Source organism: Dipodomys merriami, unplaced genomic scaffold, assembly GCF_024711535.1.
Source record: "Dipodomys merriami isolate MVZ:Mamm:240054 unplaced genomic scaffold, mDipMer1.0.p SCAF_37, whole genome shotgun sequence".
In the NCBI taxonomy this organism is placed as follows: Eukaryota; Metazoa; Chordata; class Mammalia; order Rodentia; family Heteromyidae; genus Dipodomys; species Dipodomys merriami.
Window position 1 is genome coordinate 404,883 of NW_027205270.1, and position 142,047 is coordinate 546,929.

Sequence of the window (142,047 nt, forward strand, 5' to 3'; positions counted from 1 at the left end):
ATGTGAGGAATGGGGGAGGCAGAAAAAAAAGTATTTTCCTAGAAGGAAGTATGGTGTTTAATCCAAAAGTCCAGGAAGGAGACATGCCATACAAGTGACACTCGACCTCTGCTGAAATGGCCTTTTAAAGGGCCAGTGCTCCAATGTTACATGGAGAAAAGACTCCTACAGAAGAGTTCAGGGTCCTTACCACCACCACCCACTCTGGTACTGCTGGTATCTTTGGCTCCCCTCACAAACTAGGATCCAATCTTAGACATTCATGGTCACCTTACTGCAGAAATAGAGGGAAGAACCCAAGTAGGCAAAGACCCTTCTAGAGTACTCATGTGCTGTTCTACACATTCCATCCAGGTTTGCAAGTTCAGGTGGCCTTTGAAAGTGTGGAAGGCTCAAAGATTCTACCTTACAAGATGGATGAATACAAACAGATGAATGCAATCAGATGGAGAATCCAGAGGTGCAGCCATACAAATATGGACAAGGGCAATTCATGGAGAAAAGATCATCTTTTCAAAAAACACTGCCAAAATACTAGGACATCTACATGCAAAAGAAAAACAAAACCATTTATCTATCCCTCATGTGACTATACAAAAATTTCTAAATGTGAACTCAAAAAACTATGAAAGAAAGCAAAAAAGGAACATCTTTGAGACTTTGACTTGAGCAACGTTTTCTCACATACAAGACCAAAAGCATGGGCTGGGAAGTTGGCTCAGTGGTAGAGTGCTTGCCTTGCATGCCTGAGGCCCTGGGTTCGATTCCTCAGCACCACATAAGCAAAAAGAAAAAACCCGGAAGTGGTGCTGTAACTCAAGTGGTAGAGCTCTAGCCTTGAGCTGAAGAGCTGTGGGACAGTGCCCAGGCCCAGAGTTCAGGCCCCATGACCGGACCCCAAAAAAAAAAGACCAAAAGCATGATCCATTCCAGAAAAAAAAAAAAAAGAAAGAAAAGAAAAAAAGGGGCTAAGGGTGTATAGCTCAGTGGGAGAGCACATGCTTAGTATGGACAAGGCCCTGGGCTCAGTCCTCAACACTGAGAAAAAAAAGACAAATATAATTTATCAAAATTAAAACCTTGGAAGAGACTGAGAAATGAAGTCACAAACCGAGAAAATGTGTGCAAACCACATGACTGGTAAAGGATTTTAAAGGAGTGAATATATATGGTCCCTTTTATATGAAGTGTTAGGAAAAGCAAATTTTACTTTAGTTATTACATAGAAGTGAGTGGTAACCTAGGATTGAAAAGTGTGGGAGAGGGAGGAACCACAACGAACGACAAGGGCCACAAGTAAACTCTGGCAGAGAACTATGACTCTGTCCCTTACCTTCACATGGTTGATGGTTTCATGAGCACATACACACATCAAAATTCATCAGACCATATGCTTTAAAGATGGGTGTTATAGATTATATATGTATATATACATACATATATACAATGTATCTATTATATTTTTAAAGCTATTTTTCTTTTTCTTTTCTTTTTTTTGTCAGTCATGAGGCCTGAACTCAGGGCCTGGTCGCTGTCCCTGAGCTTTTTTGCTCAAGGTTAGCATTCTACCACTTTGAGCTACAATGTCACTTACATTTTTTTGGTAGTTAATTGAAGATAAGGGTCTCACAGACTTTCTTGTCCAGGCTGGCTTCAAACCTCAATCCTCACATTTCAACCTCCTGAATAGCTAGGATTACGGGCGTCAGTCACTGGTACCCAGCCTATTTTCATTTTTGTTCTAAAAAAGACTGCTTTTTTAATGAGGAGAATGGAACCCATTCAAAGATCTGGGGGTATTGAAAGAGAAGCTAGTCCCAGGATTTATACTCCTCAATGCCCCAGGTCCCTCCCAGCCCCCAGCCCCTCTTGGCTGCTCACCTTTGGGTTCCACAGGTAACTGTCCAATTTTGTTGTCTTCCAGAAACAAAGAGCTTGAAGCTCTTTGGAGACAAGATCACTCTTCAGTTCAGGGTTTTGTGGCTGCAGAGCTGAAATACCCCATTCCTGGGTTACTGCTATCCTCAGCCCTGATCTGGGAAAACAGGATGCCCTATACCAGCTAGGGTATTAGAAAGAGGAAGATGGAGTTTCCTTCACAAGCCTCAATTATTGGGAGGCTTCCTTTGCACAGTGGCCTCTCTCTGCTCCCAGGGCCAACAGAGCAGCCTTGGAATGACCCTTTGGGGAACAGCAGGAGTCAGAGAATGTGCAGCTGGTACCCTTTGGGCCCTTGTACAGGAATAAGGAGAGAGAATCAGTAGAGTTCTGGACACTTTATAACTCACCCACTACGAAGAGAGCCACCAAACAGGAGATCACAATCCCAGCCATGCACACCAAGGCAATCTGAACAATTCTTGACATCCTGGGGGCTATCAATGCCGCTGATGTGGAGTTCAGTCCTGTAGAGTAGAAGCCAGAGTCCAAGATGAGAGAAGGACTGGGATAGTTGGCCTGTCTGACCCAGGCTCCTGGTCTGTCCAGTGGGGACAAGGACACCTGCCACACTTCTCATCCAGATGGCAGCAAGGTGAAAGCACTCTTTGGTGTTCACAAAAGCCAACTGTGAGTCACAGTAGCAGCCCAAAGGTCAAGAATACTGCCAAGACCCCAAGACTCAAAGTCTCAAGAAGGGAGTGGGGGTACTCGGAGAACAAAACCTGGTTGTAGAAATCCACAGAATTGTCATTTGAATGAAAGAAGAAAAGGAAGGAAAGAGAGTTGAGGGAGGGAGGGAGGGTAGAAGAAGGAGACAAGACAAAGACACCAAACAGGAGCCCAGACCCAAGGCTCAGAGCCAATCCTGCTCATGGACTCTAGCTAAGGTAAGAGTCACCCTCTTGGGGGCTAAGTGCTGATCCCCATACAGTGACAGTCCCGAAACCTTCACTTTGGGCCCTGCAACCATTAATGCTCTGAAAAAAGCCATTCCTGAACCTTCTTGAGATTTATTAGCAAGAGAGGATGCACTAACGGTAGCTCCTGGAGCTCCAGAGCCTCCATGGGCTCAGCTGGTATACAGAGCTGGAGTTCAAACCCAGATCTATCTAAATTCAAAGTCCTTTCTATTGCCAGATTACTTACTATGCCCAGAAAAAAAGGAGTCTAGGAAGATTTTATGCAGACACTGGGCCTGCCCAGAGCTCTAGTCCTTTGCCTGACTCACATTCTGTTTACTGTGCAGTCCAAGGACTGCCAAAGAGGGGTACTGGGCAGGGAGACAGGCAAGGAAGGCCCTCTGTTTTCTCACCTCGAGGATGCAAGGAAACACAATGGTTATCTGTGCAGAAATGGGCTGTTTCACCATTCACCTCTAAGTCCTTCATCTTGCAAAGCTACCATCAGTCACGGGCCTGCAAAAAGACTGTCCTGCATGCAGAGATCCCTCCGATTTATAAGCTCCTGATGAGGTCATGACCACTTCACAGCTTTGCCTCCCTTTCTATTGACTCTGCAGAAATCCAAACCAGTGCAACCCTTACCCTCAGGATCCTAGGAGGCTGGCTGTCAGCCCAGGGCCCTAGTCTCTTCCTCTTCCCAATAGCACCTCCTCAAAGTCCCACACACAAGCCTCTGCTTCCAAGTCACAAAGTTACTTGATCTCTGGGGGTCAACTTGGGAAGGGACATCACTCAGTTTTATAGAAAAAATATTCTGTGATTGCATTAGACCCTTACTCTTAGTCCCAGTTCCTCCAAACTAAAAGGCTAACAGGTTAACTAATCAGTGTGCAGAGGAGGGTCTAGCTGGAAGCAAGATGAGTAGGTGACTCTGCTCATTGAGAATCTCATAACTCATTTACAGGAAAGGACCTCAGGTAGCTTTAAAATGTGTTTGTCTTTGTCCTGCATCCTGGCCTAGAGCTCTACCAACCCTATTTCCTAAATGACAGGAGTGTCTTTGGGCTACATCTGAATTTATGTTAATGAAGTGGCTCAGGTGCCCTAGACAGTTTAGGATAGTAGGATGGCAGCTAGTCCCAGAAAGTCCAGAGTGTTTTGGGCAATGGAACTTACAGCTACCCACCCTCACTCCCTATTCTCAGATGTTTGGGGAGGGAGAGGAGAGGAAATGGATTTATAAAAACTTAACAGGGGCTGGGAAGCTGGCTCAGTGGTAGAGTGCTTGCCTTGCATGCCTGAGGCCCTCAGCACCACATAAGCAAAAAGAAAAAACCCGGAAGTGGCACTGTGGCTCAAGTGGTAGAGCGCTAGCCTTGAGCTGAAGAGCTGTGGGACAGCACCCAGGCCCAGGGTTTAGGCCCCATGACCGGACCCCCCAAAAAACAAACAAACAATGAAAGGCCAGGCATGGTGGTACAGACCTGGAGTCCTACCTGTTCAGGAAGCAAAGATATGGGGAACAAGGTCTGAGGCTGGACCACAGGCAAAATTACAAGCCCTTACCTGAAAAACAACTAAAGCTAAAAAGGACTGGAGGAATGACTTAAGTGGTAGAGTGCCTATCTAGCAAAAATGAGGCCCTGAGTTTAAACAGTGGGGGGGGGGGGGGGTGCGCGAAGGGGGATGGAGAGCACAGAGCTATCGGAAATAAGTAGACCTGCAGAGCTCCAGGATGGTGAATACATATGTGTACAGGGAGTGGCCTCACTCTAATTCCACAAAGACAAAGTCTTGTGCTCAGGACCCATCTGGACTTTGTCCTGTATCCTTCTTGTTGATAGTATTCTTTAGAATAAACTCTAATGTCAGTCTAGTGTTTTCCTGAATTTTGTGAGTTGTTCTAGTGAATCATCAAAAGTGAAGTGGCAGCCGGGCACCAGTGGTTCATGCCTGCAATCCTAGCTACTCAGGAGGCTGAGATCTGAGGATCACAGTTCAAAGCCAACCCGGGCAGAAAAGGCCACGAGACTCTTATCTCCAATTAACCATCAGAAAACCAGAAGTGGCACTGTGGTTCAAGTGGTAGAACGCTCGCCTTGAGCTGAAGAGCTGAGGGACAGTGAGTGCTCAGGCCCAGAATTCAAGCCCCATGATAAACAATAACAAAAAAGGGAAGTGGCATCATGGGATCCTCCAGCTTTGTTGTCAGCCAGGCAAGAAGTGTGGATTCCTGGCAATTCTTCTTGTCACAGCTTCTGAAGTAGAAGCAGCCTTATAATACAGACCCCTTAAGAGTTGAGAACTGTTATAACTCAAGGATTCAGTGTCTGAGGTCAGTAGAATTGCTGGATGCCCAGCTGATGTCAGGAAGTACATTTGATTTCAGAAGTACTGTCAGAAAATATAAGCAGGGACCACTTTGATCTAAGATCTCAGCTCTAAAAGATTGGATCTATGACTCTGGGATATGAAAATAATAACTGGTAGCTAAGACCGGTCCCAATGCATTTATTTTCAATGAGATCTATAGCTTACTCTCAGGATAAATAAATACTGCTTCAGGGGTTCCTGCTGCTTGGTAGGTCTAAAATTAGGAGAAAGAGAAGCGAGGAATCCCAGTGGATGGTGCTGTGGAGCTGTGCAAGCCCATTCCCACTAAGGGAATAAACAGGGGAACAGTATCCCCACTAGCTGGCCAAGGCTCCCCTCCCAAAATCAGTTCTGGAAAGGCTGGCAGGTTCTTATCTCTTGGCTCCCACTTTCCCCCATTACTTCATATTTTTACAGTCTACATGACATAGTTCAAATTTTCTCCAGGTCATAAAAGTATAGTTACACTAATAGGGTCTCTCTTAGAAGCTTGCAAATGGTTGCTTCGTCCTCATTGTGTGGGTAGGTGTGAGTTTTCTTCATCCCCAGTTCTTACATCTCAGTTCAGTGTCTTTTTCACAAATCTTGAGATTAGCCTTCAGTAGCCCTTGGGAACTGACTAAAAAGACTACAGACTACTGATGGAGAAGCCACACTGAAAGAAGCCAGGACCTCAGTGTGGTAAGACAAATGTATGTTATAGCAGCTGCTGCTGTCAGCTCAGATGACAATGGACTGCTGAACTTGATCTATGGTGTGAGAAAGGTGTAGCTGTTTCACCAGATCCTGCTGTTATGTGCATGCACATGTGGATTGAGTTGTGCAGGTAGGAGGATGGCATGTAGAGTATAGAGCCTCGATCTGTTGGCCTTTTATTTTTTACTTCCTGTCTGTTGATAGCTGGTCTGAGAGGGAGGAAAGACACCTTATTTCTGAGCCAGTAACTAGCCTTGCCTGAAACCCCAAGAATGTCTGCTACACCCCTTCTTTCTCCATGTTGGTTGGGAGCTGCTGGAGACTTCTCCCCACAGATGCCAGTAAGAAGGAAGGGCTAGTCTTGGTTTCCATTTCCCCACAAAGAAAGGATTGGGCTGGGTCCCCTAAGAAACTATTTTCTCTAGGGCTTGAGACACTAAGATGACCTCCAAAGCAGAACTTGGGGATCCCTTGCTCAGCAGAAGGAAAGTGTCTGGACAGAAGAAGGGCATAGTCTCCTACACTATGATTACCCCCACTTTCTCTCTTCCCCTAATTTTACTCCCCCCTCCCACCTATTTCCTACGAGAACACCATTTGCAGCAATTCCCAGGATACTGCTATTTTGCGCATAGTACCAGAACCACAACTGAGATCACTCACACGTTTGTTTTTCTTGCCCCTACCAATGGTCCCAGGATTATGCTCTTGGAAATCCAAGTAGACCCACAGCTGCAGACAGCCTGGGAATTGCTTCAGTTGACCATATCATCCCCTAACACCACAAAGCTTGTTGTAAGGTATCTCAGATATAAATCCAGTTGTGGGAAAACAGAGAAGCCACCTTTTGAGAGGTTGAATTGGGAATCTTTACTAGAAAGCTGGTGTGTGCATGACAGACTATTGTCTCAAAGACCAGCAGCCCCACACAGAGTTTGCACCAAGCTTTTAAAGGCAAAAACTATATGCTTGGGTGGAGACAAAGCCCAAACATAAACAAAAGCATAAGAAGCAGCTTTCCTGCAGCTAATCAACATAATACCTACTTATCCTCTAAAGGAGAGACCTCTCCTTGCTCTACCTACTGAGCTAGGCATCTGCAATTCAAAGGATGGCCTGTCTCACTTCTAGGCCTCTGAATCTGAGTAAATAGCTCTCATCATCTGGTTAGGCACCAGAATAGCTGCAAGAACAAGTCTTTCCCTAACTTCAAGCTAGGGACTTGTTCCACATAAAGTTTAAAGTCCAATAGTTTATGAAAAAGAAAGACTAATTAAGGGTTAAAACCAGAAGCCCCGGCAGCAAAAGGCTGACACATCTCCCTGTTTCAGGTATCATGCCCCGAGTTTGCCCTGAGAACCACCCTTCCCTTATTCTCAGTCCATTTGCTATGAATGAAGCTAGACTTAAACCTAATCCCCAGCTCCAGGGTTGAGCTTTGGCTTGATCCATAATGCCCTTTTCCCTGACTTTCCTCATTCCGTCAGCAAAAAAGCAGTGCTAGAGTCATGCTCCAGTAGTAGAGTGCCAGCAGAACAAGCAAGCCAAGAAAAGTATGAGTCCCTGTGTGAATCTTGAGTGTGCCCCAGAATATCATGTCCAACAAAGCAGACTGCCTTTGCCACTAGGAAAGAAACGTGTGTACAGAGCATTTACTTCAGATTCAGAGAGAATAGTTCCCTACACAGTGCACCAGAGGAAACTGACAGAAGGTGGGGCAAGAGAAGTCAGGGATGGGCAGATGATGACAGTGGCTGGTAGAGCTAGGCATCCGAGTATGAAGAATGAGCGAGTAAATGTGTGAGTGAGTGAGTGAGTAGGTGAGGTACTTACCCAGCTCAAAAGGAGGCACAAACCATGTCTATCCTAACCTGAACCAAGTTAAGCTCATCCAGGGAAAGAAGGGGTTCTGGCTTCAGAGGATGTGGATAAAGAGGGCAATGGAACATGGCATGGACAGGGTCACAAAGAAGAGAGCTATTTCCATGGAAAACATAGCCAACTGCCAGCCAGCAGCATGTAGGAAGTCTGAAGGACCAACCAGGAACAGTCCTGAAGAACAGTATCAGAATTGCTTGGTTGGTCTTACACAATGTGATTTAAATCTGTTGTTCTTCCTTTTTTAACTAAAATTTATTTTTAACTGATACATAAAACCATGAATATTGTACATATTTATAGGGTACTATGTAGACCTTGGATACATGTACACATTGTATAATGTTGAAATTGGGCTCAGAAGGAAGTGACGGCCCAAGGTGATGACCTAAGATTTTGGAGTTCTGATACACTTTCTTAGCCAATGTGAACTTCTAAATCCTCTCCAGCTTCCTCTTCCATTGAATCCAAGTCTTTGCCAGTCCAACTGCCCCTATGGAGTCAGAGAACTCTCAGCCAATGTAGATAAGAATTCAGGATGCCTTCAGGACAATTTTGAAGCAATAAAATAAAATAAAATAGAAGAGGTTGTGAAATTATCCTGGAGTGAAGACTAGTTCTTCCTGGAGTATTTCTTCAAGTTAGATAAGCATTAGGGCTCAAGGGTTGATGTGGGCAGTCATGTCAGAGCTCTGATAGGGCAGTTTACAGATGAAAAGGAGCTTACTGTCACAGGAATCATCGTTCCAGGACTTGAGTGAGGACACTTTTATATTGCCACAGTGTTCGTTGTTTCCCAGATTGTTGGGCTCACCTGGAATCCAGAACCTACCCGAGTGAAAATACAAAAATATACTCACAAACTTGGAAAATCAAGAGCTTATCTCCAATAGAGAAATGAGTTCTTAACAGGTGCTGGCAGAACATGCCTGTATTCCTAACTACTTAGGAGGCTGAGATCTGAGGACTACAGTTCAGTTATTTGGACTCTTACATCTACATAACTAGCAAAACGCCATAAGTGGAAGTATGGCTCAAGTAGAAGAGTGCCAGACTTGAACATAAAAGCCAAGGGAGAGCATGAGACCCTGAGTTCAAGCCCCAGGAGTGGTGTGCACATGTACGCATGCACACACATGCACACACACATACACACAGAGTTGCATTTCTTTCCATCTCAGCTTTGGTCTTGGTTATGATCTTTATACTCAAGCTTAAGAGGAAGGGGATTGGTAAAGTTCATCTCTAGTCTAAATTAGGGCCAAACAGTCTACCATGTTCAAGTCCCTACACAAACCCATACTGCAAAGACATAGGCTTGGGATAGGATCTCTGCCTGAGCTAAGTAGAGGGTCTTACTGTCAAATCCCATAAGACATGGAGGGCCATGGACTCATCCCAGGTCCCACAGCCAATGAGAGGCCGCAGTGAGCTGTTAGCTCCAGGATTCCTGCTATGTTAAAACAAGGGAAACAACTCCACTCCTTCATGCCTTGGCTCTCACTCAGACTGGGAAGAAAGGTCCTAAAGGCTCACCTCTTACTCTGGACACTGTTGAATGGAGTGCCATCCACCCAGGACCAATTCCCTTCACTCCCTGTTTTAGTCAGGCCAATCCAATGCGGACGTCCATCTGCTGTCTTGTACAGAAACTCCTGTGGGGAATACAGAATGAACAGAATTGTCACCACATCCTGAAGTGTAAATATCTGTCTCTAGGCATTCTCTACTTGTGCTCAGATAGCTGTACACACAGCTTCTCTCATTCCTCTTCCTGCCCTTACTCAGAGTCTATCTTCCAAATTCTGATATGTCTTTGATCTGCAACTAACAAACTCAGGACTCAGGTTTTTTTGCCCCTCAGGAAAGATACTGGAGTACAAAAAAATATTCAGCTAAATTTCAGATCAGGATCCTGATGGTGTGAATGATAATAACTAAATTCAAGGAATCCTTAAATGTGTAGGTCCTTCATACGTGTTTTCTCCTTTATTCTTGGAGGCAGGCACCATTATGATACGTGTTTCCTCAGTGAATAGGCTAAGGCCTGAGAAGGTAAGTAGTCTATCTAGGGTTCTAGGACTAGAAGATGGTAGGTTGGGACTCTTGGCTCCAGAGCACATACTCTTAGCTGTACTGATTGCCCTGATGGAAGAGACCCAACTCATAGAGTACCTTGCCAGAGAGGAGACTTCTTGAGTCACGCAGTGCAATTCATGGTATTTGCAAATATTTCTGTTTCTGGAAACATGCAAAGAGCCCCCCTTCCTTGTCTCTTTGAAGCGAGGAGTACTGTACAATTTACTTCCACTAGGGACATCTGAGCAGAAGGGACATGTGTTCTCTCTGGGCAGAAGCTTTAAGAGCCATGCACAGTTTGTTCCCTTTCTATGCTTCAGTAAATATAACTTCATGTGAAGATGAAGTCTTTCTGGCTTAGGTCCTTGAGTATGACAATGAGCAGAACCCACCCATCAGCCCTTGCTAGGTGGGTAGCATCAGTGAGAAATAAACTTTTCATAGGTAGATTGCTGGCATTTGAAAACTTCCACTATCACTATATCATCTTGCCCAGCCTCTGGGAAACATCGGCCCCCACACCCTTAGAGTGCCCATGGAAACAATACTCACCTGCTCAGCCTCTGAGGTCACTGAAGCCAGGTTTGAATTCCTGGACACACAAAACTGCTGAGCACTGTACCAGGTCTTTGGAGTATGAGAAAAGTAGTAGAAGTTCTCTCTGAAGTACTTCCAACCTTGGGAAACCATCTGCAGAACATCATCTGGAAAACAGGGGCTGGTGGTTAATAGGATGTACCTGGTTCCGCAGGGTACTGTCTGGGGGTGGAGTAGGATCCCAGAGATATCAGTGAATGGAGCAGGGCTCTGAGGTCCTTAGGTCCTGGTATCAGGGCTTGAGGACATTCTCTTGGATCTTCAAAGTCTGACTGAGACTGATGGATAGTCTCTGGGGTTAGAGAAGAAGCAAAGAAATAACCAGAAATCTGTTTTTCCCACATGGGAGAAGCAATTCTTCATAGGCCATGACAAATGGCTGAGCTTCTAAGCTCAAAGGAAGAAAGCTAATGGGAAATGGCAGGTTTGTACCAGAACAGAGACCCTCTAATACTTTCACACTCTGCATCTCAGTGATGCCACTCAAACTGGGTCCTGATATCTTCTCTCCTTATAGCCCATAAGTCCTCCTCAACCCCTCTCTCCTTATAACCCATAAGTCCTCCTGAACCCTAATGCTAAGCCCTTTCTTTTTAACTAGTCCATGCCTGCCCATCTCCTTTGCTACCCTGAGCCCTGCTCACTCACCAGCCCAATGCCCTCACATCTAACTCAGGTGAAGTCTTATAGGTCACTGAGCAGCTTACAATGCTCTTTTTAAAGTCACTTACTTTGTTCTTTGAGCAATTTGCTGATATTCTCCAAGCTGCTCTGTAGTCCCTGGACCTTTGCATGTAAAGTATTGGCTTTATCAAAATCTCTTTTCAACTCTGGAATTTGGCTATTTAAGGAATCAACTTCCTTCCAACTTCTTGTTAAGTTCTGGATCTGTGCATTGGCTTTGTCCACACTGTTCCTCAATGTCGAGATGTGAGAATTCACCTGATCAAGGCTAACATGCAGCATCTGGATCTGACTGCCTGCTGCCTCCATGCCTTTGCTGTTCTTCAGAACTTTAGAACCCAGGGTGCTGATGTTATCCACACGACTTTTCAACACCTGAGCATCAGTCTTTACATCTGATAGTGTGCTCTTCAGCCAGGGATCTGGATTTAAGAAAGTCAAGAGGTCAATTGAGGAGATACCTAGAGATTCTAAAACTGTCATTCTCATCCTACTGGCAGGAAGTTAGTTCCTAAGGAACTAAGATAGTCCAAGGATTGTAGCCACCTCCCTACAATCATTCACTAAGGTAGAGCAAGCATGCAATGGGCATCCATCATGTGCTAAGAATGAAGGTGATGCATACAGTAAGAAGACAGATAAAACATGGACTACCTCTGAGAGATTTCATGAGCAAGCAGAAGCAGGGAAAAATCCAGTCCTCAATTTCCTTTGAGGATTCAGAGTACACTGAAGTGAAAGGATGCCTTCAATCGTCTCCTTGTCACTCTCTGCGTCACTTAGTCCCGGTTGGGCATGACAGTTGATCCCCTGCCCTCTACTTTCAGAGACCCCTCCAGTCTCCCACATCTCCCCATGGGCTGAGCCCCTTCATGACAATGGGAGCTCCAGCTTATAGTCTCCCAGTTCAGAACATGGAAAGAGAGATTTAAGCCATCTCTCTCTTTCCTTTTCCCCATCTCTTTTCACATTCATCTCAACTCACAGTTTTGGAGTATCATGTAGAAGACTAAAAATAAACCGAGAAGGGTCAAAAGAAAGTCCTAGGTTTAAGATTAGGGGTCTGGAATGGAGTAAATGATGGATTTGGGGTAAAGAGTAGAGTCTACAGCCTCAGATTGAGTATATTACGAGGCCTTAAAGAACGAAAAATTATATTCCCTTGCTCTGCTCTCTGATGATCCTGCAGAAAGAAATGGGCTCTACCAGCTTCAGAGACCAGGAAGCTTCCAGAAGAGGAAAAACAGATGAAGAGGAAGTCTCCACTGGCATGATCTTCATCCAGACAAGACAATGAAGAAAACATGAAAGAGTCCCAGTGCATGAACTAAATCTTGGAAATGTGACTGCTCATTGGCTAGCTTCTTCACCTCCTCAGTCAGGCCTAGGACCACTTGGAACTCAGTCCCTCATTGAGTCAAGAAACATTGCACTTACTGTCAGAGACTGTCCACAAGGATCTGAATCCAAAGGACCCAGAGCTAAGAAGGACAAAGGGGGGAAAGTTGCATGAAATTAAAAACAAACAAAAAACTAGGTAACTTCCTCAAGATAGAAGACTGCATCCTTGAAGACAAATGTGTGAGTACTGATGTCATTCAGAAAAACCTTCCAGAAACTGGAAAAGGAAGTGAAGTGGCTCATCTCACTGGGACAGACCACACTATAGGTGCAGAGGAGAAATGAGGCAAATGAAACACCACAGGTAGGAGAGACAGAGGAGAACCAGAAAGAGAAGGATCTATATCTCCAGGAAGCCAACTGGCCAGAGATCAGCAGACAAGAAATCCTGAGGACTTACACAGAATGACCTGAAGGACAACAGAAGTGGCCAGGGTCAGTGACAGACAGATTAAAACCACACGAACGGTAAGAGGTTGTCTCAGGACCAGATTCGGACCCTGCTTAGGAAGAGTCTCTGGAAAAAAGAAAAATAAAAAGTCATGTTAAGCACCAATTAAAGGTAGATTTAGTCACAGCATCTAGCAGGTGCCAAGCAGCAACTCATACTTGCCTGGGGTCCAGAGGGAGATGTTCTGTTTGTCCACTGTGAAGTGGGCACTGGAGGCCTCCTCTGTAGCATTCATCTTGTCCTTGTAGCACAGGTGTTCTAGTTGCCTGTCTCTCCAAAGATCTTTTATTTAAAGAAAACAGGAAATGAATCCTACAGCAGGTCATTATGTCATCCCAAAGTTCCCCATTCGTGGCTTACATATCCTGCCTGGCCAAGACCACAGCTTGGTCCTCTCCTCAAAGGTCTGGGCTTTTAGGGAGAAGCCATTTGTCTTCTCTGCTCTATCTTGTCCAAAGTTATCCCATTTCTCTTGTAAAAACTGTCACTCAAGCAGTTCACAATCTGATAGGAAAGACAGATTTAAGCAAATCAGTTATAGTCCAAGGTGCTGAACTTAGCAATAGATGAATATGCCTGGTTCAAAGAAAGTACAGAAAACAGAGTAATGGGGGATATTCCAGGCTGAGGGGTGATCAAAGTCAAGATATGGGATAAGACAGTGTAGAATGCATGAGAATGTGTAAACTATTCTAGTCATGTGTAAGTGTAAAGTTTATGACAGGAGAGGAAGAACATGGGGCTAAGGAGACACCTGAGATCATATCATGAAGATCCTTTTGGATTGTCCTCTGGCTTATGGAGCCAACAAAGGGCTTCAAGAAGAAGACAAGACCAAGGACATTATAGAAAGATTACTTTGATGACAAGGAGCTTAGAATGGCGTGTAGGAGATCTGAAAGTAGGCAGACCAGTTAAGAACCCACTGGAATAAGATATTTGACCTTATTTTGTGAAGATGTTTTAGGAGTTACAGCATCCCTTTCTAAAATGAGGACGCTTAGAGTTTTAAAATGTAAATGTGAGATTCGGGTTCTCCTCTCCCTGCTTCTTGACTTTGGGTATCTCAAAAAAGCAGAGAGGATTGACAACATCAGACTAACCACCTTTCTTTTTCCCTTTTCCACCCTCCTTTTTTTACTTACCTTCTTTCTCTCCCTGCAATCCTAAATGTATAGTCTTTTTTTTTTTTTTGTCGGTCGTGGGGCTTGAACTCTGGGCTTGGGTGCTGTCCCTCAGCTCTTCAGCTCAAGGCGAGCACTCTACCACTTGAGCTACAGCGCCACTTCCGGTTTTCTAATGGTTTATTGGAGATAGGAGTCTCATGGTCTTTCCTGCCTGGACTGGCTTTGAACCATGATCCTCAGATCTCAGCCTCCTGAGTAGCTAGGATTACAGGCATGAGTCACCAGCGCCCAGCTAATGTACAGTCTTATGTTTAATAAATGCTTTAGGCACAGAGAAGTCATTTGGGGCTCCATAAAGGAGTAAATTTTCACCTAGTATGGTTTTTATGTTTTAGAGAAATCTGCTAAACTTGAGAAACTTCATACATAGCACATTTGAGACAAATATTTCTCACAAGGTAGGAAAGAGGAAGTAGAAAAAGGAGGCAGAGGGCTGGGAAGGTGGCTCAGTGGTAGAGTGCTTGCCTTGCATGCTTGAGGCCCTGGGTTCGATTCCTCAGCACCACATAAGCAAAAAAGAAAAAAGCGGGAAAAGGCGCTGTGACTCAAGTGGTAGAGTGCTAGCCTTGAGCTGAAGAGCTGAGGGACAGCGCCCAGGCCCAGAGTTCAGGCTCCACGACTGGACCCCAAAAAAACAAAACAAAAAAAGAAAAAGAAAAAGGAGGCAGAGCATAGGAAGTTTGGTACAATTAATCAAATACAATTAATTGGATGGATAGATATATTGGTAGGTAGGTGAATGGAAGGAAGGAAAGAGGGGCAAATAGATGTATGGGTGGGTGTATGTAAGTATGGATGGATGGATGGATGGATGAAAAATTAATAATTTAATAGGTGGAAAAAAGACTGGTGGATAAGTGAATAAATGAAAAATGAATAGCCTAGCAAATGGACAGGACTGATGGATGAGTAGATGAACAGAGGACCAATAGATGAATACAGTGATGGATTTATGGATGGGTGGATTGATGGTGGGTGGAAGGTAAATGAAAGATTTGATAACTGGCCGTGACACTGCACAGTCTGTAGAGTGGGATCTGCCTTCCAAAAGCTACCATATCTTTCCACCACCTCCAGACGTTCACATTTCCAAGAAAGAGGCGTAAGGTGTGACTTATTCCTTACCTTAAAATGAATAAGTGCTCCAGCCATGGAACGAGAAAACAGGACTGTCCTCACTGAATCTAAGCACTGGCACTGAATGATGTGATCCCTAACATCACATGTTACAGGCTTAATGAAAAGGACCAAAGAAATAGCTACCTACACTTTGCCTGGGACTTGCTTTTGATGTTTGGGGGTCTCCTTCCTTCCTGCTAAGCATAGTCACATCTGGCAACCCAGTGTACTTATACCCCCTTGCTACTCTCTGGGCTTTCTGACTGGGTTCCTTCTAGAGCTGAGTCTATGACTGGATGAAGGAACACGGAGAGGACTTCAAACTTTCTCCCTCATCCTCAGGAATGAAGTCAGAAAACAAAGATAGTGCTCCATTTACCCGGTCTCATGTTCTCCCTAGCCACATTCTGTCTGTAGCTTCCATGCTTGCTGTCTGCATCTCACAGGCCTGCCGTCTGCTCTAATCCTTGGCATCAGCAACTTCCTAAACTAAGGGCCAGACTCTAACTCACTGCCCACTGGACTTTAGTGAACAGAACTGCCCTCTCCAGGCTGCTAAGAGCCTTGGTTCTACCAGAGCTTAAAAAAGCATTAAAATGTTCTGCTTCTGGACCCAGTCTAAGCCCAGAGTTATCTCAGCCCTTCTGCCCCTGACTCCTAGCTCTGCATCTACAAACCATTACAATCCAGGGCTAAGAGGCAGAAAGGGATCTAAGTTACTCAAGATCCTGATGGAAGACACCCTTTAGGGATGCTAATTTCTTGTGGGGGCATTGAAGAAGCTACCATACAACATGTTTCGGCGGTGTCTGCTCCCTTCCTGCTCTGTCAAGAAGTTGACTTTTTCAACATCATGGTTAGTTTGTAGGATGAGTTAATGATAGAGCCCCAGGTGGAACCCCTCCCTCAGTGGTTCTAGGAAGGATCAGGAAGTCTCACCAGGCTAGGGCTTGCTGAGTAAGAGAAGATTGGGGAGTATTTGTTCCAAATGACAGAATTAAGACCTCAAGAAGATATTCTATAGATCTCTAGGCCAATGGGTGACCCAACTATTGAAAGCCCACAGTACTTGGCTGTTGGCTTCCTGGGGTTTCAGAGGAGATAGGTGTAAAAGTCCCAACCCAGAAGAAGTTTCATTTCCTACTTTACATGGAAGAAGTAAGTCATAAGCTATTGTTTATGCTCATGTTTGGCCATAGATATTCACTAAGCACAAATTCTGTGAGATCCTCTGGATGCTTTATTTGGGCCCCTGAGGCATGAGGAAAACAGGCAAATAAAAGGCAGGTGTCCCTGCCACACCTTCCTTCCAGTAAAGTAGACAGTTCTCCAGTACACTCAGGATAGGCCTGCTCTTCCTAATAAAAGAGGAACTTTGGCCTAATCTGGAGTGACCAAAAATCACTGCTGTGACAAGAGAAAGGGAAGTCTGTGCTCACTTTCATGTTTCCCTCTCCCCATGCTTCTGGGGTTCTAAGACTTTCTCTGAATGAAAACAGCTCCACCACTTTTTCTCCTTGAAGGTAGGCTGACAATATCAAGAAGCATGGAAAAGAAACTCAAGTTGTTTGAAACCTCCCAGAAGTACTGAGAATCACCTATCTTAAAGGAGTAATCTGAGATTGGGAGCCCATGATCATGCCTGTAGCCCTAGCTACTCAGGAGGCTAAGATCTGAGAATTGCAATTCAAAGGCAGCCCAAGCAGGAAAGTCCATAAGACTCTTATCTCCAGTTAATCTCCAAAAAGCCAAAAGTGAAGGTATGGCTGAAGTGGCAGAACACCAACCTTGAGCAAAAATGTCCAGGCTTTGAGTTCAAGCCCAAGTACTGGCACATGTACAGACATGTGCCAGGCACACACACACACACACACACACACACACACACACACACACACACACAGAGGCTGGTAATCTTAGTACCTCCACTCAAGGCATGAAGATATCACCATGAGTAGTGGACAACAAGCTGCAGAGTGGGAACAAGAAAAAGAAAGGAAGGAAGGGTCAGGATGTTTCCTACAAATAAATCCATTTCTTATAATAATGCAGACTCTCCACTGGTCAGCCTAGCATGAACTACATGTTCATAATTCCTCTCCCTTTCTCCAGGAGAAGTGAGGGTAGGGGAGTAATGTGGTGTGAGCTATAGGTCTAAGAATGTAAAAATGTATAATGGCAGCACCCCCGCCCCCTGCAAAAGAGGATGACTTGAACAGTGCTGACTAAAGCTCAGACATCAGCACTTTCAATAACTCTCCAGGTAAATCCTACATGCAGAAAAATGGAAAACCACTGCTCCTTTGAAGAATGTGTCCTATACCAGAATCCTGCTATCATAAACTAATTGAGTGGATGACTTGGGGGAGCCTCGGTCAGCTCAACAATTGAAGTCAAGTGAGGAAACCTCATGTGGAAGCACCCAGTTCAGTGTCACCTAACAAGAGCTGCTCCATCAAGATGATTGCTGAGAGAAAAATCTTTGCCAGTGCTTGCTAAGAGTAAAGGGTTTTAAATCATTAAGAAGAAAGAAAAGAGCCTTTGGTGACCAAAAAAATTAGACCTCCAGCCTCCATCCATCCATTAACTGCTCCAAGGCTTCACATATATATAAAGTTCTTGAAAAGAGTAATCCACCATTCATCCAGCATAGATCATTGAATCACATTCCTAGGGAATCAAGAGCACACCCAGAGCTGATCACCAGAGAACCATGGAATACAAGTGTATTGCATGCCTTCTGCATGCCAAACCTGCATAGATACTGAGAAAGAGTAAAGGTAATACTAATTGTTACATTCCAAGCTGTGTTATGTGACACCAAGAGAAAGAGGGTGCCGCAGAGCAGGTAAAAGAGAAGTTGGCTTTGTTGGCAGGGATTAAAGAAGGCTTCTCCGGGAAGTATCACTGGAATAGGGAACTAAGGAGAATGTAGGAATAAGCCTTTGGAACCAAGGAGAAGGATTCCTGCAAAAGTTGAGGTCCTAAAGAAATGTAACACTCTGGATGAAAGAAGAAAGATTAGAGACTGGGAAGAAGGGATAGTATAGCATGGTATAAAGAACTAGGGCAAAGCTGGGCACCAGGGGCTCATGCCTATAATCCCAGCTACTCAAGAAGCTGAGATCTGAAGATCATAGCTCAAAGCCAGCCCAGGCAGGAAAGTCTAGGAGACTGTAATCTCCAATTAACCTCTGAAAGAGCCAGAAGTGACACTGTGGTTCAAGTGGTAGAGTGCCAGCCTGTAGCAAAAAGGAGTCCAGAGACAGCACCCAAGTCCTGAGCTCAAGCCCCAGGCCAGCCAAAAAAAAAGAAAGAAAGAAAGAAAGAACAAGAACAATGGGCATTGGAAGTGTGCCTCAACTGATAAAGTTCCAGCCAATCAGCAAAAGTGTCAGGTACTAAATTCGAGTCCCAATACTAACCCTAAGAAAAGAATAAGAGCAATGGAACGAGCCCACTTGACTTCAAATCCAGGTCATTCTTTGCCAAGAGAGGAGTTTGGGTTGGTGCTCTAGCTCAGAGGTGGAGTGCTTGCCTAGTATGAGACCCTCGGTTGACTCCCTAGCACTGAAAAACATCAAAAACATGTTTATTTAATGTTAAAATGTCTGTGGTGTCACTACCTTATCTGTAAGTGGGTATAATGATGCCTACCTCACAGTTTTTGATAGGGATTTCTTGAGTTAATATAAGCACAAGTATCTGGATAGTACTCCAAGAATATTGTATAATAATTATAGTAAGAATACTAGGGGTAACCTAGTAAATTAAATCCTTTTTGTCAGGGGTGGAATACTAAATTGCATGTTAATATAATATATCAAGTTAATTCTTACACAAGAAATACCTCCTAAAATAGGATGCTGTGAGTAACCAGAGGACCAGAGGACCTGTCTGCGGATGAGAGTCTGCCTTTTGTTAGCCTCCTCCATGAGTACATTGTGGTACTCATGGAGTACCACAGAGTACTCATGGAGTCACAGCAGCTATGTATGGACTCAACAGTTTAAACCTCTCCCCTCCAAGGCTTCTACTGCTGAGTGCCTAGCCTTCTAGACCTTCTTAGCTAACTCTGAGTCCTAAAACTTTGCTCACCAAAGCGGCCCCTGATGGCAGGCTGACACATTGGATCCCTGACATCATGGAAAGCAGGGTCTTGTCCACATTGATTAAAAACAACAACAACAAAATAATAAATCCTACTTTTGGATTTGTTCTCACTGCTTGCCATGATTCTGCCAGCAACATCATCCATAATGTCACTAAATGTCATGGCATCCCATACAACACACAGCTACCTCAAAGCAACTCACTTCAGAGCAAAAGAACAATGGACTCATTTCCAAGGGATCCACAGGATTTGTCCCCATCACCCAGAAACTGCCAACGCTATAAAACATCAAACTAGAGAGGAGTTTGTAGAAGAGTCCATTGCCAGCTGGGAGACAATGCACTGAAATACTGGAGAGGTATTCCACACCAGAAGTGTATGCTTCAAAATGGGGCTGTTGGACTGGGGGTTCTATAGAGTGCTTACCTGTATGCAAGAGACCCTACATTCAATCTCTAATGATGCCAAGAAAACAAAAGAAAAACAATGTTGCTGATTCACCAAAACATCCATTGTTAGCCCAGAAGCCTCCTCTCTCTGGCTTAGCATGCTCTTTTGCTAGGCAACACTAGGCCCATGTCGTAAAGGCAGTAAATGATTAGCCCCAACCCCCTTTACTCCTGTAACCATATAAGGCAGGAAGAGCCCCTAAACCTCACAGGCAATATGGGTCATCTGAGAGGGCACTCCTTTGGGGCAGCTATAATCATATAAGGCAGAAAGATTCCCCAAATCTCAGATGTTATAAGTCACCTGAAGCAATAGCTGGCACTTCTCACTTCCTCTCACCTGGTGAGAAGGGGTCTTGCCAGTCCCTTTTTTTTTTTTAATTTAATTTTATTTTATTTGAGAACATACTGTACAGAGGGGTTACAATTACATTGGCAGGATAATGCATACATTTCTTACCAAGCATTGCAGCCTCCTCCTTTGTTTACCCTTCACCTCCCTTCCCAGCCTCCCTCCTCCCCCCCCACACCGACATTGTAAAGCTTGCTTTGACATGACATTTTATAATTCTCCTTGTTGCAACAGGTCCACCTGAATCCTTAAACGACTTGTTTGTCCCCATCTCCTCCACATGTTATACTGACATCAAATAAAGTGAAAGCGGGGGTTACACTGTGGGGGAGGGACATACAAAGCAACAAAGAAATAATCTTATAAATGCGTTAGAAACACATGCATGAAAGAAACGAAAACATTAAAATACATATTTAAGGGTTCGTTTTCCTAACATCACATTATCTGACCTTTTCCGCTTGACTCATACCTATACTAGATATTGCAAATAAGGGAAACCATGGGACCTATGTTTCTTTGGGCCTGGCTTACTTCACTTAATATAATTTTTTCCAAGCCTTTCCATTTCCTAACAAATGGGGCAATGTCATTCTTTCTGATGGAGGCATAGAATTCCATTGTGTATATATACCACATTTTCTTGATCCATTCATCTACTGAGGGGCTTCTGGGTTGGTTCCATATCTTAGCTATGGTAAATAATGCTGCAATAAACATAGTTGTGCTGGTAGCTTTAGTGTGGTCTTGTTTGTATACATTTGGGTAAATGCCCAAAAGTGCGATTGCTGGATCATAGGGGAGATCTATGTGAAGTCTTTTGAGGAACCTCCATACTGCTTTCCAAAGTGGTTGAACAAGTTTACATTCCCACCAACAATGAAGTAAGGTTCCTTTCTGTCCACATCCCCTCCAGCATCTGTTGTTGTTAGAGTTCTTGATTTTTGCTGTTCTAACTGGAGTGAGGTGATATCTCAATGTTGTTTTGATTTGCATTTCTTTTATGGCTAGGGATGTTGAACATTTCTTCATGTGTCTATTGGCCATCCTTCTTTCTTCTTCAGAGAAGCTTCTCTTTAAGTCTTTCGCCCACTTATTTATTGGGCAGTTGTTTCTTTGAGGATTTGTTGTTGGGTGGTTTAATTTTTTGAGTTCCAAGTATATTTTAGATATGAGACCCTTGTCCGTTGTATGGCTAGTAAATATCTTCTCCCAATCGGTGGGCTTTCTATTGATCTTGCTAGCTATGTCATTTGCCCTGCAGAAGCTCTGCAACCTTATGCAATCCCATTTGTCCAACCTTTCTTTGATTTGTTGTGTTTCCGGGTCTCTATTCAGAAAATTTCGGCCTGAGCCAAGGAGACCTAGGGTTTCTCCTATTCCATCCTGTAATGTTTTCAGAGTGTCTGCTTTGAGTTCAAGGTCTTTTATCCATTTGGAGTTGATTCTGGTGCAGGGTGATATATAAGGATCTAGCTTTAGTTTTCTACATGTAGTTAACCAATTTTTGCCAGTCCCTTTACTGGCAATAAACCTTTCCTTTCCGTGATTTTCTGGCAGAGTCTAATTTACTCTAACATCCCTTGTTCTGAGTAGCCAATAGCACAAACAGCTAACCTCTCCCCTACTGACATACAATAACCCATCCACAAAGATTTTACTTCCTGTTTCTAAAAGAGGCTATTTCAAGCATCTCATGCCACGAGGGAAATAGAATTTTTGGCTTTGTTTTTCAAAGATCATGAGTTTGGCTCTGTTTCCCACTGTGTTTTCCAAAAGCAGATACTAGAGAGGAGTTGGGTGTGCTGATTGCTTCTGAAGAATCAACATCTGTTAACAGGACTGGGAGAAGGCAACTGGGCAGACAGAGAAGCTGATCTAAGCCATAAGTGCCCATAGGTCACTCTGAAGCAAAGATGCCCCACCAGACATCTATCGTGGCCCAAATGGCCAGATTCATACATTCACTAGCTATAGGCTATTCAGGGAAGGGCATTCCCTAGTATTTGTAGTTGGATAAGGTACAACTATATGAGACCAGATGACAGTTGCTTGGAGAATGTCACTCTTAAGAAAAAAAAAATAGACTGGTCTGGGCTGTAGAGAACACTGTTCTCTTTCATTGTCCACAATACCTTTTGTTTTTTCAGTGCTAGGGATGAAACCTAGAACCCCATACCTGCTAGGCAAGCACTCTACCTCTAAGCTATCTCTTCAACCCTCAGAATATACTTCCTAATAAAGATTAATCTCAAAATCAATGATAGACAGGACTTTAACCCCTAGTTCTTTTCTGGACTGCCTGACAGATCTCAGGCCAGTTACATAGGCTCAGGCTAGCAGCTGCCACCATCTGTGTGGCTGACATAATAATACACTGTTTCGGAGACATCTGAGATTCTTCAAGGGACATTTTGAGAGTCTTCTCTGATTTTACCCTCCTTGATCCTGTCTCATTTCTCAAGCTTCCCATTGAGTGTCAGAGCAAATAGTCACCTTCCCAATAAACTATGCTTAAATCATGCAGCTATAAGTTTATTGTTTCCATTCAAAGACCCTGAGTAATATGCCACCAGAACATCAACTCTCCTTTTAACACTGGTTCAACCTTCCCATGTTGTGTATGGAACACTTGTCCAGACATATGTTCTCCTTAGAAAAGATTAAATATATTTATGAAATATCCCATACCTTATATCTTTCTTGGCGATTCAGGGTAATTGTGACTATAGTAAAGGTTCTAAGAAGGCCCATGTTAAAGAAATCCATTTAACATTTTTAAACTAGGATTTCCATTACCAACTTTTTTTTTAACAATAAACTTAATGCACGAACACTTCTCCTTCTGAGAAACACTGGCCTGAACTGATGAAAGGAAAGTTCCGAAAGGGATTGCAGTTCCTCTGATTTCCAAGTCCTAGATTATTCATGAGATCTTGTGACTCCCTGCCCCCCCCCCCACTCACACAGTGAATCATTACCTGCGTCTAAGGAGGCCACACCACCCACAGAAACCAGGACTTTCCTGGCAAGTAAGTTCTGCCTTCTCCCACTCACTTTACAGACTTCCTTAGGCAACGGTAAGGGTAAGGTATTTTATTCCAGATACTGTTTAAGATTTCTCCAGTCCATTTCATTGGTCTTCTAAATCTTTTAATAAACAGTTACTTTATTTTTAAATTAAGCAGTTCCCCCTTTCACTTTTGAATAAAGTTTTTCTTAGCTGTTTTAAACTTCCATATTTTTTTTTCAGATGTGAGGCTTGAACTCTAGGCCTGAGCAAGCTCTTCAGCTCAAGACTAGTGTTCTACCACTTTGAGCCACAGTGCAACTTCCAGCTCTTTTAAACTTATTCTTTAAAATTATCTTTTGGGGAAAAAAACACCAGAAAACTAGAAGTAGTGCTATAGCTTAAGTGGTAGAGCATGAGCCTTGAGCTGAATTGTTCAGGGACAGCTCCCAGGCCTAGAGTTCAAGCCCCACGCCTGACAAAAAAAAAGAGAGAGATCTTTAATGCAATTGTTTCTAACATATTTATAAGATTATGTCTTTGTTGCCTTGTATGTCCCTCCCCCATGGTATAACCCCTGCTTTCACTATATATGATGTTGGTATATGTGGAGGGGAAGGGAAAAAAATAAATTGTTAAAACAGGGATACAGGAGGACCCATTGCAACAATGAGATGTACAAGTCCTTATGTCAAAAAACAAACTTTACAACTTTGGTGGGAGGGACGGGGGGAGGGGAGGATGGGAAGGGATGGGAAGGGGAAACAAAGCAGGAGGCTACAATGCTTGATAAGAAATGTACTCATTATCTTACCCATGTAATTGTAACCCCTCTGTACAGTATTTTCACAATTATATATATATATATATATATATATATATATATATATATATATATATATAATTACCTTTTGGCAAGTCCTATAAAGATATTAAGTAGGCCGGGCAGTGGTGGCTTACACCTGTAATCCTTGCTATTCAGGAGGCTGAGATCTGAGGATTACCATTCAAAGCGAGCCCAGGCAGGAAAGTCCATAAGACTCTTATCTCCAGTTAACCACCAGAAAACTGAAGTGGCACTGTGGTTCAAGTGGGAGAGCGTTCACCTTGGGCCAAAGAGCTCAGAGCCTGGACCCAGTGTTCAAGCCCCACAACTGACAAAAAAAAAGATTAAAATAAAGCTATAAAATCATTTAGTAAGCAAAATGAACCCCAAAATAGGAACACAAGAGATTTTATCTTTGTTGCTGTTGTATTTAATGTACTTATAATGTACTATGTGATTTTTTTTTGTTTCTTTTGTATGTTCTTCCCCATGGTATAACCCCTGTTTTCACTGTATTTGATTCTGGTGCTCTGCATCTTGTATATACATTTTTCTAATTTGGGGAGGGGAAGGGAAATAACAAAATGCTGATATAAGGATACAGGTTGATCCATTGTAGCAATGAGATGTACAAGAAACTATGTTGAAAACAAACTTTACAAATTGGGGTGGTGGGAGGGAGGAGTTGGGTAGGTAGGGAGGGAAGGGATGGTAGGGGAAAAACAAAAGAGGGGTAAAAATGCTCGATAGGAAATGTACTCATTACCTTACTCATATAACTGTAACCCCTCTGTACAGTATCTTTACAATAAAAATATATACTAAAAATAATAATCTAGTAAAATTTGATAGTTTTAAAAGAGCCCTTATTTTCCAATGCACATGATATTTCTTTTCTTTTCTTTTTTTTGTTTTGGTCAGTTGTGGGGCCTGAACTCTGGGCCTGGCTCTGTCCCTCAGTTCTTCAGCTCAAGGCTAGCACTCTACCACTTGAGCCACAGTGCCACTTCTGGCTTTTTCTGCTTATATGGTGCTAAGGAATTGAACCAAGGGCCTCGTGCATGTGAGGCAAACACTCTACCACTAAGCCACCTTCCCAACCCCGCACATGATATTTCTTTTATGCCTGTCAGTCAAAATGGTATTTGGTTTCCATCTCATAAGTCCAAATAGTTTTTTAAAGGGAAGAAGTTAAAGCTATTGTGGATAACATGATGTTTTTAACACATGGACTGTATGGAAAACATTGGGAAGAATTATTAAATTAAGAGAGTTCATATGGTCCCAAAAAATCCATATGAATATTTTCCCTTTATACCAAAACAAGCTAATTGGAAAATATGGATGTGCAGAGAAACTGTGGAGATTCAGATATGTTTAGGAGCAGGTTTGCAGTAGAGGACACTGGATGGAAGCATGAATGAACTATTTCAGAGTTCTGTCTGGACTCCTGCCCCTGGACACTCTGCAAGGAAAGAACCACATTAGACTACACTATTTCATTTTGGTCCTACAGCACACATTTTGGCCTCTAGATGGCACTTGTTAAGGTCCTTCTCCTTCTGGTTTGAGCACTGCCTCTATGGCCTTCACTACCTTGTTCTTTTCCTTTTGTAAGTCTGTTCAATTGGCTAGTTGGCAACTATTCACTATCTTTCCCAGAAATCTGCCTGCATGATCCTCTGCTGTCATTTCCTCTCACTCTTTCCTGGTTTGGGTAGTAGTGGTAGAAAATGCTTTTGTTTTTATAAGATAACATAATCTTCTCCAGGCTGAACCACATTGTCATAAATGACAGAATTTTGTCAGGTACCTCATGCCTGAGGATCCTGTTCAAAACCAGGATGACAAGAAAGCCCATGAGAAAGCCCATTCTCATCAACAATACACTAACCCCCCCCCTTAAAAAAAAAAAAGCTGTATGGAACTCAGGTAGAGTGCAGCCTTGAGCAAAAGAAGCTCAGGGATAGCACCTAGCCACTTAGTTCAATCCCCAACACACACATTTTAAAAAGAGAAGAAGGAGGAGGAGGAGGTGGAGGAGGAGGACGAGGACGAGGACGAGGACGAGGACGAGGACGAGGAGGGGAATGGTTTTCTGCTGAACCTACATAAAGAAACCACAAATAAAAGTAAAGATTTAGTATTGTGGTAAAGGAAAGAGGAAAGAGCTCACCAAAAACAAGGAGACGACAGGCACCGGTGAGACCACACAGTGGAATGCTAAGTAGCCCCATAAATGTCAATGGCTCTAAGAGGCATTGACACAGGAATCCAGAATACACAGAAGTAGGCAAGGAAAGTATCAAAACTACTTTTCTGGGCTAATTTAAAACCTTGCAAGTTAAACCAGGTGCCCATGGCTCACATCTGTAATCCTAGTTACTCTGGAGGCTGGGATCTGAGGATCATGGTTCAAAGCCAGCCCAGGCAGAAAAGTCTTATCTCCAGTTAACCACCAGAAAACTGGAAGTGGTGCTGTAGCTTAAAGGGGTAGAGTGCTAATCTTGAGCACAAGAAAAGCTCAGGGACAGCCTGAGGCCTGAGGCCAAGGCTCTAAGTTCTAAGACTGACCAAAAGAGCAAAACCAAAAGAAAACCCAAAAACCTTGCAAGTTATATCTTCAGGAAAAATAGAACTTAAATGTAAATATTGTTATCAGAGCATCAAAACATTGAATAACCACCAGTCAGAATCAGGGACTCAAGGGTTAAAGGTTATACTTGATAGTATCTAATAGCAATCTCTAGAATCCAGTCTTCTTAAAAGACTGCTTTGTTATTTGAAAAGGAACAAGATTATACACTTCCAACAAGTCTGCCTTCTAGGCAGAAGAATAAAACTGATGTATTTTGTGAATATTTTCAATATACCTCTTTATTGGAACTCATTTGAAATACATCTGGTTTCTCTCCTTAAGTTTCTAAGATCTTTTTTTTTTATGAACACCATCCTCAGCATCAGTATCAAAGGTAGGTCCATCAGGCTAGAACAAAAGTTGTGAAAAACTAAAAGGATACAAAAGAATTTTAAACAAATGGAATATAGTGTGCTTTGTTTGTGGATGTTTAACAACTGCCCTTCTAGTTCCATAAAGGAAACCTAATGTGTAGTATTTGCCAATTACCATTCTGTAAATAACTCCACTATGGCCAATTTCAAGTTGGCACAATGTCATTGAATGCATGGTTGAGAAAGCAACAAACAATAGACTCCTGAGAGTGGAAAGACCCAGCCCAGCAACCACTGGGGGGCACAAATGTGTTCTATTTATGGACCCAACCTATTCTATTATGTAGCTTTTTTTTTAACCTTTGATCTCCTAAAAGGAAGAAAAAGAGCACTTACATTTATCAGGATAGATGTACTAGGAGTAGGATACTGTTAAATGCTATCACGGAAACCCAAACTAGGGGAAAGACCCATACACACATAAAATGGAAAATTAAATCCCTACACTTCTTGAGGATTCCCTGTTCTCAGAGTAGAGATTCCATCAATAGAATGTTGTTGTTTGAAGGTCTCTCTGTAAACTCTAGAATGAACTGTTCCTCTTCCCTGACCACAAAAGGCCTGGCCGCTTCCATCACCACAAAGCCCTGACGTGAGCCTGGCTCCTTTTCCTGAATGTGGCTTATGGTTACCGTCTCAGGAAACCCCTCAATTTCTGGGGGCTTTCCTTGGAGCAAGAAACACCAGAAAGAGCTATCACAAAGGTAGTGTTTGACCACCAGAGAGATATTGGGAGGAGTGGCTATGTATCTACAAGGAACACAAAACCTTTCTGTGGATGTGGCAACTCAAGAGACCTACAGATCTTCCCTGGGTGTAAGAGGAGAAATTAGATAAATGTTGGGATTTAAAAACCTAAATGTCAGGGGCAGGCATTGGTGCCTCATGCCTATAATCATAGCTGCTCAGGAGGCTGAGATCTGAGGATCATGGTTAAAAGCCAGCCGGAGCAGGAAAGGCCATGAGACTCTTATCTCCAATTAACCACCTAAAAGCCAGAAGTTGCTCAAAGTGATAGAATACTAGCCTTGAGTAGAAAAGCTTAGGGAAAGCACCCAGGCCTTGAGTTCAAGTCCTATAACTGACAAAAAAAATCTAAATGTCAGAAGCCAATGAAAACTCATATATTATCTTTGATTGCAATGGCACATTAGTTTCCTTTAAACTACAACTGCCTTACCACTACCACAAATCACACACATACACACACACACACACACACACACACACACACACACACACACACACACACACACACACACACACACCTTTTATCTGCCTTTCATAACATTGACATATTGGTAAATCCATGATAGTTGCTTGTAGAATGTCCCTAAGTCTAGACTTACCTGATTGCTTTCTCATGATTACAGAATATAATTTGCATTTTACAATAAACAGTGCATTAAGCTGTGGTCAAGCCGAGGCTACCACTACCCATCCTGGACTCCAGCTTCCCTTGGGTTCCACAGTCCTGATGTGCTCAGGTCCGGACCTCTTAGGATCCCACCCCAAGAAGGAATGTTAATATGGAATTTTCTAGATCAGAGAATGGTCCACAGCTCCTAGAGTCAAGTTTTTGTTGCCTTCTGATAGCAATGCCCAAACTGCTAGAACAAATGACTTGAGAGAAGACAAAGAAACTTGGAACCCACTCTTGTTTCTGAGACCACTCCCCCCATTTGAATCCAAGAAGATGCTCCCATAGGCAAAGATAATGTTTTCTATCATAATCATCCACTTGGTGTATATCTCTGAGGAGTCCATCACAGTCCCATAGAACAACACATGTCCCCTTTACCTGCATACCAACCACAGCCAGCTGGTATGGAGAAGAATAGTATGCTTGCTATGTGAGTCCTAGTAACAGGAGTTAGGTGCAAATCTCTTAGGCCACCCTACAACTGCTCCAGTGGCATCTTCTAAGCCATCTAGGAATTTGGCACGGCCTACATCAAAACTGACGTGGTTACAAGAACATTTCTGCATTTGGCCAAGAGGGACTAATAAATATCATGTTACACCCCCAGTTGAAGAAATTTAAAAAACTAGAAAACATATATAGGAATCAATGGATACCAGGGTACTAGGTGATGAAGAGCATATACCTTGAGATAAAGTCAAAAAGTTAGGTGATCCTGATTGCCCATCTCACTGTCCTGGGAGAGCCAGGCAGAGTCCCTGAGCTAAGGAGACAGAGTTCAGAGTCCAGGCAGGGCAGGGAAGCTAGGTACAGAGGACAGAGCATCAGAGGTGAAAGCTATACCATTCTAGAGCCCCAGGAATCTTTATCGGAGCCCCATAAGGTATCCAGTGGGTACTGTTTAGATGTGAGTAGAGAGCCTGAGGCAGGCACAGGCCCATTCAAAAGGATCAAAAGAAACCTTGGGTAGAGCTCACATAAGTCTAGGACAGTGCATATTTCCATCAGCCAGACAGGAAAGTTCACAGTTCACAGGGCCACTGGGTAAAGTGTTGTCTCCAGTATAGAGTATGCTTCACTCTAAACAAAGCAGTTCCTAAACCTGCTGCATAAATCATAACAGCTGAACCTGAAAAGGTCTATAAAAGAAAGTTTTCAGAGTCAAAATGGAGTCACTAGAGTCCATCCTAACACTAGAAAAGTAAATAAAGACTGGAGATTATGAAGAAAGTATTCTTAAACAAGATTGACAGATAGTCACTGTTATAATTTAGATCCAGAATGTCTCCCAGAGGCACATTTTTAGAGGCCTGGTCCCCACTTGCTGGAGCTAGTGAGAGGTGGTGTGAACTTTGGGAGGTTTAATCATGTAAATGCCTTCAAAGGCATATTTTCTCCTTGCCCACTTCTGATTGATCAATCAACCAATCTTTCTCCCTTCCTCTCAATCTCTCTCCCTGTCTCTCTCCTTCCCTCTTTCTCTCCTAACTCCTATCTGACTAAAACTTGACACTATGAGCCAAAATAAATCTTCTGTCCTTTAATTTGATTTTGATTTTGATTTTTTCAGGTGACTTGTCTCAAAGCTAAATGCAGAAACTATCCCCAAACACTTTCAGAACCTCAGGTTTTCCCAAGGGCCCCCACAATCTTAAGTATTTCTACAAGAAAATCTTCCTAGCAGCTGTCTGTTCAACCTCTAATACCACTCTTGTTAATGCTTATTTTAGCCAAGGATGATTCTTTTCAAAATATATGATATAATCTTCCTGATTTCTTTGGCTTTCAAAACTTCCCATCAATTCAGTCCCTTTAAGTATGTTCATAGTTTATTATGGTATGTGTGTTGCCAATGCTCTGCTGTGCTCATCTTGAGCTAAAGAGCTCAGGGCTGGTGTGCAGGCCCAGAGTTCAAACACCACAACTAACAATAACAAAAACAAACAAACAAATAAACAAAAACCCAAAGAGGCTTCTGCTCTTTAACAAGGCTTCTGCTCTTTATCCAGGTCCTCTGAGAATCTAATACTTCATAAAAATTTATAATATTGCATTCACTAGGGAGATATGTGTGTGAGGAAATCTGTGGAGATCTGGAGAGGCTAACAGCCATGAGATTGGACCATCGTACTGGCCTGCCAGAGTGAGGGAGAGATAAAAAGAAAAAACACCTGCCCATCCTAGATTGCTATTTGTGTACAGGGTATTCCTCGAGACAAACAGGGAGCCTTCCATCTGAAGTTATCTATCAAAGGAGTTTTTCACTCCTAAGTGTCTCCTGAGTGTCCTGCCTCAGTGTTCTCACTGGGTTCTGTTGTGGCTAAAGAGCATACCAGGCCCCCAAATTGCTCCAACCTTTTTTCATACATTTTTAGACTATTTTGTTGCTTAGGCTGACCTGGAACTTGTGATCCTCCTACTTCTTCTTGCAGAATGCTGGAATCATAGTCATGAGCTGCCATGCCTGGCTGAAGCAATTTATTCACTCACAGAAAGGGCAGAATCCAATTCCTGAAATAAAGACATCATGCCCCTAGATGGCGCCATTGCCTCAGCCTGGACACCGGATACCTGTGTATGAATTTTATTTAATATTTATTTATTTATCTATCTATCTATTGGCCAGGGCACTGTCCCTGAGTTTCAGTTTCTTTTGCTCAAGGCTATAACTCTACCACTTCAGCCACAGCACCACTTCAGAATTTTTCTGTGTGTGTGGTGCTAAGGAATCAAATCCAGGGCTTCATGCCTCTTAGGCAAGCACTCTACCACTAAGCCACATTCCCAGCCCCCTCCTTGCATATTTGCAGGAATTCAGATATTAATCTGCATAACTAGTAATACTAGTAGTCCCATCTATAACTGTCCTTCCATGGGCTAGAGCTTATGAGACTTTAGCAAATGTATAATCTTTCTGGAGTCTTTCGACAGAGACAAGTGGAGGCTTCATGGAAGGCCATCAGAGTCAATTGCTCTTGTCTTCAGAACCTCATAACAGGGACTATGAGACCACCAAGCTCTGCCATTTCTGCCTTGAGAATCTGGAATGCCCAGATATACCAGGTTCCTCTGTCAGGCAGCAGGAAGACTTCTGCCTGCTCCACCAAAGCTTTCTTCCCAAAGTCATGTGAAATGACCCTGTTTTCCAAATTCAGCAGGCACTTTCCGGTCTTTTATATATCTTTTCAGTATCCTTCCCTTCTCCTGTCCCCTGAAATCACCCTCTGCCCTTGGGTTGCTAAGGTACCTCCTGCCCCTGATGATCTGCCTCCCTGACTCCCCCTTTTCAGAAGCCTTCAAGAGTTCCTCTTCCTCCACTTGTAGTGGGTGGTTTTCCCTGCAGGTCCGTTCTTCACCCACCGGCCTGGCTTCTACACAGTTCTTCCTGGGTATGCTCTCTCCTGCCTCCTCTTTCAATTCTATTTAAATCTGAATCATTCTCCAACAGTGCTTTCAGTGTAGGTTATTCTCTAGTATATATTAAGAAAAATATTCATTAATCCTTGTATTTGAATGGTAATCTTCTTAGATACAAAAGTCTAATTTCAACTTTCTTTTCTCTCAATGTATTAGATACTTTACATGATTGTCTCACATCCAGTGTTATTAATGAGAAGTCTGATGTCAACACATGTTTCTTTGGAGGTAATCTCTTCTCTGGAAGACTTCAGGATTTTATCATTGTCTTTGTCTTAAATTTCATTTTAACAGCTGGGTACTGGTGGCTCAGGTTTGTAATCCTAGCTATTCAGCAGGCTGAGATTCAGAGGACTGCTCTATCTCCAATTAATCAATAAAAAAAGTAAGACTCAAGTAGAGTACCAGCCATAAGCAGGGCGGGAAAATCATTATAACATGTCTAAGTGTGAGTTTTTTCTTATCTTCCGTTCGATATGCCATAAATCACTTCAATTTTATAATTTCTTCAAAGATATACTAATCTGTTTTGATTATTTAGTTATTCTCTTTCTATAACTCCTGTCGTCTGGATTCTGTACTTCCCTCTGCCATAATCCTTGACTTTTTTTTTTTTGGTCAGTTGGGGGATTTGAACTCAGGGCCTGGGTGCTATCTCTAAGCCTCTTTGTGCTTAAGGCTAGCACTCTACCACTTGAGCCACAGGATCACTTCTGGTTTTGACTAGTTAATTGGCGATAAGAGTCTCAGAGATTTTTCTGCCTGGGCTGGCTTTGAACCACAATCCTCAGATCTTGGCCTCCTGAGTAGGGAGGATTACAGGCATGAGCCACTGGTGCGCAGCCACAATCCTTGACTTTTATCCAAAAATTTCCTGCTGATTTATCCTCTGGTGCTTCCTCCTGGGACACTTCTTAATTTTATCTTCCAACTAATAATCAGCTGTATCCATTCCTATTTATTTCATATGTGTGGTTTTTTAAAGTTTTTTTGGGGGGGGAATTTGTTTGAACTCTGGGCTTGAACTCTTGAGCTCTTCAGCTCAAGGCTATTGCTCTATCATTTGAACCACTTCTGGTATTCAGCTGGTTTATTGGAGATAAGTTTCACAGACTTTGCTGCTCAGGCTGACTTTGAACTATGGTCCTCAGATCTCAGCCTCCTGAGTTGCTAGGATTACAGGCGTGAGCCACCAGTGCCGGGCTTAAAAAGATTTTTATTAGCATACATTAACTTCATTTTGACATCTCTATATATGTACACAATGTAATGTGATTTTGTTATATTTGTGTGTATGTGTGATTGTGTGCAGAGAAGTCACAATGAAACTCTTATCTTGTGCAATTATGTATGTAATAAAAATCATTTACAAAATATAATATGGGAAAGGGAGCAATAGAGGGAAATTATTCAGGGGAAAAGAATATTTGCATTGTTGAAGCCCTTGGAAACTAAGACATAAATAAGAGTAATAATATAGGAGGAGCAGCCATCAGTGAAGGGGGAGGGTGGTAGGTGAATGGAGAGTGTGACTGTGGTATAAGTGCTCTATGTGTGAAAATAGCACAATGAAACAAATTGAAGTTGTTTTAAAAGGAGGTAGAAGGGGTAAGGAGGAGTGACAGAGGCGTGAGGCTATTTAATGTTCATTGGTCCTGTTAAATTCTTCCTTAATTTTTTAAAGAAATACCAGAGATTGAACTTCGGGCCTTGTTCTTCACTCATTTCTAGATGCTATCACTTGAGCTGCACTGCCAGTATAGCTTTTTTTTTTTTTTTTTTTTTTTTTTTTGCTCGTTACTTAGGGATAAGAGTCTCCAGAATTATTCTGTCTGGGCTGGCTCCAAAACACAATCCTCAGATCTCAGCCTCCTGAGTCACTAGGATTACAGGGGTGAGTCCCTAACCCCCAGCCTGTTATATTCTCCATTTTAATTATTGTATTGCTCACATTCAGCATTCCCGTTTTGTTCCTTTTTGGTGTCTTTGCTTCCTCTTCTCCTTCAATCTAGTTATCAAGTTTATTTTAAAGTATTAGCCCCCCCCCCAAAAAAAAGAAATGTAAAAAGAATAAAAAGAAACAAAAACAAATAAATAACAAAAAATAAAGTATTCGTTCAATGGCAACCTCTAGAACCATTTTAAGTCCATTTTGTCCATATAAATGTCCCTCAGTAGCCACTGTCCTGGACAGGTGTCCACCACATCCTGGGCCCATAAATTGGGGAACACCAGGGTCCTACATTCAGACAAACAAATGAAATATCCAAAGACCATTGTCCCCAATATTGCATATGTGAACAAAACAAGCCACAGAAACTACCAGTAGAAAGTGGCCAGATTAAGAATAATCTTGGTCCATACAGAGGTACCTTAGACTGAGTGGCTTATAAATAATAGACACGTATTTCTCACACTTTGGAGGCTGGGACGTCGAGAGAACCTGCATCTGTGGTGTCTGGTGAGATACATGCTCAGATGGTGGAATGGGGGAAGGAGCTCTTTGTGGGAGATCGCGGTTATGAGAACAGTAATCTCGTTCATGAGGGCAGAGCATGATGACCTAATTACTTCCCAAAGGCCCCATCTCTGAATACCACCAGTTCCACTCTTAGGTTTCAATATATGAATGTGGGAGGGAGCAGGACGCTGCACTCAGGTCATATCAGGATGAGGGGAAAGGAGGGGAGGGGAGGAGGAAGAATAAATAGGGTGGAGTAGGAAAGCGGTGATATCAGGTTATAAGAGTAGCCTGGAGTGGGAGCTGCCATTTTTCACCATCCTAGTACTCATAGTATTCAATAGATGTTTCTGGAAGGATCTCCCTAAGGGGACCTTGGTCCAGCCCATCTCCAACCCTCCGCCCCCGCTTATATGAACCAGAATTAGGGACAGTCAATCCTGCCCCACCCCGGCACGGCAGGTAGAGGTGGGAGTCTTGCGACGCCCCCCCCCCGCCCGGCGTCCTACACCCAACGCCCCCTACTTGAATTCCTGGAGGCAGAGAAGGGACCGAGTGGCGCGGTGCCCATCACCAAGAGCGCCTGCGTGGGAAGTCAGCTGAGCCAAACTCCCTGGCATTACGAGTTGGCAGTCAGGAGGGGGCAGCATAAGGCCGCTTCCCTGGCGCTGGCTGGAGCTGCAACGCTGGAGAGCAGGCACACGCTGCAAGGGGGCGACCATGGGAGCCATGGAAGGCAAATTACCTTAAGGTTTGAGGAGTGCCACTAGTGCTGGGTCTGGCACACTCCCTACTGTCCCTGGCACCCTGGGCAGAGTAATTACCTGCACCCTTCTCCACCAGGAAGGCATACCAAGGGGATGTATGGAGCAAAAGTCAAAGAAACAAGCTTCATCATGACTGTGTACCTTGCCCATCTATTAGATGGAGTGATGGAACTCATAAGCACGCAACAAGTAGGCGCTTAACAACTGTCTGTGCCCCTTTCCTTGCACACATTTCCCCAGGTACCTATGGGAAAATAACTTTGGGGATCTTTACCCAAGAGTGTAATTTCTGTCCTACGGTCTGAGAAGCCCACTGCCTATCTGTGTGCCCCCTCCCACACACACACAGGTAGGTCACTCCTGCCAGTCATTATGGCAGTGCCCAGCAACATCGATCATCGAAGTAATTGCACAGTGAGGTGCTGTGAAGGTTGTCCAGGTTCCACAACGGACCTCAGAACCACTGGCTCAGACCTCAAATCTAATAGGTCCCTGGACCCTACCTGGTTGCCCTCAGATTCCAGCCCCAGGGAAACCACTGAAGCCTTACTTCGTTGCTGTGTAAAAAGGAGTGACTATTCTCCTCACCCACATGTCAGCTCAGGGTCTCCATCCATGTCTGTCCCTGTGCTTGTGGTTGTCACTTTGGCTGTGGATTTCAGTAGTAGAAAGTGACACCATCTCTGATAAACTTCTACTCCCCCACTCCCCAAAGAACAAGTTGGAAGATCAAGACAGTTGAGGAGTCTACCTTTCTGCCCTCCACACAATTCCCTTCAGGGGAATAGGATGACATCTGCCCAGGGAAATGGGTCCCCTTCCCTGGGGAACCACTCAGAAGGGTAATTTCTTCCTCAAAAGAAGACAGCTGGTGACAGATCCTGAGTACCTTTCCCTAGGCCACTTCAGGTGGTTAGTTTGACATCAGGGAGCCATGAACACTGTCATCTCCCTTGTGGCTCAGAGTAGGAGGTAGGAGTACAGCTAACTCATGCAGCACCTCTGTAAGAATTTAACTTAGATTAATTTTTTTCAGTCCTCATCTGTGTTCAGTGTCAGGTGACATTGTGTAATACACCCCACAAATGGAATGGGGCAGCAACAAGAATTTGATTATACAATAGAGAACTGGTCAAATGAATATATCAAAGACAAAAGAAGCCAGGTTTCCCACCATCAAAAGAAAAATCGCACACACACACACACACACACACACACACACCTTGTGGTTGAGTTGGGACCATAATTACCTGTGTGAATATATGAGTCTCAATAAGCATAAATGCAAATGCATAAAAGGGCATACATTCTCTGGCTTTGTTCACTGAGATGATCTTGTACAGCAAGCCACAATACTATTGATATAACAATCTTGCCTTTTAAATTACATTATCCACTAAGAGAACTATGATTATTTGGAGAAAGAAATGGCTGTATCAAAAGCTTGAGCATGAAAACTATACACTAAAATTGATGTGTCTTGTGCTAAAAAGCAAGGAAATACCCAAAGAATGATAGAGACTTGACACAAGGACACAGGAATGTTTATTCAGTGCTAGGATTCAAAGCAAGGGCTTCAAACATGCTAGGCAAATACCCTTCCACTTCCTAGCCTTAGAGTCTCTGTTTGAGATATAGTAAAAATGTCCTGAAATTCATTGTAAAGCTGGTTTCATGACTCTGTGAATGTCCTAAAAACTACTGAGTAGTGCACTTTAAATAGGTAAATGGTATTGTATGAAAATTATACTTCAATAAACCTGTAACATTACAAAATGATTAGAAACTACCTTAAGAAACTCCTGCATTTGAGACAACTAAATAGATGGCCATCGTAACACATTTTTCACTAATTTGATAAAATGGGAACCTATTTGTTGGTATTGATTAAATAATGCATTAAAGTTCAATGAGAAGCAGGATATTTGTATAGTCTAAAGTTAGTTATTAATTACAAAAGGGAAACATAACAACTTTACAGGGAGAAACTTGGCAAACATCATCTTATTCAAATGGTCATAGTTAAGCATAAAGGGATAAATCAAAATCGTGTCTCATCTAAGAGGATGCAGTGAGCAAAATTCAGCATCACATCTGAGATGTTCCTACCAATGAACTGAATCTGAATTGTTGAACTAAATAATCTGAATTGAATCCTGAGGATACCTTAGGCAAATCCAAACTTGAAGACATGGTACAGAACATGTCAGGAAAATCAAGCAACAACTGGAAAAAAACTCACAAACTGGAAGTGACTAAATGTTTAGTTAGCTATGCATTTAATTTCATAGCAACTAAATGCAAAACATAATCTTGATGTGTTCTTTTATACCATATGGAACATTTTCAGGACATGGCAAGATTTCATGAGGTCTGAGAAGTCAATGGTGATGGTATTAATTTTCTAATTTTGATAACTGCATTGTGATTATGAGAGAGAATGTCTGTTAGAAATACAAAAAAGGCATTGTATTAGCGACTTATGCTCAAATAGGTCAGTAAAGGGGTTCTTTGTACAGCTCTTTTCTGTGTCAGATTATTTAAAATAAAACCAAAACTACAATGTATACAAAATAAGTAGGCTATATTCTCCAAAAACATTGGTTACAAAGACAAAGGAAGTCAGTGAGCTGTTTCCAGCTTTATTTAAAAAAAAAAAAAACAAAAACTAATGAGATCTTGGAAGCTAAATGTAATGAATAAATTTGGATTAAATCCTGAGCTAAAAAATAGTATCAATATAAAGGATATTATTGGAAATTAATTTAAAATTTTGAATAAGTTCTGAAGATTATATCGTAACATATTATCCATGTTAAATTTCCTATTTAAATCATTGCATTGTGGCCCTGTAAGTGAAGGCTGTCCATAAGAAATATAATCTGCAGTATTCACTGGTAAAAGAGCACGGTGTCTGTAACCTACTGTCAAGTGTGTCAGTAATGATTATTTTGTAAGTTCGCAGAGAAAAGAAATGCTAAATCAACTGCAGTTAACAGACAAGTATAGTGGGGTTCCTTCTACTATATTTGCAACTAACCCTAAAATTGAAACTGTTTAAAATGATTTTAATTATATTAAAAATGAAATGAAACCTAAGACCCAATATTATGTACATAAATTAAAACTATAAGCACCAAAACATTGCACATTTTATGAGACGATAAAAGTCGAAGACAACAGAGTAAGCATGTGCCCATTGGTTTCCGGGGAGCAGGCAGGGAAAAAGAAAAATAACAGGAGTGTTTAGACTAAAGAGAATAACTTCACAATACCCAATTTCTGCGTTCTGTGTGTCTTCTATACACACCCTTGCACATGCACTTGTGATGGGACCCAGAGCCTGACTTCAAAGCACTCTCATACTGAGCTGCACCCCCAGCCCCCTCACCTAAACCTCCTGAGGAAAGCAGTGGAGTAGGAGTAGAGACCAACATGAAGAGGAGCTCCATAGTTCAGCACTGCTTCCATTTTAGGATGTCAGATGCATTCACATATTATTTAACTTTTAAAGTAGAGAGGAAATGGTGACATCTCTGTATAATTCATTGTAGATAACTATTAAAAAGTGAAATGGAGCTCCGTCTGCAAAGATCATAGACGGCGGACAAGTGGGGGTGATAATTTGCAGAGCGGTGGAATAGGATAAATCATGGATGCAAAAATGCATAATATAAAGTTTGCATATGCACCATTGTAACTATAAGTCATGATTCTTCTGGAAGGAGAATTAAGATAATGGACTTGTGTCGACGGGTCAATAGATTTTAGTACTTAGATGTGTTCTATAGTACGTGAGTGTATTCTCGTTGTGGCAAAGCTCAAATAATATATACATTGCTTTTATCACTTTAAAATATATATTTCTGTGGCTTAGAGAAAGAATTTTTGCCTGCAGGATAGTTAGTATTTTTAGATAAGGAAGTATAACTCCCTTTCAACAAAACACAAAATACAATAATGTTATGATACCTCTATGTCTTTTAAAATGATTAAATACCTGATGATGAAGTTTGTATTTTTCTAATTCCCTAACTAGGAGGTCAAGTCTTAAGCTTCTCCCTGCAATTAAACTCGGGAAAAGTATGAGCCTCTATCAGGGTTTCCTCTCCAGATCCAACAAGCCCAGAGGCCTATGCACGCCAAGACGGTCCAACGGTGCCTACCCGACAGTCCTCTGCCTGGATCTGCTCTCCTGCACTGTCACCTACACTGTGACTTTCTCCAGGCCCAGAAAGGAACAATTCCTACTTCTCCCCTCTCCCTAGAAGGCCCCCCACTTTGCCTAGTAAAGCTTATGGTACAGAAAATGTTTTAAGGTAGGAAGTGACTTTATTTCTGAAGGCTAGAACCGAGCTCCGTCCACCATGATTCCAAAATAAAAACCCAGGCCACTTGCGTTGGAAAGCTGATTGGCAGAAAATAAGTAGCAATAAAAAAAAAAATGTTCCTGTCCTTTCAAACCAATAAGAATCCTAACAAAATAACACTCCCCAAGGAAGAAAACTATATACCTGAAGATTTTAGTTGATGCATTCTTTTAATACTGAATACACGGAAAGGTCTGGCAACCGAATTGTTAAGTAAAAGATAAAATATAAACGGATATTAACCAGAAGCTGAAAGTGTCTTTTTTGAGGATCAAAGCACACGGAAAATATTTAGCTATGACCTCGAGTCGAAAAGGCGGATTAAAAAGCTGCACGTTCGCCCAAACTAGAATTACGCGAAAGAAGAAGGCACTTATATAGAGCGACGCAAAGTGTGTGTGTGGGGGGGGGGGGGACAGTGGGCTGTTCCCTGCTTCCGATTCTATTAGGTTCTTGTTATTTGAAGGGTGTATAAAAGGTTGGAAACAGCCTGGAGAAGAGTCTCGTCGTGGTTCATACAGTTTGAGAGCCAAGAGAACGTATTTCAGACCCGGAGAATGCATTTCGAATAGAGGATCCTCCAGCACCTTGAGGGGCCAGTGGGAGGGGGCCAGGAAGAACACACCTGGAGCTGCGGGCAGGAAAGGGGCCCCGCGCCCACACCCGTCAACTCCACGCCGCCACCCAAATCTACTTGGGTGGAGCCAAGCGTCGGCTGGTGAAGGGACGATCTCCAGCGATCTGCTGATCTAGGGATCTATCGGGCCCCGGGGACAGGTTCCTCCTTGAAGCGACTCCTTTGGTCCCCACGGAGACCAACCCTTCCAGCCCACAAAATGGAAGAATTCCGCAGGGATTTCGGCGACAGCTGCGCGCGCCCACCGCGCAGCGGAGCGGACCCGGGCGGCGGCCCGGCTTTGTTTGTTTGGGTGGCCCCCGGAGCCCCTCCGTTTCCGGCTCCGCCCCTTCCCAGTCCGCGGCCCCCTTTCTTGGGACCTCCGTGCTCACTTTTCCCACCTTCAGGCGCTCAGTCTTCACGTCCTCCACTTCTCACCCGGCCTCTTTCTCCCAGTCCTTCCTCAGACAGACTCCACCCCCCCATCACTATCTCCACTCCCGTAAATCTAAACTTCGCCCCGGCAGAACAGACTCTGATTCTCCCAGGAAAAGAAAAAAAAAAATCAGCCCCATTCCAGATGGGTCGCCTTTTGGGGAGACCCAGCGTCTGGTTTGAGAATCCCGGCTCCATTTCCTCGGGGGGGGGGGGGGCGGGGGGAGGAGTGGAGACCTGGGAGTAGGGAGGGGGAGGGGGGCCTGGGGGGCAGGAGTGGGGGATGGAGCTCGGGGACTCCCCGGATGGCGAGTGGGGCGGGGCCACCCGAAAGTGCTCTTCTCTCCAGTCCACTGCCTTTTGAGTTTTCCTTAGCTTAGTTCACCAAGGCCGGAGTTTCCGACGTGGAGCATCCATTTGGGTTCCCAGATCCTAGATTTTTTTTTCCTCTTTGCATATCCAGGAGCCTACGATGAGAGAGGGACAAGAACGCAAGGGACAAGAATTCAAGGAACACGATGAATGTCCAAAACAAAACATTCGGGGGCTCCTCGTAGCCGCCCGCACGCTTCCCTCTTCCAGGAAGAGCGCTTCCCGTCTGCTGAGTCTGCTGTCCTCCTCGCCCCCCCCCCCACCTCTGCAAAAGAACAAAACGCACCGAGGGGGTGGAAAGAGGGCCGGGATTATTTTTACACAAATGGAATCACAATCCCCAGTTTGTTCGGCCAGGAAGCCACTGTTACCAGGAGGAAGAAAGGCTAGCCACCGAGCAGAGAATTCCTTTGCACACACCGGTGCGTGTCTGGGTGAAGTGGTTAGTTATTGCTGAGATGCTTTATCCTGCCAGAAAGAGGGGCGAGATGCTATTTTTTTAAGAGGAAAGAAGTAGATGAATTGTGCTGCGGATAGGAACGCGGTCACTTCAGAAGACTCTCGCGCCGGTTCCTCTCGCTGTCCAAGGCCGGGGTGGATTCGCAATGTCCTTGCCCGGAGGCCACCGAGGACACAGCCCGGCCTCCAGAGCTAGCCCAGCCTCGGACTGCACTGCGGGCTCAGCCGTTCCCGCCCCTCCTGCGGACCTTGACCTCGCGGGGACCAGGTCGACACGTTTAGCTCTCCCTGACCTGCTTTTGAACCCGCTAATCCCATCCCGAACTCTCGCCCAGAGGCGATTCCTCGCCTGGCCCAGCGCACTAATTCCCGTTGACCTCCTGGCCTCTCCGGCCTCACAGCCTGCTCAGCTTTGAACCCCGGTAAGAGCTTCCTCTTGAATGCGGGTGTGACCTGGTCCACGCGCAGGGCCACCCCGCGGTGCGCACAACACTCGTTTGCTCAAGACCAAAGCAAACATCCTGTAGCTACAAACATCCTGTCTTCTTGCTTTCTCGAGGTTCTCACTAGTTTAATTCACCTATTTCATCAAGAAACCTATACGCCTCACGAAGATCAAAATATTGGGTCACACCCTAAGCTGGGATGCTGTGACTGGACACAGCAGGCTAGCTACCACGGCCTAGAAACCACAGCTGGAGGTCTGCAGCCCTAGCACAATGCCAAGACTCGGCAAAGGTGGAAAAAGCTCAAGGAACAGAGGCCAGTGACTTAATTCCTGTTTTTAACTTATAAATTAATGAGATTAATATCAGTTTGTGATTGTGTTCCAAGGCTGAGGTTTTACATTCCAGGTGGCCTTTTTACTAAGTCCCAAAGTGCAGACCACATGGCAAGAGATTTAGATGGAACATGCACATCTTCATTCCTGTTTATAAAGGTCAGAAATGGAGCATGAAGTTGGGTTTGGGGGGGGAAGGGTGTAGAGAGTGACAATCTGAAGAAACACTTGTCATTTTATAATCCTTTATGCTATCTAGATTTTTTCTCAGAGGTGTGTTTTCTTTTAATAAAAAAGCTAAAACAGATTCATATTTGTAACGTGGATGACATTGGTTCACTCCATAAAATGCCCTGCTCAAGGCTTAGTAGATGTGTTGACATTTGGCTCTGTTTTGTAAGGCAACTGATCATGAGATAGGGTGATGTGTGGGGCTTTTTTTTTCTTCTTCTGGTTCTTGCCTAGCAAAGCAAGACTGATATATCACAGAAATGATTCTTTATAAGGAATTTTCTAGACAGGAAAACAAGCAGGCTTGTGCATATCTGTGTGAACCACCACATAGAGTGGTCCCTTTGTATCAAAACCTACACCACCTTGCCCCTACACTGGAGTCTGCCTCTCCTGAGGAAGGTTGGCCATCTTCCATGTTATATGCAGTCTGTTTAGCTCACAGCTGTCCCCTAGTGCCTGGTGGGCTCAGGAGGAGCTTCATAAGCATTTCTTAGCTTCTAGAGAACTGTTCCCAGTGAACATAAATCCCTAAGTGGATCTGATACTTCAAGTATTCCCAAAGAAGCCTACAGTCACCCAATATAGTTGCATGGTTCCCCCACCTTGTGTTTGGAAGTCTCTTGCTAGGGTCAAATGGAGAATTCCTTCACTATTTCTTCCCCCAGTCTCCAGCTCTGGTAAATGCAGAATAAAACTCCTTGGTAAATTCTTGCCCTGCATTCCAGGCACAAACAAAACAGCTGAAAGGCAAAAAGTACCATGATCTAGACTGTTAGCCATGTGAGCTCCCTTCCCATAGCTTAGCATGCTCCTTCCCCTTCCACAGCTTAGCATGCTCCCTTCCTAGGCAACTCTAAGCCCATTTAGTAAAGGCAGTAAATAATCAGCCTCCAACCTCCTTTACCTCGGGATGGCACTTCTCTGGGGCAACTACCACCAAATAAAGCAGCAAGAGCCCCTTAGAGTGACCTTCAGATCTGGGCAGCTGCAAGACCCCTTACCTACTAGTTGGACAGCAGCCATAAATCCTAGTCTACCATGATAAAGCACCTGGCCCACGTGTACACCCCAGGGTCTGCACCTGCTAGCCCCTTCTAGGTTATATTGGTCACCTCAGTCAATAGCCGGTGCTTCTTCTTACTTCTCCCTTGTGAGAAGGGGTCTTGCCGGCCCCTTTCCTAGCAATAAACCTTTCTTTGTTCTCTGTACCTGGATGTCTGCATGGTTTTCTGGCAAAGTCCAAATAATCTAACATAGACCCCCCTTGGAGCTACAGCAAAAGGCAGTCTTCAGCACGGTGGGGTGAAAGGGAGATCCCAGAGCCTGGTAACTGCAAGAGACACTTCCCTTTTCAGTCTGCCATTACCAAGCTCAACCTAGATCTGCCTGTGGGCAACCAGTTTTGGGTGGGTCAGTATTGAGGATTAGAGAAGAGCAATTAGTAACCCTGAACGTCCAGTGGATGCAGAAAGCACAGCAAAGACAAAAGGCTCTGATACAGAAGTTACTGCAAGCTGTCAGTCAGAGGAAATGTGTGCAGCCATCCTTTAGCAGAAGAGTAGAAACAAAATGCAAAATTCACAAATAGTCTTCTGCCATTTAGGATGTTTCTTTACTGTGTTCACTTGAACTGGGGAACTCCACAAATTTAAAGCTATCAAAGGATTTAAAGGTCACTCAGGCTATCCTCCAAGACCCTCCTCAAAGGTAGCCTGTGGAGTAGTGGGAGAAGTTCATGCCCTGCCCTTGCCAGCACTTTCTATGTGAAGATATTAAGAAAAGGTGGGGTTTTGATATTACCTGTCCAGACCTCCCTTGCCTCCCAGAGTACTGACTCCTGGCAGCACCCCAGGATTGTTCTTTCCTATGCCTTAAGAAAGGCAACCAGGGGAAGGGCAAAATGCAGCCTTCAAGAGGAAGCTGAATAAGAACTATAAATGCTCAACAGCACCTTATCAGGTCCCCACGTTGGATGGTCAAAAATAGGATTCCAGGTTGGCCCTCACAGCTCACTGTTTCCTCTGAGTCTGCACTCCACTTTCGGGTGGCAGTGATTGGACCAGACTGGTACATTTACTTTCAGAGAGTTTCTCCTATACCTCCACCCGGGTCAGACATTGAGGCACCTAAGGATTCAAGGTCCAGGGCTGAGAATCTAGTTTCAGAATCCTAGGATTAAAACCTTTCTCCTACTGTTCCTTAAATGCAATCAGTGGCTAAAATCTTTATTCCTTCATCTATACTGGCCAGGAGAGAGGGACAAATTGATGTTTTAGTATGCTCTTGGCTTTAAGCCCAAAATGTTAGGAGCTTGTTTCTCTTCCAGCATGCACTGAGTGACAGGTACTAGAAAAATGCTCGTCATAGATTAATTTACTAATATTATTTCCATTTAATGGGTGAGGAGTTGGGGTCCAGAGCAGCTAGTTAGTACAACAGCCAGGATTTGAACCCAACCTAGACAAGAGCTGCAAGTTCTACAAGACTAGTAGCCCTGAGAAACCCTCCCATTAGACACACTAGGTACACACAGAGCCTCTCTAGGTTTCTCTAACTGCTGCCGGAAGTCATCCCTTTCTGGCAGACCTGTCAGGCTGGGCACTCAAGGCACAAACACTTGCACATAAAATAAAAATAATTCAAATGTCCACCAGTAATGGATGAATAAACAAAATATAGTACAGTGGATATTCAGCTATAAAAGCCAAGCGCCAGATGCCAGTGGGTCATGTCTGTAATCCTCGCTACTCAGGAGGCTGAGATCTAAGGATGGGTTGGAAGCCAGCCCAGGCAGAAAAATTCCCATGAGGCCCTGGTTCCAATTAACCATTCAAAAAACTTAAGTGGAGCTGTGGCTCAAAGTGGTAGAGCACTAGCCTTGAGTAAAAGAGCTCAGGGACAGTGTCACTGAGTTCAGGCCCCATGACCGACCAAAAAGAAAAAAAGACAATGAAACATTAATACCCTGAGATGTACTAAGTGAAAGAAGACAAGCAAGTACCAATACCATATAATTCCATTTATATGAAATATCCAAGCAGGCAAATCTACAGAGACAAAGATTAATGTCTGATTAAGGCAGAGAGGAAATGGGAAGTTGAAAATAATAGTTTCTTTCTGAGAAAGTCTTAAAATAGATGGTGATGGTTGCATATGTCTGGAAGTATACTAAAAATCATTGTATTCTAAATGGGTAAAGTGAATGGATGAAATATAGCTCAGCCTAGCATGACAGGCTAGCATGCACAAGATTGTGTTCAATCCCCAACTCTGATGATAGTAATAATGATAATATTAATAAATGTGTAAACTACATGAAATGAAAATTATATCTCAATAAAACTGTAACTAAAACACGCATATGTACATAATTGTAGGACCTGAAGCCAGTACTCAGCTTTTATCAATCCAACTTTCCTTCAGTGTCTACAGAGCTCACAGCTCCCCTTCACATTGCCATCAGATCCCAATCTTATCAATTATATGCTCCTTACTGGGCTGCACTCAGTGTGAGTATAGCAAAGAACAGAACCTGCTCAGGTAGAGAGCTCATTTGTCATAGTGAAATTAGAGGGAAGGGAATAGATTTCCACCTTGATACACCACTTGATCCACATATCTAGACTAGAATATATGCAAACCAGCTGTGTGAACCTGACTTTTGTTTCCTCCCCTTCAAAATAGGCAACCGAATCTCCATCTTAAAGTCATCTATTTCCTAAAATGGTGAGTCTAGTACAGCTGTGGACACATAGTCAGCCTATGACTTGCTTAAAGCAGAAGGAAATGATTTTGAGGATGATCCTTATAAAATCAGAATGCTGATGGAGTATAAGGATTTTAAGAAAGGAGAAAACTGTGTATAAAATTCTATCTGGTATTTTCTGACTCCTTAGTTCCTTTAAATTCCCTGTCTGGCAGGATTATAATTCTGGACATGAACAAATAAAAGAAGGAGCTCTCACCCCAACAAGGAGAGGGTTGAAGAGGAGAGGAGTGTGAAGAAAAGTAAGAACACAGGTCAGGTAGGCTATGAGGGAAACACTTGGATAGTCAGGAAAGATTGAAATGGCATAGAAGGGCAGAGAACTAAGGAGAAAAAGAGGAAGAGAAACAGGGGGACAAACCTAGGAAGAAAAAGAAGAAGATTCAGATTTGAAAAAAAAAACAACAACTGTGGGGAGGAGGAAGAAGAGACAGCTCTGGGAGGAATCCGAGTGACAGAAGACAATCACCAAGTTTGGAGTCCCACACCTCCCAAGTCCTTCACCCCTGGAATGCCTGTTTTCCTTGGCTATACCCCAAAACATCGCCATCTCCCATTTCCTAAGGTACCCCATGCTGACCACTTCCAGAACTTTGCTACAGCAGTTCACGTCCTTGCCACACATAGTTCATCTCAAATCTGTGGCTCTCAAGCAGACATCGTGTTAAACATGCGGATGCCCTGCAAGGAACTACTGGAAACAATTAAGCCTGAAGCTGAGCACTGATAAAGATAAATAGACAATGTGTCCAGCAGTGACTCAGTGGTCAGGGTAGTTGGCCTCTTCAACCTGGACCAGGAAGTCCTAGTCCCACTAATGTGGCTTCCTGTTCCTGCCTTAAGAGTGACCTCTCACGTTCCCTTACCCACCCTCATGCTCCTACAACCCTGTAGAATCCCCAGAGTCACAGACAGGGCTGTGACATCATGCTACCTGAAAGAAGTCAGGGAGTCTGCAAGCCGCCAGTGATCCAGGAGGAGTCTAAGCAGCAGAATGAAAGGCTTCTCATCACGCTCGCTCCCAGCACCTCTCCTAGTATCACAAAGAACTGTCTATGAGCTCACAAACCTCTTATTCCACCTTGTTCTGTACATTTCAATCCCACGAAGAGATTAGGAAGGATGTAGGAACCCAGGAAGGCATCACAGCAGCACCTGCATGCTTAATCCACTGCCTGAGGGTGGAGTAGAGAGGTCTCACTCCATTCTCACCAAGAGAAAATAAACCAGCAAGAAGAAGCAAAGCTGACCTGGGTCTAGGTCCACGAGATTTAGCCTGGTATGCCTCTCGAAGCATCTTGTAGGATGCAGATGAAGAATAAAGAGATACTGAAGATTCTGACTGGAGCTGCTAGGAGAAGTACTGGAGGACCATCTGGGTCTGCAGAGAGATTCTAGAACTAGGCTATATCTTCCTACCTCCACACCTTTGGTACCCTAGCACCAGGCCACCATCTCCTGTCCTAGAGAGGACAGACTCTGGGTTGCAGTAGATGAATGCTGTTTATCCACAGGTAGCCAGATCCAGCTCTCCATGTAGCTGAGGCTAGAAAACACAAATCCGTCCCATTTACTGGCTGGCCAAAAGTCAAGAGGGAAAAGTGGACAGAACTACACAAGACAATATGTTGGAAATGATCTGTACAACCTGGGGGGGGCAGGGGAAGGTAGGAGAAAAATGAGGGAACGGGTAATGAGTTTGATAAGAAATGTACTTATTAACCTACTTATGTAACTGTAACCCCTCTTAACAATAAATAAGAAGAAAACAGCTATGAGGGCTAGACCTCCTAGTTGAACATTGGCTGTATTTAAGTATATTTTATATCCAAACATGAATGTGTATTGCTTTATTACAGCTTCTCAGTCATTATATTTTCCTCAGTGTTCTGCTGCCATTACTAGCATCTGAAATGCCTACCTATTAGCAATTTATTATGCAGAAATATATTTTGAAGTGATAGAGGCAGTGGTGAGATTGACATATAGTAAACGCATATTAATTCTAACAATGAAATCTCCCTCTGTATTAATGTAAGCTAATTTAAAAAAAAGAAGTTTTATAACCATAAGAAAATATGAACTTTTACTATCTCTAGAGGTCCTTTTACTTTTTTGAAAACCAGACATTTCACTTAAAAGCTTGGAAATCATATAGAAAGCATATGCAGAATGTTTTAATAAAAATGTTTAAAGTGCCAAAAAAAAAAAAAAAAAAAAACAAGGGCAGGCCCATACCCTGAAAAGGAACTGGAGGATGATAGATAATGTTGAGTAAGGTAGGCCAGAGAGGCTGGCCACATTCTTCAAATTACGTTTACTTTAAAGACATCCCTGAGATGACTTAATCTAAAGGGGTTTCTGAGTGTATTTGCTGGGAGCAGAGTCCTGCTACTCTTCCTTGAAGACTCTCATCAAGAGTGGAGGATACCTCTGAACAGGAAGAGCTGATGGTAGAGCCAGTCACTCTCCTTCACCCCGGGACACAGATTGGGGCTAGAACTTGCTCATCATTCAAGTCAGAAGCTCACTTGGTTCTCTGACTGATGGAGTCAGAGAGACTGATACCAAGGTGTTCTTATGTGGAACACAGAAATGCCCAGTCCACACCTGGGGTCTGTCTATACTGGAACCAGAAGCAGGGCCTTCCAAATCTCATACCACTATCAGGAGCTGCTGAGCTTAGAACATCTCCCTGTTCCCTTGGCTGTTAGAATCTTCTCAGAACTCCCATGTTCAGATTCCTCAATACTACTGCTTTTTAAAGAGAGAAAGTAGAGAGGTGGAGGAAACTCTTTCTGGATCCTAAGGGTCTTGGCCCAATTTGGGATGACAGTGAGGTTGCAGGTGAATATTGACTGTGTAGGCTGTAAATTTGTGCAATAGGAATATGACAGTGGCTCTCTAGTCTGGTTGAAAATACTGGATAAGAAATCTCTGTCCCAGTGAACTAGCACCATGCAGACTCACTTTGTAACTCTCTAATGCTTGTGATGGAAGAATATTTTAGATCCAGAAGTTCCCCAATATGTCCACCCCCCCCATACATATATTTGGAAGAGGCTAACATCACTCTATGGCTAATGGTGGAACACAGGCACAAATGCACCTAGCCTTCCAAGCCAGAGCAGGTGGTTGGCCAGGAGGTCCAGTCCCTCCTTCCACCTCTGCCTTCCCCGTCTTCCCATATGTACCTGCACTTGTACCTGGCCACCTCCGTGTGCAGAAGCACAGGCATCCTCAGTCCACTCCCAGATGCAAGTGCAAAGAGGCCTGCTGAGAAGAAAGCCAGAACTTCTGCAGAGGTCAAATGCTATACCACTATAATGAATCAAGAATCACCAGGTAAAGAAGGCTGAGAATTCCCAAGAGTCAAAGCAAGCTGACCCTGTTGGAGTAGGACTCTGTGGGAGGTATGGGTTCCACTAGATGTGAAGAATGGCTGGGTTCACTGGAAAGTGCACCCAAAGCCCAGCCATGGACCACAAAGAGGACACTGCCATCACTGTCATTAGTGAAATGTAGAAATATAAAATAAAAATAACATTGAAACACAAAGACAGAGCACTGCAGGGCCCAGAAAGTGCTGTTCAAACCAGGCCTCGGAACTTCAAGATCTGAGGGTGGGGAGGTTTGGCCTAGCATTCATTTTCTGCATGTATTTTTCTACAATAGACACATCCTACTTGAATGATAAAAATAAGCTTGAGAGAGCCAAAATGGGGGGAAACTCCTAAAGTGCAGAGTGTAGGAACCAATGACAAGGCAACAAGTGTTCTACTGGGGAATGGAGCTGGTCTGCAGGAAGGTCACTGAGGAGCTCTGACGCTCTCCAAGGCCAAGGGCAGGCCTCCTCCATACTGCTGCCAGAACCCTTCATCTTAGCTGGATTCCCTTGGGATAACTGCACACTTTTCTCATCTATCTTCCCTGGATACATTCTAACACCCTTGAGCCCCAGGTGCCAAGAACTCTCAGCACCTACAGATGGTCCATATGTTGGCCCTCTGCCCATGCCACACCCTGGGTGCAATCTCATCTCTCTAGCTAACCACGCAAATAATTTTGTGGTTGTCTTCCCCTCTCCCTCCTCTTCCTCCTGCTCTCTCCCTCATTCTCTTCCTTTCCTTCCTCCTTCATTCTAGCAAAATTTCTTCCCTGGCCTTCTTGTCCTTTCTCTTTTCCTGGGTCTCAAACAATTACAGGAGTCAGTAAGAAGTGTGTAATTACACAATTAAGTGATTCATGCACCCCTGCCTGCTTTCCTTTGGCTAGAGACACCTTGAGTTGGATATGCACACCTACATACATTTATACACATGCACACTGGAACAGGCTAAAGTGCCCAGGTTTTCCTCACACTCACACATCTGCACACTCACATACCTACTCACCCTTACAGGACTCCGTGGAGATTGTGCTAGGGATATCATCTTGCCACAGACTTTTAAAACGGCATATCCATAGCCTCCTGCTCACAGACCCACTTCATCAGATTCGGACAGCCTAAAGGAATCTCACTGGCACCTGCCTCACCCCTCTGGTGAGAAGGAAAGCAACCCCTGGGATTAGAGCACTTTAGTGCGCTCTAGTAAACCTGCACATTTGCACACGTATCTTCCCTCTCAATCCTTCTTCCATGCCTCTTTAAAGCATAGTCAAAGAAAAGGCAATTAGTTCTGGCACCTCCTGGCTAGATTCTCCAGAACAAGCACGCGTGCTGCCTGTGCCCACTCTTCAGAGGGCAGAGTGCTGGACCCGGGACCCACTCAACTTCTTCCATAGCCTGCCTTACCGCCCCCCCTGCGTCCAGCCACGCACCCCGGCGCAGTCTGGGAGGGGAGGGACAGAGCTACAACAGAGAAGGACAGAGCTGCCGGGGAGCTCCAGGAGAGAAAACCCAAGGAAATGCTCAGGCTCAGTTTCTGTCTCAAGGTGCTGCCACTGAAGTCAAGGCCTCAGAGCTGTTCCGGAGTCGGGTGTTTGCTGCTTGCCGAGATCTTGGCCTCACCGTGAACTTCGAGACCCCGCTTTCTGTCCGCTTCTCAGTCCCCACGTTACATTTCACCCCCACACAGGCGCCCTTCCAGAGTGAGTCCGTGGATCTCCTAGCCTCACGACCAGGCTCCTTTACTACAAGGAGTAAATGAGGCTCTCCCCGGAGGCCAGAAAGAGGCTTACGTTCTGTGTTCCTGAGTGTGGTGTGGGTTTGAGTGGCTCACTGAACCCCGGACCCGCACCCCTGTCCCCACCCCACCCACCCCTCCGCGACGCGGCCAACCTCCAGTTCTCGGCCTTGGTCTCGGCGGGGTCGCCTTCCGCTCGCACTTTGGGTATCGATCCTGCTGAAGCCGGGGGAGGCGCTTAGCAGCACTTCCCCGGGGACCGGGGAAGCGGGGAGCAGAGTTGGCCAAGGAAGTGATGGGAGGGAGAGGAGGTTGACAAACTTTAAGGGGGTGGGGGTAGCAGTGTGCGGCGTTCTTCAGTCCCCCAGGGCCGCCCCAGCCACCCTCTGCGGGGCACTGGGTGGAGCTGGACTAAGGGTGGAGGGTGGACGTCGCCCCCTCTCCCTCCTCCTCCCCAGCCGGGCGCAAAGCTCGGGCAGGCCCAGCACCCTGACTCCGGCCCAATCAGCAGGGAGGGGCGGAGCGTCCGGGCTGGGGCGGGGCCGCGGGGGAGAGGAGTCGGGAGGGGGCGCGAGGGGCGGGGAGCAGCCCGCTTGGCCAGCCCAGGCTGGCTGGGCCGGGAGAACGCGGCAGTGGCGGCCGGCATGGGCGATGGGGGCGCCGAACGCGACCGCGGCTCGGCGCGCCGGGCGGAGTCTGGATGCAGCAGTGGGCGCGACCGGGATCACGGAGAAACGGAAGAATTTCGAGCTGATGCGAGTGGCCAAAGTCCAAGGGAGGTTGCCAGGACCTCAGCCTCCAGCCCCTCGGGTTCCAGGGAAAGCGGGGCGGACAGTGATGGGCAGCCCGGGCCCGGCGAGGCAGACCACTGCCGCCGTATCCTGGTACGAGGTAAGGGGACACAGCCGGCGTTTCGATTCCCTTGGGCCCTCGCGTTATCCAGACTGGGGCTTCCGACCTTCCCGCAGCCTTCACCTTTCGATCCATATATTCCTTCACTCATCACCCAGCCGTTCGTTCGACAGATATTATTTTTGAATGCCTATTGTGTGCTACACACTGAGCTGAGCGCAGGGGACAAAGCAGCGAATGAAAGAAGCCTCCGTTCCTCCGCCTTCCAGTTCTCATCCTCTGGGCGCGCATCCCCTCACCCTAGGCCCATCTGGCTGGGTACAATCATAGCGACAGAATGCTGAGAGCTAGGTCACTGTCCCTAGTCTCTTAGGGCAAGGTCGGAGAAAAGTGTACAGCGCGCTCCACCGAGACCAGGATGTGGAGGGAACGGAGTGGGTATCGTCTGAAGAAGGCCCCGTCCTCCCTCGCCCCCTGCCCTCCCCCCACCCCAGCCTGTTCCCTATCCCCAGCAATCGGCACCGTCACAAGATGTTCTCGGTAGAGGGTCCTGGAAGATAGCATGCTCTTGAGCGCCCCAGCCCGTGCTTCACTGTTCCAGTTTTCACTTCCTCGCGGGGCCTGGGCCCAGCTGGCCCAGCTTCCTTCTCCCGGCCTGTTCTTTGGCATTCTTCACTTTCTCCCTTACTCTTCCCTCTCTTCTCTTCTTGTCCGACCATTGCTCTGCGCCTTCCCAGCACTCTCTGCAAGCAAACACGCCACCGAGGTAGGGGGTGAGGGGTCCCAGGTCTCCAGGGCAGGTTTTCTGCTCCTCTGAGAAGCCGGGTGCTCCACTTTTATTATATCTGGGCCTCCCACGCTATGTGAAAGGAGAAAAGGAGTCTTGGGGATCTTGTGCTCACCCCTTTCTCAGGCTGCCACTAGAGCATGAAGTCTGTTAACCCCCTCCCCAGCTCGGAGCCTGCAAAGGCTAGTATGGAACACTCCCTGCTGTAGCCCCTTCGGCTGGCTTGTCTTCCTCTCCCAGCCTCTTTCCAGCCTCTTTTCACAAAGCGCCCATCCTGGAATCCACTGGGCCTCTAGGCACGACTGGCCAGACCTTATTTCTTCATCTTCTGCCCCGAGTTTCTCTGCTCTGAGCTCTGGAATACCATGGCGGAGTGGCGGAAGCTCCCTGAAGCCTCTGAGAATAACTCAAGAGGGGAGACGGGGCGCAAGGCAGAGCAGGGAAGCAGCCCAACATGAAAGCAAGGAACCGAGGGAAACTCAGGGAACCTGGAGTGAAGCCCTGAGATTGGAGGGTCACGATCGCTCTGGGGACAATCTTGAGTTAAGGCCACCGGAAATTCCAGCAATTGTGTGGACCTATAGGGCACCTGGAATTAAATTCAATTCCTTTTTTTTTTTATCGGCTGTGAGTGCAAGGGGTCTACAGTTTGATTTCACTGAGAACATCTGTAGGTAAGACCTCAAGTCTCTGGCTGTGGTGGATCACATTGCACTGCATTCAGAGATGGGCATTGCCTTTGGCCAAGACAGGGAGCGGTGCATTCTGAGCCCAGCTCCTTCCTGCTCCGTTTCTGTTTCTTAACTTTTGTATAGAAGGAACACATAGAGATGTCCATGCAACCTTCTTCAAGTGCAGACACTGGATAATGGGAATGAACTTCCACGCTGTAGGGTGGGGCCACTTAAGCCAGGCAGAGATGTTCTAACACACAGGTAGGGAAGCCTGTCTACATCTTTGGGAGTGAACTTTTATAAATGTACATGCTTCGTAACCAAGTCATTACATTTGTAAAATACAAGGGAAATATTAGCTGTAAAGCACAACCAATATATTCAGAAATGAAAGGAAAATGGATCCTTCATAAATCCCTCTGCCCTTCCCCATTTAATGACAAGGAGGTTATTATAGGCCTGAAATGCCCAGGATGTCATTTACCACTAATCCCTCCTGTTCAGGGTCACCTGTGTCAGTCATTCACAGCCCCACCATGGCTCAGAGTGGAAACTGATAGATGGAAGAGACCTGAAAACTGGCAAAGGGAAGTCTGCCAAGCCTTGGCCCTCTCACAGGCTCAACGTACATTTTGCCTTCGATTTCTGAGGACATATTCCCTCAAAGTGTTTTTGGAAGAAAACCATTAAAATGTGAAGCAGTGGCATTTGCCTTTTCAGTCTTGGATGCTGCTGGGGTACCCCTCAAAAGAGAGAGTTCCTTTTCTCTGGGTCTTGTCAGCTTTCCTTTCATTCTGCACTTCCCTTCTGGAGAACAGAGAATGCATCTCAGGCTAGCAATTTATTGAGAGGGTCCCTTGGCACTGGGAAGTAGCATGGCTCAGGCGTCACAGATACACAAAGTTGGTTTAGAATACTGGCCTTCAGCCCTCTGAACCTAAACCAATTCCTTTGTCTCCATTTCCTCATCTGTCCTAAGCTTGCTAAGGATCAGAGTTGTAGGTAAACTGACACCCAGTAGGGTCTCATAAATATTCATTGGTAGAAGGAGGGGGTGGCCCACAAAACATTTCTAGCAGGTGGAGCAGATGGCCAAAAGTCCCTCTGAACTCACCCCCATCCCATGCACACATACCTGGGTGATACTGGAAAGTGAGCAGCATTTAGGTCAAGAACCCGCTGGTAGTGGTAAAAGGAAAATCAGTGTCACCTTGGAGACACCAGAGTATAGCCCTCCCTAGTCCCTTTGGTGGAACTATGACCCAAGACTTAATTCTCAGGCTGATTCTGCTCAGCTGAGAGACCAGGGGAGGCTGACTGTTCTGCCTTAGTGGATTCAAAATGGAGGCTGTTTCGTATTGCATAAGCAAGGCCACTAAGCTAGCATGCATGTGCTTACCAGCACTTCCCACCTCACCTCTGACACAGTGAGGCTTCTTCCCAGGCCTCGAGCAGCCCCACACCCTGTGTGCTCAGCCCTTGGTCATGGAGAAGTAGAGATAGGAGGGTCTTTTTGTTTTATAATGGAAAGAGTAGGACAACCATGGTCAGGAATCAATTGGGAAAAAATAGGCAGTTCGAGCCAAGGCTAACTTCTTAACATTGCAGCAGGGCCATTTTGGTGGAGCTGGGATGCCGGCAGGCTGAAGACCAAGGAAAAGTGTAGCTCAAAACTCCTATAATCTTCCAATCCATGCTGGCATCCCATCCGCTCCCTCAGATATGTCTACTTGCTTCCCAAATTAAGCCAGATGTGACTTCAACAGCGGTATTTGATAGAGCCTAAAATGTGTCTCCCTAGGGATAAGGCATGACTACAGTATTTGCTCACCCACTACCCCTTTCCAGCTGGCCTCCCTGCTTTGGGTCTCAAAGATCCATTCAATGCACACCTTTGGCTTCCCGTCCCTCTGGAAGAGGAGGGCAGAATAATGGCAGGATCCTTGGGAGAAGTAACTCATTAATTAACCAGCAAGGAAAAAAAAAAAAAACCACAAGGATCTCACCAGGGAACTAGACAGGCAGTCCCAGAGTCTTGGGGTCAGAAGGGGGGGCGGGGGGAGGATGGCACATTAAACTCCAGCCTCTGGCTTAGGCTAGGAAATTGCTGCCAAGGGGTGTTGGGAGAAATGGGAATTGGCCTTAGTGGTGATCAGTGTTCCCTTGTGTACAAACACAGCACAATGGAGGGCAATCCTCAGGGCCTACCTCCTAACAGACATTGCCAATAGTACTGCCACTCAAGGGGCCAGGACTTCAGAGGCTCTGGCTGGGAACTAACTGCTGGGATGATACACACCCCCACCCCTTCACCCCCAGCAGCCTGGTGAGGACTCAGCCCCGCCTTGCCGCTCATTTCCGGCCAGCAACTGGGCCTAAAGAGAATTGTCCAGGCTGAAGGCCTAGCTTGGCGGAGCAGGCAACAAAGATGGGGCGCCTGCCATTGCTGCTATAAATCTATGAATAGAGCCGATAATCAGGACCACTCTCCAAGCGCTACGGGGCTCGTTCAGGGACCACACTTTAAGAATTTTACGTTGATTTTGTTGTTAGGAGTGGTTCGTGGTTTGTTTTTCTCAGTCAAGGTCTAGCTATGCAGCCCAGGCACCTCCCTATGCTCCTACCTACGCTTCTCCAGCGCGGAGTTTACAGGCATGCCCCACCATACCTGGCTTTATTTGTTAATTTGACTAATTTTGGTGTTTTTGGAGACTGTGTTTCTTTTTTATTTTCTTGGGGTGGATTTGTTTAATGGCATAGTTTTTTTTCCTTTTGCTGCTCCTATTTTGACAGGAGATCCACACATGCTGGCTGGAGTCTACCAAGCCCCGTCATTTGGGGCTTTATTTTCCCCTTTAGTTATTCACCACCCCTCTTAGCCTCCCCCCCCCCCCACATAAACCGCAGCAACCCCCAGCCAAATATGTGTCTTCTCTACTCAGGCTTCATTTTCAGGGAACCGTGGAGGGAGCGCTAAATGGCTCTTTCCCTTTCTTGATATTCCTGCCACTCTGAGGCCACTCTGACAACACTTTACCGCTCACACACACCTCCACTCACCGACTCCCAGGTAGAGAGAGCCAGGTGACTCTGAAAGGTATGGATAGGAACTGGGGCTCAGAAAGGGAAACCGCTCCAGCCTGCACTCCGGGGCCATCTCCCGCAGCTGATTCTAGTCTTCGGTCTTTGCCCGATCTTTGGGGGATAAAAAGTACCTACTAGTAATGTAGCCCCAGGAGGCGCCATTTCCTCCCTTGCTCCCTATTCCAAACTTTCCCCTTGTTGGATAATTTTCTTTCAACGGAAAGAAGACCATGTAAATTTTGCCTTCGATTTCTTTTTTTTTTTTTTTTTGTTTCATATAAAATAACGATTGCACTGAGTCTTCTCGGCAAGCCTGTAGCCGATTCTCTTTGTACATCCGCTGGGTTCTGTGTCCCAGTTTAAGAAATCAGACCCGGTGTGGTGGGGGGGCTGAGACAGTGGAAACCTACTGGAGATCCTCAAGACGGTGGGGAGCTAGGCAAGCTATTGCCCTCTGCTATCGGGGATTGCTGCGGTTAGGAGCCTCCTCGATTCTTCCAGGACACCTCCTCTGGGTCCTGGTGGCCTGGGGGACGGTGGAAGAGGTAGCTGGAGGGAATCAGCCCTTAACGTCAATAGTGAGAACACCCAGTTAAGACTGCGTGCTGGCTACCATGCTGGGCTGAGAAGGGCGTTGCAAGGCCCTTCTCAGGGAGAGACCTCTTCTCTCAAGGCCTAGCTTCTCTCATTTCAGGATTTCCTCCGAAATCATAAGGGTGCTCCTCGCATGTGCCAGATTGGTTCTAGCGGGGGCTGCCCGCATGCAGCTTCCCAGCTTGTAGATGCTCCCATGGCAGGCGGGGGATGGCCCGAGTGAGCCCGGTGTTCATGCATGAACACCAAGGCTGCAGGATTCCCTCCGTGCCACTTTAGGAACCAAGTGGGAGGTGGGCGCCATGACCTCCATCCACACAGATGTGCTCTTAGCGTACAGTAGGGTCTCACAGATTTTTTTTTAATTTGGCAAATACATGAAAGGAGACAAAACTGTCCACACATTTCCCTAGGTCTGAGGCAGCAAATTGTCCCCCACCCTAGAACATATGTTCTGAGATATTTTTTTGACGTTACAATTTAAAAGTATATGAAATGGTAGTCATGGGATGTTGTATTTTTAAAATACAACATTAACCACACCTGACTTTTTGAATTCTGTGCAATCTGCAACTATGAGAACCAACGAAAAATGCTGAAAAACCTTAACCTTTAAAATGATCATTACGATTATTTTATATTTTATTTTTCCATCTTAGTGGCATATATTAGTTGCACAAGGGGATTTCATTGTGATATTTCCATACATACATACAATGTATCCAGATCAATCTCACCGGTCACTTCCTCTCCTCTCCTTCTGTGACTTCTGAAGCCAGTTTCAACAGATTTCATTGTTCTAGTCTCATACATGTGCATAACTTAAATTACCTTTTAATTTTTGTTTATTTATTTTTGGTGTCAGTACTGGTGCTTGAACTCAGAGGCTGGGCACTATCCTTAGCTTTTTCCCTCCCCTCGAGGCCGGTCCTCTACCATTGGAACCACAACTCCACTTCCAAATTTCTCTTTAAAAATATTTTTCGAGGTGCTGGAGTTTGAAGGTGGGGCCTTCTACTTTCCAGGCAGGAGCAATACCGCGGAGACGCCTCCAGCCCAAATTTTTTCAATTAATTTTTTTTCACAATGATCATACCACCAAGGAAGGCAGGGCCGACGCGGTTGGAGCGCGAGGGTTGGAGAGCCAGGGCAGGCGGCTGGGTGTTCGCAGTCCTTTGCAAAACTAGCCTGAGTTGAAAGAACCGCGGGTTAAAGCCGAGCCTCTGTCTCCCCGGAGTCGCGCGGTCCTGCAGCCCGAGGCTGGAGTCTGAAAAATCAGGGCAATGGAAGGCGCTGGCTCTGCGTTTTGTTGGGATCCTTGTTTTTTCCTAAGGCTCGCTCGCTCAGCGTCCACCCGCCAAGCTTGAGCCCAGCCGGGCTGGGGGGAAACACATCCCTGAATGTCTAGCCTCTGCCAAGATCACACTTACCATGTGAACCTGTAAATAGATGAGTACAATTCAATAAGTAACACGTGCTCCAGACGAAAGACAAAACCGGAAGCGGTCGAAGGCTCCCCTAAAATAAGCCACCATTCCTGGTACCCTGACAGGCCATTTTCCCACTCCCTTATACAAACATATGCACAGAAGAGACTCGTATTAGACAGGATGCTTACAACTTACCTTTAAAACGTTTTGTTTTAAATCTGCCTTGGACATCTTTTCAGGTTAATCAGTTCATTCTGTCTCTTTGATTGTAAATCAGCCATCGTCTTTGGGAAATACTTAATTTCCCTAAAGAAGGGACCTTCTGGTTGTTTCTTGTCTTTCTTTCTTCCTTCCTTCCTTCCTTCCTTCCTTCCTTCCTTCCTTCCTTCCTTCCTTCCTTCCTTTCTTTTTTCTCTTTCTTTCTCTCTCTTTCTCTCTTTGTTTTTTTAAACAAACACACTGTGAGATGAACTCCCAAAGCAAAGAAGAGGTTTTCTGCCCGTTTTGACCTTACAGTGAAATAAATTTCTTGCAGTGTAAATGCTGGATTCTTTAAAAGGTTTAATGAACACAATTTTAACAATATTTTCACATAATTGTAAAGTAGAAATTCATCAATCTTTTTCATACATATATCAAAATTTGTTTTTAAGTACAAAGTAAAAAAATCTTCCCCTATCCCTGTCCCCATCCGCCAGTTCCCTCCCGGTAGGCAGCCATTTTTATTGTTTTCTAAAATGCCCTACCCATAATTTTTTTTTTTTTTTTTTTTGCTTTTGCAAGTTAGTGCAGCTATGCCACTTTTTTTTCTTACATTTTATCTTGGCGTGGAAAGAACTTGTTTTTGTTTTACAGATGCATACTATTCTCTTTATGAGGGTTGGACAGACCATGACCTATGTAACTGGGTGCCCTGTGGTGAACATTTAGCTTATATATATAATTCTGCTACTGTTATATGTTTTGTTCTGTTTTCGGTTGTGGGGCCTTAACTCTGGGCCTGGGAGCTGTCCCTCAGCTCTTCAGCTCAAGGCTAGTGCTCTACCACATGAGCCACAGTGCCACTTCCAGCTTTTTCTGTTTATGTGGTGCCCAGGAATTGAACCCAGGGCCTCATGCATGGCAAGGCAAGCACTCTACCACGGAGCCACCTTCCCAGCCCCTGATACTGGTATATGTAATGCTGCAGTAAATAAATTTGCTCCTTGGTTATTTCCAAATGAATGGGTATATCTGTCAAAGAATTCCTAAAAAGTGGGTTACTGGGTCAAAGGGTATCTGTTTTTATAATTTGGAACATAATGCCAAATTGTCCTCCATCCAATGGGAGCAGTTTACGCTGCTTCCAGCAATACCAGAAAATGCTCATTTCTCCACACAATTTTTTTACCCATTTAACCAATAGAGTGTGGAAATAAAAACCTACTTGTTTCTTTTGAATAGCAACACAGTATCACACTACACAGGTATTATACTATTTATTTAACTATTTTCTATTAGTGGACAGAGTTAGGTTGGTTCTATTTTTTTCATTTTTTCATGAATAATCTTGTGAACATCTTTGCATCCTAACTTGAACAAATAGTTTAAAAATAGACCTCATGAGGCAATTTGGAAAATGTAAAAACAAGTGGGATATTTTAATGCCAACAAACATTGGTTTTGTTGTGATAATAGTATTGTAGTTATATTTCTTAAAGGAATCTTCTGTGGGTAAATGATACAATGTCTGTGATGTGCTTAAAACTGTGGCAGTACCAAAGAAACAAGACTGTTCCTGAGTTGATAACATTTAAAGTTGAAGGATGAATATCATAGTTCCTTATTGAAGTGGTGCTGTAGCTCAAGTGGTAGAGCACTTGCCTTGAGCTGTGCCCAAGCCCAGAGTTCAAGCCCCATGACCGACAAAAAAAAAGTTACATACTTCCTTATGCTCTAATTTATGCTTAGCATTTGTAATTAAATGTTTAAAATAGTAAGGGTCATTTCATACATACATGGTATCATAATTAGAGAATAAATTGCTGAAATTTTAACAATCTAAGTATGTGCACTTAAAGTTATTATAGATATTTCCACAATTTGTGCTAAAACTAATTTCTATTTCTTGCAATGAAAGTATACATACACATTTATATGTAAATATAGCCTTCTAATCTAGAATATACTCTAACTTGTAGGATAAAAATTTTTCAAATAAGAAAATTCAGTTTTCAATTACTATTGAGGACTATTGTTTTACTATATTTATCCATTTAATTTTATTTTCTGTGAATTATTTATACTTAGCCATTGCTCTATTGTATTGCTTGTGGTTTTCTTACAATTGAAAACACTGTGACATGTGTTGCAAACACATTTTTATTTAAACTTTGTAAGATTCCCTCCCCCAAAATTGAAATGGAAATAATCATCATGTGTAGTGGGTTGGTTTCTTCTATGGTTTAGATTTTAGTTCCTAATTAGATAAGTTTTATCTATCCAAAGTAAAAATACCTCCCCCCTCACACACATTTACACAAATCCCTCAGTATCTGGTACAGTGTTTCCCCACACACATTCCAATGCACACATTCTCAGATGTTTCAGACAGTGTTTACATCTAACCTCAGACATCCTCCTGGATATTTTCAATCATCTCTAGATGACTTATATTACCCATTACAAACTAAAGGTTATGTAATTAATTGTTATACTGTATTGTTTAGGGAATAATGAGAAAAATCTTTTAATAATAAGTAGAAATGCACTTTTTAACTGAGTACTTTAGGTCTGAGGTTAGTTGAATCCATGGAAGTGGACACACACACATACACACACACACCTTGTTTCCATAAATTTCAAGGGTAGGCTAGAAGTATAGCTTGATGACAGGTCATTTGCCTGATACAGACAAGGTCCTGAGTTCAATGAGGGATAGTATTGCAATAGAAATCTCTATAAAATTTCTGGGACAAATAATCTGTGTCATTTTTATTTATTTGTTTATTGTAAAATTGTCCTTCATAATGTATAATTGTATCAAATTATGTGAATATTAACAGAGCTTGAGAAAACATGCTCTCAACTTGGCCAGCACATAGTTCTAGTCTGATAAAATATGACATCTCAAAAGAATATATCTCTCTGCTGGTCTCACTTTTATTTCTCTGATTCACTCCTAGATTTTAGTATATTTTCATTTTTATTAGCCACCTATATTTTTCTTCTATGGATAACTTCTACTGGGCTGCTTGACGTTGCTCCAGGTCTGCCAAAGCTGCTTGTATTAGACATCTATTATGAATATTTTCTACCAATCTATCATTTCTTTCAGCCATCTGTCAGAAGCTCTTATTTCTATATACTCAAATCTGTCATTTATTTCCCTTTATTTTTTCTATTTTTTATTTTTTTGAGATTTATTATTTTTTACTTAGGGGTTAGATAGACTTGTGCTTATTTTTACATGCAGTGTGAGAAACATTACTAATGAGCTAATTTTCCAAAAGCTATGTCTTTAATAATCCAGGCTTTTCTCCAACTAATTTGGGATAGTATATTCACAGAACACTCTAAATCCCCCTAGATGCATGGATTTATTTCATAACTCTCATACCAGCATCATACCATTGCAGTTTCTGTAGATTTAAAATATTCTTTGATGTGTGGCAATAACACTCTCTCCTCATTCTTTAATACTTTTTCTTAACTATTCTTCCAATTTAATTTCACCAATGAGCTGGAGAATGAATTATCCATAAGAGTTTTAAATATTTTTATTATCTTTAAGTAGTTGCACAAAGGAGTTGCCATTTAACAAAGCAGTTTATGAATGCAATATGCCTTGATCAATTTCAACATTCTGACCCATCCCACCTAACCCATCTCTTCCCTAGTTCCCTCACTTTTCTTAATTTTGTAGGCTGTGCATTGAATTTTTTTCAAGTTGTCAATATATATTTTATTTTTTTATTTTTTATTGTAAAGATACTATACAGAGGGTTACAGTTATTGAGCAAGGTAATGAGTACACTTCCTATTGAGCATTGTTACCCCCTCCATTGTTTTACCCCTACCATCCCTTCCCTCTCTACCTTCCCCAAGGTTCTTTTTTTTTAAATTGTGATTAAGTGATTACATAATTCTCCAAATTTCACAGTATTGTGGAATAATGATGCTCATTTAAAGTCACAAGTTCATTCTAACTTTCCTGGAGCAAATTGTCTGTCACGGTCTATAACATATAACGGTGTACACATATACACCATACATGTGATCAGCAGCATGGGGTTATTTAGTAGTTGTTTCTTAAGTCCTGCTAATTTTGTCGTATCACCTAACATTTTGGATTTAGCATCCACTTATCAGGGAGACCATGTACCGTTTGTCTCTTTGCACTTGGTTTACCTCGCTCAACATGATTCCTTCTAGCTTCATCCATTTCCCTGCAAATGCAATTATTTTGTCATTTCTAATGGCTGCTATGCATTGAATTTTTTAACTGCATTTTCCAGTCTTTCCCCCCCCCTCCCCCCCCCCCCCCGCACTACTTCTCTTCATTCATCTACACCACCCCTTTCAACTATCCATTTTCTGGTGTTAATTTTGTTGACCTTTGATTTAGCCTTTCTAGAGAATTACACTGTTTGAATTCTCTCCTGAACCTACTGTTTTTCAGTTAATACATTTGTGTACACTTATATACTACCTAAAGTATTTACTTATATTTTACTTATACACTAATTCTAGCTTCCACATATGAGAGAAAACAGGTAACCTTTGTTTCTCGGGGTCTGACTTCCTTCACTTAGCACAACTGTCCAGATCCTTCCATTTATCTTCAAATGATGCAATATCATTCTTTCTAATGGATGAGTTAAATTCCGTTGGGTATATATACTACATTTTCTTAATCCATTCCTCCATTGAGAGGCATCTGAGCTGATCCATACCTTGGCTATGGAAACACTGTTGTGCTGATAGCTTTCTTGTATCCTATTTCCATAAGGAGTTTTTTTTTTTAATCACTCGTGGGGCTTGACTCTGGACTTGGGTGCTGTCCCTCAGCTCCTCAGCTCAAGGTGAGCACTCTACCACTTGAGCCACAGCACCACTTGCAATTTTCTAGTGGTTAATTGGAGATAAGAGTCTCATGGACTTTTCTGCCTGGGCTGGCTTCGAATGGCGATCCTCAGATCTCAGCCTCCTGAGTAGCTAGGATTACAGGCACTGGCACCTAGCCCAAAAGAAGTTTTGATAGTAGCTATGGTAAATTTGTGAGTTAGGGCAGGAAAGGCCTGATCTCACTTCAAAGTCAATGCACTGACAGGTTGTCATGTAAATAGAGTACTTAATGTGTTAGGTAGGAAATGAAGTCAGAGAGGGCTTTCTGGGGTCTATCAGGAGCCATACCAGGAGGGGTGAACCATATTTTTTCCTGGAGGTTGGAAGTATAACTATTATCAGGAAGTTTGTACCTCTCCTTAGCAAGATTTTGGAGACAAATATCACCCTATTTTCACCCCTAGGATGCACCCTTTTATGAGGAGATCCCAGAGACAACAAAACTCAGGATTCATGTCATTTAGACTCAAGCATGATCACCCTAACAGTGTTTAAAGTTGTCCCTCCTTCCTGGTGTTTCCACTAGATCCACCCAAAAAAGGACAATTCAGGGGAGGAGGGGTCATGTCAATAAGAATGAACTACATTTTTCTGCAGAAACAATACACAATTTTGTAAGTACACTCATGATTAGGCCATCATGCCTGGGCAGCGACTCATCTTGGTACTCAGAAACCCAAGCTGAGGGGGCTGGGAAGGTGGCTCAGTGGTAGAACGCTTGCCTTGTATGTATGAGGCCCTGGATTTGATTCCTCAGCACCACAAAAGCAGAAAAAGCTGGAAGTGGCGCTGTGGCTCAAGTGGTAGAGTGCTAGCCTTGAGCTGAAGAGCTGAGGGACAGCGCCCAGGCCCAGAGTTCAGGCCCCACAAAGGAAGGAGGGGGAGGAGGAGGAGAGGGGGTGGGGGAGGGAGAGGAGGAAGCTGAGGACCCTTGTCTTCTCCCCTGCTTCCAGAACCATCTCAGCCAGGAGAGGGAGGTGCTAATACACACTCAGAGTTTACTAGGTCAGAGTTTACTAGGTTTCAGTAATCTGGTAAGGCACAATCTCAGCACTCACTTTCACCTTACCTGGTTTTATTTATTTATTTATTTATTTTTTTTTTAAATATTCTTTTTTTTATTGTGAAAATACTGTACAGAGGGGTTACAATTACATGGGCAACATAATGAGTACATTTCTTATCAAGCATTGTAGCCTCCTCCTTTGTTTCCCCTTCCCTTCCCATCCCTTCCCATCCTCTCCCTGCCCCCTCCACCCAATCTTCCCTGCTCACCCCTCCCCCCCCACCAAAGTTGTAAAGTTCCTTTTCGACATAATGACTTGTACATCTCATTGTTGCAATGGGCCCACCTGTATCTCTATTTAAATGATTTGTTTTTCCCCTTCCCTTCCACAAATTATACCGACATCAAATTGAGTGAAAGCAGTTATACTGTGGGGGAGGGACATACAAAGCACCAAAGAGATAATCTTATAAATGTGTTAGAAAGAATCACATGAAAGAAAAAAACATACTTGAATACATATCTTAGGGTTCATTTCCCTAACATCACCTTATCTGACCTTTTCTGCTTGACTCAGACATATACTAGATATTGCAAATAAGGGAAACCATGGGACCTATGTTTCTTTGGGTCTGGCTTACTTCACTTAATATATTTTTTCCAAGTCTTACCTGGTTTTAAATTGTTTACTAAAAGTAATTTTTAGTATAAAAACACTTTTATTACAAAACATTATTTATTACAGAATATTGTAAAAGTTCTTATTATAAAACTAGTTTTTATTTAAAATAAGTTACTTAAACTTCATTAGCAGCCTCCCTCCTGCGCACGAGGTCTTTTAAGAACATTATTTTTCTCATTTCTATATCCCCAGACTCTAAAAATGTCACTTCACACCTAGTAGGTACTTATTAAATATGGATAATACTATACATTATTTCATGAGTTGTGTGTGTGTGTGTGTGTGTGTATGTGTGTGATTAATTGAAGATAAATGTCTTGTGGACTTTGCCTAGTCTGTTTTCAAACATCAGATTGCAGCCTTCTGAGTAGCAAGACTAAAAGGTGTGAGTCACCAGAGCTCCTGCTTCCTAAGTTATTTTCTCACAGTTAATATCAGTTCATAAAATTATTGCTTCATTCCAATTAATTGTGATTGCTTTAAGATATGTTGTAGTTCAAATGTACCCTAATCTATGCCATTTCTTTTGGGTATATCACTGAGGATGTTTTCATGCCACAACAAACATCATTGTTATATATACTTTGAAGCATGTGAGTCTACATTTATTTAGAATAATAGTTCCTAAAACAAAGTCACTGAAGCAAGTTATGTACATCTTAGCCAGGTGACAGTGGCTCATATCTATAATCTTATCTACTCAGTTATATACATATTTAATTTTAATAAATGAAGTCTTTTTTGAGCAGTAGTACAGGAGTTTGAACTCAGAACTTTATAATTGCTAGCATATGCTCTACCATTTGAGCCATACCCCCAATCTTAAATGGCTGTAACATTGGGTGCTGGTGGCTCATACCTGTAATCCTAGCCACTCATGAGGCTGAGATCTGAGGAGCTCAGTTCAAAGCAAGCCCAGGCAGAAAAGGCCATGAGACTCTTATCTCCAATAAACCATCAAAAAACAGAACTGGAGCTGTGACTCAAAGTGATATAGTGCTAGCCTTGAATAGAAAGGCTTTAGAACAGTGCCCAGGCTCTGAGTTCAAGCCCATGACCAACCAAAACTAACAAAGAAAAAAGGCTGTAATATTTATGGTCCTATACAGATATGAGATGATGATTTTTCTAAAGTACCTTATTCTTTTATTAATCACCTGTAGGTGTTTTTTACCAGCTCACAGTGACAGTGGCTTTTGATTGCTGTTTAACCTTGCATTATCCTGATGATTACAAAACTATGTCCATCTTATAGGGTTTTTTTGGTGAATGATCTAGATAAATTACTTATGCATTTTTTTTTCTGCTAGGCTGCTTCCTTCTTTTTGTTGCTAGAATTTGAATTCAGGGCTTTGCCCTTGTTAGGCAGGTGCTTTACCATTTGACCTACCCCTCTAATTCTTGTTGCTCTGGTTATTTTAAAAACAGGGTCTCAATATTTGCCTGGCCTGGCCTGGACCAAGATTTCCCCATTTACACTTCTTGTCATAGCTAGGATGACAGGAATGCATCACTATCACCACTATTGATTGAAACTTGGTCTTGTGAACTTTTTTTTTTTTTTGCCTAGGGTGGCCTGAAGTTTCAATCCTCTTGACCTCAGCTAGGATTACAGGCATAAGCCACTACTGCCCAGCTTTTCCTTTATAAAATATTATTTATTGAGCTGACAATGTTTGCCTGTAATATCTAAGACCCTAGGTTGGATTCCCAGGAACCACAAAAAATGGAGAAAAGGAGGAAAGAAGGGAACAAAGGAGGGAAGGAAGGAAGGAGAAGAGAGGGTAAGCAGAGGAAGAGGAGAGAGAAGAGGGCAGAGGAGGAAAGGGGAGGAGTGGGAGAGGGGAGGAGAGGAAGGAAAATAGTAAAAAATTCATTTATAATTGTATTTTGTTTATTCTGGATATCATTTCTCCACATCTTTTTACAAGAATTTCTTTCACAGTGTTTTTTGTTGTTGTTGTTTTGCTTTTTGTTGGTTGTGGAGCCTGGGTAATATCTCTGAGTTCTTCTGCTCAAGGTTTGTGCTCTACCACTTTGAGTAACAGCACCACTTCCAGATTTCTGGTGGTTAATTGGAGAGAAGAGTCTCACAGTCTTTCCTGCCTGGGCTGGCTTTGACCTGCAATTCTCAGATCTCAGCTTCCTAAGTAGCTAGGGTTACAGTTGTGAGCCACCAGCACCTGGCCCTTCACAGTGTTTCCAGCATTTTTCTTTGGCATCAGTGATTGTCTCATACACAAGTTTGCATCTTTAACATGGTTAGATGCATTATTTATGCTCCCTTTATGGCCTCCAGTTTGCTTAGAAAGCTCCTTACAAACCTCAAGTTACAAAAATATCCCCCATATCTTCTTATAATGCTTTTATCATTTTATGCTCTATAATTTGCTTTAAGATTTACTTGAAGTATCTTACTTATAGTGTAAGAGTGGTACTTTGTTTTATTCCCAGTAGATAATTTATGGTCACCAACCTACTTAGCTCCACTTATTGACTAGCATGTGTCCAGTTTTTGGCTGTCTCTTTTATCTTTTGTCTGTTTGTTATTATAAAGTTGATGTGCAGAGGGTTTACAGTTACATAAATTAGGTAAAGAGTACATTTCTTTTTTTGTGCCATCTTCTTGAAATAGATTGCTGTATGTGCTTGTATTCAGAACTGGAACCTTCATTCTATTGCCTACTATTGTTCCATCATTTGAGCACCATCTCCAAATCCATTTATTTACTTGATATTTTATCATAATGCATTTTAAAATTAAATACTCACTTTAGCCTCATCCTAAGCATGTAAAATCATGGGTTTAATTTTTTTCTAATAAACATTAAAATAAGCACACAACTTTTGAAACGACAAATGTTTGTCGTGTGCCATTTAGAAAGTCATCTCACAATCGTCAAGTAGAAGGCTGAGGCACCTGGGAAACTGGTAGTGAGTTCTTTGCGTTAGTGAATTTGTGTATCTTGAGGGGACAACAGGGCACTCTAGCTTCGAGGCATGTTTTGGTTGTTGTTGACTTTTTTTGGGTGGGGGGGTCCGCTCATGGGGCCTGAATTCTGGGCCTGGGCACTGTCCCTCAGCTCTTCAGCTCAAGGCTAGCGCTCTACCACTTGAGCCACAGCGCCACTTCCAGCTTTTTTCTTTTTGCTTATGTGGTGCTGAGGAATCGAATCCAGGGTCTCATGCATGCAAGGCAAGCACTCTACCACTGAGCCACCTTCCCAGCCCCGGTTGTTGTTGACTTTATATTTTGAAATAGTTATAGAGTTACAAGAAGTTGTGAAAGTAGAGGGAAGAGGAAAAGAAGGGTTAGTGAAGGATAAAGAGGACTGAAGGATACTCAGAGAGACATAGACATCTATATGAAAAGGGCATAATGAGCCCCACCACATGCTGTTTGAAAAGAAGGGATGAGAGAGAAGTGAGACTATAGTACAAGAGGTGAGTTTCTTAAACGTGCATTGTGTGTGCCTGAGTATGGAAAAATCACAGTAAGACCTCCTCATATTACAAATGTATGCTAATTCAAAATAAAATAAAAGACATTGTAAAATTAGCACAAAGAGGTCTCACACACCCATTGCCCAACCCAGCTTTTCCCACTGAGAGCATCTTATGTATTTATAGCACACCTGCAAAACCAGAAGCTGCTGTGGCACTATAGAATTAACTTCTTCAGATTTCACCCATTTTTCTTTGCATTCATTTTTTCTTGCATATAGTTCTTTTTTAATTTTAATTTTTTGTTATTTGTTATTTGTTATTTTTTGGGGTCTGGTCGTGGGGCCTGAACTCTGGGCCTGGGCGCTGTCCCTCAGCTCTTCAGCTCAAGGCTAGCGCTCTACCACTTGAGCCACAGTGCCACTTCCGGCTTTTTTCTTTTTGCTTATGTGGTGCTGAGGAATCGAACCCAGGGCCTCAGGCATGCAAGGCAAGTGCTCTACCACTGAGCCACCTTCCCAGCCCTAAGTTTTATTTTTTTTATTGTGAAAATACTGTACAGAGGGGTCACAATTACATGCGCAAGGTAATGAGTACATTTCTTATCAAGCATTGTAGCCTCCTCCTTTGTTTCCCCTTCCCACCCCTTCCCATCCTCCCTCCACCCCCCCATCCTCCCCGCCCCCCCTTGCATATAGTTCTATATGATCTGTCTATAACCACAGATGCATATAACCACAGTTACACTCAAAATACAGAATTACTGTGTCATACCAGAGGCACTCCCTCCTCATCCTCACTCATGGTCAAATTCTCCCTCTGTGCCATACCCCAGGAACCCACCAGAACTGAAGAACTGAACTAAAGATAGGTGTGAACCACCACACTGACTTTTAAATAGTTTTACTTTTAGCCATCCTAATAGGTATTTCTCATCACAGCTCTAATTTGTCTTTATATGGTAGCTAGTGATGGAGGACAACTTTAAAAATGTTGTTGTCACTATTAGGAAGTTGTACAAAGGAGTTACAATTTCATGAGTCAGGTGATGAGTAGCTTCCTGGATGACAGTGTCACCTCTTCCTTTATTTCCAGACGGGACATCTTGTGTGCTTGTCTATATGGCAGTTTAATTTTGAGATTTTAATTTTTTAGATTTTTAAAATAAAATCTTGGTTTAAAAAGAGCACAGAAATTCAACATTAACAAGTGAAATGTAGGGCTGGGAAGGTGGCTCAGTGGTAGAACGCTTGCCTTGCATGCATGAGGCCCTGCGTTCGATTCCTCAGCACCACATAAGCAAAAACAAAAAAACCGGAAGTAGCACTGTGGCTCAAGTGGTAGAGCGCTAGCCTTGAGCTGAAGAGCTGAAGGACAGCATCCAGGCCCAGAGTTCAGGCCCCACGACCGGACCAAAAACAAACAAACAAATGAAATGTAATTGAGATGTAGCTTAATGAGAAAACATTTGCCAAGCGGTGGTTATGTGGCATGTTGTAGTGTCCAGTGGCAAGTCTGAGATTGCCTTTCCTGGATAGTGTACCCAGAGGGAGAGAGCTGACCTTGTTTGTGCTTGTTGGAAGAGGAGAGGGAAGTTTATGTCTGTCTTGACCTCATGCTCAGACTCAAGTGCTTCAAGGGCGGGCTCAAGTAGACTGTCTTAGGGAGTGAGTATGAAGTCTTCAGGACCAGATGCAACAGCATCTCTTCCTGACCATACCCCACAGGGACAGACACATTTCCTTATGCCGGTGGCTCTGCAGATGGAGCCACTTGGGTATTGTAAGGAAGTTCTCAGGCTGGTCTCACAATTGACAATGGCAGAACTCAGGTAAGGAAGATGAGCTCCATCACAGAGTCATCACACATATTACTCTATATTTTTTGGAATGTGCAAAGGATGGAGCTGAGGGACCAAGAGTTCCCCAGAGGCATTTGGTTCCTATGATACTTCAAGAACAAGGCCCTCATGCATTTGATGAGGTCTGGTGTCAGGGGAGGACTTGGGCTGGCTTGGAATATAGGAAGACAGAGAAAGGGATCCTGCTGAGCAGTGGCTTGCCTTCTCCCTAGGACTGACTGTGAACAGGAAGGTGCTTGAGAACCTCTGAGGTCAGGAGCAGGAATCATGAGCCAGATTATGGAGGAGCCATTGGCATAGACAGGAACCCTCAAGAGTCAGTTTGTGGGGCAGGGGACTAGAGTGCAAGATTGAAGTTAACCCTGACACAAGGACACTCTTTGGTGAGCAGCACATCCTGTTAGAACTCCTTTCACAATCACTCCAGGAGGAGGATGAACCCATTCAAAAGATTCCTTTCTTTTTGAAACCATAACTAAAATAGTTTTCTTTCTTTCTTTTTTCTTTTGTCTGACATGGGGCTTGAACTCAGGGCCTGGGAGCTGTTACTAAGCTTTTTTTTGCTCAAGGCTAATGCTCTACCACTTTGAGACAAAGCTCCACTTCCAGTTTTCTGGTTGTTAATTGAAGATAAGAGTCTCATGGACTTTCCTGACTGGGCTGGCTTCAAACCGTGATCCTTAGATCTCAGCGTCTTGTGTAGCTAAGATGACAGGTGTGAGCCCCAGTGCTCAGCTAAAATCTTTTTTACTGTAACCTGTGAAATAAAAGAATAAGGTTATCCAAAGAAGGTATTCATGAATTCAAATGAGGTGGCTTTCTCCCACCCTTCCACCCTTTGACCCAGGGTCTTTGGCATACCTCCGCAAACTCTCTACCACTGAGCTTTATATTGCCAGTCCTTAATTTTTTGAGACCCAAGCTGACCTTGAGTTCAAGATCCCCCTGTCTCTACCTCCCAAGTGCTGAGATTAGAGGTGTATAGTACTAAGCATCATAAAATTCAGGTGTATTTAGTTTGTTGAACACTATCAGTGTGACCACGAGTAAGTTACCTAAAATGTGTTCTTGTTTTTTCACCAGTAAAATGAGATTTCCATGTTGCAGCTCCAACTCCATTGAGACATTGGGAAGGTTACAATACAAAAACAGTTTCTGGCCTAAAGCAATTATTACAGAAATGTGACCTTAAGACTAAAATGTTAGCCTCCATCATACTGCAAAGGCCAACTGTGCTCCCCCTGGTGGATATTGGAATTCCTGCAGCTGTGCAGGTTGTGTTGATGCTCTGCCTACCAGGGCTGCTTTGCTCTGCTTATCAGGACTGCTCTGCACTGCTTAACTTTCCATTGCTGCTGTTCTTCTATTATGGCAAGTTACTGTTAATCTCCTTTCACTACTGGAAGCACTATTTATTGTGAGTTGTTGGGTAAATCCTACAGGACATGAGGCTGCATATTTCTACCATCTGATGGCTCAAATTCAGATCATCTCCACCCTTACAGTTATAGCTGATAACTTACTTTCCTAACCAATTTGTTCAAGAAACTGGTTGACATGTTGTGTTGCTACTAAGTGATGATATGTGGTAAATGTGTGCCAAGGTTTTCAACCTCTTTTTTTGCCAGTCCTGGGGCTTGAACCCAGGGCCTGGACACTGTCCCTGAGCTTCTTTTGTTCAACGCTAACACCCCACCACTTGAGCCATAGCACCACTTCCAGCTTTTTCTGTTTTTGTGGTACTGAGTAATCAAACCCAGGATTTCTTGCATGCTAGGTGAGCACTCTACCATTAAGCCACATTCTCTCTTAAGTTCCAAACTATGGAAATGCTGGGCCTAGAGAATATTGTTCCAGAGCCTGGACATACTTCTGCTCTCCTGTTACATGGGAGTTGTCCTTGGGCTGCTCCTGGGGATCCCAGTTCCACATTCTGTCCCCCTGTGCACCAGCAGCTAGCCTCCCAGTGGACCCTAGAAGGGTCTGTAAGACAAAGGCTCACTCATGCACATGTGCACATATACATACACAGCTTAGGACCTGGCTGGCTTCTAGGCAACTCCAATAAGTCTGACCTACTACATAATGAAACCCTGCCTCAGCAACAACACTTGCTGGTGATGTAACCCAGCTAGCGAATTAACCTGGCTCCCTTCATGGACCCCACAGATGCCAAGGGAACCATCCGGGAAATTGTACTGCCCAAGGGCCTGGACTTGGACCGGCCCAAGCGGACTCGCACCTCCTTTACTGCAGAGCAGCTATACCGCCTGGAGATGGAGTTCCAGCGCTGCCAGTACGTGGTGGGCCGGGAGCGCACAGAGCTGGCCCGCCAGCTGAACCTCTCAGAGACACAGGTAAGAGGCCAGGCCTCGATTTCTTCACTCCTAGAGAGGAGTGGCAGTCTGGGAACTACTTAGGGTATGAGGCCATGTGTTACCACCGGGAGACTTGACTGGAGGAGTTCAAATATGCATGAGTGGTAGGTATAAAGCAAGTAGCAGACTAAGCAAGCACACTGTCAGCAAGTGAGTCTTACCTGCCCTGGTAGCACACACTTGTAATTCCAGTACTCCAGAGACTGAAGTAGGAAGATCTCAGATTTGAGGCTAGCCTGGGCTATATAATGAGAGAGGGGAGCCACAGGGAGGCCAACAGAAGAAGCCTTTCAAATACATCTGGCACTTGGGTACAATGTGAGAAGGCCAGATAATGGGGCAAGCAGACACTCAGGCTGCCGAGAGTGACTTAGGGGAATGTTGGATATGGGTAGAACCTCAGAAAGGAATAGCAAGGGTTTGGCTTGCTGGAAACAAAGGAACTGGGGAGGTGCCCCACACAATGCCATGTGCCTGTAATCCTAGGCATGTGGGAGATGGGAGAATCATTTGAGCTCAGGATTTCAAGACCAGCTTAGGCAGCAGAGCAAGAGCCTATCTCCAGATCAACAAACAAACAAATGATTCTGGAGAGAGATGAAATGTGACACTTTTGGGCTAGGGATCTCTTCTCTATTCTGGACCCTTTCCCACCCTCTGTACTTAACCCAGAGGAAGGTCCTCTCATAAACTGAGTACCTGCCCTGTGTAAATGGAGACACTTGAAGCTGGTGTCAGAACCACAAAATGATAATAGTAAAAATGATGCTTAGTACTTATCAGCATCAGGTACAAAGTGCTCTGCATGCTAGTGGATGAATCCCTCCCATTTCACAGACAAGTCAAGATTTTGCTTAGGCTCTCACCTGTCAGCCTAGCTGCTCTGGAGGCTGAGATCTGAGGATCACAGTTCAAAGCCAGTCCAGATAGGAAAGTCCGTGAGACTCTTATCTCCAATTACCATAAAAGCTGGACGTGGACATAATGGCTCGAGCTTGGGGGACATGAGTTCAAGCCCCAGGACACACGCATGTGCGCGTGTGCGCACACACACACACACACACACACACACACACAGAGAAGTGATGGAAATTTAACAGGTATGATCTAGTTGAAGGGAATAAGTCCTTAGGGGTCATCCTTGGGGACCCTATTTTGTCCCTGGGTGCTCTCCTCTGTGAGCCAAAATAACTTTTCTCCTTTAAGTTGATTTTTTTTTTTGGCATTTTGTCACAGTCACAGGAAGGTAACACACCCTCCTTTGTCTTTCCTTGATGCTAGGGTTATGCAATAGCATACATAAGCCTCAGGTAAACTTTCCTGGGAGCCTCTCTTACCCGGCTCTATCCTAACTAGTTTAGTCCTCAGCATAACCTTGGGGGTTGATGTGAGATGTTCCTCGTACCAAATGTGGCACGTAGTCCCACACCATCAACAACAGACCCTGTCTGAGGCTAAGTGTCTCAAAGAGATCTACTGTGTCCTCTGGCTGTGCCTTTCCATGTGGGGACTTGTCAAAGCCCAGGAGTGATGCCCTCCAAGAACCTGCACCCATCTTCTAGTCCACTGTCCAGGTGGATAAGATTCCAGAATTCCTCACATGTGACACTTGTACTCCCTGCCTCAGACTCTCTCGGAGCAGTCCTTCCCAGGACAGACCACAGCCATTATTCAGAACCCCAGGCCCTGATGAAATTGCACAGCCTCTTACATAAGATTTAAACTGTAAATCTCTGAATAGGAGCTAGTGTATTATATGTTACTCCAACTGGAAAGCCTGGCCAGCATCAAATACCTACCTGTCAGCTCAGAAATCAGAGCTACTTAGTAGTCCACAAACACTGTTTGACTAGCTATTTTCTTGTTTCAAAATGCTCTCTGGTTTTATACTATTAACACATTAATATCTACCATATTTTTATTCTTATCAGAGATATCATTTTATACTCCATACATCTTGTTTTATACATTGTATAAATGACCATACTTACCAGTCAAACCAGTGGCTCATGCCTATCATCCTAGCTACTTAGGAGGCTGAGATCTGAGGATCACAGCTCCAAACCAGCCCAGGCAGAAAAGTCCCCATGAAGACTCTTATCTCCAATTAACTACTCAAAAGCTGGAAGTGGTGCTGTGGCTAAAAGTGGCAGAGCATTAACCTTGAGCAAAAGAGCTCAAAAACAGCATCTAAACCCTGAGTTCAAGCCCCACAACTGATAAAAATAAACAAAAAAAAATAAAAAGACCATACTTGATTAGACAAGAATAAGTGAATAAATGAACAAAGGCAAAACTCAATGGAAAGGCGGCAGGAATGGGTACTGTTAGCAGAGTAAGAATGAGCTCAGGCACCCTCAGGCACCAGAGTCAGGGTAGACCATGAGCCAGGGGCTCCCATCTTGCCTCTTGCTCCTGTAGGTGTTAGAGTTGGCAGCTGGAGCCTAGACTTTCAGAGCACTGTTTTTCTCAACTTGGAATCACCTGGTGAGTTGTAGCAACTGCTTGAGCCTGGATCCCAGCTATCCCCCTTTCTGACTGGGTGATTCATGTTCAAGGTTAAGCTCTTTGAGTAGCTCTCATGAGTGGCCAGGATCAAGAGGCATTGCCATAGAGATGGAGGGGACTGGGGCATGGAAGAGGGCCTGTATGGCAGTGGGGAGAGGGCTGGGGGATGGGGATGGCCATCATGGAGGAAGGGGTGTAAAGAGAGCCTGTGGAGACTCCATCTAAGCTACTGTGTGAATATGGACCGGGGCACTTTGGAGACCCCCATTACATGATATCTACCAGTTGATGGGGTTCTTGACATAGACTTCAATTAAAAAGCCTGAGTCTCAGCTGAAATTTGGAATTATCAGAACATAAATGGTGGCTAAGGCCAGAAACATGCCAAGAACAGAATAGGTAGACCAAGAAGGGATGTTGAACTCATAAATTATACCCACCTTGTCTGCCAATCCATCTCTTCAGCAATCCATCCACTTCAGCAATGAAGGGATGTCCATAATTTAGGGATGAGAGTCCCTAATCAGTTCCCCTGAGCAGGCTGCTTGTGAGAAGACCTTAATGATAATCTTTCTCCTTCTCACCCCATGTGTCTCCCTCCTCCCATCCCTCCACTTCTTTCTTTGTCTCCTCCGCCTGTCCACTTTGCTCTGCCTGTCCCCCTCTCCCCTCCTGACATCCCAAGGTGAAGGTTTGGTTCCAGAACCGCCGCACCAAACAGAAGAAAGACCAGAGCAGGGACCAAGAGAAGCGGGCATCGTCCTCTGCCTCCGAGGCCTTCGCCACCTCCAACATTCTGCGGCTTTTGGAGCAAGGCCGGCTGCTCTCTGTTCCCAGGGCCCCCAGCCTCCTGGCACTGACCCCCGGCCTGCCTGGCCTGTCTGCTGTCCACAGGGCCACCTCCTTGGGTGACCCCAGGAACTCCTCCCCTCGCCTCAACCCGCTGCCCTCAGCCTCAGGCTCCCCTCCACTGCCGCCCCCTCTGCCAGCCGTCTGTTTTGCCACGGCCCCACTGCTGGACCTGCCTGCTGGTTATGAACTGGGATCCTCTGCCTTCGAGCCCTACAGTAAACTAGACCGCAAAGGAGGCAGCCCTGGATGCAGCAGCAAGAAAGCTAACACTTAAGACTCCCACATGTGTGTGTGTGTGTGTGTGTGTGACACTCTGGACACTCCAGTCCCCAGCACAGCACTGCCCAGCCTCCCAGTCCCAGCCAACTGCACTGAGCAGGCCCTGAAGAGAAGGGATGGCAAACCACATGCCCTCCTCATCTGCCCCCAGCTCAGAGACTTGACCAAATGGCCTTGGTCCCCGCAGAGTGAGTGTTTGTGTGTATGTGTGTGCGCGCGCGTGTGTGTATGTGTGTGCGCGCGCGTGTGTGTATGTGTGTGTGCACAAGTGTGTGTGTTTATGTGTATGTGTATGCGTGTAAGTGCAGTGTGCATGGGTGTCTCTCACTGAAATAAAGGAAAACTATGAAAAGAAAGGAACCAGTCCCCACAGCACCATCTAACTTTGTTCAATTTCTGCCCTCACTGCGAAGGGAAAATAGGCTAAATCAAGGGACTCAAATGAGAGGGGGGACTGGAATGTGCGATTCAAGCTGGGTGAGACATTCACGTGTGAATCCACAGGCTCCAAACTCCTACTCCCAATGGAGCATGCACCTTAGCACCCCCATTGCCACCACAATGCAACATTGCTGTGTTTGGATAACCATTACCCTAGACAAGCTTCTCTTTCAAAAACTTAAAAATATGTTGGGCACTGGTGGCTCACAACTGTAATCCTAACTACTCAGGAGGCTGAGATCTGAGCACCGCAGTTCAAAACCAGCCCAGGCAGGAAAGTCTGTGAGACTCTCATATCCAGTTGCCCATCAGAAAACCAGAAGTGAACCTGTGGCTCAAAGTGGCAGAGTGCTAGCCTTGAGTAAAAGAGATCAGTTACAGCATTCAGGCCCTGAGTTCAAGCCCACAACCAATTGAAGAAAGAAAGAAAGAAGGAAAGAAAGAAAGAGAGGGAGGGAGGGAGGGAAGGAGAGAGAAAGAAGGAAAGAAAGAAAGAAAAAAAGAAGGAAAGAAAAAAATAAGCTATCCAAGACTCTTATCTCCAATTTACCCACAAAAACCTTGAAGTGGAGCTGTGGCTCAAAGTGGTAGAGCCCTATTCTTGAGCAAAAAAGTTCAGGGACAGTACCAGGCCCTGAGTTCAAGCCCCATGACCAACAACAACAGAAAATGTGGCTTAGTGGTGGAGTGCTTGGTAGCATGCATGAAGCCCTGGGTTTGATTCCTCACTATCACAGAAACAGAAGAAGCCTGAAGTGGCTCTGTGGCTCAAGTGGTAGAGTGCTAGCCTTGAGCAAAAGAAGCTCAGGGACAGTGTCCAGGCCTTGAGTTCAAGTACCAGGACTGGTGAAAAAGAAAGAAAGAAAGAAAGAAAGAAAGAAAGAAAGAAAGAAAGAAAGAAAGAAAGAAAGAAAGAAAGAAAGAAAGAAAGAAAGAAAGAAAGAAAGAAAGGGGGAGGGAGGGAGGAAGAAGGGAGGGAGGGAAGGAAGGCAGGAAAGAAAAAAAAAGAAAAAGAAAGAAAAGAAAGAAGAGAAAAAGAAAAGGAAGGAAGGAAGGAAGAAAGAAAAAGAGAGGGAGGGAGGAAGGAAAGAAGAAGGGAGGGAGGGAAGGAAGGAGGGTGGGAAGGAGGGAGGGTGAGACAGAGAAGGTAGGGAGAAGGGAGGGAGGGAAGGAAGGCAGGAAATAAAGAGAGAAAAAGAAAGAAAGAAAAGGAAGAAAGAGAAAGAAAGAAAGAAAAGGAAGGAAGGAAGGAAGCTAGGCACTAATAGCTCACATTTGTAATCCTGAGGAGGATCTAGGTTTGAAGCCAGCCCAGGCAGAAAAGTATGAGACTCTTCTGGTGTAGTTCAAGTAGTAGAGCTTCATCCTTAAGCAAAAACAAGCTAAGGGTAGTCAGTAACAACAAAAGTTGAGCAAAAACAAGTAAGGCAGTCAGTGTGACTGCCCAGAACCTGAGTTCAAGCCCCAGTACCAGCACAAAACAAACAAAAATACTTAAGCTGGGCACCGATGGCTCACACCTGTAATCTTAGCTACTCAGAAGGCAGAGATCTGAGGATCACCGTTCACAGCCAGCCCTGGCAGGGAAGTCTATGAGACTCTTATCTCCAATTAACCACCAGCAAACTGAAAGTGGTGTTGTGGTTAACGTGGTAGAATGCTCACCTTGAGCTGAAGAGCTGAGGGACAGTGCCTAGGCCCAGAGTTAAAGCCCCAAAACTGACAAAAAATCTCAATGGGGAAGGGAGCATTTAATCTTTTAAGAGGGTGGACAATGCAGGATGAGACCAGATTCTAGAGTGGGAGAGAAGACATCCAAAAGAGAAACAAAACCCAGGCTCTAGTATTTGCCCATTGCCAACACTGCCACACCAGTACTCAAAAACTTTTTTGGGGGGCTCAAGACACTTTCATTTAACTTTTTTTGGGGGGGTTGGGTAGTCATGGGGCTAGAACTCTGGGCCTGGGCACTGTCCCTCAGCTCTTCAGCTCAAGGCTAGCACTCTACCACTTGAGCCATAGCGCCACTTCCAGCTTTTTCTGTTTATGTGGTGCTGAGAAATCAAACCCAGGGCCTCATGCATGCAAGGCAAGTACTTTACCACTGAGCCACCTTCCCAGCCCTCATTTAACTTTTATTGTATAGAAGTACAGGAAGTTGCAAAGATTCACTCAATTTCTCCCAATGGCTGCAACTCCATAAAGAGCTTAAAATCAAACCAGGAAACAGATCTTTGCATAGTACATAGTTCCATGTTGTTTTGTCACTTGTGTTGATTTATGGAATCATCATGTACTCAGGATGCAGGACTTTTTTTTTTTCCTGTGCCAAACCTGGAACTGTCCCTGACTGTTTTTTGCTCAAGGCTAGAGCTCTACCCCATTGAGCCACAGCTCTACTTATGGCTTTTTTGGATGATTAATTGGAAATAAGAGTCTCATGGACTTTCCTGCCTGGGCTGGCTTGAAGCCTGGGTCTCAATCTTCTGAGTAGCTAGTACAACAGGGTTGAGCCACCAGTGCCTAGCAAGATGTAGAATTTTTGCTTCAACAGAAATACCACCCGAGTGGGGCTGGGAAGGTGGCTCAGTGGTAGAGCACTTGCCTTGCATGCATGAGGCCCTGGGTTCAATTCCTCAGCACCACATAAGCAGAAAAAAAGCTGGAAGTGGTGCTGTGGCTCAAGTGGTAGAGCGCTAGCCTTGAGCTGAAGAGTTGAGGGACAACGCCCAGGCCCCACAACCGGACCCAAAAAAAGAAAAAAAAAAAAGAAATACCACCCTCATGGTACCCCTTCACATCTAACTCCTGCCCTGCCTTTTTTTTTTTTTTTTTTTTGGTGGTGGTGGTACAGGAGATTGAACTCGGAGCCTCTGCCTTGTTAAGTGGGCACTTTACTTCTTAACCCACACCCCTGACCTCTTGGGTTAGTTATTTTTCTTGGATAGGGTCTCCCTTTTTTTTTTTCCCAGGCTGGCCTCAATCCTCAACCCTCCCAATCTTTGCTTCCTGAGAATCTGGGATTACAGGCTGAGCCAACACTCCCAGTCATCACCAGGAGCCGTCTTGGACCTAAATCCAAGAATAGAATGGATCCTCAGCTGGAGAATCCAGATGAAGCTGGGACTGTGATGGAAAAGACAAGCACTGCCGACAGCTCCAATGCGCTCTGAATACACAGCTGACAACTGGGTTTCAGATTGGCCACCTCCTCTGGGTCACTCAGAATGGAAATGTAGGGAATAGTGATTCCTCCATCATCGTGCTGCACCCAACCCTCTGCATGGTGGCATAGTTTGGGGAAGTGCTTAGAAATGCAGGGGCTCGAGTGTAGGCGAGGCACAGGGTGGCTGTGGAATTTGTCCAGCCATCTCAGCCTCCACTCTGCCTTGCTTGCCACACCTGTGTTATGCTCCACTAGCCCTGATGAAAGCATCCCACTTTAGCTGCCCAGCATAAAGAGGGTTCTGGAAAGCCATGGTGGGGTCCAGGCTTCAGACACAGACATAGCTTGATCAGTAACTCAGAATATTTAGATACATGATACAGGATGAGAATGTCAGGTGCTTGTAGGGGACCCTGCAGATTTTTTTTTAAGTAATTCAGGGTGGGGGGGGGGAGGGAGAGAAACTGGAAATTTTCATTGACTGGGTTCAGATAGAGAAACTAGGCCTGCTTCTCAGAAAGTTCTCACTAACACAAGGCACAAAGGCTTAAGGAGACCCAGGGTGATGGGAGAGACACAGGTTTCATGGGGGGAGGGGGAGGGATAGCACAGCCACCTGCCTATGGAATCAGGTGCATAGTGAATCCTGAATCAAGGCTAGAGGAGGATCCAGGGAAGACTTCCTGTAGGAGATGATGGTGATACAGAAGTTGACCAGAGGATGCTTCACAGATGACAATGGAATAAGGAATAGCCAGGTATTGGCAGGCAAAGGGGTGCAGAGGAAGGACAGGTTGGAAGGACACTGAGGAGAGAAAGGGGAGGAGCTGGAGGGAGTTGTGGGCTGCAGGGCAGCCACGCATAAAGGTTAGAAAGTTACATTTCCCCCCTCTGCTCTTCTCCTTGCCAGCCTCTAGTTGCCTGATGACCGGCTACCTCCAGTCTGCCCAGCTTGTATGTGGAGAAAGCTTTGGAGCTGGCATGCAGCCCTGGGCTTCCCTGTTTACAGTCAACCTAGGGGAGGAGTGCAGGGGGAAAGGGAGGAGAAGGAAGAAAGGGGAGGGGTGGCCACAGGCACACAGGCTAGGCAGCCTGCTCCAGCTGCAGCTGGGCCTCAAGTCCTATAACTGCCACCAGCTTGCTTGGGCACCAGGCACTGTGTGTCAGACTACTGCTTGCCATGGCCATGAAGGTAGACAGCAGGCCAGGGGGCCTCCCTGGCAGTAGCTGTGATGTAAGCATGGCCCGAGAGCATACGCAAGCCATCACTCGCAACTACATCACCCACCCCCGCATCAGTGAGTATGAGAGACCAGCCGTGAGCTTGGGGTGGGAGGCTGGGACTCACACTTCTTGCCTCAGGAAAAAAAGGAGACCTGAGGTGACCAGAGGGCTCTGGGACCGCCTGTACAATAGCCACCCTAGCAGGTGGAAGGATGGAGCTCTCAGCCTGGGCTGAGAAAGCTTCAATGAACTTCCATAGAGTGAAAGAGTGTATTGTGCATCCTCTGAGTGTGTATGAGTGTGTGTGTGTCCATATGTGAGAGGAATATGCACCAGAACACGTAGCATGAGGAAGAATCTGATCAAATGTGGTGCTGTGTGGGACAGTGAAGAACACATGAGTGTTCTTGGCATGTTCTTGGTGCCCTGTGTGCCAGTGGCTGCCCATGATATGTGAGGACAGAAAGGATGTCTGTGGGCAGCAGTGGGTACAGGCACTGCCCTTGGGGAGAGGAAGTATATACAAAGGGTGAAGCGGAGGGGGGCGCGGGGTATGTCCAGTGTGCTTGGGTGTGTGTATATTCAAGGGGAGTCCATTTGAGCTACTGGTCAGACAATATTGCATGTCTAAGCAGTGTGTATGTGTGTGCATGTGGATGCTTGTATGGGTGTGTGTAAAATTTGGATAAGAGTATGTGTATGTAAGTGTCGGAGCACCTATATGCTTACAATGTAATGTGTAGGTACACCTATATGCACCCACTGTGTGTTGCTTCTGTGCCTGTTCTGCAGGGGTGGCCCAAGGCCAGATGTTTGGGGGCAGAGACCAAGAAATCATGCCAATGTCTAGAAGACTAAAGGGAGGGGAAGTATCCCTCTGTGTCTCCTTGTCCAAGGTCACTCTGGCCTGGTTAATTCTGATGGCCCAGTTCACGGGAGTAAACCAGCCTGACCAGTCCTCGCTAAGCAGAGCCAGAGGCTCCTAATGGGGTTTGGGGGTGAGAGGGGGTGGATCTGACATAGCCACCCCTATTTCCTGCCTCCCATAGAGGTGGGGTGAACATTGAGGGGAACACAGAGCACCCAGCAAGCTGGCCCAAGCAGAAGGAAGGAAAGACATGGGTGTGCGTGCAGCTCCTGCTGAAACTGAGACAGGCACAGGAGGGCAGAGCAAATTCCAGGAGAGAAAAATGAGACGGGTGTGGGGGTGTGGGGGAGAGAACTGGGGAAGGTTGGACTGGGTTTTTCAAGGAAAGCCAGGCCACAGGCCCTATTTTGTAGAGGTGGGGAAGCCTGGACACCCCACCAAGAATATGCTGGGATCATCAAGTCCCAGTAATAAATACTCATGGAGTTGTATCCAGAGCTCAGGCCTGGAGTGGGAGCTGGGAGGCCGACCCCTATGATAACTGAACCTTCAGGCCAGCTGTCCCACCCGTGGGCATAGGAGCGTGGCATAGGGTGGGAGGGGCAGTGGTCTGGACCTACAGGTTCTGCCTTCCTTCTTCTGGAATGTACCCTAGCTGGGATCCAGCCTACACCACCTCACTGGCCCACCTCTTCCTCCAGGCAGAGTGCTCAGGCCAGGAGCAGCCTCCAGCCAGTTCTTCCCATCCAGCTTCCTATTTACAGTCAACACCCTGGATGCTGACCCCAGCTGGAACTGGTGGGGGGAGCCCGGAGGGCAGGGGTTTGAGTGGCCCTAACCCTCACATTTGCAGGCCTCTTGTATGGAGGCTTCAAGTGATGGCTCCATGCGGTCCCCATCCCGGCCAATGAGTGTACCCTCCACAGAGCAAAGGTCAGGGGGCGAGAGTTCACACTCTGCCCCCTCCTGTGCCCTTCCCTTGCTTAGTATCCCCACAGCCCTTGGGGATACCTACCCTTGGCTTCCCCATGTAACTTCTTCTCTGTCCAACTCAGGTAATTGTGGGACAGGCATGGAACCAGGTTGGGTCTGGAGCCCCCCTCCCTCCTCTCCCCAAGAACTATTTCACACTCTTCAGCATAAAAGGAGACTAATGTCCCTTTCTGACCTCTTGCCTTATATTCTCTGCCATCCTGAGAGTCTTAAACACTCCCCAAGGCTGAGAAATCCAGAGACCGAACCCAGGAGGCCTGCTGAGGGACCAGTGGGCCCAGGGCCCCAGGCTAGTTTGGGTGGAAGTGAGCCCTGAGCAGCTTGAGAACTCTGTTACCCCCAGAGAAGGTGGACTCATCTTAACAAAGGCTGGAAGAACCATGTCACCCCTGTGGCTGAGAGAGAGGAGTGGCCAGAAAGGAGGAGCAGCACAGAATTAAAATGGAGGATGGCTCAATAAATAGCCATCCTGGAAAAGAAAGGTCCCCTTTGTTCCCATGAGGTTCCCTCAGGGGATTGGCCCAATTGGGAGAAGGTGCTTGGAGCCTCATTTCATGGCTGGAGCAAGGTTGCTGGACTGAGGAAGATGAGGAAACTGAGCCTGAGCAAAGGTTCTGAAGGACACGCTGGCAGCCTGGTTGGAAGCAGGGAGCCAAGGCAGATTTTTCTAGGGGCTGGATACCATGCCACTGGCTTTGCTGTCCTGCCAGTTGCCTAAACTGAAAGGAGAGGAAGTTCCAGGACAGTCCCCATCAGCAGAGTCATGGGCTGATTCGAAGACCCCCAGCTTCCAGTGCCTGCCCTCCTTCCCCTAATCCTTCCAGCTGAGAGGAGGTTGAGGACCTGCTGCCCCCAGCTCACCCCCACCCTGGCCTCACGCAGGGGCGCCTGCTCCCAGACGCTGCAGGTGTGGCTGGGCCAGCGCTAATTAGTGGGCCTTGCTGGAGCCCTGCTGGGTCTTTGACAGGGAAGGCGGCAGGGAGGTGGGGGTAGGGAGGGCTCCGCCAGCCAGCAGCCCAAAGCACAACCCAAAGTGTCAGCTAGGACAATGGAGAGGGGGTGGACAGAGCAGCTGGGAGGAGTGTCTGCTAAGTCTGGAGAAAGCCCATTGAGGGAGTGCCCTTCAGGTCATTTGCCCAACTTTTTGCAGACAGCTCTGCACCCTCCCTTCCCTCTCCAGGGTCAAGGGGGACATCCTGGGGGCTGGGCAGTGACCATCGTCCCTTAAGACCACAAGATACTGCCCTGAATTACATAGGAGAAATCAGCCAAGTTTCGGAGCCTCAGTTTGCCTCTCCATGCAATGGACACACCAGGTCAGAGTTTTACAACCAATAGAACTATCTGTGTCTAGCTAGGTTGGATAAATAATCAACCTGTGTCAATTAGCTGACTGTGTCTGTTCCTCTAGGGTACCAGTCTGTGGTGCTAAGGAGTCTTAGGAGAGAGGATAGGGAAGAGAGGCTGCAAGAGACAGTTTGGGATGAGGCCTTATGTATGTGGACAGTCCAGTGCTGAGCCCAACAGGGGCATTTCTGCAATGAAGGCTCCAGACTGTGGAGCAATGGCCTCTTCCAGCCACTCTGAGTCCTCACTAGAGCTGGGCACTGGGCAGCTGAAGCTGGGGAAAGCAGCTCACACAAGAGCACCTCCTGCTGGCCACTGTGTGGTCTGGGCTGGTGGAAGCATCGACCTCCCATCCTAACTTCCCTTTAGCTGAGCCTGGCCACAGGCACCAGTCAGCAGCCTGCAGGAAAGAGCAGCTCCTGTTCCTCCAGAGGAAAGGGTGTGGATCCTTTAATCCCATAACCTCCACCACCTCCTCCCTTGCCCTCCCTTGCCAGGCACTGGGTGAACTGGGATTCCATGTGACAAAGGCTGGGAAGTAGAGGTGCAGCCATGAGTGAAGGGGGAAAGTTGAAAGACCTGTCTCCCTTGGCGATGAAATTGGAAGTGATTTCCTGGGGCCCCTTCCCCTTCCACAGGGCCCTCACTTTGGCCCACCCACCCTGTGTCTTTTTACCCAGGTTCACTGCTTTCTTCCTCCACCTCCCCTTTCTCCTCCTCTGGCTGGAGTTTTCTCCATGAGGCCGGCAAAATACCAGCTCTTTGTGATGCTTTAAAACATGCAGGTCTCTCCTGTGCTAACCTAATCCTGCTTCTGATTTTCTCTGTGCCAGGCTCACCTGCAGAGTCTTCAAAATCCAGGCAATTTGATCAAAATACCATGTGTGTAGGCAGGAGGGAATAGATGGAGCCTGGTGATCCCCCCTCCCCACCTTGAGACTTAGGGATGCCCAGTCTCTGTCAGCCACTCCGCCTCACCAGAGGTCTACCAGGGCCTGCCACCTCCCCTAGCACTATGCATGATCTTCATCTCTCCCACCTCTCTGTCACAGAGTAGGCAAGAACTAGCAGTGTGGCTCCTTAGGCTGGCCAACGGGATCCTCATTTGGTTTGGGGGCCAGGAAGGAGGGGCCACGGATTCTGATGGGATTTAGTGAAGTTAACAGAGGGAATCAGCCAATGCCTTCCGTAAGTCATCCCACAAGTGTTTCTTGAATGCTTTCCATTTGCCAGCTGTGTTCTGGGAGGCAGCAGATCTCTTGACAACGTCTTCCAGCACTGAAGCCAGCCTATGTGTGTGTCATAGACTGTGCACCAAGTGAGAGGTCCTTTCACCTCCGAGCTGCTCTATGCTTCCTGTGCCCTGACCCCAACACCCTCGCTCTGCATGGAGAACTCTCCTGAAGCAGGGAGCTCTAGAATGGCCTTTCCCTCCAAGTTTCTTTCTGGAGCACCTAGTCTTGTCCCAGGCCCATCTCTCAGCCTTCCTGTTCTTTCTCTTCTTAGCACCTTCTGCTATTGTTTTCAGATTGAAAGCTGCAAATTTGATTTATCACTTTTATTTCATGCAGTAGATTTGAGCAAAGTGCCTGAAGACAGGAAGAGAGGAGGAGGGAAGAAGGAAAGCAGATCCCAGGAGGGAAAGAGAAGTGAGAAAACAGAAACTGTAGGATGTTATGGAGGGATATGGGGGGGGTGTCTTCCATGGAGCCTGAGGAGGAGAGAGGCCTCCCCAGAAGAGAAAAATGTACCCAGCCTCAAGTGGCATGTCAGGGCCACCTTGGATGAATCCATTGGCTGACAATGGTGGCCTAGAAAGAAAGCACGCCTTGGAAGCCAAGAGTGGAAGGGGTTGAGACTAGGGTAGGAGGTGGGGAAGAGAAGAAAATTGTTAGAGACCAGCCAAAAGGTCTGGTCTCTAAAGCCAGCTAAGAGGTTTTGGAGGATAAGGGATATAAGAACCCTGAGTGGGAAAGACTTTGATGCAGGGGACGGACTTGCCTAAGACAAAGGTGGGGCCTCCTTCCTGGGAATCCAGAGGAAGGAGAGAGGGAGGCTGTGAGTACTGGGTCTGTAGTGAGATACTCAGGCAAGGAACATCTCCCCATGCTCTCCTTGGGCCCTGAATTTTGCAAAGAGTCTTCACACTTGTCAATCCTCAAAAAGCTCTGTGCAGGGGTCATCTTTCCTAGTCTGGCTTCATGTTCCACATCCTGTAAAAGAAGCTTAGATCAGACAAAAGTAAGGGGTTGGGCTACAGAGGTCCTGGCCAAGAAGGGTGTGAGTTCCTGTTGGGACAGAGTGGCTTGGGGCCAGGTATGCTCAGAAGCAGAAGAATGAGAGAGCTATTGAACCAGTAGGGGTTCATGGGAAGCCAAGATGGGGACCCAGTTCCATCTCTACCATAAGCTGACCCTGGGCCAGGCTAATGCTCATTTTCCTTCCCTTCCTTCTGTGGTGTTACATCTGTAGAAGGACCCAGCTCCTCCAAGTACCCTGCCCATCTCCCCTTTGTAAATTCCATTGTCTTAGTTGTATTGTTGGTAAGCTACAAACCCCCAGGGAAAGACTAGGGGAAAGGGCCATGCCAATTTTCTCAGCTAGTCCCTGGCAGAACCAGAGCTAGGCTTCTTGGCTGCCAACCCATGGCTGCCTCTTACAGAGCAATGTTTCTTGATAGCTAAGCTAATCCAACACTGTAAGCTAAGCTCATTCTCATTTGTGCGTCTCTCCAGGCACTGGATCTGTGGACATTTCTTCCTCCTTCCTTTTCACTTCCTCCCTTCTCTTCTCCTTACTGGGAAAACCCAGTGAGCCAGGGAGTCTGGGAGCCTCCTCACCACTGCCTGACCAGGGCCTGGTGGTGACAACAGAGGCCTTGTTGGTGTATTCATCCCCTATGGTACCTGATGAGTGCACGGGGGGAAGGAGGATCTGGAGAGGGGCAGAAGAGGGCACTTGGCCACATCTGAAACCAACAAGCTTTTAGGAAATATAAGTCAGAGAGGCCTTGGCGGGGTGGAGGGTGGGGGATGTGCTGAGGCCAAAGGGGAAACCACATGAAGAGGAAAAGGGCCTCAGCAGGGCTGGGGAGGTCTCTGAGGAGGCCTCTGCCCTTGCCCACCCTCCCCCAGCCTCCTGCAGGTGTCCAGAGGCAGCAGGGGCCCTGCAGGCAGGGGCATGACCCTTACAGCAATGGTGACTGGCCCTGTCACAGCTAATGACCCTGATGGCCCAAACTAGGGAGGAGGTAGGGGTGGGTAGAGGGAGGAATGGCAGAGGATACCTCTCTCTCTCTCTCTATCTGGTGTGTGTGTGTGTGTGTGTGTGTGTGTGTGTGTGTGTGTGTGCGCGCGCGCGCGCGCATGTGCTCTGGAGTCAGAACTGGGAGGGGTGTATGTAATAGGTGAGACCCTCATTACCTTTCTAATCCCCCAGCCTACAGGACCGTGTGCAGTGTCAATGGGCCTCTGGTGGTGCTGGACCAGGTCAAGGTAAGACTCTTGTGCTGCTTTCCTATTACCAAGGCTGAATTCCAAGACCCCCACTCCTCATAGGATTTCTCCTAACTGCCTTCCCCTACGTAGCCCACAAGGACTGTCTCGATCTTCCTGGCCCCATTCACATTGCCCACTTCCACATTCTCCTGCCCTGCCTATGCCCCCAGGTAACCAAAGTTTCTCCTTCCTGATTTTGTGGATGGAGAGAGACTGTAAAAACCACAAATAGCCAAGCACTGGCAGCTCATGCCTATAATCTTATTCAGGATAATGAGATTTGAGGATTGTGGTTCAAAGCCAGCCTAGGCAGGAAAGTCTGAGACTCTTATCTCCAATTAACCATCAAAAAGTCTAAAGTGGAGATGTAATTTAAGCAGTAGAGCACTAGCCTTGAGCACAAACACTAAGGGACAGTGCCCAAGCCCTAAGTTCAAGCTCCAGGAGTAGCACGTGCATGTGCACGAGTGCATTTGTGCACACACACACACATCATTGTAGATCAATAGTTCTGAGTCTTGGGAAATGTGCTTCTCCCCTGATGGGTGGGCTAACCTGGTCTAATTGTGCCTCATTTAGAGGACATTACTTGTGCCTGACTTCCTTGACAGCTGGGCTCTTGCCGGCAAGAAGAGGCTAAGGCTGGTCTACTTCTCAGGAGCTTGGTGGCCTTTGGACCATCTCAGTGTCAGAGCCAGCCCTTTGGGTGGGAAGTGAGGGCCAGTGGGATGGAAGCTATCCTCCCCACCCTCAGGAACTGCAAAGACTGGCAGACACCAGCAGGATTTCCAGTCCTCAGGTTGGGGACTTTGGAGTGATTAGGGGCCTGTCGGAGGTCAAAGTGATCTTCAGCACACTGCTTTTCTTCTTCAGTCAACTGATTCCCAAACCCAGACCCCCCACCTCATCCCCAGCAAACCAGAGCAAACTAGAACTGGGTGCCACTCTTGAACTCTCTCATCCTGGAACCCATTCTGCCAGTGCCCATGTTTCATCAGCTCCATCTCTCTCACCAATACTTGCCATGGCACTGGCCAGTGAGTCTCAATCTTGGGCCCTCCCATCCTCTCTCTACCTGTAGCATTCAGACCTGAGCTCTTGGACTTCTTCACCTCCAGCCCCTTCTCACAGGCCTCCTCTTGTGGTCTCCACTCTCTCTTTCTATTTAGAAATCCACCTGTCTCTGCCTACAGCTGCCTCATGATGCCCCTGGACTTTAGCACTTATTTTCCCCCCTGCCTCCTAGGCCACCCTAACCCTGTTCTATCTCTGACTTATCCTTGGGACTGAGAGCTCCCCTTCCCCGGATGCCTCCCTTAGCCTCCTGGGCATCAGCCTTCCTCCTCTACACTTTCTGTAGCCTTATTGACAATAACCATTTGAGGCTGTGGATCATGAGCTTGTCACAAGTCTCTTCCCTGCTCCCTACATTGTGTCCTCCTATTGGGCACTGCATTTTATTTAATCCTTAGTTCCAGGACCCAAAAGACCAGGTTTTTAATGAACATCTAAATCATAGTAGGTCCTGAGTTTACATTAGTTTAAAGGAAGGTGAATGACTTGAGATGAATGAATGGTTGAATAATGAATGAATATTAGTTTTTCTTGATATAGATCATAGCAAAACATTATCACTAGAACATAGATTCCCAATTTAGATGGACACTACTGTTTGGCTCAATAGTGTAAGAGATGTCATAGAAGGAATTGTGGTGGATAATAATTTGAGGGCATACTGGGGTCAAGGAGTCAGACGTTTTTTCCCTGCTGGTAATGGGGCTCTCTCGCTCACCACCCACACTTGCCAGGCAAGTGTTCTAGCGTTTACCTAAGCCCTTGTTTTATCCCTAGTGTCTTTTTTTTCTATTTTCCCCCAGATAAGGTCTTCATCTGGGCTCAGCCTCAGACCTCTTGTTTGACTTTTGTCCTCCTCTATTCTCCCCATCTTCTTATCTGTGCCTCCCCAGTAGCAGAAATTCTAGGCATGTAGCTCCACACCCAGCCCTGAAGAATCAGGCCTCTTGAGTTTTGCTTTTGTTTATTTTAAATATTTTTATTATTTAAATTATGACAAGGAACACAACACAATTTGATTTTTAGATCCAAATTGTCATAATAGGTATTGTAATTAATTATCACTATTAAAAAAGACAAGAAGTTGGTGGTTTAGTTTTGGTGGTACTGGCATTAGAATTCAGAGGCCTCGTTCTTGCTCAGCTTACTTACTTGCTCAGCTGGTACTCTACTCTACCAGTTGAGCCATGCCTATAGTCCTGACTTTGGAGATGGAGGCCCTTTCCTGCCTGAGGTGAGTTCAAACCTTGATCCTTTGTATTTCAGCCTCCTGTTATAGGTGTAAGCTGCCAGCTCCCAATTTTGTTCTTATATGAGATTCAACATTTGACTTTTTAAAGTTGGCATATACAGTATGAACTTATTTGTGGGGGGTAGTATTATAATTCAACACATGTTTAGAATTAAAAATAATCAGATCAGAGTAGGTAATATTTCCATCTCCTAAAATATTATTATTCCGGGCTGGGAAGGTGGCTCAGTGGTAGAGCGCTTGCCTTGCATGCCTTAGGCCCTGGGTTCGATTCCTCAGCACCACATAAGCAAAATGAAAAAAGCCGGAAGTGGCGCTATGGCTCAAGTGGTAGAGCGCTAGCCTTGAGCTGAAGAGCTGAGGGACAGCGCCCAGGCCCAGAGTTCGGGCCCCACGACCGGACCCAAAAAAAAAAATATTATTATTCCTATGTATTAGGAACCTCCAAACTCTTCTGCACCCCTCTCCGCTGCCCACCTGCCCTCCCTCTACCAGAGGTCCTGCAAATTGTCACAATTCTACCTCTCCAGTGCCACCTTCTGTCCACATTGAATTACACGGGAAATTTATTCTTGTTTCAAATGGAAAATTAAATCATGTTAGAGAAAAAAAATTGTCAATCAGAAGTTCTTCACCAAGAGAGTAAGGCTCTTGAATCACATGCAAACTAATATTTTATTTACTGTGGACATGCTTTATTCTTTCAGATTATACTGAAGAAAACAAACTGTTGAGCAATTTAACCAATATTTAGTGAGTACCTATTTATGAACAGCATTACAAATGACTTTTTTGAATATAAATAGGATATTGCTGTCAGAGGCAAGATAACCAACATTCTCAAACTCATCTAAATAAATCACAACAAAAGACTAATTTTGGAGTCAAACTAATACATTTGGAGGAGATTTTCTAGATTCATCTGATTTTCTAGGGGTTGTGACTCCCAAAAGCATAGGATTAACCCTCTTAAGTCATGAGGTAGCCACATCCCAGCCCTGAGCTCACAAAAGTACACATAACATGCTCATTCATACACATAACACATTCACATACACATATTCTTAGAAGCCCACACATTTCTACACACACACACTCATACTAACACATTCTTATATGCCCATAGTCTCTCAAGCTCACACAGCAGTTACTAGCAAGCATTAAAGAGGGATATGGAGGTTAGGCATCTAACTGCTTGGGGTAGGCTGGAGAGATTTCATGAAAGCATTAGTTTTCAAACTTAAACACACCTGTCAGAATCCCCAGAAGGGCTTACTAATAGGCAGGCTTGGCTCCACCCAAAGTTCTGATGCAGCATGTCTGGGGTAGAGCCAAAGGGCAACAAATCCACAGGTGTTGCTGCCACTGGTCTGCAGACCACATGTTAAGAACCACTGATATAGATGATCTTTCATCTCCTGTGTTCCACTATTTAAACTGGTCCTTGTTGAAATGTGAACTAAGTACCCATCTTATCCACCAGATTTAATCCCAAATATCTCAGATTGCTTTCAAGGGACAGTGCATCAGCCTGGAAGGTAATTTCTAAGAAGAGCTCCCACATTGTCTTGTACGTAGATGAGGCCTTGGCCTCAGCTCAGTCTTGGCAGGTTTGCTCAGAAATTCCTTGTCCTCCACAAGGACCCAGCAGCCTCCCTGCCTATGTCCTGGCTGATGGAGAAGTCATTCTTCTCCTCTAGCAGAGGCGATGGCTTGCACTGAATCCTCTCCTCTCCCTGAAATCTAGTAAGAGTAGCCAACAGTGAGAGCTGGTAGGATCAAGCTTGCTCCATTTATACCTAGGTAATGGGACTTCTTGGTGTATAAGCCCACAATTGCTATAGGAATTGTCCCCCTGTGTCACTGCTATAACTAGCAATGAATAATATTTCTCCTACAGAGAGAGAGACAGAGAGAGAGAGACAGAGAGAGAGAGACAGAGAGAGAGAGAGAGAGAGAGACAGAGACAGAGACAGAGAGACAGAGAGAGAGAGTGCTTGACTTTCTCTTCCTAAAGGATTCTAGATGCTGTACCTTCCATGCCAGGGATTGTTAGGATAGATAGTTCTTCTTATCAGCTATTTAGCCTATTCCAGGTTATTCCAGGTTGAGGGCATGGTTCAAGTAATAGAACACTTGCTAGGTCAAGGCCCTAAGTTCACACCCAATTCTGTCAAAATTAAAAGTTTCATTTGCTCTGACATCCTCCTTTAGGGACACAGCGTGCATTACCCTCGTTTCTACCCACGCAGAGATTTGCACTTGGTCTCACCCCACTACTTAATTTTATTGAACCCCCTCTCTGATTTCTTTTGAGCTCACTCTTGCCTATGTAATCCAGACATTTTCCTCCTAAAGGTAATAGCCCACATTCACCTGCAGTGGGATGATAAATGAAGAAACCACGGCTGCTTCAGATAGAGCACAGACCCACAACAGAGAACTCATTCTCCCAATTCTTACTATCATTGCTCTTGGGCTCCCCCTTGTGGTTGAAAACCCAAGCAGGCTAGGTATTTGCCGCGCCTCGAGCCCGATTCCAGGGGGTGTGTCTCCTCTTAAAGACATTAACCCTGTAGGGGGAAATTATGTAGTTAGGACATCTTCCTGATTTCTTCTTCCTAGGACAAGAGGGACCCAAACTGGAGCTGGCATCAGTAAAGTCAGAGCTGCAGACAAGGGATCTTAGGTTTAATCCAGTAGGAGTGCTTTAGGGAGTGGCCTGTACTCTGGAGACATATTCTTGGGGAACTGGGCCATCTACCCTTTCCCCTAGTCTTTGGATACCACAGGCTATAATGATAGAAATGATGAGGATAGCTACCTACATTGCAATTACAAAATAATACACATTCCTGGTAACTAGTGGGATACAGAGCAAACACATTTAACCACCTGTCCCTAGAACTTAACCTAAGCCCCTGAGATAACATGATCTCTGCTGAATGGGCTTAATATAGGTGAACACACATGTGCAGGGTGCTGGTTCTTGATGTCATGGGTTCCCTCCAGGTCCCTGGACACACATTGTTGATCATTCTCTTAGGTAGTAACATCGTGGGTTAAAGCACAGGTGTACTGTGGTTTATTCAGTAGTCTCAGCAGATTTTGCTACTAGAAATAGCAATGATATGAAGTATATCCCTTTTAAATGGATTTTTATTACTATAAGAGAGATCTTATGAAGCAGAATTGCTCGACCACATAGAGAGACTGTTATCTCCAATTAATAAGCAAAAAGCCAGTCTGGACATGTGGCTTACGTGGTATAAAAAAAAAGTGGCTTGGGCTGGGAGGGTGGCTCAGTGGTAGAGCGAGCACTTACCTTGCATGCCTGAGGCCCTGGGTTTGATTCCTCAGCACCACATAAGCAAAAAGAAAAAAGGCGGAAGTGGCGCTGTGGCTCAAGGGGTAGAGTGCTAGCCTTGAGCTGAAGAGCTGAGGGACAGAGCCCAGGCCCAGAGTTCAGGCCCCATGACCGGACCCCCCCACCCCCCACCCCCCCCCCACCCCGCCATAAAAAAGTGGCTTAAGCTTAGCAAGCAAGCTAAGTAACTGAGAGGCCTTGAGATCAAACTCCAGAATTGAAAAAAGTAAATAAAACAAATAAATTTAGACGTGGGAGCTGGACATCAGTGGGCTGTGTCTGTAAACCTAGCTACTCAGAAAGCTGAGACCTGAACGACCAAGGTTTGAAGCCAGCACAGGTAGAGCTTTGAGACTCTACATCCAATTAACTAGCAAAAGGCAGGGCTGGAGACGTGGCTCTGGTAGAGTGCCAGCCTATCAAGCATAATGCCTTGAATTCAAACCCAATACAACCACCACCACCAAAAAAAAAAAAAAAAAAGAAAAGAAAATGTGTCTGGAGAGGTATTTCAGAGATAGAATCTGTGCTTACCATACACAAAGCTGTAGATTTCATCCCAACTAGATAGATAGATAGATAGATAGATAGATAGATAGATAGATAGATAGATAGATAGATAGATAGATAGATAGATAGATAGATAGATAGATAGATAATTTGGGGAAGCTTGCTTGCTCAGTAGGGTTGCAGTGGGCTGGGAAGGTGGCTCAGTGGTAGAGGACTTGCCTTGCATGCATGAGGCCCTGGGTTTGATTCCTTAGCACCATATAAGCAGGAAAAAAAAAAAAAAGCCAGAAGTTGTGCTGTGGCTCAAGTAGTAGGGTGCTAGCCTTGAGCTAAAGAGCTGACGGACAGCATCCAGGCCCAGAGTTCAGGTCCACGATCGACAAAAAAAAAAAAAAAAAAAAAAGCGGGGGCTGGGAGGTTGCAGTAACTCCCATTCTCATCCACTGATGAGAATACTTCTTCCCACTCTGAATATATTCTCTCCTGTAATGTTGCATATCAACTAGAAGAATGTGAGTTCTGACTTCATTTAAATTCCCCTGATGACTAATGAAGGTGATTATCTCTTTACATTTATATTTCTCTTCATTCTCCTTTAAATTTTTCCACATATGGACGCTTATATTCTGAGTTGTGGGGTTCCTTTTCATCCTCCATATCTGACTCTTTATTTTGTGTGTCTTTGGCGTACAGTTCTCTCAAATGTCTAGTTCTACTTTTTGTGTGTTGTGGATTCAAATTCCTTAGAGACACTTCTCAACTGCCAACTAGATTGTTCAGGGGAAAAACAGGAAAGAGGGAAAGCTCTTGCAGAAATTTTAGAATCTGCCTTGGCTTTACATTTATGCATTTTATATAGCTCTGGTATACTTGTGTTTATGATGTAATTATCTTGAAACCCAGTTGTGTTGGTATATTTATGCAATAGATTCTTTTCCACTGTGAGTTACCATAGCATGTAAAATCTGAGTTTTGTTCCTGAGCTCTCTCATCTGTTCCACTAGTCCATTGTCTACCTTACAAAATATACTGCTTGATTTTTTTAAAAAATTAGATAGTTTTATTATCTAATCAGGCAAAATCTCTATTTCTGATCTTTTCCATATCTGTTTTTGGCTATTCTCAGACATTATATGGACTTAAAGATCATTTTATTATATTCCAAAAGAAATAGTAATCCATGGAGGATGTATTTATACACTTTTGAAAGAATTCATGTCTTTATGATAATAAGCCATTCTGCCTTGGAAGGAAATATTGTTCCCCATTTTGTACAACTTGTTTTATGCTCTTCAATAAGACTTTATTCTTTATTCTCTTTTGTATGTCTTTCTTTGTTATATTTATTACCAGATATCTTTCAGGCTTGGGCCCTGTAAAATATGAGATCTATAAAATATTGAAAACTATATTTTTCTCTATTACCTCTCCTAAAGATTATCATTGGAATAGGGGGAAAACAACTGATTTTTATATATTTATAATGCATTCAGAATTCTCAGATCTATCCGTGTGTGTGTGTGTGTGTGTGTGTGTGTGTGTGTGTGTGTGTGGTTTTAAGCAGAGCTATTTTCAATGTTTCTAGATTTACAATCTCATCTACAAATAAAAGAGGTATGTCTTTTTTACATCAACATGCTTTTATTTTGAGACAATTTCAGGTTTTTATTTGTTTTGTTTGTGGTATTTGAGATCTAACATCAAACCCAGGGTATCACACGTGCTAGGCAACTGGTCTGCCACTGAGCCACACCTTTAGCCCCAATTACTTCTGCTTTATGCAAAAATAAAAACAGTATCAGGACCATCCACATATACAATTGTTAACTTTTTATCCCCTTTGTTTTACCACTTGCTCTGTGTATGTATATAAATATATATATATATTTTTTTTCTGAATCTCTCACATGTAAATTATGCCCCCAACATGTCTTCCAAAGAACAAAGCTATTCTCTTACACAGCCATAATAGAATTACTAACTTCAGGAATTTACACTTGATACAATACTCTTATCTACCACCCATATTCCAATTCCTAATAGGGTCTTCACAGCATTTTCCCCTCCAGAACAGGATTTAACCTAGAGTTATGGGTTGCACTTGATCATCAATATTTTTTCTATGATTTATGAATGCTTTCCTATAGCTTTTATTTGATATTTTCAAATAATATAGCCTCTTCCATTGCTATTCCTTAACATAGAATATTTCCACTTAAGTTTGTTGGCATATTCAAATACTTTTTCTTATTGTATAAATTAAGATTTCTAAAACAATACTAACAATAGTGACATATATACCTGTATTTCCAATGTATGGCAGAAATAAAAAGGGCTTTATCATTTCCCCATGCATAAGGATGCTGATGCTGGTTTTGATAAACAGTGTTCAGGCAGTTGCTTCTTGTTCCTGTTTGACATAGAACTATATTAGACACAGCTGCTTTGTAAATGTTATCAAAAGCATTTTTGCTTCTATTCATATGAAGGGATTCTTCTATTCCAGGGTTTTTGTTGTTGTTGTTGTGGACCAACTTATTATTATTGTTGAGCATTTTTGTTGACCAACTCCCTATTATTATGAATTATGTCAAATGTTGACAAACTTCCTGATGATGATTGTTCCAGCCTTACATTATTGAAACAAACTCTACTTATTCACATGTTTGCAGCCTGATTAGATGAACAAATAGAATTTCTGCAGCCACTCTCTCTGCTCTTTTCTAGCTCTTTCTCAGCTCTTTCCTTCTCTTCTCTTTCCCAGCTCTCTCTTCTCTTTTCTAGCTCTTTCTCAGCTCTTTCCCACCTCTTTCCCAGGCCTTTCCCAGCCGCATGGAGGGCCATCATGAGTGGTGCTGTTCTTACTCGGCTACCTCTTTTTAAAAACCTAACACTCTCTTTCCCAGCCCTCTCTTTTTCCCAGGCCTTTTGCCAGCCGCGTGGAGTGCCAACCTTGCCTGGTCCCAGCAGGTCTACTGAATAAACCTACCCCTTACCTGAAAAAAAAAAAGAATTTCTGCAGCCATATTTGTAAGAGAAATTAGTCTCTGGTTTTTGTTGGAGCTCTCTTTATTGACTTGGGCATTGCAGAGCTTTTAAGCACATAGGTTTTTTTTTCACCAAATGAGGTTTTATTAATGTTAATTTTACAAAGGGAAATTTCATTATAACATTTTCATATGTGCATATAATTTACTTTATCTCCATCCCTCTATTATATTTTTATCCACCCTCTGACTTTTCCCTTACTCCTTTTACATCCCTAATAGCCTTTCTTTTACCATTCTGTCCTTGCCTTTCCCCTGCCCCCACCCCCAGATCCTACATAATAGAGAAAACATGCAATCCTTGTCTCCATGGGACTGGCTTACTTCTCTTAGCATCATGATCTCCACTTTCATCTATTTTCCTGTAAATGATGGTTTTATTTCCTTTTAATATTGATTCCTTTTATTGTCCAGTGCTGTGCTTTATCGAACAGTGACAAGTATTCTTGTTTGCCTCCTAATTTTATTTTATTTTTTTTAATTTAATTTAATTTTATTTGTGAACTTACTATACAGAGGGGTTACAATTACATGGGCAGGATAATGCGTACATTTCTTACCAAGCATTGCAGCCTCTTCCTTTGTTTACCCTTCATATCCCTTCCCAGCCTCCCCCCTTCCCCCCCCAATCCCAATTCTCTTCCCCACCCTCCCCCCCCACCGACGTTGTAAAGCTCGTTTTGGACATGACAACTTGTACTTCTCATTGTTGCAACAGGTCCGCCTGTATCCTTAAACAACTGGTTGTTTGCCTCCTAATTTTAAAGGGAAGCTTTTATACATCATGTCATTGAATAGGATATTTCATATTCATATTGAAAAATATATGTTCAGGGCTGGGAAGGTGGCTCAGTGGTAGAGTGCTTGCCTTGCATGCATGAAGCCTTGGGTTCGATTCTTCAGCATCACATAAGCCGAAAAAGCTGGAAGTGGTGCTGTGGCTCAAGTGGTAGAGCTCTAGCCTTGAGCTGAAGAGCTGACTGATAGCGCCCAGACCCAGAGTTCAGGCCCCATGACCTACAAAAATATGTGTGTGTGTGTGTGTGTGTGTGTGTGTGTGTGTGTGTGTGTGTGTGTTCATGCATATTTCTATTGAAAAAGTATCTGTAGGCTTCTTAAGGATACTCACTTGGTGATTAAGGAATTTCCCTTTTAGGAGGGGAATGGGAAATAGAGAAATGGGGGGATAAAGGGTGAACTAATTCGGTGGTGATTCCCATTAGATACTATGTTAGAAATGAACTATAAAACTTGATGGGGAGCGGAAAAGGAGGGAAAAAACTGGGCAAAAAAGAGGGAGGGCATGACACTCTTCAAAAAGAAATGTACTCATTGCCTGACTTAGGTAACGGTAACCCTTCTGTACATCACCTTTAAAAGAAAAGAAAAAGAAATTTCCCTTTTATTCCTTGTTTTCAAAGAATAATTTTGATCTTTTTTTTATAATTATAGATAATTTTTAACTTCTTCTGAAAACTTTTTGAAATGGTCATAAATTGGATCCCTTGCTCTATTAGTAAGTTGAACTAAAAAAGTTGAACTATATCGATAGATTTTTCAAATATTAGACTAACCTTGAATTCCTTGAACAGTTTCAATTTGGTATTTTTTACTTTCTATTTGTGTCCTTTTTTCTAGTCCTGTAAGGTCTTTATGCATTTGTCAATGTTCATGGTTGTATTTTCAGGTCCTTTTTAAAAAAGTTAATTCTGAGTTTTGAGTCACAGACTCAAAAATAGAAAAACATGACATTTTCGTAATGTCTGCATTTTAATTGTTATTATAAAGGTGATATACTTAATTTTTAATTTTATTATTTGGGTTTTTAACAATCATTTTTACAAATTACTGAATTTGGCTTGCTAATATATAATGTGGGATTTCTACATCCATATTCATGAGTGAAACCACCTATAATTTCTCCATAACTATTTTATTTTGGTATAAGGTTATGCTTGCCTCATAAAATGAATTAACATTTTCTTCTAGGGTTTTGAAGAGCTTAAGTAAATTTCAAATTATTTCCCCCTGGATTGCTAGAATTCACTTGTAGAGCTATGTGAGACTGGCACTTTTCTGTGGGGGGTGAATTTTAATCTATTTATTCTATTTCTTTGAACTATATAATCACTCTGACTTTCTATTAATTTTTCATTGGTTTTAGCTTGAGTCATATTATCCTAAAACTTTACTCATTTCATCTAAATTTTATATGCTGTATAAAGTTGTTTATAATTCATTTTATTGTCTCTTTAATATATCAGTACAGCTCCAACAGTTATTTTATTCGTGGCTTTCATTGTTTTCTTATGTTGTCTATTTGCATATTTTATTAGACTTTTCAAAGAACCAACTCAGAAGTGAGGAATTAGTATTTTTTATAGCTTTCCTTAGATGTGACTAAACCTACAGAGCTTAGGGATTTCCCAGGGAGAAGTCTTACGTGCCTACCTGGTCCTCAAGTGACAGCCTGATGGGATTTTAAATTTAGTTATAATTCACATACCATAAATGTCACACTTTTCAAGTGAATATTACATTTTATTTATGCATTCATCAGCTGGCAGCTAATTTGATTGTTTCCACTTTTTTTTTTTTTTTTTTTTTTTTTTTTGCCAATCCTGGGGCTTCAACTTTGGTAGTGAGAGCTGTCCCTGACCTGAGTTTCTTTTGCTCAAGGCAAGCACTCTACCACTTGAGCCCTAATACCCCTTCTGGCTTTTTTTATTCTGGCTTTTTTTGAGTTGTCTACAGCCATACCACCCTGAACGCGCCCAATCTTGTCTGAGTAAATTATTGGAGATAAGAGTCTCAGGGAGTTTGCTACCCAGGCTGACTTGGAAACATGATCTTCAGATATATAGGCATGAGCCACCAGCACCTGGCTTGTTTCCAGTTTTTTGCTACTATGACCATGCTGTGCCCATTCATGTACGTGTGTGTGTGTGTGTGTGTGTGTGTGTGTGTGTGTGTGTGTGTGTGTGTGTGTGTGTGTGTGTGTGTGTGTGTGTGTGTTGTGGTCCTTGGACCTGAACTTAGAGCCTTGGCACTGTCCCTTAGATATTTTTCCCCTCAAGGCTAGCACTCTACCACTGTAGCTACAACTCTACTTCCAACTTTTTGGTGGCTAGTTGAAGATAAAGAGTCTCAAGGACTTTCCTGTCTTGGCTGGCTTTGAATTGCAATCCTCAGATCTCTGCCTCCTGAGTAGCTAGGATAACAAGCATGTGACACTGGTGCCTGTCCATTTTTATTTTCTTAATGTCTAATAATACTGAGTATCTTATCAGATGTCTATTGATCATTCATATTTCTTCTTTGAAGAAATGTCTATCAATCATCCTCAAACCTTTTATCTGGCTGTAAAGTTCTTTGTGTATTCTGGATATTTATCTGTTATTTTTTTTTCTTTTCCCTAAATTTCTGACATGAATCAATCCCAACCCCATGGCTGAAAAAAATTCCCTACATAGAGATATCAGAGAGCAGGGAGTCTTTCTCTTGGAGTTTGAACAAAGGAAAGCATTTTGTCAGTGTACTTCCCATTAACCAACAGAAGCCCACAACAACTATTCTACTTTATTAAGTTTTTATAAGGTGCCATGCTAACAGATTCATCTATATTATCTCACTTCCTGACTACAGCAGCCCTGTGGAGTAGATCTTCTTCTTACCCTCATTTTAAGGATGAGAAAGCTAAGTCTCATGAGTTAATGGCTTAAATACTTAATGAGTTGCTACAAATCACTAAGCAATTCGTGCAAGGCCACACAGCTAAGTAAAAGAGTTCATATTTTAACCTGGTCTTTGACTCTAAATCCCTTGTCATACTCCCTCCCAAGCAGGATCCAAATGTCCCCATCCCAGCCCTTCAAGTTTATTTCTAAAAGTGTCTAGGCACAGAACACAGATAGTAACTTGCAACTGGATCAAGAAGGAATGGAGGAGGTGGCTTGGGCTTTGCCTCTGGTCTTACTACCATCCTGGGCTTCTCTCTTTCCCTGTCAGTTTGCACAGTATGCAGAGATTGTGAACTTCACCCTCCCTGATGGGACTCAGAGGAGTGGCCAAGTGCTTGAGGTGGCTGGGACCAAAGCCATTGTTCAGGTAGGTGGTGTCACAGAGCTCTGCTGGCCGAGTAAATACACAAATGAGCTCACAAAATTACCACACTCTCTTACAAGCAAGAAATTACCTATCTCCCTGTTGGCCTGCCCAAACCTGGGCACAAATAATGCCTGGAGTGGAGATCAATCTCTCCAGCAAGCCTTTATCAGAGGAACTATATCTTGTCCTGTAGGTGTTTGAAGGGACCTCTGGGATTGATGCCCAGAAGACAACTTGTGAATTCACAGGGGACATCTTACGGACTCCAGTGTCAGAGGACATGCTGGGTGAGGGACATGCGGGGCAGAGCCCTCTCGGCCCTTTACATACCACATTGTATTGCTTGTTTACATGCCTGTCTTACCTGTGTGCAATTTGAGGCCACAGGTGATATCTTCTCTCTTTGGTTCTCAACCCCAGCTCAGGGTGTGCCATATAGAAAATATTCAATGAGCAAAGCAAGTTTAATAAACTACAGATACAGCAGGTACCTTATTTGAGGTTAGGCTGAATAGTGCATATCCCAAAAATTTATTTCAAGACCCACCTTGCCTGATAGTTCCCTCTTTCCAGCCCTAGAATCCTCCCACTCGAATCAGAGTCCTAGACCAAGACCTTGCCCATAAAGGTCTCCATGAGAGACATGAGGACTCTCAGGGTGACAGTTCCTATAGTCATCTTCCTGGGACAGACTCTGAGGAGGTGGGGACACAATGGGATGTTGGTGAGAGGATCCTGGTGGTGATGCAGGAGATGAGATCTGTGAGAGACCCAGGGCTGGCCCTGAACACATTCTACACCCCCTCTCACTCTCAGGTCGAGTTTTCAATGGCTCTGGCAAACCCATTGACAAAGGGCCAGTGGTCATGGCGGAGGAATTTCTGGACATCAATGGTGAGTGAGGGGAGGCTCTGGATGGATTATAGGACTTAGTCTCCAACCCTCCCCCCACTGCCATCTCTGTCATTCTGCCCTTGGGAGTTCTACCTACACAAGTCAGAATGACTGACCAGTGATGGCCTTTGGGCTGGCTGATCAAACAAATAGATACAGTATAATGTCCGAGAAGCAAAGGCTTCTCTGTCTCTAGATCTACCACTGAAGCTGAACACTGCCCTCAGCATGCCACGTCTCACCCCTGTAAAATGTTACTGCATTGTGCAGTGTTCTGCATGTGCTCCCAACTCATCCCTCCACACCTTTAGTTACTGTGCCACCATGAAAGCTAAGGTTGACATGGTTTGCAGCAGCAGCAAAAGCCCCACCCAGGCTCTGAGACATCCTGAAGTTCTTCTTCTCAGTCCAACTCCCACCTCTCAGTCTATGGAGGGACTGACAGAGCCCTGTGGTTGCCTGTAGCTTGCCCAAGCCATCAGGAAGTTGATGCGAGAGCACAGAGCACACAACAGCTCAGAGAAGTGGTCTTTGAGTCACCCTGGGGTCTTCTGAACCCCACACAAGGGTCTGGGGTATGAAGAGAAAACTGTCTTAGCCCAAGGAACCCTCAGCCTGAGTTCCCACCACCTGCTTACAAACTCTAAAGTGGCTCTGTCCAAGGTAGCACAGGTCCTGTCACTGTTTAAACTTAAACCAATAGGAAAGAAGGCTTCATTTGGAAGCCACATTTCACATGGCAATAGCCACATGCCTAGGGCTATGCAAGGTGGTGCAAATAGAGCACAGTTCTACCATGGCAGAAAGTTCTCTGGAGATGGGGCATGGGTGGGGAAGGAAGGGAAGGGCTACAAGCCCTGAGCATCCATGGTTGCTCCTTTTTAGGCCAGCCCATCAATCCCCATGACCGCATCTACCCAGAGGAGATGATTCAGACAGGCCTCTCTCCCATTGATGTCATGAACAGCATTGCACGTGGTCAGAAGATCCCCATCTTCTCTGCAGCAGGGCTCCCTCACAATGAGGTGAGCTTTTGGGGTATAACCAAGGTGCAAGGACAAAAGTGAAGGCCCAGGCTGCTGAGCCAACAAGCTGGGTTCCTATTGAGAATAGGAAGTGGGAATCACCAGCATCCAGACTAGCAGGCATCCCCTGGAAGTTCAGGGCTTCAGGACCATTTAACACCTGGCATACAGCAAGTGTCACTGCTCCACAGCAGGACTTCCAACTGCCTTAAGTGAGTGGGTAACTCACTGGCTCAAGAGAGCACCTAAGTATCCCCTAGTGTTAAAAGCACTGCCAGATCAGCTGCAGCCTCTCCCTGCTAGTTCTTGTGCTGCTCACTGCACCAGGCAGGAACAGCAGCTTCTTAGAGTAGCTGATGTGTCAAGGTTTCTAGTCACTCTTTCCCCATCACATCTGAGTGTGCCCCAGCTCACTCTCAAAATGGTGTTTGTGACCAGATGGCTAAGCGCCTCCATCCTTCCACACATCCATACACATATCCTGGTTTGGTACATGAGGTCTGCAAGCCCTTCCACTGCAGGCCCAGAGCAACTCTACACACAGAATCACAGCAGGCTGTGGGAAGTGCGGGTCTGAAAGGCTTAACTGCCCTGAGCCAACTTGCTCAAAACCATACTCAGTAATTTGTTCTTGGGGACCATTCATTCCTCTGCCCTAACTCCTAGTGATGGGCACCTTCAGACATTTAGTAGCCATAGAACAGGCCACCCCATCTCCCCAAGAAAGGCTGTAGAGCCCAAGGAAGTCCCTTAACCTCTCTGAGTTTGGACACCCAAGGGCTTGGGGCAGTGCGGGGAGGATAGACTGGAGATTTCTGTCCATTCTCACTGGTGTTCTGTAGTGCTCTGGGCTCTGCTCTCATGGCCTCTCTCCTGACCCATTCTGCCACAGATTGCTGCCCAGATCTGCCGCCAGGCTGGGCTGGTGAAGAAATCCAAGGCAGTGCTTGATTATCATGAGGACAACTTCGCCATTGTCTTTGCAGCTATGGGGGTAAGGAGGCTGAGAGGACCTGCAAGTTCTGGAAGCTGTGACCAGGCAGGCCTATCTTGATCCCAGACCCTAGCACCACCTGATCAGAGGGGGGGAGACACAGTCCTGCTTCTAGGTGACAATCCATCAAACTCCAGGCAAGTCTGGTGATAGAGATAAGAGCAAGCGCATGACCAAATCAGTTTGGTCACACAAGGCATCCCAAAAGTTATGACAGCCATACGGTAAGGCCCAGCATGGTCTGAAGGAGGAAACCATGGATCCTAGGGAGACAAGACAGCTGCAGGAAGGGGCTCTCAGAGGGCCTTTGGGGGAAGACAGAGAGTTGTAGGGAAAGCAGTTCATCAAAGAAGGGGGCAGTGATGCCACTGAGTAGAACTCAAGATGAAAAAGTCTGACCTTCTCTAGAGGACCTGATCAAGCCTGAGTCACCCAGTGACTATTAACCCCAGCAACTGTTAGCCAGTCAATCCACAGGCTTTGAGGAGAGCTGGGCGGGGCTAGGCTTGCCCTCAGGCTGCAGGGTACTGCTTCTAACCCTCTCTGCTGTGTGTGCAGGTGAACATGGAGACAGCCAGGTTCTTCAAGTCAGACTTTGAGCAGAATGGAACCATGGGAAACGTCTGTCTCTTTCTGAACTTGGCCAATGACCCCACGTGAGCCCTCCCCATGCCCAGACTACCCTCAGGGAATAAGCCCTCTCTCCAAGACTCAAAGTCCAAAGGCTCAGGGTGACCTAGTACCACAACCATAAGCCAGACTTAGGAGAAAACATTGTGGTTGTACAGATGGGGGGGGGGGTGTGGAGGGGCACAGGGGGATGAGGCCTGGGAAGGGCTAGAGAAAGCCCACTGAGAGACACAGGGAGCCAGAGTATGGCCTTTCCTGCCACCTGTGGTGCCTCTGTTCCTCCCACAACCTACATGCAGCCACTGTTCTAAGGCAGGGCCCCACCATCCTAGGGCCACTCCCAGAAAGTCACCACTTTGCTGTTTTCTTAGAGAAATCACTGTTTTGAAAACTTAGTAGGAGTTGAAGACCTGGGGATCAGGTGCAAAATTAATTAATTCCAATAAACTATCCTGAGTATTAAGGCTGCTGCAAAAACTAAGTAATACAATTGTAGAGGCCAAGATTTGGTTCCTACCAAGGATGGGAACCAAAAGCCCAAGCAAGTCTAGGGATTGAGAGTGCTTGAGTCAAAAGAAGGGTGCTCATAGGAGCTTCAGATGGGAAGAGTACACGAGTGGGTGCTGGGATCCGAGAGAAGACAAAGAGGGACCCAAACTCAGGGTGCCCTGGGCTAAGAGGGTACTAGAGCAGGTGCTTCTGCCCCAGGCCACTCATGAGGGTAACACATTAGAGTCCTTCACTTTCTCCTACCCCATCTGACAAGGCTACTCTCATCATGAGATAAATCTGGCCCTCTTAAGAAACTCCCATGCTGGCCTTGGCTCTGACCCCTCTGTATGTTGGAGAGGTGGTAGAAAGGGGAATCAGAGGGGTTGGGAATGTGGCTCAGTGGTAGAGCGCTTGCCTTGCATGCATGAGGCCCAGGGTTCGATTCCTCAGCACCACATAAGCAAAAAGAAAAAAGCCGGAAGTGGCGCTGTGGCTCAAGTGGTAGAGCACTAGCCTTGAGCTGAAGAGCTGAGGGACAGCGCCCAGGCCCAGAGTTCAGGCCTCACGACTGGACCCAAAATAAAGAAAGAAAGAAAGAAAGAAAGAAAGAAAGAAAGAAAGAAAGAAAGAAAGAAAGAAAGAAAGAAAGAAAGAAAGAAAGGGGAATCAGATTTGCTAGCAAGTACCTGCTCCCTGGAAAATGGCCCAGACCTGGGGCTTGGCAGCAAGGGCCCAAGTTCTCCATCCCCTGTTGCTATATGTGAACCAGTTTCCCAGTTCACCTTGCACTCTCCCTGGGCCTACATGGGGGCTCCAGGCCTCCAAGATCTCTAAATTTTGGCCATGCCTTGCCTCCAGGATTGAGCGGATCATCACCCCACGCCTGGCACTAACCACTGCCGAATTCCTTGCCTACCAGTGTGAGAAGCACGTGCTGGTCATCTTGACGGACATGAGTTCCTACGCAGAAGCCTTGCGGGAGGTGAGCTGGCTGACAGTCGGGTCCATTGCTGTCTTCCTAGTCATCACAATCCAGGGGGTCACCCTGAAGAAGAAGGGAGCTCACCTACCGCACCCTGCTGTTCCTCTCCATCCCTCCACTCCAGACATCCTTCTCCCCCTTCCTAGTCTCCACCTCTTACCTCCTGTCTTACTCTCAATGCCCATGGGTATTGCAGGTCTCAGCTGCCAGAGAGGAGGTGCCCGGCCGCAGAGGCTTCCCAGGATACATGTACACAGACCTGGCGACCATCTATGAGAGAGCAGGCCGCGTGGAGGGCCGAGGAGGATCCATCACACAGATACCCATCCTCACCATGCCCAATGATGGTAGCCTTCTTGCAGCCCCCAACCTCCAGAATCCTCCTTCCTTCCCTTTCTCACCCAGATGTGAGGGGAGGGAGAGGGAATGAGAGAGAAAGGGAGAGGACATGCTGTTTTGTGAGGCTGCACAGTAGCTTTGCTCCTTTTTCACCCCCCCCCCCACAAGAGGGCTAAAATCCTAGTGATCCTAAGTGGGCAGAGACCTAAACCCATCCCCATTAAGACCAGTGCATTTTCTTGTAGATATCACCCACCCCATCCCAGACTTGACAGGCTTCATCACAGAGGGACAGATCTACGTGGACAGACAGCTATATAACCGGCAGGTACTGCTCCCTCCCTCCCACTTCTGTTCTCTCCAAAGACAGTGCGGAGGGGCAATATGCACCTAGGAAAATTGATTACAGCTGGGTAGAATCCAGCCCATCTGTCATGGGACCCTGAGAAAACAATCTCATTTCTCTGGGCCTAGAGTTGTTCTTTGATGACAAGGGAATGCTCACCAATACATTGTGGAAAATAAACTAAACTAGCAGACAAGAAACATCTGCTGCTAATTAGTAGACACTAAGTAACATTTCCCTTCCTTTTCCAGTTATTTGCTTTGGTGAGCAGAAACCAATGGCTGAAACAAGTAAATTGTGAATAAAGGGCCACAGGGCTAGAAAATATTGATCCCATGCCAGGCAAGGTGGCACACACCTGTAACCCTAGCTATTTAGGAGGCTGAGATCTGAGGATCAAGGTTTGAAGCCAGCCAGTCATGAAAGCTGGACATGGAGCTGTGGCTCAAGTGGTAGAGTGCTATGCTTGTGCACAAAAGTTCAGGGACAAAGCCGGGCGCTGGTGGCTCATGCCTGTAATCCTAGCTACTCAGGAGGCTGAGATCTGAGGATCGCGGTTCAAAGCCAGCCCGGGCAGGAGAGACCGTGAGACTCCTATCTCCAATAAAACCACCAGAAAACCGGAAGTGGCGCTGTAGCTCAAGTGGTAGAGCGCTCGCCTTGAGCTGAAGAGCTAAGGGACAACGCCCAGGCCCAGAGTTCAAGCCCCACGACCGACAAAAAAAAAAAAAAAAAGTTCAGGGACACACTCAGGCTTTGAGTTCAAACTCCAGGATTGGCGCACACACACACACAGGTCTAAAAGGGCTAAAGGCTGTACTCAGGGGCAAGATGCAGAGGCTCACACCTCTAATCCCAGTTATACAGGAAAAAGACATAGGAGGATTGTGGTTTGAGTATAGCCTGGAGGAAAAAGTGGAAAGAGGATTTAGGAAGATTGCAGATTGAGGACAGTGGGGGGGGGGGGAGTTAGCAAGAACCCCTTTCTTTCAAAGAACACACCAAAGTGGGCGCTGATGGCTCTGGCCTGTAATCCTAGCTACTCAGGAGGCTGAGATCTGAGGATCATGGTTCAAAGCCAGCCTGGGCAGGGAAGTCCATGAGACTCTTCAATTAACCACCAGAAAAATGAAAGTGGCACTGTGGCTCAAGTAGTAGAGCACTAACCTTGAGTTGAAGAGCTGAGGGACAACACCCAGGCCTAGAGTTCAAGTTCCACGACTGACAAAAACAAAACAACAAAAAGAGAACACATCAAGCATGGTGATCCACATTTGTAATCCTAGCTACTTGGGAAGCATCTGTAAGATTAAGAGAATCTCTATCCACCGCTAACCAGAGCAAAATCAAGAGACTGTATCTGGAAGATTAAAACAAAAACGATTAACATGTGGCTCAAGTGGTAGAGTGCCTGCCTAGCAAATATAAAACCCTGACTTGAACACTCCCATACTGCCAGAAAATAAAAAAAAGAAAGTTACAACTTTACCCTCGAACAGCAGATTCTTTCTTTACCGCTATGAAACATCAATCTGCTTTGTCCACATAATCAAATGGTTTGAAATAGTCTTTCACTAATGTTCACCCCATCTACAGTCCTGCCTAAGGCTACAACGTGGAGACTTCAAGCCCTAGAACCAGTGGGAAATAAAGGAGAGGGGAGTGGGATCCCTCACCTCTTCCCAGATTCTTCTAGGAGTCTCCCCAGAACCAGGCACAGGGCGAGGGTGGGGATGACGAGCCAAAGGCCGGGAGAGCACAGCTTGGGGCCCGCTGTCCACCACGCTCCTCCCGCGCCCCAGATCTACCCGCCCATCAACGTGCTCCCGTCGCTGTCAAGGCTGATGAAGTCCGCCATTGGGGAGGGCATGACGAGGAAGGACCACGGCGATGTCTCTAACCAGTTGGTGAGGAGAGGGTCGGGTTTTCAGAAGCTGGAGATGAGTCCCATGTGGACCCGATTCTGACTACTCAAAGGAGCTCGCTAGCACAGCCTGGGCGAGGGGGTGGGAGAAGGGGGCACGGGCTTCCCGATCAGCCCCTCCGATGGCCCCACCGGTCCCCTCTGTCCCCGTACCCCGTCCCTCAGTACGCCTGCTACGCCATCGGGAAGGACGTGCAGGCCATGAAGGCCGTGGTTGGGGAGGAAGCGCTCACCTCCGAAGACCTGCTCTACCTGGAATTCCTGCAGAAGTTCGAGAGGAACTTCATCAACCAGGGTGAGCCGCGCGTCCCCGCCCCGCCGTCCTCCCAGCCGCCCCACCCACCCTGACACTCCCGCTCGGCCCCCAGGTTCCTACGAGAACCGCTCGGTGTTCGAATCTCTGGACCTGGGCTGGAAGCTGCTGCGCATCTTCCCCAAGGAGATGCTGAAACGCATCCCGCAGAGCGTGATCGAAGAGTTCTACTCCCGCGAGGGGGCTGCGCAGGACCCCGCGGCCGACACAGCGCTCTAGACGGCGCGGTGCTCCTCCGCGAGGTCCAGGACCCGAGCCCTCCCAGCCCTCCGGTACCCGCCGCCCGGATCCTCCAGCTCCCCATCTCCCGCACGCACCCCAGTTCACCTCTTCTGAGTCCCCTCGGCCCCCTGAAGGCGACCGGGGAGCCCAAGCTCCACCCTTCAACACAGAAAGAAGGAGAAGTTACTAAGCCGGTGGCATCATATTTTTAATTAGATTTGGGGGTTAGGGACCTTTTTCCTGTTTGGGGAGGTGGTGGAGATGGAACTCAAGTTCTCCTTCATGCTAAGTAATCGATCTATTACTGAGCTAACCCCCACCCCCGAACCTGTACTTTTATTTTAAAAGATGCACCCCTCACAAAAAAGATGCACCCCAAGAACTGAAGGGAATTTTACCTTAGGTGAAAACAAAATTGGCAAAATAATAATAATTGTTGAAGTTGCAGATGGTGGAGCAGATTCTACTATTTTCTCTTTGTGTCTTAAAACAGTTGATAACAGAATTCCCGATTTCTTGATAAACTTGCATGGAGCTCAAGGCCACGGGAAGGGACTACTTTCCACAAAGAATGTGTTTGACTTTAGACAGGGGAGGAGGAGGAGTGGGGGGGAGGGGAGATGGCCTCTGGCCTCTGGAAGGGACCTGAGGATATGGGCTGAGGATATGGGGGGCAGAAGGCGAATAAAAGTTTCCTAGTTAAGAAATAGGTGAGGCAGGGCTGGGAAGGTGGCTCAGTGGTAGAGCGCTTGCCTTGCATGCATGAGGCCCTGGGTTCAGTTCCTGAGCCCCACATAAGCAGAAAAAGCCGGAAGTGGCACTGTGGCTCAAGTGCTAGAGTACTAGCCTTTTTTTTGGGGGGGGGGTCATGAGACCTGAACTCTGGGCTTGGGCGCTGTCCCTGTGTTCTTCAGCTAAAGGCAAGCGCTCTGCCACTTCTGTTTTTCTAGTGTTTTATTGGAGATAAGCCGGGGCTGGCTTTGAACCAAGATCCTCAGATCTCAGCCTCCTGAGTAGTTAGGATTATAGGTGTGAGCCACCGGCACCGCCTAGAGTACTAGCCTTGAGCTGAAGAGCTGAGGGATAGTCCCAGGCCCAGAGTTCAAGCTCCACGGCTGACAAAAAAAAGAAAAGAAAGAAAGAAAGAAAGAAAGAAAGAAAGAAAGAAAGAAAGAAAGAAAGAAAGAAAGAAAGAAAGAAAGAAAGAAAGAAAGAAAGAAAGAAAGAGAGGAGAAAAGAAAAGAAAAGAAATAGGTAAGGCAGACACTGGTGGCTCATGCCAGTAATCCTATTCCGGAGACTGAGATTTGAGGATCTTGTCTGGAAGCCCGACAGGACAGGAAAATCTGTAAGACTTTCCAATTCACACACACACACACACACACACACACACACACACACACACACACACACACACACACACACACACACACACACACACACACACACACACACACACACACACACACACACACACACACACACACACACACACACACACACAAAAAGCTGGAAGTAGAGCTCTGGCTCAAGTGGTAAAGTGAGAGTTAGCCTTGAGAAAAACAGCTCAGGGAGAGCTCCCAGACCCTGAATTCAGTCCTCAGGACTGGCACAAATGAAAAAAAGAAAAAAGAAAAAAACAACCAATAGGCGTCCAGAAATCCAGAATGTCTGCTGCTGAAGGCTGTGATGGCCCCCTATCTATAAGGATATCCTGAATGCTTTTTTTTTTTTTTTGGTCAGTCATGGGGCTTGAACTCTGGGCCTGGACGTTATCCCTCAGCTCTTCAGTTCAAGGTGAGTGCTCTACCGCTTGAGCCATAGCACTACTTCCAGTTTTCTGGTGGTTAATTGGAAATAAGTCTTATGGACTTTCCTGCCACAGCTGGCTTTGAATTGTGATCCTCAGATCTCAGTCTCCTGAGTACCTAGGATTACAGGCCTGAGCCACCAGTGCCCAACTCTGAGTGCTTCTTTTTTTTTTTTGGGTCCGGTCGTGGGGCCTGAACTCTGGGCCTGGGCACTGTCCCTCAGCTCTTCAGCTCAAGGCTAGCGCTCTACCACTTGAGCCACAGCGCCACTTCCAGCTTTTTTTCTTTTTGCTTATGTGGTGCTGAGGAATCGAACCCAGGGCCTCATGCATGCAAGGCAAGCACTCTACCACTGAGCCACCTTCCCAGCCCCTCTGAGTGCTTCTTGAAAGCGGAAAAAGTGAGGAAGATGAACTTATTTTTTTATAGTGCTAAGGCTCCAATTCAAGACCTTTCACATGCTAGTTAAGCACTCTACTACCGAGCTACATCCCTAGCTTTTCTTTTACTTTTTTTTTTTTTAAACAGGGTTTCCTCTAGTTTTTTTTTTGTTGTTGTTGGTCATGGGGCCTGAACTCTGGGCCTGGGTGCTGTCCCTCAGCTCTTTAGTCAAGGCTAGCGCTCTACCACTTGAGCCACAGCACCACTTCTGGCTTTTTCTGCTTATGTGGTGCTGCAGAATCGAACCCAGAGTCTCATGCATGCAAGGCAAGCACTCTACCACTGAGCCACCTTCCCAGCCCCTCCTCTAGTTTTTGGAACATGCTTAGAATACTACTTTCAAGTATTGGTCTAAAAGTCTGATATCTGACTTTTCCTGGGCAGTTTCTGTTGCCTGGTTTTATTGTTTGTTTATGGGTTGCAGTTTCCTGCTTCTTTGCATATCTCCTAGTTTTTGTTGGTAACTGAATTTTTTTAGGTAATATGTTTTGTCAACAACATTTTTATTTTCTTGCTTCTCTCTGGGACTTTGTTCTATTGATGGATTTTTTTTGGTGAAGCCTCCCCCACCCCCATAATGAGCACTGAATGACCACTACAGGGTGTAGCCTTGGTCATACTCTATAGTCACTCTAAATGGCTGTGCTTTAAGCAGGATCTTCTTGGACTGTCTCTCCCTGGTGACTCCCTGGTGGTTAAATTGTCTGCCCTTGCCTCAGCTTTTAGTCTCCACTAATTGCCTGCTTATTGCTCTATTTTCTGATTCCCCAAGGAATCAATTGCTCCCTAGACTGATCTTGCAAGGTTATTTTTATAGCTAGTTGTTAAGGTTTGTTGTGACACTATCAGGGATCTTCTAAGCTTTCCCTGGTTCCCTGTAGCAAACTAGCTCACCTACAGTTTAGATTTTTTTTTAAATTGCTTTCTACAACAATCTCCATTTTGAGAATAACATTAGACCCCCCCCTTCTCTATGTCCCCACACTATTACAAATAAATCAATCGTTGATGGAAATCCTTGGAGACTGTTTTGTTTTTGTTTGGAGACAGAATGTAAGTATGCAGCCCAGGCTAACCTTGAACTTACTATATGGTCCAAACTGGCCTACAACTTGTGATCCTCTTGCTTCAGCCTCCTGAGTGCTGGGATTATAGGCTTGTACCACACCACGTGGCTTGGAGCTCTAATTAATTGATGGGGAATAACCTTTGAGTACCTGCTGTAGAGCTGAAGACAGGATAACCCTCTTATGGGGAGAGCTCTGGGCAGGGGTGGTAGCCTCTGGTCCTGTTGATTTGCCTCTCCTAATATAGATCCTATAGTGGCAAGTGATTGGGGCCCCAATATTCTTAGTATGTCATGCCTTGCATGCCTTTTTATTAGGGGATAAAGAAAGGGATCCCTCAATCTTTTAGCTATGCTCACCAGGAATTTAGCCTGTAAAGCACAAGAAAGAGAAGCAGCTTACTTCTCCAAATAAAATATACTATCTCTCCGGAGCTGAAGAGAGAAGTTTCAATTTCTCAGCCAATTTCTCATATTGGAGCTTTGGCTATTGCTATGATTTGAAGACAGAAGGAAAGAGTGGGTGGTAGCTCAGATGCCACAGATTGTTATTAATGAGACTTAGTAGATTTATTCTCTCTATGTAGTGTGTGTGTATGTGTGTGCCATAAGGACAAAAACATTAAAAAAATAAAAAAACACCAAAAAAAGTCAATTACAAAAAAAAAAATAGTTTCTGGGCTGGGAAGGTGGTTCAATGGTAGAGTGGCTTGTCTTGCATGCATGAGATCCTGGGTTCAATTCCTCAGCACCACATAAGCAGTAAAAGCTGGAAGTGGTTCTGTGGCTCAAGTGGTAGAGCGCTAGCCTTGAGTTGAAGAGCTGAGGGATGGCACCCAGGCCCAGAGCTCAAGACCCACGACCAACAACAAGAACAAAAAAAGTAGTTTCCATCCATTATGGTTGTTTTGTGGGGATTGGGTAGATAGAACTTCTCGTGCTTTCATTCCAGACATGGAGGTTGGGCATAAAGATTTGATAGCAAATTATTCTAGATAACAAGGGTCCTGAAAACCCTTGCATTCTTAACTCACTCTCCTGAACCTCATTCCTCAGGATTACCTGCAGCCTCTTGCCTCCCTAGAAAGAAGACTGGCAGGAATATTTAATGTAGTTCTAAATATTAGCAGCATATTAGAGAACCAACCACGTAGGAGATTTTGTAAACTATCTATGTCTGGGCCCTAAACCAGATGGACTCATTTGAATGCTGGGGTAACTCCTCTGTACTGTTACTTTTTCTCCTAGGACTGTAGATGTGGCACAGTGGTAAAGCTCTTGTCCAGCAACATAGATGCCCTGGGTTCAAACCCCATTTCTACCACCAGACAAAAAAAGGCACTGAGTTAATAAGTTTTATATATCAATAAGAAACACAATGAGACCCTTAAAAAACATTGTGAATAAACCAATGATTTCCAGAAGGGAATTAAATAATTAAATATATAACCTTTGTGAATCAAAGAGCCAGATTGGAATGTGATTGCCACGATTAGCAAACATTTAAAATCATCATATCCAAATGCTAGCAAAGGTTTAACTAGTTCTCTCATCAATAGTGAATGCAGAGAGAGCGCTTATCTGTTTGGTCCTAAGCTCCGCATCTTGTTAAGGAACAGAAACCTAACAGGCAGAGGTCGAGTGACTGTCCCACAGCCACGGCTTCTATGGGTGGCGTGCCTACTTCATTTCTAGTGAAAATGCATGTAAAAAACCTCTTCTGGAATGTGGTTGGAAATTTAAATCAATAGCCAAAAATATTCATTCCCTTTCATCGAATAATATTTTGTTTTTTTGAGACAAGGTATTCCTATGCAGCTCAGGCTGGCCTCTACCCTGTGGTCCTCCTGCCTCCGCTGGGAGTACAGTCAGGCAGGCCTTCTCTTACCTCCAGCATCTACTAATCCTATCTGCAGAAATCCATTCCAGGTAGATAACCTGAGCCGAGCCGTGTTGCTCTCTCCAGCACGGGTCACGGCAGCCTGCATGGGCTGTGTGACGCTGGGCTGTCGCTACGTCATAATGCATGTTTGGTACATAGACTGGCAGTGAGAGCTAGCTCGTAATACAACGCTAAAGGACCAAGAGATCCGAAAATGTGTGCGATGCGTGTGGTCTCGCAATAGACCCCGGTTGCTGCGGGCGGCGACACGGTGATTGTGATTTCCACATTGAACTTTTCTGTTTTCTACTTAGGGGATCCGAATAAACGCCGTGCCGCCGGCTGCGCCGTTGCGGTTTCCGGGGCAGAGGGCCCGCGGAGCCACGCGGAGGCGGGCGGGGTCGCGGGGCGCGCCGGGTTCCATCCCGCCGCGAGCCGAGCGAGCCCCTTCGGAGGCCCCGAGGCCGCGCCATGGAGAAGGCGGGCGGCGGCGGAGCGCCCCCCGGGGATGCGGCCGCACGCGCTCGGCTGCCTTCCGAGCCCGGGGCGCTCGGCGGGAGCTTCAGCCGCCGGGCCTCGGCGTGGTCCTGGGATGGGTCTGTCTGCGCGGGCAGGGAGTGGCGGCTGACTCGGCACGTCTCGCTGCCGCGAAGGCTCACGTGGACCCGGAGTAATTCCACGAGCCAGCAGCGCAGGTGGGCGGGCGGGCCCCCGGCGTGGCGCCCCTCGGCGGGGCCCGGAGGGGGTGGGGCAGGTGCTGCGCCCCGGGGCGGCCCGGCTCGAGCTCACCTCCCGGGCTGCGGCCGGGTGACCGCCCTCACCGCGCGGACTCCCTTCCTCCGGCCGCCGGGCCCGGCCCCGCTCACTCCCGCCCCGCGCCGCCCTCAGCCCCGGCGAGCTGTCCGACTACCACACCTTTGGAAAGTACTCCGAGCTGTTCGCCGCCGCGGTGGGCAACGTAGAATGGCTGCGGTTCTGTATCAATCCGGACCGCCAGGAAATCTTGGCCGATGACAAGGTAACGCCTTGAAGTGTGGAAGCAGGAACCAAGGCCCTCCCGCACACCCCGAAAAGAGCTCCTCCTACGGTGGTCGCCGGACAAAGGTGGGGCACGCGTGGAGCTCCGATTCACCTTGAGTAGGAAGCCCATTAGGGGGTGGGTGCTCCGACACCCAGCAGGAGTGGGAAAGGAGCGTGAGCTATTCGGGCACAGGCTAGGCTGTGGGCCTTCGGGCCCCGCTCAGCCTTCTCCTGCCCAACCCGAATCCCACAGGGCTTCACAGCCATCCATTTGGCGGCCCAGCGTGCCAGGCTGTCATGTATACAGGTCTTGGTAGAAGAATACAAGTTTCCTGTCGATCTACCCACCAACGATTGCCAGACACCCCTGCACCTGGTCATCCATAAGGACAACAAGACCATGGCTGTCCCCTGCATTGACTACCTGCTCCAGAAAGGGGCAGCCATCAATTCGTGAGTGCAGTCTGCTTCAGGAGGGAGGTTTGGGAGCCTGGGCAGGCAGGCCAGCTGGCAGGTTCATGGAAGATGGGGAGTGGGGAAGGGAACAGGGATTTGGTTCCATATAATGCAGTGGAGCCCACAGTCCTATCATGGTTAGGATCCTGGGCTTTAGGAGTAGAAATACCCAGTTTATATCTCCAGCTTTGCCATTTACTAGCATACAGTAAGACATTAGCCAAATCACCCAACCTGTCAACCTCACTGCTCTTTCCAGGCCTATGTGTACATTGGAAACACCTTGAAGGCTAGCTAGATGCTAGTAGCTTACACCTGCAATCCTAGGTACTCAAAAGGTGGAGATTTGAGGATTAATGTTCCAAAGCTACCCTGGGCAGAAAAAGTCCATGAGATTATCTCAAATTGAAAATATCCAGCACTAAAAGCTAGAAGCAAGTGTGGCTCAAGTGGTAGAGCTCCAGCCTTGAGTGAAAAAGCCAAGTGAGACTGTGAGGTGCTGAGTTCAAGCCCCAGTACTGGCAGGTGTGTGTGCATGTGCACACACACAGACACACACAAAACAACAACAACAAAATCAATGCTAATGTTTCATTCCAAAGGTTGTGACTTAATGTTTTTGGCATCTTCCTGTCCTGGGCTTTGGAACTCTTAAAAGAAACCCAGGTGTTTCTAATTCCCAGTTAACTGTCCCCAACTAAATTTACCTATTGCATAAATTCTTAGGATAACTGAGAAAATACATGACATATAATGGACTGTGTTCATTTAAAATATTTATCAAAAAAGGTCATTCTCACCATGGAAATGACCCACTGCTATCTATGAAAAGTGCATTTTGGGGCCAGCTGCTGGTAATTCACACCTGTAACCCTAGGTACTCAGGAAGCCTTGAGCAAAAAAGTGACAGTGGCCAGGCCAAGTTCAAACTTGGGATGAGGGGGTCAACAAGTATTCCTAATAAACTGTTCTATCCCTTTAAAATTATCAAAAATGGAGTACACACTATGTACTATGAGCTAATAAATACTATTTCAGAATTGGGGGTTAGCAGTTAATACACAGTACTGGTCCCTTCTCTCAGAAAGGGACTTGACATTCTAAGTGCAGAAACAGATAGAAAATCAGCAACAAGTAACGGGACAGAATTCCCATACAACATGGGATGTGGTCAGTGAAAGGCATAAAAAGGATGATGGAGTGGGGAGGATCTATTTTGGAAGAGTTAATCACCTCTAAGAAGGTGTTTAAATTTTAATTTAAAGGCTGAGTAAGCCAGACATGCAAAGAACCTGGGGAAAGTGTTCCAGGCAGAGGGAAAATCAAGTCAAAGGCTATGTGTTGGGAGTGAGTGGGGCATGATCAGAGGATGAGCTGGAGGAAGAAGCTGGCCCAGGTCTGCAGAGCCCGAGAGCCAGGGGAAGGGGCAGATGTGGCAGACTTGTTTGACTAGATGAGGTTGGTAGCTCTAAACTGACCCAGGTCTCCTTCCAGCAGTTCTGAACTGTCACATGCCTCCTAAAGAAAGATGTTCCCTGTTCATTTAGTCTAATCCTTCCTACCATAGAGCAACTTGAAGTCCAGAGAGGTAAAGGGACATTGCCAGGGTCATCTAATAGGTGGTGCTGGAGTGAGCCCTTAGAAGCTTGCTTACCCGCCTATCTGATGAGCCAGGTACCTTTGTCCTTCTTTCTGCGCTCTCTCCTCATGGTGGGACCCTCCACAGTGTGACATGCAACCGTTCCACACCCTTGCACCTGGCAGCCTATGATGGCATGCTGACATGCATGAAGGTCCTGGTGCAGAATGGTGCTGATGTCCATGCCCGAGATGCCACAGGCTGCAAGCCCATCGACTACTGCAAAATATGGAACCACCGTTCCTGTGCCCGGTGAGGGTGTGGGAAACACCAGCAGCCTGCCAACCCTCCCCACCCGCTGCCCTCTCCCCCCAGACCCCACCCAAGGCTGAGCCTTTTATGAGGAAGCTCTACACCCAAGATATTGGCAGGACTTTTGCCAGGCTTTAACTCTTGAGGTTGAACATCACCCTCTGTCCTGTTCTTAAGGCTTCTCCTTCAGAGGGTCATGATCAGACCATGAGACACTTTCCTCTTTCTCTCCAAAGGATATAATATGCCAGGGGGCCTCTGGTCAGTGGGTCATCTTGCTCTTCCCTACTCTGGTAGCTCCTCCCATACCATCCATACCTTCAGCAGCCACCAGTCCTCCTAACCAGCGTAGAAGCTCTGTACCTGTGCGGTGACATGTCCTCACCCTGGTGCCAGGTTCTTGAAAGATGCCATGTGGAAACATGATAAGAAGGATTTTGCCTGTGAGATGGAGAAACTGAAGCACCTCAAGAACAAGTTGATGTCCATGGAGCAAGACTACCTGATAAAACAGCAAGTAAGAGGGAAGCCAGGCAGGGCCAGGCACTGCTGCTATGCAGACATGTGGGCATAGAGGCAGGGACCTACCTGCTCTAGTGACAAGAGTGGTTAGCACTCATGCCCAGAGTGGGAGCTCTTTCCTCCACCGAACCCCACCCTTCTATTCTGCTAAAATTCCTTCCTTCTTTAGGTCAAAGGTCTTGTGTAGCATTAGAAAGCAAAAGCAGCCTAAATTAGTAAGTTAATGAGGCCTTTCTGGTATACTGCCCACTCAGGATGAGAGCCTCTAATAAGGTCAGGGCCCTGCCTATTATTAGAACTCATGTCTCCACAGACACTTAGCACTCACTCTAAACTCAAGAAGCTTAGAGGCAAGGGAGAAAGTAAGACATGGTCCCTCTTCTGATGGAAGGGATGCTTACAGGTCTTTGAGTATCGGCAGCCTCGTGGGTTGGCAATACAAAGTAGGGAAGGCCTGATGGAAGGAAAAGCCATGTGGAGAGGCATAGGAGAACATGGGAACACAACGTACAGTGAAAACAGCAAACTTGGGGATCATATGGAAGTTGGAAGCTGGGCACTGGTGCCTCTCATCTGTAATCCTAGCTACTCAGGAGGCTGAGATCTGAGGACTGTGGATGAAAGCGAGCCCAGGCAAGAAAGTCTGTGAGACTCTTACATCTAATTAACCACCAAAAAGCTGGAAATAGAGCTGTGCTTCAAGTAGTAGAGTGCCAACCTTGAGAAAAAAAAAAGCTAAGGGACAGTGTTCAGGCCTGAGTTCAAGCTCCAGTACCAGCACTCACACACAGATGTGAGTTAAGAGATGGACAGGGATTCATATTAATGAAAGACTGACTAGAACTGGGATGGATTTTACACAGGATGCAAACTAAAACAACCAGAAAACCCAGACAGATACTTGCAATCTTTAAGTGGGTCTCAATGTGGAGAGGGCTCTAGGACCGTGTGACTATTCCCCAACTCCAGCTGTATTCTAGCTGCATTTCTCTGCATGGATTCCATGACTCTGTCACAAAACTAATAGTCACACACATGTCCAGAAGAGGCAAAGCCCATCTGTTTCCTGTGGCCCTAACCCTTCTCAGAAGCCCCTTGCAGACACCCACTCAATCTCTTGTTGGCTAGGGAATCTCTGATGGCCTCAATTGTATCCAATGTGTCCACTCTATTCCAATGACTGGAAAGCCATATGTTGATTTACTCATGTCTAGGGCAAGGCTGATGGAATTAGGATGATTGGCTTAGCCTAATCAGAAACTGCTCCTGAAGCTGGGTCAATCTCTCCAAAGCCTGATTGCTTAGCAACAGTCTGGAAGTGAGACACTTTGAGACAGTAAGGTGAAGAGATTTGGGGGCAGGTGGAAGTTTCACTGAGGTAGAAGCAAGGATAGAACTCTGTCATTACCTACCACCCAGCCTGGGAGCAGTACTGATTGGATCCACCCACACCAGATATCTCAAGGATCATCACTTCCCCCAACTCCAGGCCTTCCAAACTTTTTACTTTCTCCTTCTGGGGTCAAGGAATAGTTTGTACTTCTCATTTACTTGCCCACATCAAACCAGAATCTCTTGTTTCAGGACATGTCTTCATTACCAGACTAGGAATCCCTTTGTGGGGAGAAGATTTGATGTCTCACAAAGCTTGGTATATTCCTAGGCAGGAAGGGCTTCTCCCTCCTCTTCAAGGACAATAGAGGTCACACCTCATTAGGGTGTGAAGCTTTGTCTCCCCCGTTGGCCCAGCAGCTTCCTCAAAGCAAGGGCTTTTTCCTCCAAGGCTCCCACAAGGCAGACATTTCTCTCATCAAATTCAGGGTTCTCTATAGCCACAGGGCCTCCTTCACACAAGTACAAGAACAGCCCTCTACCCCTTCTGTTGATGCAGAAAGAACAAAGCATTCAGAGAGACACTGAGTTCAGCAAGTGGCTCCATTCCAAGAAACAATGCCAACCCCTGATCTCCAGCTCCACGCAAGAGGCTCGTGCCCAACCTCAATTCTTTGCTCTCTCAACAACCTCAGGAACCAAGGGGGTCCGCCGCACTGTGGAGACACGCCTGCAAAGTTTACTGCTGCAGCCTAAGATATTGCCTAAGCCCTTTAATCCATTCCTCATCCATCAGCGGCCCAAGTCATGGAATCGTAGCAGTAACCCTGATACACCCCCTCCCACTGACATCAGCTGCCCACAGGGCATCCGCCTGGGTGTGCATCCAGACCCTCACAGGGAACACGACTTCAGCAGCTTCCTAGAGGTGATTCAGGATGCCCATGGCCTTATGAGACTGCACACTGTGGATGGCCACTGGGTGGCACCCCTGCCCCAGCTGCCTTTCAAGGTGATCGTTGACTCGCTGTTCCCAAAGTCGCAGCCATACAGGATGAAGGTGCCTGAGGGCTTACATCCTATAAGCGTACTGAACCTGACACAGAAGCGGCAGGTGGGCCAAGATACCTGGATTGACGGTGTGGCTATGAACCTGCGTGAGACATTTGACGAAGCCTTCCTGCTAGCACTGCAAGCTCAAGTGCTGCCCTCTCCTCCACAGTCCTCATAAAGTTATATTGGTAGCCTCTACCCGAGGCAGTGGAAATGTGGTAATTCATGTTGTGTGGGGGGAAAAAAAATAGGCTCGAGTGCCCATTGACTTCCCTTCTAAGCTCAAGGACAGGAAACCTCCACCCCCAAACCCAGATTCCAGGCCTCCCTCCTTCACAAATTAGGGCAGAGCTCCCACATTCACACAGCACGCTATCCTCCACCCCTCTCCCAGCCCAATGGGGATAAGGCTTCCAGGATCAAGGCACCAAGGGAAAATTCTGCCCTGTGTTCAGGTTGTCCTTCTGTGGGCTCAAAGCCTCATTCTTCATCTACAGATCCATACAGCATGAAGGACAGCTAATATGTCACCCTGGCATGAGCACGCCTGCTACTATGGGTGCCATCCCTTGCTCCTAGCTGCCATGGGGGGGGGGTCAGCAGTTTAGGGAAGCATGGGCATCATATCTGGGGGAGAGGGTGGAAGAACATGTGTATTTGAGGAAAAGATGAAAGTGACTTAAACTTCCTCCAGGAAGTCATCCTTGATACCCTGTAGTCCCCTTGTACACATCATTGATCATTCATTAAACAAACATTTATTGAGTGCTTTTCATGCGCCAAGTGACAAACTAGGCACTGTTGATACAAAAAAAATCCAAGGATAGTTCCTGCCCTCAAGGAGCTTACAGTCTAATGGGAGACAGACCATAAAGCAGGCAAGTGAGCCTGGAATGATCTGTGGGGTGCACTGAGGTGGGGATAGGAGATATTCAAAGCTTCTTGGAGGAAGTAAAATCTAAGTCATAACTTGAGAAAGTACCAATGTGATTAGTAGAAAGGAGAACCAAAGTTGCAAGAGAGAACCATGGTATATCTATATTCCAGAAGATGACCCACAAAGCAAAAAGGCAATTGATAAGGCCAGAGAGGTAAGCAGGGTTGCTGCTATGTGTCTCAAGCCATGCTAAGGGGTCTGGAACTTTATCCTGCAGTGGGAGCCATAGAAGGTTTTAGACTAGGAGTGAGTTGGTCAGTGTACATTTTAGAAAGATAACTCCAGCTGGCCATGGGATAAGTACAGGAGGTTACCTCAATAAACCAGGTAAAAGTTGATGACTGTGGGAATGGCTCAAATCAAGTGATGTTAGCAAGATAGACTTGGCAGTTTTCAGAAACTGGCTGTATGAAACTGAGAATGTGAGGATAGAAAGCAAATGCTCCATCTGGCTCTTGAGTGATAGTAGGTTCAAGGTAGGTACCCCAAAGGGCAAGGTTATAGAGAACAGCAGCAGATGCTGTCTGGGCCATGGATGAGAGCTATCTGTGTACTCAGGAGACAGAACTATGATTCAAAAGACAGGAAGGACGCTGGGGTTGGAGGTCAATGCTGTGTTCCTCCAGAGTCCCTGAAGCCATCAACATTGATGGTCTTCCCCAGGGACCCAAAACAGAACCCTGAGAGGCCCCAGTATGTCTGGGGCGAGGAGAGAAGCCTGCACAAGAGACTGTAAGGACAGCCAGAGGTAGAGGGCCAGCCAGCCACAGAAGTACCAGGAAAGTACAATTCAAGAAGCAGGCAGTAATAAGACATGTCACCTGATGTTGGGATCAGGTAGGGTTAGGGTAGGAGGACTCCACTGGATTTAGCCCACGAAAGTCTCTAGACAGTCATGGGGGAGCACTGACTGGCGGTAGAGTGAAGGTAAGGGGTGAAACCACACCACCAGAGAGAGGAACAAAGAAAAGGACAGCAAAGGAGAACCGTCAGCCCACTGTCAGCCATCGCTTTGTGCCCTCTACCTTCTCCACTCCTTTCTGCATAGCAGAAAAGGGCTTGGCAATCTCACTCCCATTGTAAGACCAAAGTGTGCCAGTCCTCCCAGGGAAAGGGGAAGTCTGGAACCGTTAATGGAACAGAATTGGAAAAGTTGAAGGGCCGTGGAGGGACTTCAGGCATGACACAGAAGATCTTCAAGCACACGCATCTTTCCAGTGGCTTAAAGGTGCCATGTGTGTGCAGTCCATCTCTGTTCCTACCAGCCTTACTGTGAGGTATAGGACATGGCAGATGACGGCTGTCATGGAGACTTCATTCTAATGTGTTTGTTAAGTACTTACAAGGCACTGTAGTTGTAAGTGCAAGGTCAACAAATGCTGTAGCCTGCCTTTTTAGGTGGCACAGGCCCTCATATCAGGAGCCAGGAGCACACATAACAGAGACTTTGTGTGCTCAGAGTGACAAACAGCCTAGCCCAACAATTCCATGTCTTAAAAACCAGGCTATAGCCCAGGCTGCCTGAAAGCCAATTTTAATTTTTCTTTAAGCCTGAGAGAGAATTTTACCAGAAACCACTCCCTTTCCTCAAATAAAGACATAAATAGAATACTGTACATGTACATCTGAAAGACCCAGTCCTAAACTGACTCCTTTCCTATTCCCAGCGTGATAATCACAGAGCCTTGGGGAAAGAAGAGCTGAAAGAAGAGGGAGGTGCATGAGAAAGCCTGCCTTTACCTCCACCCCACTCCTCACCCAGGCTCTGCTGCTTAGCTCTGCTCCCTTCTCACTAAGGGCTACAAGAAGGGCTTCTTTGGAAGGGGGAGCCCAGGCCCAGAAGAGGAGACCCTGCAGTATAAAGCTGGGCCAGTCCAGGCAGAAGGTTAGCGGGAAGAAAAGAAGATGAACTTTTGGGGTATTAAGGCAAACAATGCCACCTAGAATCTTTATTCAAATGGGAACCAGCAATTAGACAAAAATCACAGTTCAACAGCAAAAAACCATTTCTCTTGGAAATGCCAAGCCATGGCTGTCCCTATGGCCATCTGTCCAGAGAAGTTATCATCAGCCTTCTCCAGCTTCATAGACCCTGCCCCTGCCCGGCTGCCCCTACTGGAGGGGGAGAGAAGGGCCAGGGACATGGCCTCCTGGCTAAGTAGGCTCTGCCACCCTCCAGGTGCCCTTTGGCAGCCCCTGGCAGCATCGGATCCGAGCCAAGCTGAGCCCCAAGGAGGGTGGGGATGGGGCTTCACAGCTGAGGGGAGGGAAGCCCTGGCTTGCAGTAGTGCCCTCCAGACTCCTGGCCACTACTGGCACAGAGGCCCAGGGGCCCAACTCTCCTGATCTTGTCCCCACATACCCTCCCCAAGGGGGTCAGTATATCTTCTGACGACTGGGTAGAATAGCCTCTTTGATGAAGGAGAAGACAACGAGGATCCCTAAGCGTTTGCCCCGCTTGCCTTTGGTGAAGTAATTGGAGACCACGTCATCTGTGGAGACACAGGCAGGAAGATGAGTGTGTGTGTGTGTGCGCGTGTGTGTGTGTGCGCGCGCACATGAACACTGTTCACCCATTCTTGAGTCCCAGTGTTTCATCATAGGGCTAGGCTCTGCTTCCCCCAGCTGACTTGAGCCTTGTTGTTATTCCCCAATGTGGAACCCCTTCTTACCGCCTGGCTGCATGGTGGAGGGCAGGACATTCTCTCCAGCCGAAAGTGACACAAAGAATGCAAACGGGATTATCCACAGGCAGAAAGTGAAATAGGCCAGGACCTGGCAACAAGAGAAGAGTGTCCTGAAGGTGCCAGGGGTGGGCTGGGGCTGTCACTATGGGTTTAGAGATGGTGGATGGTGCTCATGTGTCTGCCCCGATCTCTACAGGGACTGGAACATAGGAAACAGGACGTTTTCAGATGCAGATAATTCAATGGAAAAAGAAGGACAATAATGATGACTGAATGTGACCACATTCCCAAAAGAAGGGAAACTGTTCTTCCCTGAGGCTTCAAACTGGAATAGTAAGGTGTAGAAAACAAAAACAACCTTGGCAGTCCACTGAGGGGTGCTGAGTCTCAGGACCACAGCCCACTCTGCCCTGTGAGACCAGCCCTGTAACCCTTCAAGGGGACTCAAAGGACTTACTGGGATAATGGAAGCCATGTCTTCCCCATATCAGCCACACTGCTTTCAGAAATCATTTGTATTATGTTCCATGTTTTTAAAAATATGATTCTTATCTGGGCACCAGGGGCTCATGATTATAATCCTAGTTTCTCAGGAGGATGAGATCTGAGGATCATGGTTTTAAGTCAGCCAGCCCAGACAGGAAAGTCCATGAGACTCTTATCTCCAATTAACTGTTAAAAAAGCTCAAGGATAGTGCCCAGACCCCTGAGTTGAAGCCCTAGGACTGGCATGCACATACATTTTATATATATATATATATATATATATATATATATATATATATATATATATATATATATATATATATACACACACACACACACACATATAACATATATGTATATATATAATATACACACATACATATATATACACACATATATAAATATACTATATATCATCCTCAAATGGCTTGAGTTTCAGATCATAGCTAAGTTCTCAAGGTAAACCTCACACCTTACCTCTGAGAAAGGATAATATTCTTCTGCAAAAAACTGAAATGCTAGGTAATGATTCACCACCACTAGGCCTGTGGAGAGAACAGAGGCAGTCAGTTTGGAGGATTCAATGCAAAGTTGGCCATTTAAATTTCAAAAGGCCCTGGGGAGCTGGGAACCAAATCAGAGTATGGTTCTGGTCAAGTACAGAACTATCTACAACTTGGATCCCCATCTGTCAAGATGAAAGAATCAGCCTTAACCTGCCTACTGCAGAGGGCATTATGAGTAAAATTAGATGGGAGGTAAGAAAGCTTTGGCATGTTATAAAATGAAATTTCCTTGCTACATAATTCAAAGTGTTGTGATAATGAGCCTACTTTTTATTGGATGTAAAGTTCACTCATGGGCAGTAGATGGAGGAAAGTCACAGGTAAGCTGACTAGACTCCACTCCCTCCACCCTCCCCCACAACCTCTATAGGACTTTACTCAAAACTGGGCAGCAGTAAGAAGGCCTCCTCAAATAAAGGGACTCTCATACCCTGGGAACAGAAAGTCCAGTCTTAGGGTTCCTCAAAATACTGTGGAGGACCTTCCACATTGTACCCAGAGCGAGGCTCTGAATTGGTATGTTCTGGTCCCACATGCTCCTCCTCAGTGTATACATTTACAAAAAGGAACAAGTGTGCAGATTTTGGGAACAGGCAGCTCAGAGGGAGTCAGCTCTGCTCATTCTCAAAGTCGGATGAGAGCAGGCACTGGGAAGAATGCATTCACTGCATCTGACCCCTCACAGCAACTCCATGGCTCTTTCTCCTACTTGACTTAACCCTTTAAATGAAGACTACAGCCCTGCTATACCTAGCCACATACTAAGGGTAAAGGATACTGAAGCCATGTTGGTGAATGAGGCCCACAAGATCTTTCTGAAAAACTTCCTTAGGCATCTAAAGGGTTGAGTGACAAGAGAGCTAGAGGAGCTTGGGGGAGAGTACAGGGGGGTCCTTCCTGGAAGGACACAGAAGGAGTCTAGTTTCCATGGGAGGAAATCCTACACAAATGCAAATCCTACACAAGATGAAATCACACCAGGCCCTCAGGGAAAGAGGCCAGCCAAACTTTCAACTATAGCCTCCTACCCATAATCTCTTTTTTAAGGTTTCCTCCATCCCCAGATATAGAAAAGTATCTCTAAAACACCCTTATTCCATCTGTATCCTGCACCGATAGGTTGGCTATTAACCAAGAGAAAAGGCAATGTTGTGACTAAAAGCTTTCTGAAACCTTCACTATGAATATCTGCAAATATCTATAATCCTGTCAGAAACAACTTCTCTGATATTTCTGGAGTAGCTAAGGCCTAGAAAGGGGAAATGGTGTCAGAAAATGGGCTAAAGAAGGCTTGGATTGATCCCTGAGGGAGCTGCAAGTGCTGAGAACTCACTAGAAAAAGCCAGCCAGAAGGTGTTTGTGCCAGTCAGTGTCTGCAGGGGCCTCACAGTCCCCTTAGGCTCTACTTTTGACTATGACTTTGAACCAAAAGACTGGATGAGAAGCCAAAGGACTTCAGATATCATGAGTCAAGTGGTTTCCTACAGGCTAGAACTAATCAGCCAGAGACCCTGCTTCATCAACCCACAACCTCTTTTCCCTTCCCAAACCCTCCTTAAAACTGGCTTTCCAGCTTGAGCCTCTCATCCCAACAAGTTCTAGGCAGGTGCTAGGATCCTAAAGAGTCAGAAAGTCCATCATCCCCACCAGCCTGGCAGGCTGGAGAACCTCCTTGCTTTGCTGCCACCTCTGTATCCCCTTCAGTGCCCAGGATGAGCTGACACATCCATGTCAGCTGCCTCTCCAACCCTGCCCCTCTCACCGCAGGACAGGATGAAGTTTGGTGAGGTCAGCATGATGAAGGGGAACGTCTGGAGAAGGCCAAAGTAGACGAGGTTGGTGAAGAGGCCCACGCCAATCATGCTGGTGGGGAAGCGCTCAAAGACATACAGGCCAATCAGCACAGCTGTGGAGAACTGAAACAACCAGAGGCACAAGGTGCAGTGAACTTCTGGGAACCTGCCTAGACTCCCTACCCCCTCCCTCTCTCGGCAGCTCTAAGTTCATACTTCTGTCTTCTCATTTCAGCTAGACTTTCAATAACCTAAGGGAAATATCTCCCCCCCCCCAGTACTAGGGTTCGAACACAGGACCTTGTACTGGCTAGGCAAGTAAGGGCATCATCTCTGAACGTCATTTTGTCAAGGATTTTTGACAGCAACCCATAGTTTTGGAAAATATTTTGCATAATGATCCCAACATACAACACTCATATACATATGTGATCAGAATTCAAATTCAATTCTAGTCTTAAAATTTTTTTTTGTTTTGGGTACTGAGGATCAAACCCAGGGCCATATACATGCTAATGCTAAGCTAAGCAGAAGCTCCACTGCAGAGTTGCAACCTACACCCTATTCCACTAAAAAAAAAAAAAGGCTGAATATGACTTACTGAATCAATTATATATCAATAATAAATCATGCCTACAGTTTGGAAAATACTTCTGAAGGACCTATGGTCATCAGCACTTAACATGGAAGGAAGATCAAATTCCTTTTCCAACAAAACCCTAGACTTGGAGCTACTATCTTGTCTCACTATTAATATCCAAACTCAGGCCAGAGTTAAAGTAGCTGCAGATATTATGTGCATTGAGGGGTAATGGACTCCTCCTGTCCATACTCACTCTCACCCAACCCTCACCCCTCCCTGAAGCTGGTGGAAATCTAGACAGATTTCCAGCAATCAATCCCATGGCCTTGACAACAACTGCAAGTGCTGTATGCAGGAAGAGAAGCTGCTCATGAGGCTGAAGGAGAGCAGGGCCAGAGACAAGGAGGTGTTCCCTTTAGGAAGAGTCACTAAACCCTATTAGAAAGAGGGTGATGAACAAGCATTCAGAACTGTGCTCATGGTTCCTCTAAGGGCTAGGAGCATAGAATGTGGGAGACAACCAAGCAAAGGCAAAGCCATGGTCCTGTTAACAGAGAATGTACACTTAGCTGCATCTTCAGTAACAGCATAAGGTCTGCAGTGAAGCAGTGTAAGGAGGCCCGGAAGATCTGGGCCAGGGCTCAGGACAGGGAAGCCCTGGTCCCATAGCAGGAGGAAACAGCCCAGAAAAGGTTCTCATCATCCAGGCCAAACTGCATCCAATTCCTGCTTGAGGCAGTACAAAAGAGTGAGGATGATCCTGAGGAAAGCTGCCACTTACCCAGATCATGTACTTTATGATTCTGCTGGTGATCACTGTGTATTCTTCTATCAGTTCTGCCAGGTAGTAGAGTCCAGCAGCTGTTGGCGGGGGAAGGGGGGGAATGGGAGGATGGGAAGGAACATCAGTCAGGGTCACTCCTTTCATCCTGCCCTTCCCTCCTAGGGAGCTGGATCCCCATCAACTGTCCACAGACTCCAGAAAGTCAACAAGAAACCAAACAATCTCTGCATTGCCTTTCCAAATCTGGAAAGGCAGAACTTGGTCAGGGCAACTACAGAGAAAAAAAAAAACCTATAGAAATGAATGGAAGTCAAGCTTTTCACTTCTCCACACAAAGCTAACCTCTGGTCTAGAAAGCGCGATCTCATTCACCTATTTAATCAATACCTGTAGGGCACTTAGTATGGGCCAAGTGGCTTGACAGTGCAGCAGAACAAGACAGACAAGGGCCCTGCACCCCCTCCCCCAGGACGGGTGGTGGGAACCGGCAGGAAGGGGAGTCGGGCAATCCCAGAGGAGACAATGCTACCCCGTGACGAGCAGAAGAAACTGCTCGGCCACCAAACTCCTACGAAGGGCTTCCCCGAGGTGGGAGCTCAGCTGCGGCTGAATCCGGGAAGGGTGTCAAAGGTAGCGAGCCCGAGTACGAAACATCAGGGGGACTGGGCGGCCGGAGGTGTCAGGGAAAGGCGAGGCGCGGGGGCCCCCGAGAGTGGGAGCGGTTGGCGGTTCGCGGGCACCGGCGGACACTGAAGTCAGCCTCCCCCGGGCTCTGCCAGGAGGACTTTGTGACAGGCGGCAGGAGCCGCGCTCCGGCCAGGCTGCGGGCTCTGCAGCGGGGGCAGCACCGGGTGGGGTGGGCAGAGACCCGAGCGCCGGCCGGGGGTCCCGACTCGCTCCCGATCGCCCGCGGCGCGACCCCCGGGAAACACAGATGCCGGCCGGGGCGGGATCCCGCGAGGGCCCGGGTCGCGAACGCTCACCGACGGCCAGCGTGATGAAGGCCACCTGGATGAAGAGCGACAGCCAGCTCAGCACGTACATGAACCACATGGCGCCCCTGCCCCGCCCGCCCCCTGGCCGCCGGGACGGGCCTGCGCGCTCGGGCTCCGGCGACACGGAGCCGCCACTGCCGCCACCGCGTCCCCGCCCCACGGACGGGCGCCGGCCGTGCGCCGCCGCCGAGAGGAGCCCGGCCCGAGCGCCGCCCTCGGTCGGGCTCGCACTAGCGCCGCCCTCCGGCTCGGAGGACCAAGCGCTGCTGCCGGGCCTTCGCCAAATCCCCCCCCCCCTCCCCCCCACACCACCCGGGGCTTTACAAAGGGTGGCAGCAGCTGCGGTGTCCTGAACGAGGGGCGGTCCCCGCCGAGGAGAGAGGCGCTCCACCCCCGGCCTCCTCCCGGGGCTCTGTTACGCAGGCTCCGAGTGCAGGTTGCGCGCTGGCCTTTCTATTGCCATCACTGGTAACCAACCCTGCTAAAGATCACACTCTTAAGTGCATAAAGAAAATCGATCCGACCATGCGAATATTGTTCTGAGTGGGAAAGTTGGCACCAAGGGATAGGTGAAATCTCTTCTTCCTTCCTTCCTTCCTTCCTTCCTTCCTTCCTTCCTTCCTTCCTTCCTTCCTTCCTTCCTCTCTCTCTCTCTCTCTCTCTCTCTCTCTCTCTCTCTCTCTCTCTCTCTCTCTCTCTCTCTCTCTCTCTCTCTCTCTCTCTCTCTCTCTCTCTCTCTCTCTTCTTCCGTTCTTTCTTTCCCATTCCTGGGGCTTGAACTCAGGGCTGCCGCTGAGTGTTGTTGAGCCACTTACTCTACTCCCGGCTTTGAGGTGGTTAATTGGAAATGAGAATCTCATGGACTTTCCTGTCTGCACTGGCTTCGAACTGCGATCCTTGGATAGCAGCCTTCTGAGTAACTAGGATTACAATCGTGAGCCACCAGCAACCGGCCAAAGCACCTTTAATTGGCCTTGTCTCAGTCCTGGCCTGAGTTCAGTTAGGGAGTGCCTTAGGCGCAGACAGCACCCCTGAGAGTTACTGAGGATGTACAAGTAAAGACCCACTTCTTGTTGAGAAGTCCCCCATCTAGTGGCCAAAGTTAGTAGACAAAAAAGTACGCACAACAGGATTCTAACAGGCTTATTTCAAAATCCTAGTTTGTTTTGTTTAGTGCAGTTTCCAGTAGTGTATGTAACCCAGCCTGACCTTGACCTCTAGGTCATCCTGCCTCAGCCTCCTGAGAGCTAGGATATGAAGTGTGCTTCACCATGACTGGCCAGAATCATATTTTTATGCATAAAAATAAATTAATACAAAACAATCAAGCATAGAAATACCATGTGATCCAGTAATTCAGCTCCTGAGTATATAACTGAAAGAGATGAGAAAGTAAGCCAGGGTAGTGGTTTACAACTATAGCCCAGCACTCAGGAGCTTGAAGTAGGAGGATCCTAAATTTGAGGCTACCTGGGAGGTGCTGGTGGCTCACACTGTAATCCTAGCTGTTAAAGAGACTGAGATATAAGGATTTGGGTTCAAAACCAGCCCAGACATACAAATCTGTGAGACTCTTTTCTCCAGTTAATACCAAAAGTCAGGAGTGGAGGTTTGGTTCATGTGGTAGAGCACCAGCCTTGAGTGAAAAAGCAAAGCAAGAGTATGAGGACCAACATGCACACACATAATGGAGAGAGTAGAGATATTTGCACCTTAATGTTCATAGCAACAGTATTCATACTAAGCAAAAATTGGAAATAACCAAAAATCCATCAATGGATGAAAGTATAAGCAAAATTTGGCAAATAAATACAACGAATCTTACTTATTGTTAAAAAGAATACTGTGACAATGCTAAAACATTGATGTTAAATGGCAAGAACCAATTACTTGAACTGTGAACTTTGAAGAGACTATGCTAAGCGAAATAATACTGTATGGTTCCAATCACAAGGTAGGTATCTGGTACACAAAATTATAAGGACAGAAGTAGGATGATGGTTGCTAGGTGTAACAGAAGCAACAGCTAATGGGGAACTGTTTATAATTTAATGGATGCAGAAGTTTTCAGTTCCAGAAGATTAAAAACTTAACAGATGGTTGGAAATGTACTTAATATCACTATTCTATAAACCTAAGCTCAATTCAGACAATAAAATTATGTGTTTTTTGTTTTTTTTTTTTGGGTCCGGTCGTGGGGCCTGAACTCTGGGCCTGGGCACTGTCCCTCAGCTCTTCAGCTCAAGGCTAGCGCTCTACCACTTGAGCCACAGCGCCACTTCCGGCTTTTTTCTTTTTGCTTATGTGGTGCTGGGAATCGAACCCAGGGCCTCAGGCATGCAAGGCAAGCGCTTTACCACTGAGCCACCTTCCCAGCCCCAAATTATGTGTTATATATACTTTCACACACACATATAATTACAAAGCAATCACATTGAAATGCTAGTATCTACATATTTTAGTGAGCTAAATGTGTGCTATAATAATGTATGAATCTTTATTAATATATAATATAACCAGATTTAGTGAAAAATCTAATAACTACCTTCCATAATGACAAATGAGAATGAGTGTAATGAAACTGCAAAATGTCTTACATCATCTGAGATGAAAGGGTTACAGAAAATGCAGATTGCTGTGAGTTCATAGTAAAAGAAATGTTAAGGGCTGGGAAGGTGGCTCAGTGGTAGAACGCTTGCCTTGCATGCATGAGGCCCTGGGTTCGATCCTCAGCACCACATAAGCAAAAAGAAAAAAGCCGGAAGTGGCGCTGTGGCTCAAGTGGTAGAGCACTAGCCTTGAGGTGAAGAGCTGAGGGACAGCGCCCAGGCCCAGAGTTCAGGCCCCATGACTGAACCCCCCTCAAAAAAAAATCCAATTAGAAGCTAGTGCAAATAAAGATGGAAACTTTACCCTTTCCAGGTTTCCAGGCATCTTGATTTGAGTCTATTTTCCTGAATTTTGCTGATTTCTAAGAGGTATTCTGGGTTCTGATGCCTACAACAGATGAGTGGATCAAGAAAATGTGATACCTATACACAATGGAATTTAAACAGAATAATATTATGTCATTTGCAGAGAAATGCGTGGACCTAGAACAAATCATGTTAAATGAGGTAAGCCAAACTCAGAGAGACAAACTAGATCTAAAATACACCAGAATGGACTGGGAATGTGACTTAGTAGTAGAATGCTTGCCTAGCATGCATGAAGCCCTGGGTTTGATTCCTTAGTACCACATAAACAGAAAAAGCCAGAATTGGTGCTGTGGTTCAAGTGGTAGAGTGCTAGCCTTGAGCAAAATAAGCTCAGGAACAGTGCCCAGGCCCTGAGTTCAAGCCCCAGGACTGGCAAAAAAAAATGTTTTAAATACATCAGGACATGATAACTTATCCAGGACTCTAGGCGTTCACACACAGTGAGACTTGGGAGGATATTCTTTGGAGAGTGTAGGGAGCCGAGGCGAGACTCCGCCCACTCCCTTGCAGCTTTGAGGTTTCCACCCCAGACGGTGCTTGGTGGGACGCCTGGGCTGTGCGCGTGCACGAGCCAGGTAGAGCCCCCAGCCAATCCCATGACACCTGGTGACGGTGAAAGGCAGGCGACCAACAATAGAAAGACCCGCGTTCCGATTCTCCTATATAAGCGGCTGTGTTTCGAGTGCACGCTCTCTCGCGCCCAAGCTCTCCTACAACTAAAAGGCTCTCCAATAAAGCGTGATCTGAGAAGACTCCTGGTGTGGTGGTCGTTTTTCCTCGCTGGTTGAGTAGACGGTCGCTACAGGAGAGGAACACAAAAGTACAATGCCTATGTACTTCTGATCATATAAAATAATATTATTGAAATGAGCTCCAGGAAATGGAAACAAAAAGAAAAAGAAATGCAAATACGGAATGATAAAACCATGTTCAATACAACAGTTGTTTAGGGACCTGGGCAGAAAGTGAAGCCAATGAAGTTGAGAAGCACCCTAGTTTTCACTCTTAGGCTGACTATGTATCAAACTGGACAGCAGATCTATGGATGCTCATCAATTTTTTTTATTGTCTGAAACAGTATTAAAAGTGACTTCCAAATTGTCTTCCAATAGCATCTCTAAGAGCCTGAAAAAGAATCAATAAATCATCTCAAACAAGGGAAAAAAATTCTAAGGGATATGTCTAAGATCAAGAAGGACTTGAAATTGACCATATGTTCATTTATATAACTCTTCAACACCATGAGAGACTGAAAACGACCTACATATATATTAATAAGAAGCAAAAATGAGTGAGAGCTGGGTGCTCATGCCTATATCTATTCAAGCAGCTGAGATTTGAGGATCTGAAAGCCAGCCTAGGCAGGAAAGTCCATGAGACTCTTATTTCCAATTAACCAGAAAACCAGAAGTGGTGCTGTGGCTCAAAGTGGTAGAGTGACAGTAGGAAATGGACTCATTACCTTGCTAAGGTAACGGTAACCCCTCTGTACAATATCTTTGAAATAAAAATATATGTAATAAAAAATAAAAGGGGTGGGTACTCAAAAAAAAGTGGTAGAGTGACAGCCTTGAGCAAAAGAGCTCCTGGACAGGGCCCAGGCCTGAAGTTCAAAGCCCACAACCAGAAAAAAAAAAAAAGGATGAGAGACTGGAGGTGTAGTTCAGTGTAGCATCTGCCTGGCATGTCACACAAACAAAAATAAATGAGGATATTTTTATGTACCCATGGAGGATTATTTTTTTTAAAGAGAGCAAAGGGACAGGGTTAAAAAACTTATATATTTCTTTACATAGAATATCCCTGGCAGGATTCATTAGAAAATAGTAACTGCTTGCTTCCTAAGAAGATGGGGTTCAAGAGTAGAATAAAAGAATTTCTTTTTTAATTTCTTTTTTGGGTCCAGTCATGGGGCCTGAACTCTGGGCCTGGGCGCTGTCCCTCAGCTCTTCACCTCAAGGCTAGCGCTCTACCACTTGAGCTACAGGGCCACTTCCTGCTTTTTTTTCTTTTTTTGCTTATGTGGTGCTGAGGAATCGAATCCAGGGCCTCAGGCATGCAAGGCAAGAGCTCTACCACTGAGCCACCTTCCCAGCCCCAAATAGAACAATTTTCTATTGCATGTCTTTTTATAGCCTGAAAAATGGTGACTTATGTAAATGTATTACATGATAATAAATCGAATTTAAAAGTTGAATGTTCAAAGAATGTTGATCTTCTACAATACCTCCAATTTCCTGTCATTATGCAATCCTTTTTTTTGTGAGAAAAGCCACTGTGTGGAGCCTCACAGGTAAGTGGGCTAACCTTGAATCATGAGACCTGATCTTCCTTGATGAACTCAATTGATGATCTTCAGGGCTTTCTGTTGGACCATTAAAATATGAAGCAAAGCAGCATCAATGAATGGAAGCATTTCAAATTCTTAGTCTTTTTCTTTTTTTTTTTTCTTTTTGTCGGTCTTGGGGCTTGAACTCTGGGCTTGAGCGTTATCTCTCAGCTCTTCAGCTCAAGGCAAGCACTCTACCATTTGAGCCACAGCGCCACTTCTGGTTTTCTAGTGGTTTTATTGGAGATAAGAGTCTCACAAACTTTCTTGCCGGGGCTGGCTTTGAACTGTGATCCTCAGATCTCAGCCTCCTGAGTAGCTAGGATTACAGGCGTGAGCCACCGGTGCCTGGCTAATTAGTCTTTTTCTTAAATATGTACAGGCCTGGGAGTATAGCTGGGTGGTAGAACATGTGTTTACATGTGAGAAAATCTGAGTTCAGTCCTAGAAATGGAGAAAATCTAAGTATCCCCACCTGTCTCCAGAATTGGAAGTAAGGAAAAAGAGCTCCCCTGAAGGCTAAGCACCACCCCCTCTTTTTTTGTGCCAGTACTGGGGCTTGAATTCAGGGCTTGGGCATAGTCCCTTAGCTTTTTGATCAAGGCTAATACTCTACCACATGAGCCATAGCTCTACTTCAAGCTTTTGGTGGATAATTGGAGATAAGAGTTTCACAGACCTTCATTCCCCAGGCTGGCTTCAAACTTTGATCCTTGGATCTCAGCCTCCTGAGCAGCTAGGGTTAGAGGCATGAGCCACTGGCACCTGACTTGCACTTTTACTTTTGATCAGCCAGAGTTGTTATCTGTAGCTGAGCATAGTGTCACCTCCCCACAGCGTTAGTGCCCTGGAGAGCCAAGGCTGAGGATCTGAAATTCCCAACAGCAGATAGGAAAAGCTACAATTTCCTGAGAGCCATGAGAAACCAGTAGCTAGAAGAGGTGACAGGCACTGGCTCTAGTCTACACCACCCAGTCAAGGACAGAACAAGGCACCAGATAGATGCTCCTTGGTACCATGCCTAGCAGGGGGCCAGGGAGGGCAGGGGCAATCCTAGGCCAACCTTGAAAGAGATGTGAGAGGGAACACAAGGGTCCTGCACTCAGTCTGAGTATATAATTTCAAAAGTGAAAGGGCCGGGTACTGATGGCTTATACCTGTAATCCTAGCTACTCAGGAGGCTGAGATCTGAGGATTGCTGTTTGAAGCCAGCCCAGGCAGCAAAGTCCATGAGACTCTTATCTCCAATTCACCACCAGAAAACCGGAAGTGGTGTTGTGGCTCAAAGTGGTAGAGTGCTAATCCTTGAGCAGAAAAGTTTAGGGACAGTGCTCAGGCTTTGAACTCAAGACCCATGACTAACCAGATAGACAAAGAGAGAGAGAAAAAGAGAAAGAGAGAAGGAGAGAGAGAAAATGAAAGGATTTGGGAAGTGGTGCTATGGATCAAAATGGTAGATGCTAGCTTTGAGCAAAGGAGTTTAGGGACAGTGCCCAGAGTCTAAGTTCAAGCCTCATGACTGACAAAAAAATAAAGAGTGAAAGGGTTCATGGAGGCAAAGATGGCTGGCTGGTCAGATTGTTGACTTAAGTATTAGCAGACATGGGTAACTACATCTCATTTCAACATTACACACAGTCACTTGTACTCAGACACACATTCATAGGATTTCATTTAATGCCTCTGTATATGAGGACTAATTTCCAAGTGTCTCATAAGGGAAGTCAGCGGAAGCTAGCAGCTATTTCAACATCATGGGGAGTTCTTCCCCAGAAATCAATGACTGAACGTTTTCTTGGCCTTTTAGAAGGCATTAAATGTTATGTCTGTACAAGACATTGCTTTAAGGGATTTGGATGAACTGACCCATTTAACACATCTAGTGTTGGAGCAGAACTATTACTGTCTAAATCTCTGATAAGAATCCAAGGCACAGAAAGGCTTAATATTTTGTTCAGAACCACACAGCTAATACTTGGAAAAGCTCCATTTTGAATCGGGTCAGCCTGCCTGGCAATAGAAACCATAAGGTTTGCTCTGGTCTCTTTCAGTCAATTTTGTGGTCAAGGTAATTCTGCCTGTTCATTCACTACCTGCTTTTTGGCCAAGGGGCTGCCTTCTGTTTTAGCTCCATTCAGATTTCCTGGTCCACTGGACTTTTTCTCATCCCCTTCCATAGTTATCCTTGCATGGATTATTGAATACAGCTTAAGGTTCTGGCTTTGGTCAACTCTGGACCTCATGTCTTCACTAACTCGCCTTATCATAATGTAACACATTCATGATGCCCAAAGTGGGACAGGCAGTTATTGGAATTTGCAATGCCAGTGGCACAGCCCGCTTGGGGACTGTGGGTTATTTGGGGCTAGGAAGATGTCCAGTGTGTGAAATAAGACCTTTTTTTGTTGGTCGTGGGGCTTGAACTCTGGACCTGGGCGCTGTCCCTCAGCTCTTCAGCTCAAGGCGAGCGCTCTACCACTTGAGCAACAGCGCCACTTCCGGTTTTCTGGTGGTTTATTGGAGATAGGAGTCTCACAGTCTTTCCTGCCCGGGCTGGCTTTGAACCGCAATCCTCAGATCTCAGCCTCCTGAGTAGCTAAGATTACAGGCGTGAGCCACCAGCACCTGGCAATAAGACCCTTTTTAAAAGAAAACTTGGCAGAGCTTTATGGAATAAGTAAACAAGCAGGCAAACAGACAAAAAAGGAGACAAACAGAAGGGTAGGGGCACACTCTAGCAGAGTGTGTGGGCTCTCATAGGGAGATAGAAACACAGACAAACATGAGCGCGCGTGCGTGCGTGCACACACACACACACACACACACACACACACACACATATACACTCAGAGACAGACCAGAGAGAGAGAGAGATAGACATACACATAAGGAAACACCCAGAAAGACAATTGAAAGGAGACATACTTGAGGGCCTTATCCCAGTCTTACATTGAGGACCAACTAGAGAAAGTGTGTGTGTGTGGGGGGGTGCGTGCGCGCGTGCGTGCACATGCACACACACACACACACACACACACACACACACACACACACACACACACCCCACATCACACCTATCACAATCAAATTGCAAACTCGTAGGCAGGCTTCACCTCAGCCTCTGGGTCTTTGTTGCCCCCTGGTGGGACATGCTGCAAACAACAGTTCTTGCAGGAAAGTCATCATGAGTGCTGATGTGTGGCCTAGAGATCAGGTTTCTCTCCCCTTGAGAGAATGGGTGTCTCAATTTGATCTTCTTTCCCTGACAGTTCCTCAGGCCTCATAGAAGCAGTGTTGAAATAGGAAGATGTAAAGAGACATGTTCCCACCCATTCCACTCCACTGTAAAGTCCCTACAGTCTGGGAGGTGGGGGTTCACAACAGTGCACTTAGTCTGCAAGTTTATTGTCCAGTATCCTCTAGCAAGCTAGCCAGAACAAGTCCTAGTAAGAAACAAAGCACAGACCATGAGGAACGACTGCTTCTATGCCCACATGATCTGTATATATTGCTTCTAAACTCTGTTTCTGTCTTCCTTTTAAAAATTAGTATGTATTAGTTCATGTACAACTACTCAAAAATAAGTATTTCTAAAAAATATAGAAAGGTGAGGATTAAAAAAGAAGAAGGTTTAAAAAAAGCAGAGCTGGAGGTGGTAATAGCATCTGCCTATCAGACTCAAAGCCCTAAGTTCAAGGTGATTCTCTGTGACATTTCCACTCATATATACAATGTATTCCTATCAACCTCACCTCCTCCTTCCTTCTTCCTTTCTCTTTCCTCTTTCCTAAAATGATGTCAATTGGCTTCATTGTTCTATTTTCATTCATGAAAACTACCCTATTCTTCCTCATTGACCCTTTTTGTTAGTCTACCCCCCTTCCAGGCTCTGTGTCTACTCTACACTTCTGCCCTGTCCAAGCAGCTGCTCTGATAATGTTCCTGGAATCCTTCCCCTGTCTCTGTCACATGTTTGGGGCCCTAGCTCAGGTGCCTGAGCTAAGAGCTTTCTAGTGACACATCCTCAAAGGTTCTATTCATTGTCCCAAAATTGTCTTCAGCTAAATTGCTAGGCCTGACAAAACTACATAAGGTGAAATGTGGGGATCAAGGTGACAAGAAAGAACTAGGAGGAGGGGCTGGGAAGGTGGCTCAGTGGTAGAGCGCTTGCCTTGCATGCCTGAGGCCCTGGGTTCGCTTCCTCAGCACCACATAAGCAAAAAGAAAAAAGCCGGAAGTGGTGCTGTGGCTCAAATGGTAGAGCACTAGCCTTGAGCTGAAGAGCTGAGGGACAGTGCCCAGGCCCAGAGTTCAGGCCCCACAACCGGACCCCCCCCCAAAAAAAAGAACTAGGAGGAGGGATTAAGACCCTGGCATATTGTTCAATCAAAATTCTAGAACCTAATATATATCTGAAGTAGCATAAATCAGCATATAAGACTGACATCTGGTTAGGTGCCAGTGACTTATACCTGTCATCCTACCTTCTTGGGAGGCTGAGGTTGGAAGGATGTCCATTTGGATGTCCATTTGAGTCAGCCCTGGCAGAAAAGGCAAGGAGACCTCTTCTCAATGAAGAGCTGGATGTGGTGGCACACACCTGTTATCCTAGCTACAACATAGGCAGGAAGTCAGACTTATTTCAAAAATGCCTAGAAAATAGAAGTTAGATCTAAAATACAACCATACATGAAAACATGTAAGGATTATATGCTTGTGCACACAAACAAATTGAGTAAAAAGCAGTATGCCTAGTGAAGGAGTACAATGGTATAATCCCTTTGAACAAACTTAATGAACCATTTAACAAAATGAATATAATGTTCATTTTGGATGAAATGTGTTCAGAAAGGGCAGTGAAAGAGGGCAATGTACAAATGGAGGGATGAAGGGTGCACAAATGCAGTCATTATTTTTCATGTGTACTATGTAAAAATTGAGCTATATAACTTGAGGGTAGGGATGGGATGGAGGAGTTAGGGGAGAAAAATGGATGGCGTTGATCAGGATGCATTGTACTTACAAGAAATGGAAACCCCTTTGTACAACTACTCAAAAAATAAGTATTTCTAAAAAATATAGAAAGGTGAAGGATAAAAAAGAAGGTTAAAAAAAAGTAGAGATGCAGGTGGTAATAGCATCTACCCAGCAACCTCAAGGCCCTAAGTTCAAATCTCATTCCAGCTAAAAAATAAAAAGGAGAGACATTTGCACATTTATGTTTAATGTAGCGCTAATCAAAATAGCCAACCTACTGATTCAGTCAAGGCACTGAACAACTGATCAATGAATAAAGAAGATATGGTATATATAAGCAAGAAGGTATTATTCAGTCATAAAAAGAACAAAATGGTGACCTGGTCCAAAAAGAAATGTTCTCTGTACCTGATTTATGTTACTGTAACCCCGCTGTATATAACCTTTATCATAACAATAAAAGTATGCTAAGTTCATATAAAATTGGATGCATGTACTTAAAAATGAGATTATGTTGTTTTCAGGATTTTGGGGGGTTGGGAGTCAGTGGGAAGATGGGGGGGGGGGAAGAGGGTCCTGGCAGGTGAAGAAAAAAATCCAAGTATGTTACAGGTACATAAAGATACCACACTGTTCAAAAAAGAGAGGGAAGGAGGCTAAAGAGAACATACTAGAGTGAGCTTGTTCCAAGTACATTGCATGTTTAGATGGTACCATCATAATAAACCTCCTTAGATTATTAGTGTATACTAATACTCTAGTGAGTAGAGTGTGACTGTGGTTGTACCTTCCCGATCACAGTTTCTGTTCTTCCTGTTTCCCATCTTTGGATGCTAAGGGGCAACCCAGAATGACTGTTTCTTGCAACACATGAGTTCTAACGGCCCTAGAGGAGGACACTCCAGGACTTAACAAATACTGGCCTGAAATGTGGGCCATGCCTACATGTATCAACTCATGTCCAACTGCTAGCCTTGCTATAATCAACCAACCGAGCAGACTCTCTGAGATGAGGTCCAGCATTTGCAGGTGCTCAGGTTCCCACTCCCATAGGACAACCAGGATGGAAACCATTCTCTCTCACCTTGGGAGAGAGAATGCAAGAGGCCACTGGGATCCTGAGCCTTGCATATACCTGCTCCTCTCGGGAAGAGCTGCAGATGTGTTCTTGGTGGAGGAGTTTACATGCATGAAATCCCTGCCCAGCCCTGCACTTCTGTCTCTTCCTGTTAGCCTCCACCCAGCTAAGGCAGCCCCTGGAGCTTCCTAATCCCATGCAAGATACTCTGAATCATGGCTCTGAAGCCTAAAGCACCCTGTCCAGATCAGACTCTGCCTCTACCCTCATCTACCTTCATCTGCCCCTCATCTACCCTCATATTTACTTCACTCAAAGGGCCCTTCATCTTTTGTTTTTGCTTATCCAATTACTACCAATTTTCATTTTCTTTTTCCCCCCCAGAAGTACTGGAGATTGAACCCAGGCCTTTTTTATGCTAAAGAAGCACTCTACTGCTGAGATCTCTTGCCAGTCTTTCAGTATTCAGTTACCATCTCTGCCTCCAGGAA

General features: G+C 45.5%; 6 protein-coding genes across 6 annotated transcripts in view; 3 read left to right on the forward strand and 3 right to left on the reverse strand.

The window, feature by feature from the left end:
- The window catches only part of Clec4f (C-type lectin domain family 4 member F), an 11,682-nt gene extending 8,336 nt beyond the window's left edge, over window positions 1-3,346 (reverse strand). The window contains exons 1-2 of the mRNA XM_069988922.1: window positions 3,254-3,346; window positions 2,289-2,405 (exon numbers count right to left, since the gene is read on the reverse strand). Coding sequence (XP_069845023.1) covers window positions 2,289-2,405; window positions 3,254-3,329 — 193 coding nt within the window. The 5' untranslated portion in view covers window positions 3,330-3,346. The remainder of the gene's footprint in view (window positions 1-2,288; window positions 2,406-3,253) is intronic.
- A 5,020-nt stretch (window positions 3,347-8,366) lies between these two features.
- Window positions 8,367-51,505, reverse strand: Cd207 (CD207 molecule). The gene is made up of 7 exons (XM_069988923.1): window positions 51,454-51,505; window positions 13,165-13,284; window positions 12,952-13,068; window positions 11,198-11,572; window positions 10,422-10,573; window positions 9,327-9,445; window positions 8,367-8,618 (listed from the first exon to the last, which is right to left on the reverse strand). The coding sequence occupies exons 2-7, from the start codon at window positions 13,235-13,237 to the stop codon at window positions 8,450-8,452; spliced, it is 1,005 nt and encodes a 334-aa protein (XP_069845024.1). The 5' UTR covers window positions 13,238-13,284; window positions 51,454-51,505; the 3' UTR covers window positions 8,367-8,449.
- A 437-nt stretch (window positions 51,506-51,942) lies between these two features.
- Vax2 (ventral anterior homeobox 2) lies at window positions 51,943-77,089 on the forward strand. Its single transcript, XM_069988886.1, has 3 exons — window positions 51,943-52,189; window positions 72,988-73,175; window positions 76,390-77,089. Exons 1-3 carry the CDS (start codon window positions 51,943-51,945, stop codon window positions 76,828-76,830), a joined length of 876 nt encoding a protein of 291 aa, XP_069844987.1. The 3' UTR covers window positions 76,831-77,089.
- A 4,450-nt stretch (window positions 77,090-81,539) lies between these two features.
- Atp6v1b1 (ATPase H+ transporting V1 subunit B1) lies at window positions 81,540-113,156 on the forward strand. Its single transcript, XM_069988924.1, has 14 exons — window positions 81,540-81,740; window positions 88,313-88,368; window positions 101,630-101,728; window positions 101,922-102,015; window positions 102,545-102,622; window positions 103,508-103,647; window positions 104,540-104,641; window positions 105,200-105,297; window positions 106,622-106,745; window positions 106,942-107,092; window positions 107,330-107,412; window positions 109,233-109,337; window positions 109,520-109,649; window positions 109,723-113,156. The coding sequence occupies exons 1-14, from the start codon at window positions 81,623-81,625 to the stop codon at window positions 109,884-109,886; spliced, it is 1,542 nt and encodes a 513-aa protein (XP_069845025.1). The 5' UTR covers window positions 81,540-81,622; the 3' UTR covers window positions 109,887-113,156.
- A 2,296-nt stretch (window positions 113,157-115,452) lies between these two features.
- On the forward strand, window positions 115,453-121,872 carry Ankrd53 (ankyrin repeat domain 53). Its single transcript, XM_069988925.1, has 6 exons — window positions 115,453-115,784; window positions 115,978-116,107; window positions 116,363-116,562; window positions 118,292-118,456; window positions 118,853-118,973; window positions 120,870-121,872. Exons 1-6 carry the CDS (start codon window positions 115,561-115,563, stop codon window positions 121,539-121,541), a joined length of 1,512 nt encoding a protein of 503 aa, XP_069845026.1. The 5' UTR covers window positions 115,453-115,560; the 3' UTR covers window positions 121,542-121,872.
- Window positions 121,873-122,098: 226 nt separating this feature from the next.
- Tex261 (testis expressed 261) lies at window positions 122,099-130,358 on the reverse strand. Its single transcript, XM_069988927.1, has 6 exons — window positions 130,183-130,358; window positions 129,197-129,276; window positions 127,802-127,955; window positions 125,951-126,018; window positions 124,973-125,075; window positions 122,099-124,792 (listed from the first exon to the last, which is right to left on the reverse strand). The coding sequence occupies exons 1-6, from the start codon at window positions 130,250-130,252 to the stop codon at window positions 124,677-124,679; spliced, it is 591 nt and encodes a 196-aa protein (XP_069845028.1). The 5' UTR covers window positions 130,253-130,358; the 3' UTR covers window positions 122,099-124,676.
- Window positions 130,359-142,047: the final 11,689 nt, after the last annotated feature.

Coding starts and splice junctions, on each gene's coding strand:
- Vax2 (XM_069988886.1), top strand. CDS start 51,943: ATGGGCGATGGGGGCGCCGAACGCGACCGCGGCTCGGCGCGCCGGGCG. Junction 52,190..72,987: donor CCGCCGTATCCTGGTACGAG/GTAAGGGGACAC, acceptor TGGACCCCACAG/ATGCCAAGGGAACCATCCGG. Junction 73,176..76,389: donor TGAACCTCTCAGAGACACAG/GTAAGAGGCCAG, acceptor TGACATCCCAAG/GTGAAGGTTTGGTTCCAGAA.
- Ankrd53 (XM_069988925.1), top strand. CDS start 115,561: ATGGAGAAGGCGGGCGGCGGCGGAGCGCCCCCCGGGGATGCGGCCGCA. Junction 116,108..116,362: donor AAATCTTGGCCGATGACAAG/GTAACGCCTTGA, acceptor CGAATCCCACAG/GGCTTCACAGCCATCCATTT. Junction 118,974..120,869: donor ACTACCTGATAAAACAGCAA/GTAAGAGGGAAG, acceptor CTGTTGATGCAG/AAAGAACAAAGCATTCAGAG.
- Atp6v1b1 (XM_069988924.1), top strand. CDS start 81,623: ATGGCCATGAAGGTAGACAGCAGGCCAGGGGGCCTCCCTGGCAGTAGC. Junction 101,729..101,921: donor GGACCAAAGCCATTGTTCAG/GTAGGTGGTGTC, acceptor CTTGTCCTGTAG/GTGTTTGAAGGGACCTCTGG. Junction 107,413..109,232: donor GACAGCTATATAACCGGCAG/GTACTGCTCCCT, acceptor CCCGCGCCCCAG/ATCTACCCGCCCATCAACGT.
- Tex261 (XM_069988927.1), bottom strand. CDS start 130,252: ATGTGGTTCATGTACGTGCTGAGCTGGCTGTCGCTCTTCATCCAGGTG. Junction 127,956..129,196: donor TCATAAAGTACATGATCTGG/GTAAGTGGCAGC, acceptor TGGTTGTTTCAG/TTCTCCACAGCTGTGCTGAT. Junction 124,793..124,972: donor CTCCACCATGCAGCCAGGCG/GTAAGAAGGGGT, acceptor GTGTCTCCACAG/ATGACGTGGTCTCCAATTAC.
- Cd207 (XM_069988923.1), bottom strand. CDS start 13,237: ATGAATGCTACAGAGGAGGCCTCCAGTGCCCACTTCACAGTGGACAAA. Junction 10,574..11,197: donor CAAATTGCTCAAAGAACAAA/GTAAGTGACTTT, acceptor CCTGTTTTCCAG/ATGATGTTCTGCAGATGGTT. Junction 9,446..10,421: donor TGACCTCAGAGGCTGAGCAG/GTGAGTATTGTT, acceptor TATTCCCCACAG/GAGTTTCTGTACAAGACAGC.